Raw genomic sequence first — 121807 nt, forward strand, 5'->3', positions numbered from 1 at the left:
ATTACTCTGAAAATGTATTATTCAAAAAAATGAAACCTTCATCTGGTTGTAAATATTAAGATTATACCAGCTAGAATGAGTCTTCCTATAAAAAAAAAAATGATTTAAATCAAGTCTTACTGACTAGTGAATTAAATCAAGTCTTACTGACTAGTGATTTAAATCAAATCCACCCTGCTTATCACATCTGTTAACAAACTTAGATGTTTCCCTTGTTATATAATAATATTGTAAGTTTATGGGTGTCAGAGTTTGTGGGTACCAAGCATCGTTAATTGCTGGATTTAATAAGTGTTAGAATTTTATCACTGTTTAGAGAGTTAAACTGGAAGCCGGACTCTTAATAGCTGAACTCAGTTTCCCGTGACAGATGATTAACAAACAGAGAACAAAGACAGGGAAATGGGCCATCAACAAAGCAAAGACTATACCAGTCAGCAAATGGGTGGAGCCCCTCCCTGAGTTCTGAAATAGTTAGCAAAGACCAGTAGAGTGGAGAGCTTATGGTTGCAGTTAGGGGTTATGTGGGCTGGAGGAAAATAGTTGCAGTGTGTAAAATGCGGCATGCTGGAGAGAAGCTGAGCCATGGCTGGTGCCTTTTTAAATCCAAGGCTGCTGTGGAGCCTTCATCGTAGGCTCAGGTTGCATATGTGTGTAAATAGTCCATATATCATAAAGACACCACAGTCTCCATTGTGCCTCATTTCCTAAAGGAAATGTGAACACTGTATAAGCACCTGGACCCCTGGAATCTCACATCCCTCACTGATCGGGGCAGCGTGTAACAATATTATACTGTGTGTTGGAAACTGGTACAGTGGTACCTCAGGTTAAGTACTTAATTCGTTCTGGAGGTCCGTTCTTAACCTGAAACTGTTCTTAACCTGAAGCACCACTTTAGCTAATGGGGCCTCCTGCTGCTGCCGCGCCACCAGAGAATAATTTCTGTTCTCATCCTGAAGCAAAGTTCTTAACCTGAAGCACTATTTCTGGGTTAGCGGAGTCTGTAACCTGAAGCGTATGTAACCTGAGGTACCACTATAACTGATTACCTTTTGCTTGCCCTTTCTCAGCCCCAAATCAAGGCATGCACCTTTGAATGCTTTGCCATTAGTCTGAAACTTTAGGAAAAAGAATCTTTCTTCATTTTACAATGACAGGATGTGTGTTTTATTATCAGTACAAATTTGGGGGCACTGTAATTATTTTACATACATTCTCACCCTTAACTATGGTCATGTTATATTATCTTATTTTACAATTTTGCATGCTGGCCTGATGCAGTCTCCGATATTCATATAAATTTACATGTATATGCCTCCACATTTCTTACTCTGATTTTTCAAAAAATGTTTCTAGCAACACTCACCAAAAGCCTTTTTCAAGTGCCATTCTATTGTCGTACACATCACTTTCCATTGCTTCAAAAGCCCCATCACACACACCCCAATTGCTAAGGGCCTTGCTCTGTCCTAATCCCGTTTAGGCCCATTAGAGTGAGAAGGTATTAATTGTAAATTTTGAATCCCCCTTGGGCTCAGATCGTCATCTCACAAGGAACCAAATTGCAAAGGGCAGCAACTGACAGGTATTTCATGAGAACAAGGAATTTCTATGACAATTCTCCCCCCCCCCCATCCTCTAGGTTTTCTCCACAGCTTTTGTTTTTAATAACATCACCACTATATTTAAGTTATAAATACTTTTTAACAGGGAATGTTCATTTGGACATGGGATTATACTCTTATGTGCTTAAATCAAGTCTTTCCCTAACATGGTGCCTTCCAGATATTTTGAATTACAATTTTCATCCATGCAGCTGGAAGGTAGAAGTTGTAGTCTAAAATATATGCAGAGCAGCAACTTGGGGAAGTCTGCCTTACATTAGTTAATAGTATACTAAACATTGATAGGTCCATAGACAGAAGAATTTCGGATAAATTAAATATGCTTTCATTCTATATATACCCTACTATCCTACTCCATTTATCCTATGTAGTCTCCACATCAATTCCGTTTTGGCAAGGTGAGGCAGAGGTTGCATTAGAAAAATGCAGAAGGACACTTCAAACTCTATTATGAGAACTTCATTTGTATTAATTCCTTTCCGTTTTTAGCCCATCCCGTCACTCAGGACAGATAAAACACGTTCAAGCAAAATATACTAATAAAATGAGGTACTGTCAAGGGGAAGAACCTTGGACCTCAAGGACAACTATGACAATCAGACAGAGACAGAGACAACCTACGTAAGCGCATATTCACAAATGTTGTCTGGCTTTGGTAGCCAACCAAATTTGTGTTTGCAGCTTTCTCCCCTGAGGTGGCAGAGGAGGTGGAACAAGGCAGTTCAGATTGTGTCATCAGCCTATGTTGCAGAAGTTCACTTCCAATGGGGGAAAATATATTTTTAAAAGGTGTGCATGCACAGTTACAGAAACACCTGCTCATATGCCCAGTATGGGAGAAGTGACAGAGGATGGAGGAACCAAAACAATGCTTTGTCCCCTTGAGTGTCTAGCAGATGAATGAAAAGAACAAATATCCAAATGGAATGTGTGAAAGTAATGATTGGACCTTTCTACTTTTTTTCCTGAAGGCTCTAAACTAGGAGAAGCAGATTGTTGGGAAAGCATCATGAGTTAACCCTTTGCTATCTGTTCCACTCCTTGCTGACCAGAACACTAATCACACCAAGTCTAATTTTCTGATCAGGCATATTTCAATGCCTTGATAGAGGACAGGAAATTGTGTTTGGTATATTATCTCATTTACTTCATTCATAATTCAGGCAGAGTGACCAATTCATGGGAGTTCATTCATTCATTATTAAAATTCAAGCTAAATAAGATTAACAAGTGATTTGTAAGCCTTTGGTGTTGCAGGGAAAACTATGTAATATTTTCTCCCAAGGAATTAGAAAAGGAACTGATATTAAGCAGGCTTACTGATTTAAATGTCTAGGATAGGTACATAAGATAAACAAAAAAGAATTCAGAGCTCAGATTCCTATACTGTAATCAATGGGAATTGTATTGCATCTTTAGTGAAAAGACCCTAATTTTAAACACAGAGAGAGGAAACCTCATGTTCTTTTCTTTTTTCAGTGTTCTTCTAAAGGCTATTGAACAAGCTTTTTTTCCTTTAAAAAAGCCATGCAGTACTCTCTTCTTTTAAAAAAGATTTCTGCTTTATTCCAAAGTCTTTGTTTGATGTGTTTCCTCCAATATTTGAGGAGGAGTAGCCCTGTTTTTGGTTTTTTTTAATGTACATTATTACCTTTCTGAGCTTTTTCATTTCAAGAAAACAACCAAATATGAACAACCAAGTACTTCACTGTGAAAAGTGTTCTTGATCAACTGAAGTCCTTTGGTATTTGAAAAAAGACTATCACTTTAGAAAGGTGGGGGGGGTTGGGGGGTTGGGTTTTTTTGCTAATGAAGCTTTCGAAGCCCCAGTGGCAGTGTCTGATTGCAATTGCTGAAAAGGTGCCTCACTTAGAGGTTTATTTGCACTAATCAGCACCATGTTGTGCCTCAAAGCTAAAGTTCTCTTTAGAGGTAATGCCCCTACTGAGCTATTCTGCAAGAACAAAACAGCTTCTTCTGTTTACTTTTGTTCCATGCACCGTATCTGTTTTTAATGGAATGCTTTGAAACTACTTTCAGAACCTGTTGTATGGGTAGAGGACTTGTAATTTATTTTTAACACCTTCCTCCCACATCAGCTTTCATTGTTAATGTAAAGTACTCTAGGTCTTCAGACAACTCACAGCTTAGATATTGAATCCATTAAAAAGATAGATTGACTGGATGGCAGGGGGTCATTTATAGTAACACACTAAGTACCGCTATGCTTTTGAATTATGGTGCTGGAGGAGACTCTTGAGAGTCCCATGGACTGCAAGAAGATCAAACCTACCCATTCTTAAGGAAATCAGCCCTGAATGCTCACTGGAAGGACAGATCCTAAAGCTGAGGCTCCAGTACATTGGCCACCTCATGAGAAGAGAAGACTCCCTGGAAAAGACCCTGATGTTGGGAAAGATTGAGGGCACAAGGAGAAGGGGACGACAGAGGACGAGATGGTTGGATACTGTTCTCGAAGCTACCAGCGTGAGTTTGACCAAACTGCAGGAGGCAGTGGAAGACAGGAGTGCCTGGCGTGCTCTGATCCATGGGGTCACGAAGAGTTGGACACAACTAAACGACTAAACAACAACAAGTACCACTACTTTTTTTACTTTCTTGGCAGTGACCATTTCATATCTCTTCTTTTTCTGTGCTGTGTTTGATGGCGCTGGCATGCAATAAGAGTGCAGTCTTAACCCCACTTACCTGAGAGTACGCCCTACTGAATTAAATAGGACTTGCTTCTGTATAAACAAAGTTAGGATTGTGCAGCAGGGAGTCTGCTTGGAGGGAAAAAATCGGGGCTGCAGTTTTGAATTTGTTTCATTAGTAATTGAATCAACTAAAGTTTTGATTAACCCATTGATTAATGAATTGTCCTAATCAGTAACCCTGATAACTCACTTCCCCATTTCTCTTTTGCCTCCCTTTCCTGCCTGCTTTATTGTCTTTTACTTTACAGCAATGGCACTGGAACAACCACTTAATAAAGAATTATAAATAAAAAGTAAAGCATGGGCATAGCAATGGAAAGTTTTCCCATCAATAGCGTAGTTCAGGGATTCCCAAATTGTGCCCATGGACCACCAGTGGTCCTTCAGCTGCATTCAGGTGGTCCACAGCAGATACACATTCAATATTCATGTTTTTATTGCTTTTATTATATTTTATTGGCTCTTTATATTATTATTATTATGAAGAAGGAGAAGGAGAATTGTATATTGCCCTTCATCCAAATATCACAGGGCAGTTCACAACATAAAAATACAAAATGAGAACATAAAATACATAATAAAACAAAAACCAATAGTCTCCCTCCCATAAACACATTTAAAGGCCATATAGAATGTTAATCAGCCAAAGGCCTGGTTGTAGATAAACCTTTTCAGCTGGTGCACCAGGCGAGCCTGCCAGGGGAGGGCATTCCACAAACAGGGTGCCACTGCAGAAGAGTCTTGTTCTTGTGTTGCCACCCTTGACTTCTCATGGAGGAGGCACACAAAGGGCCTCACATTATGATCACAGGGTCCATGTCAATTCATATTGGGAGAGGTGTGGTTAATTAAGTAAGAGCTGTTCGACAGTGGAATTTGCTGCCAAGGAGTGTGGCGGAGTCTCCTTCTTTGGAGGTCTTTAAGCAGAGGCTTGACAACCATATGTCAGGAGTGCTCTGATGGTGTTTCCTGCTTGGCAGGGGGTTGGACTCGATGGCCCTTGTGGTCTCTTCCAACTCTATGATTCTATGATTCTAATTTGGGGAAAAATGGCAGTGGGGTTGATGAACAAAGCGAGCAGGGACACAGCCCCTAGTCATATACAGTGGTACCTCTAGTTACGAACTTAATTCGTTCCAGAGGTCCGTTCTTAACCTGAAACTGTTCTTAACAAGAGGCGTGTTTTTGCTAATGGAGCCTCTTGCTGCCGCTGTACCGCCGGTACACAATTTCCATTCTCATCCTGAGGCAGAGTTCTCAACTCGAGGTAACTCTTCCAGGTTAGCGGAGTTTGTAACCTGAGGCGTTTGTAACTTGAGGTACCACTGTATACGTATCAAAGGTGTGCTCTCATTCTTCATGCTTATGATGAGAAGCCAGCCATGCAATCTTTATAGCCAGGTTCATCCCAGGGAGCTAAGCAGACTGCTTTAGGTGCAGTGCACCATAAAGCAGTCCCAGTTCCTCAGACTGAACCTAAGAGACTACACCTCTAATATTGTTTTCTTTGACCTATGCAAATAATAAGGGCCATATTAGTTAGGGATGAGACAGAGGCAGTGGAAGGATAAAATGAGCAAGACATTCTTATCTGTACTGCATTTTATGGAAATGCTAACAAATAGGATTGGAGGGCTGTATCTTGTGAAAATGTTAAATAAATCACACTATCCATTTTGGATCCTTTATACTTTAAATGGTACCTGGGGAAAGCCTGGGGTTACCTCTACTCTCCTTAGCACATTACATGCTGCAGTAAGTGAAGCCCTGGCTCATGGTGGAATACAGTTAACTCTCAGTGTCAGGACTGTAGCTCACAGCTAGCCCCTGCCCTACAGTGAAATGTTTGAAGCTGACAGTTCATTCAATATCATAAAGCCACCAAGCATAACTGGCACAGTCTGTCATCCATTGCATTGCAGGCTTACATCTAAGCTAATAGGGAGGCTGAATTATGACTCTCCCTCCAGACAGGGTGAATCTTTCAAGACAGTGTTGAGATCACTGACTAGACAGGAGCTGAATCGCCAGAGTGGTGGCATGGGCATTACATCAGAAGACAGAAAGGAGTTTGCAAAGATGGGGGCTGGGAGAGAGGGAATGGCTGAGCACAAATAGTGCTAAATTCATTGTTGCTATCTGACTTACCTTCTTATAAAATAAATTAATATCTTAAAATTGTCCATTGAGGCATGAGCTGCCCCTGTTTCCACATGCTCTGATTCATACAGGCTTTCTGCATTGTAACTCTTCATATCCTACAATATTATTCCAATTTTAAGAAACTCCTGATTAAACAAAGAAGAAGTAGAAAATAGAAAATGTTAGTGTGGAGTGCTTCTGTTCAGGGTTCCAGCCACTTCATTCTATTCTACACACATACTGTTGGTGCAAGGGAGAAATATATAGAGAATGCAGAATTCCTGGATGCTAAGATCCAAGTTTGGGGCAAATTCTCTTTGGTAAGAGAACCCCAGCAGAGATTTAAATCACAAAATATGCAGCAAAGCAAAGCATGGAAATTCAAGCTACTACACCTTTTAAATATGCCCTTGTGAGTTCCAAATCTTCCCTCTTCCCCCAGCTTAGGAAAAGACCACACGTTTGGCATGTTAAAAATTGGTTTGTTTACAAACTCAAAGATCAGGTTCCCGTGCTTCAGAAGTTGCACAGGCAGTAAAACTTAGCTTAGATGAAAAGTGGTGAAAAATTCTAAATTATTGGTTTGTGAGAACCATGCAGTTGAGCTGGTGGTAGCAGCTCAGAGATCTTCACATACCAAAATTCATGCGTAGACTGAAAGGGAACAATAGTCTTGGTTGCCTTTTTTCTCTCAAAGGGAGAGGAAGTGACCTAGGCTAAGCCTGGCAGGACAGCTTACTCTCTGGTCTCAACCCCTTTGTGCATTTATTAGACTTAATCATGTTGGTTATATAAGACTGGCTATCCCGCACATACCAGTTTTCTTGTATCTTGTGTCCAGCAATCAGTCAGCATTTCGTGTCCACTGAGCATGCTCAGTCCTCATTCAGATGGGGATGTATGCATGCACTGGTGCCCAATCCCCGGCTACATTAACATCTTTCTTTATCCCTGTTGACATTTAAAGATTGCTTCTCAGTTGTAACCAGGGTGTGGCCTATCCAGAGAATTAGATTGTTCTCTCTATCCTTTTTATGTGACTCATCCTCAGTCCTGCTCTTCTGGCAGCTCCATCAGACTGTCAGGTTTTCCCTTTCAACAATCTCTCAGCATGCATTTGGCCCTAAGCATGCTTAGTCCACACTGGACTCTTTTTGGTAGTAGCCATTTCTATCCTCCCCTCCCATCTAGTTTTCTGGGTACCCCTTTCTCATAATCAGTCAGTGTTTCATGGGAAATAAGCACACACAGTCCTTAATGAGATTTTCTGAGAGGTTTCCTTCCTTCCTTCCTTCCTTCCTTCCTTCCTTCCTTCTGGAAACCTTGAGGTTTCCCCAACTCTGCAGGTATCTGCCCCTTGTGCACGGCTGTTGCAGTTTTGGCTACATGTGATGTCATGTCGAGAATATTCAGGTGGGGTTTTTTTGTTTTTTAAGTGTGATACTAACAATATCTAGCAAGAAGTAAGTCCTAATAAATTCAATGGTGCCTAATCCACAATAGGGAGGATTAGGATTTCAGTTGGACTCTAGTGATATTTTGTGCATTTATTTTCAATAGTATTTTGTATATTAAAGAAACTGGTTAGAGCTGTTAATTCTGTGCATGATCAGCTTTGGGGGACCAATCCTATGCATGCTGGTGCTGAAGTAAGTCTAATCAAGCTCAAGTAATCCTTAGTCTGGCTCCTAACTATTTGACCCTCTCAAGCACAGGAAACTTAAATGGTTGGCTTTCCTGGAAACAGCTTCCTTCTTTGGGCCATAGGAATCCACAAGGTTCTCCCATCACTAAATCACAATAGTAACTGAAAGATGCTACAGCAGTTTAGGTATATGAACACCTGAGGGAGAAAAAAACAAGGGAAAAGAGACCAAAATAAGGCAGCTTTAAAGGAAATAATGACCCACCCAAAGGAAAACCAACAGCAAGACTACAATACTATCTGAGCAGTCCCCATTGAATAATTGACATGTAAACAAACACAGAAGGATTATTTTCATCTGTATACAATATGGCGGCTACTACTTTGACACTCCCAAGACCCGTCAGCCCTAGTCAATGATCAGGGATGATGGGCATTGTAGTCCAGAAACATATGGAGAGCCACAGGTTTCCCATTCCACTTGTAAGTGACTGGTTGGTACAATTTCATATTGACCTTGGAATGGCTTTTGCTGGGCTATCATGGATATCAATTTCAAATGTTAGAGATGAAGCGATTAATAATACCCTCGATTCACTAAGCACTGTGGATATAACTATGCAGCAGTAAGGACACAGGCAGTTGGGAAAGTGGCAAAGCAAACTCGTACTTCTACAGAGCCAGACTGGGATATTCACTCCGAATAAAGAGCTTTGATAGCATTAATTAAGTATTGTGCCATTGCCCTCTACTGGACACTGCTCTAACATGAGCTTTTAAAAATGTAACAATATTTTCACTGCAGTGTTTTCTATAGCTGTGAGTTCATGCTCTATTCTGCCTTGGTCAGAGCACACCTGGAGTAGTATGTCTAGTTCTGGGCACCACAGTTTAAGACAGATATTGACAAGCTGGAATGTGCAAAGAGGAAGGCAACCATGATGATCAAGGGTCTGGAAACCAAGCCTTATGAAGAACAGTTGAGGGAATTTGGGTATGTTTAGCCTGGTAAAGAGGAGATATGATTGCCACCTTCAAATATCTCAAGGGCTGTCACATGGAGCAAGCTTGTTTTATCCTGCTCCGGAAGCTAGGACCTGAACCAATAGTTACTAGAAAGGAGATTTGGACTAAACACCAGGAAGAAAATTCTGACAGTAAGAGTTGTTTGACAGTGAAACTGACTTGCTTGGGAGGTGGTGGACTCTACTTCCTTGGAAGTTTTTAAGCAGAGGTTGGATGGCCACCTGCCATGTATTATCTAGTTGAGGTTCCTGCAGTACAGAGGGTTGGAATAAATGACCTTCAGGGTCCCTTCCAACTCAACAATTCTATGTTCTGATCACTATGGCTGTGTCCAGGGTTTAGACAAGAGAATGTCTGATTAATGTTTTTTAAGGACCAGTGGCCAAGCTATTTCAGTCTCTTTTTTGTTGTTGTTAAAGAAATTACAAGTAAATGGTTCAGGGGAATCTTTGCCACCCACTGTGTGGCTGGACATGGACCATCAACATGATTTTTGTGGCTCCCACCAGTGCATGGAAAACAAACAAGATTTTTTTTGATATTCACACATTTATCATATTGAAAGACAATCTCCTAAAAGATACTGTGGAGAAGGTATTGGCTCCTTGCGAGATTCTAAGCAGCAAGCCATTTCTGCAGTGACAATGAAGGTGGGAGGGGGGATATCTCAAATCCTGATTGATGCTTTCAGAACAAAATCGTCATTTTCGAAGTCATAGCAGGGTGCTGCTCAAACAAATAGTGAAATGGCTAGATTACCAGCACACTCTTTCACGCTACATTTGCTTCATAGGTCCCATATTGCAAAGAAAAATGTCAGAGCAAGTATTTTGAATCGGAAGTTTTGACACTGTCCTTTGGGCACCCTTCTTCAAAAATGTGCGATGCCACATTATCTATAGGTCAAAAGTAACTAGAAACACCTTTTCTAAGAGGGCACTTATAAATCTTGTTAAACACCAATAAAAATGGCTTGAGTAAAACTCGTGGGTTTCTACTATTAATAAACATTTTATAGCATTAGCAAAGTGCAACTAGGACAGCTCATGCTCTCAATGTAATGTGCACACAGCCCTCCCCAGAGGATTGGAAGAGAGTAAATCTAATGTTTAACACTAAATTGAATAAAATGGGGTAGAGTTGGAATCTAAGTTACTTTTTTAAATAAAAAACTAGCTTGAGGAAGAGTTGTGTACAGTGGTGCCCCACAAGACGAATGCCTTGCAAGACGAAAAACTCGCTAGACGAAAGAGTTTTCCATCTTTTGAGGTGCTTCGCAAGACGAAAACGTCTTGCGAGTCTTGCGAGTTTTTTCCCTCCCCCCCTTTTTCTAAGCCACTAAGCCGCTAATAGCCGCTAAGCCGCTAATAGGGGTGCTTCGCAAGGCGAAGAAACCGCAAGACGAAGAGACTCGCGGAACAAATTAATTTCGTCTTACAAGGCACCACTGTAGTTTGAGCTCATTATAGAGCCTAACACACAGTAGTTACAATCTTGTTAAGTTTTCTGTGCTTATGGACTGCATTTTTATTGAAGTACTCTACTGATAAAGTACTGGTGTTGACCTACAAAGAAAGCCTTAAACAGCCTAGAATCATGGCATTGGAAGGATCACCTTCTCTGTGAACCTACCCATTTGCTAAAGTTATCACCAGAAGCCTTGATCTCAGGGCGTCTGCCTTCAGGGATTACAGCTGCCTGGTCCTAAACTACAGTTTAGTTTGTATTAGCTTTCAACTGAAGCTTGGAACAGTTTCCCCCATTATCTCAATTTATTATCTAATTCTGCTGTTGCTTTATGTGTTAAGATGATGTAGTTTTAACTTATTTATAAATTTTATTTTGATCCTTTTTTACTCTTTTATTTGTCTGTGTTTTAAAATCTGATATTGGTGACTTGAGTGTCAAAAGGCAGAGAGAAAACATTTTAAGTAATTTCCATGTGAACTATGGGTCCAATTCCCAAGATCATTGTTATTGGTACTTCTGGTATTAGAACTGTTGCCACTCTCTGGCAAACATCAGATCTATTGGCATTTCACCACAGAGATGCGGGGATGTCCATCAAGTCATGTTCAATATCAGCTTTCAACTTAGCACTGAAAGGTCACACTTTTTGAATTCTTTCTTCTGCTTCTTTTGTTCTGTGCATGTGACTATCTTATAGTGTAATCCTCAAAGATTCATGGGTATCTCCATGTTGTTGAAGGTTTCATTTAAATAAATTTAAGAATATCCTATCAGTTTCCCAACTTCTTCTCAAATTTTTATGAAATATAAAAAACAAAAACACTCCTTCATAACCTGAATTTGTAGAGGGTCAAGTAATCACAAATTAAAATGTCATTTTGTTTATTTGAATGATGCTGTACGACAAAGATTACGTTAAGAAACCCATGCTCCTGGCAACTTATGAATACTATTTCTTCTGCAAATTCCTCAGGCAACAGCAGAAATAATGACTTTAAATTCCAGCAGCGTAATTACCTTACAGTGTGGGCAATCTGAAGACAGAGTTAGCACAAGGTTTAATAACAGCATTTGTTGGGTCCTTTGATGAAAAAATGCACAAGATCAGTCAGCTATTTGTGATATAATTAATACACATAAAGAGTAATTGAAATGTACTGGATCTCTCTTAACCATATTCCAAGAGTCACTCCAATCAGAATTGCAAATAACGTTGTAACACAAGGAGACAGCTTGGTTAGCCAGAAATTGATGGCACTGCTGTAATGGAGCTAAGAGTAAGAGATGCCTCACATATAGGTTGAATTCACTTAAGCAAAGATAAATTAATAAGGAATAGGCTGTGTACATAACAAGGCCATAAATATACAGGCATTTCATTTTTTTTTTTTAAAAAAAGGTTTATGGAATATTGGAAAGCTACAAGCAACTGATGCTTCACAAAATTTTATCTATCTTTTCAATCATATTAAAAATGCTAAATAGCATTTGAAGGGATATTCTTTTACAGGTATATATTTTGCCTCTTTCAAGACAGAAGGTCCTTCCAGTATTGGCATTTACCCAGACTAGGAAGCTGGGAACTAACAGTGTAGTGAATGCTGAGCCATTTGACTGTATGTTGCATGATTGGACAGACTTCACACTTGTTGGATCAACCTCATTTCTTACTATAAACGTATATATAAACCAGAAACAGGTAGGAGTTATAATTAATGAACAGGGTACCTCTGAACACATTCGGTAACTAATCTACATTGAACTCTGCCTTCCCACACAATTCCATTCCTAGGTACCTTTCTTCATTTCAGCAACTTAATACAGGCAGCAAAAGCAGTTTTGTTCCTTCTGTTGTTAAATAACTGGGAGTTTGAAATGCTTGCTGATCTATTGCCAGTCACTTGGGAGATCTACAGCAATCTTTAAACTTCCATAAACTTTTTATAAACCTTGTAATCATCTATTTGGGCATCAAGAAAACCATGCTGGTGAACCTGACCTTTCTTCTTCTTTCTCAGTCTGATATAGTTTATAGCATCTTTTATAGTATCTTTTCCTATAAGTGCTAAGTCCCACAATATCTTCAGTGGTTATGATAAATTTGGCACCAATGTTCTGCCATTTCTCTACTCGGCAACTTTTGGCAGAAATGAGAAAGTATTAAATGTTGCTCTTAACTGCAAAAAATTAATAACTCAATGTGACATGAATGCATGCATGCATTCCACTTCTCTGTTGATTATCCCGTATTTCCAAGGTTGTACGATGTAATTCATATAACCCAACTAATGTGCACATTGTGAGGGTAGGTGGACTGTCCAAACTGTACACATAGGTCTCGCCTTTTGAAAACAGCAGTACACGAAGAGAAAACAAAGCCTGTGACTGCCACCGAGCTTTCCCGTCAGCAAACGTTGCTGCCACAAAGAGTTTACATTTCTAAAGAGCAGATGCTTCTTTTAATAATTTAAAAAACCCCAAAGAATTTCATTTCCCAAGTTCTACTTGACGCATTTGGTTTCAGGTAATGACATTCACCCATGTTGGGTGGGAGAAATATTTAAAAAGGTCACAAACAAGGAAGATTGTGGGGGGCAGCTCGACTGAGGAGCAACCACTGACAACATCCTGCTGTTAGTGGAGCTACACCAGGGGGCACCCACTTCAACCTGCCTCTGATGTTATCCAGGGTTTGAAAAGAACCATTGTGCATGAATATTTATGTACACAAAACAAAAGGTAAATTCATGAGCAACAAGCTGAAGACAGGACACACACAAAAAGGTTGCTTTCCATTATAATTGATAATGTGTAATCTGCTCGCGTCATTTTAAAGACAGGAAAATGCTTTCTCTGTTTGCCTGAAATTAAGGGTCATCCCACCCACCCCGGCTTGGCATTTTTAAAAGTTAACTATAGAGAAGGGTGGCTTAACTATGTTTCTCCAGATGTTATGGAACTACATCCCCCATCAGTCCCAACCAGCATAATCAACGCTCAGGGCTAAGGAGGAGTTGTAGTTGTTCCTTGTTCTCCTTCCACCATCTTATTCCAACAGGCTGTTGGGAACTGACTGCTTTTAATGAAAGGGCTGGTGCCATTTTATGGTAATTATCCATGATTTTAATAGATAGAATATAAAAGGTAAGAAAAGAAAAAGGTAAAGGACCCCTGGACGGTTAAGTCCAGTCAAAGGCAACTATGGGGTTGCAGCGCTCATCTCACTTTCAGGCTGAGGGAGCCGGTGTGTCCACAAACAGCTTTCTGGGTCATGTGGCCAGCATGACTAAACCACTTCTGATGCAACAGGACACTGTGACGGAAACTAGAGCACACGGAAATGCAGTTTACCTTCCCGACGCAGCAGTACCTATTTATCTACTTGCACTGATGTGCTTTTAAACTGCTAGGTTGGCAGGAGCTGGCACAGAGCAATGGGAGCTCACCCTGTTGCAGGGATTCGAACTGCTGACCACCTGATCGGCAAGCCCAAGGGGCTCAGTGATTTAGATAGAATATATTCTATTACTCTTAAATGTTTTTAAATTATTGCCTCAACCCATGTTTTTCAGCTGTTCCTATTTAATTTGTAAACCATCTGTCAGGGCATGCATATATATATATATATATATATATATATATATATATATATATACACATACACACACACACACACACACACACACACCGTATTTTTTGCTCTATAAGACTCACTTTTTCCCTCCCAAAAAGTAAGGGGAAATGTGTGTGCGTCTTATGGAGCGAATACAGGCTGCACAGCTATCCCAGAAGCCAGAACAGCAAGAGGGATCGATGCTCAGCAATCCCTCTTGCTCTTCTGGCTTCCGAGATTCAGATTATTATTTTTTCTTGTTTTCCTCCTCCAAAAACTAGGTGCGTCTTATGGTCTTGTGCGTCTTATAGAGCGAAAAATATGATATCTATATAGATATATAGATCATGGTGGTCTCCTAAGATGGTTGGATGGCACCTTGTATGCCTGCTTCCGGCAACTCCTGCAGCCAAGCTGGTGCCAAACGTATTAGCTCTGTTTTCTTTTGGACCACGAGGCTGAGGGGGCAGGGTCTTGTCACCTGGGAAGTCCAGCCCCAGAGAGGTCACGTTGGTGCTGCTAACGTAGCAAAAACAATGTAGGAAGCAGCAATTAGGAGTTAACAGTCTCTGCAGCCACAGAGGGCACCATGATTCTTCAGTGGTTTGGCTTCAACCCTGGAGGTGCGCTGACAGGTCAGCTGCTCCTGCTGTAGAGAACACTTTTGAAAGCTATCAACTGCAGTCCAAAGGGACCCAGACACAATAAAGGCTTCTTATTCAGAAATCCCTCTCCCCAATCCCAACTAGCAAAACCAGAATAAATTAAAATAGCAAAAATTCCACAATAAGTTATAGGAAATATATGTATATGTACTTTTGTTTAATTTGTACATATTTCAATTGTACTGTTCAGTTTCTTCAGTTGAATAGTTTGGCTGCAGAACTTTAATTATTTTTGCATGGAATAGTAGGCAAGGGATAGGTCTGTGGTATTGCTCATAAAAAATGTATGTCAAAATGAACACACCAAAAGCCAAATGTGGAGAAAAATGTTCATCGGGTTTATTATTTTCCTTTACAAAAGAAATCATGTAAATGTAGCATACTGATTTTTCACCGCCCCAATCCAAAAATAACAAACGCACAACCTGCAAGTTTAAAGAACGATATACTTCAGCTTTTTATAAATTATTATATACAGCCATGGGTGACTATAATTGCATGTTTTGTCACTGCAGAATTTAGAGAGATTGGTCAAGAGAGAAAAGCACTCTATTACACAGCTGTTTGTGATGGCACATTCCCATCTAATGGATCGTTGGCCCATCAGCTCTCTCAGTATTCAAGATTGCAGCACCAGGAAGTTCTCTCTTGCTAAAAATAGAGAGTATACCACATAGTTGAGAAGGAAGATACTGAATAGCTGTGAAATAAATTAAGACAAGGGGAAAATATTGAATTGACCTGGAATTATGCCTTTTGGCTTTGATTAGGCATCCTGGACAGTTTAGTTTTCTCTTTAATTAGGAAGCTGTTGGGACCATACGGCTCTTATTAACCTATTCACCCTGTGCTAGTTTGTTTCAAAGCTGGAGAGAAAAGTCAATGCAGCATTATGCTGCAATCAGCATTAAGCAGCAAGGTTTCCTTAATGCTGCTTTTCCATTAGCCAACAGAGAACTGGTTATAGCAACGTTTCTGCCAATGTCCCTCCTGTGAATTTTTATTTCCTTCCTTTTTTTAGAGCACATTCCCCTGAAGGGCAAAATCAAGCAATAGGTTTTTTTTTCCAGTGTCCCACTGAAATGAGTTGTGAACTGTGGCCACACACAACTCCCATTTGGGGCTGTTTTGGAGATGTTTCCTTCAGCTTGTGCATTTACCAAAGCAAAGTTTCAACGATATTGTCCATACTTAGGAAGGCATGCCTTACAGGGTTGTATATTATATAGCTGAAATCCTAGGATAATAATCTAGGTTTCACTGTACATTAAATAACATATAGATATATTTATCCATCAGAATTGCAGGAATATCAGAAAACTGCAACAAAGAAACTGGTGCCATTTAAAACCATTTTAAAAAGCTGTTTCATCCTTTCATAAATATATGGCCATTTCTATAGTTTTATTTCCCCCCCTTCTTCTTCTAAATAATATAAATCCCTTTACCATCTCTTACTTTTGATCCTGTCTTTTTTGTAACCTGTCCATCATGCTGCTTTCCGCCTGCTGCTCATGCTTTGCCTCATCCTGCCTCCATCAAAAGGGACACAGTCTCGGGATACGCTTGCCATTATTGTTTCTAGGGCAGCTTTGCTTACACCAAGTCCTACTCAGAGTAGACCCACTGAAATTAATGGACCCAAGTTAATCATGTCCATTCACTTAAAGGGATCTACTCTGAGAGTAGGCCTAGCACTGGATCCAACCCAATGTCTTTGACTAAAATTATTAGTGGGACGTTAAGGGTGGTTTGTTTATGAAACTCTATGTCCAATAGAACAGATCATTACAAGGCTTCCCCCACCGTCTCTCATAAATTATACTACCGAAGGGAGTGCTAAGAAACTGGTTTATATAGGAAATCTCTTTCTATTATATATGAGCATCTCTATAAAAAATGGAAAGAAAGGGTAGGCAAGTACAAATCTGCTGCTTTCAAATAAGCCCATAAAGAAAAGAGATCAAAAACTCAACCTTGAACCGGGGGTGGGGTGGAGGGAGATAAATATGCTTACCAAACATTTCGTTCTATTATGCAATGATTAGGATTTACATTCTACACTGGAAAGAAAATTGGTTTCTTTCCAAGATTGGTCTTCAGATATAATGCATAAAACAATTATATACATGGATATATTAAGCTACTCTGTATGTTACATCCAGCAATTCAATTAATATTCTACATGGAGAAGACAAGAAGGGATATTCATCTCGAAAATTTAATTTTTAGTCATCAAAACATAATCCTCTTTCGTCATCAGTGGAATCTGCATAAGACTCTACTGCACTGTATATGAAAGGGTAGAGTTTGATTTCTGGTCTTGGAGTAGAGCAACACCTGCATTCTTCATTGTAATATCTGAGCAACAGCCTGTAGACATCCCCTGGAAAATGAAAAACAAAACAAAAGCAAAAGTTAGTCATTTTGAAACAGCCAATTTTTAACAGCCTGCTCATAAACGTTTGAATTGTAAACACCACAGCTCAATTTCTTCATTTCCCAAAAATCTTTTCCTTGATTTAGGTCAGTAGTATAATAGCGACCATGACCCTGCCTTGTTTATCATGTTCTTCCAAAGAGTCAGTTGATGCTTACCAACAGTTTGTCCTCTCTCGATTAGGAAAGTGTGCATGCTGTAAATGTCTCTCATCAACTCAGCATCTCCAAAGGTAAAATAAACAACGTCTCGCCCAGCCTCTGCAGCTGCCAAGATTTGTATTAAGGCTGAAATAAATTGATACAAGAGAAACAGGTGAATACAGAATGAAGGAGTTCACTGGTGTCAATGGTGGAAAAGTCTTGGAGGGGGTGTGGTTGGACCCTCAGGAGGAATGGAAGGAACTCAGGGGACTGGATCAGGATGACCCTGGGGAGTTACAAGTAGTGGTGGATTCTGAGCCCCATTTGGTGCCTGATCCTAAGGAGGGTCCCAGTGGGAGAGGGGACGGAGATCCATGCTCTGTAGATGGGTCACACAACTTGACAGAACTGTCGCCAGTTACTTTCCTGCCAGAAAAGCCCACTCCAGCTTCTGCAGCCAAGGAGCTGGCTCTGGCATCTTCCCCAGCTGCACAGGAGCCTCCCGACTTCAGGATAGATGATGGAGAGTACATCTGATGCTGAGCTTGCACCCACCTGCCTCTGTCACCTAGGGCATAGAAATGCCAGGGCACGCAGACCTCACCTAGCCAGCCCACTAGGCCTCCCCATTTGCTTGCACAGTCCTGAGACCCACAGCCACTTGCTGTGTTAAATACTGTGCCCGCTCCATCCTTCGAAAGTAAGTTGGAGGGCATTGCACTTATTGGTTCAACAACTTAGCTCAAAGTTAGTCATGCCTTTGCTCTCTCATGCAACCACTGTTCCTAGAATTCTGTGACCTCATTTATGTACTGCTCTAATCTAAAAATTAAAGACTGGAATTATGAGTTCAAGTTTGTCATCAGAAAAGGAGAGCTAGGACAACTATGGAACACCAACAATCCTATTTTAACAGTGCAATTTTCCTAAATGATACAAACACGTGGCATTAGCATTTTTGCACCACAAAGACACCTATCAATCAGCCAATGAATGCAAAGGCTGTTGAATTTGTGTACTTGCACTGCAAAACAGACTCATCCCACTCGTCACACATCATGCAAAAGGCAAGTTTTCCTACTGGGAAGTTTACTACTAGTACAGCAGGACACAATTTAAAAGAGTAAGAGAGATTGTCCAGGCATTATAAAACCAAGCAGCCTGTTTGAAGAGGCCAGGGGTTGCCAACTTTTTTGAGCCAGTGGACATGTTTGGAATGGTTGCCCGTCCTAAAATGGCTGCCTCAGAGGCACCGCAAAATGGCTGCCTTGCCCAAAGGAGCGGAAGTAGAGGCAGAACCACAAAATGGTGTGGGCATATCCCCCAATCAGCTACCTCACCAGTGAGAAAAGGGCACCTACATCAGCCACTGCCACACTTGAGAAGCTCTTTGCTCAGCTCCTCTGTTCAGAATGGACAAGAGGATGAGTGTCCAATCTTGGTATCTGGTGAAATGGGGAAAAGCTTAAGGGCGTGTGTGTTCAATGTAGGAAAAGCTGAGCAAGTGCAAACTGGAACGCAGCAGGAAGAACAAACAGTCTCTTGTGAGTTGTGGATTTCTAAGGGAATATTTACTGAGATCTTTTGCAAGCGCTGCAGAAGGCACATGTAGGTAAATTATTATTATTATTATTATTATTATTATTATTATTATTATTATTACCCCGCCCATCTGGCTGGGCTTCCCCACTTGGGTACCACAGTTGCAATCCCTGCAGTATGGGAATGAAGAGCGGGAGCTAAGTTGTCGCCATGCTTTTTCCTAGTACAATATACTGCCTCCTCTGAGCAAACTCAAAATTAAAGCAAAAACAAAATTAAACCTCCCATCTCCCTGCAGCAATGTAACTCCTTAACGTAGCTCCTTTACTTAGGGTTTGACCATATTAAAGTAAAGTGGCATGAAGATAAGAGGACTCGTTTTGCCCCTAATGCCATGGGATAAACAGTGCAATAGTTGAGAAACCAGAGTATTATGCTCAGATTAAAGAAGTTTTTAAAAATGACAAAAAGTTAGGGTTCCAGGTGGAGAAATCAAAGTTAGAAACAGAATTGTTAGAACCAAAGACCAAGGTACTATCTAGAATGTATAACTTGCTGCTAAAATGGAATACACAAGACGAAATGGTTAAATCGGCTATGATAAAATGGGCACAGGACATTGGGCATAACATTATGTTTGAGGACTGGGAAAGGTTGTGGACCACTGGGCTGAACTTCACCGCATGTAATGCTCTGAAGGAAAATGTAATGAAAATGATATATAGATGGTACATGACCCCAGTTAAACTTGCCAAAATATACCATTCGTCTGATAATAAATGTTGGAAATGCAGAGAAAATGAAGGAACATTCTTTCACCTCTGGTGGACATGCCCTAAGGTGAAGGCCTTCTGGGAAATGATATATAATGAGCTGAAAAAGGTATTTAAGTATACCTTCACAAAGAAACCAGAGGCCTTCCTTCTGGGTATTGTCGGCCAGAAGGTGTTAAAGAAGGATCGAACATTTTTTATGTATGCAACAACGGCAGCAAGGATTCTCATTGCAAAAAACTGGAAAACTCAAGATCTACCCACACTGGAAGAGTGGCAGATGCAGCTGATGGACTATATGCAACTGGCCGAGATGACTGGCAGAATCCGTGATCTGGGAGAAGAGAAGATGGAGGAAGACTGGGAGAAATTTAAGATGTATCTACAAAAACATTGTAATTTGGTTGAATGTTAAGAAGGATGCTAGATTATAAAAAACTGGCCACCACTAAACTAGATTTAAATTTGATGATAAGTGAGACTAAAGAAAATATAAAAATTTTTTGGAAGAAGTGCTAGATTATATTTGAATGAGTGGACATGAGATTGTAAACAAGTTGATAATTTGTTTGGAAAAAAATTTTAACGATGTAAATGGGAGCGGGAGACGTGAGGGAGTCCAAAGAAGTGATGAAATTGTTGTAAAAGAAGTAAGATTGTTTATTATGTGTGCATTTATATTTAAAAACCTTAATAAATATTTATAAAAAAAACAACAACAGTGCAATAGTTGCAGGCTTTCTATATTTCTAGCTTTACTTACTACTGCACCATCATGCTATCCCCGACCTTGAACAAAAAAATACATTACATTGGCCTTTATTTCCATAGCTTCACAGAATAATTTATGAAAGAAAAGGTCACTTTGCATGCTTTAATTACTCAGAATTTCAGCTAATGTTGGCACTGCTTCAACTGGAAGACATATGAAATAACTGGTGGGCAAGGTATTGCTATAGTGTGTTCAATTTCTGCACATTTTCCTGTGGTACATGGCTGTACTTATAGGTGAATTTTATCTGCTTTCTAATTACTAAGAAAAAGAAAAAGTGGCAGACTTTATTTGGAGAGTGATTTTTATATTGCCATTATTACAGTTAATCCAGGCAATCATGTTAGCAGATGCTAACATTTCAGTCTTCGATCGATTCTGCGTACTGTATTTTCCCGTGTATAAGACCATGTTTTTTGCTTTAAAAAAAAGGCAAAAATTGGGTGTCGTCTTATACACGGATAGTGAATGCAAAGGGGGGACATGCGATTAATGGTAGCAGCAAGCAGAAGATTGGCAGTGGCGATTGGGCAGGTGATTGGTGGCTGTGGCAAGGCCTGCTGGTGATTGGCTGTGGCTGCAGCAATTGGGCAGGTGATTGGCTGCTGTGGCGAGGCAGGCAGGCAACTGGCGGCTATGGCAAGTGGGCGGCGAGGTGTGCGATCGGCAGTGGCTGCGGCAAGCGATCAACAGTGGCGGGCAGGTGAGTGAGCGATTGGCGGAAGTGACCTCCCCACCCCCACCCCAAAAAGCTAAACAACTTAATTTCGGGGTCGTCTTATATAAGGGGGCGTCTTATACACAGACAAATACGGTAAACAAAGCCAGTTCAACAAGTTTAGGTTAGCTAGAGCTCCAGGATTTGTGAAGGTTTTTTCAGTATAACACGTCATCTCAGTCACAGAATAGAATTATTCTGTTTGTCCCTAAGCCTTCAAGTGCCTGTAAAAGCTAAGGGTTCTAACAGCTACTGCATGCACTTATGGCTTTAACATCCCCCTTCCAAACTTCCCTTTGCCCCCAAAGTGCACCACTGCCAGTCATCCAGGGAATAAATGTTACATTTGCATTTTAGCTTTGCAACTGTTTGTTACTTTGCAAACTTCTCAGAGGTTTGGGTTTTGTAAATTTTAGATTAAGCAGTTACAAATTGGGTAAATAAAAACACCTCACATTTTCTTGCACAAAACAAGGAAGCTGATTGCAGCATTTTCCCTTCTTGCCCACCCTGCTCTCAGCTACTCTGTTACATGTGATTCTAGTTACACGTAATTTGTTTCAATATTTCTAACCTTTACCTTTCAATCTTGAATCGCCTCCAAAAGCACCACAGCCCCAGTTTCCAGTAGCCACTGCAGAAAGGTGATGTGGTGGAATACCAGGTCGAGAGAAACCACAGTAAGCCTGAAGAAAGAAAAATAGCTCATAGCACTTTGCCATTGGGATTTCTCAGCTGTTATTCTATCAACACCACAAATAACTGTATTTAGTGAATCACTGCAATAAAGATTGTGTATGAAATCAAAATTCTTCGTGTGTATTTCATTTACATTTCTTTCATGCTATCTAAACCTACCTAGCCCCTATGGCTCTTCTTCTATCCATTCCCACTAGCCACAAACTTTCCTGAATCTTAGAAAAAAAATACTTAAAACCAGCCTTTGGTAAATTCAACCCATTCGGAATATATTGTTTTGACTGAAGCGATTAAATTTCCTTGGCAATTTCAGTTCCTTTGGTGATGAATATGCACAACCTCGTATGGTCTGGGTCTGAAAATCCCAAGGAAAGCACTTTCTTTTTCATGGAAGGTGTCTGCTTTTCTTGGCTTCTTTGCATGCATCTTCTTTGCCCCTTCCCCTAGAAGGGTAAGTGTAGTAGTTAGAGTATTGGGCTAGGACCCAGGAGGCCAGGGTTCAAATGCTCACTCGGCCATGAAGGGTGACGTTGGGCCAGTCATTGCCTCTCAGCCTAACGTACCTCACAGGGTTGCTGTGGTGATTAAATGAGGCCAGAGAGAAGCAGGTACAGTGGTACCTCGAGTTACAGATGCTTCAGGTTACAGGTGCTTCAGGTTACAGACTCCGCTAACCCAGAAATAGTACCTCGGGTTAAGAACTTTGCTTCAGGATGAGAACAGAAATCGCACGGCGGTGGTGCAGTGGCAGCTGGAGGCCCCATTAGCTAAAGTTGTACCTCAGAACAGTTTCAGATTAAGAATGGACCTCCGGAACGAATTAAGTTCTTAACCCGAGGTACCACTGTATGCCACTTTGAGAAAAAGGTGGGATATCAACACAACAAACAGACAATAATTAAAAATTAAAGTGGGAAGAGAGCTGACACCCTCTTAGTCTCAGCCTGTCACTTTCCTAGTTGCCCAGCCACCCAGATCACTCACAGGCTAAGGCATGTTTATGCTGATGCAAAGTTGTTGCAAAGAACTAGTATCACAGCTTGCCAGCCTCTCCTAGGTGGGTGGGTTTTCTTGGTCTCACAAGCTGGCAGGTGGAGATAAATGCATATGATGCTTTAAAAAAAAATGGCAGAAAAGAAGAAAAAATAACCTGGAAAGGCACTGAGAGTGGTGCCCCCCCCCGCCCACCCACCCCTTCCTGTTCTCTGAAGCGAAGAAGCTATAGACCAAACTGCTATACTGAGACTGTGGCTTAACAGGGAAAATCAAGTGAATTGGTCAAGCCAGGTTTGTGTGTGGGGATACAATAGAGGGAGTCAGGGACAAGGCAGCCACTGGAACTGCCCAAGATTCCTGACAATGGTTAAGCAAAAATTTGTTCAAACAACCTGAAATCACCTCACAAACAACCTGAAATTAATACATGACAGGTGGAATTGCAAGCACCTATAAGCCACCAGTATCCTAAAAGAAACATGCCTTGAGATTCTTAGTCTACAGTGTAACATAGTTTACATATTCCTCATAAATCTGTGTTTGATTTAGTTAATGAAATACAAAATATGTCGCTCAGCAGTTGCTTCAAGTATGATCCACCACTTTAAAATCACCCCTATTCAAAGAGGAAGAATTGTGTACAGCATGAAAATGTATAAAATCTATCCTAATATATAACTTGTATCTTTCCTATCAACATGATGGAATGCATCAAGTCTGATGTCAGATGCTTAGAGCAGGTGATTTAGTTTTCCAATTAAGATGTCAGTAGAAGTTTACTAATTTTATAGGCTACTATCTATTGCAGTAGCCTATTTTATTCCTATCCGTGATAGTGCCTAATGCTACTTTTAATATGAAATACTAGTTTTACTCTCTTATTTAAAAAGTAAAATAAGTCTTAATTATGCTAGGCATTTTTGAAACCATAATCTTAAAGGGTATGGATCATTCTTAGATGGAAAATATTAATTATTAAGAAATGCCTGTCACGTTAAATTTAACATGCTTAAGCATATATGGCTGTGTCATATCAAAACCCCTCAAGATTATTAGACAAATTCATATGCTAGCAATGAAGATATATTACAAAGGGTAAAAATAGCTTATGTATTTGTATTTTTGCTGCTTTAGACAAACTACTGTGGCTAACAAGTGGAACCAATGCCATAGTTTAATATTTTGCAGGGATTTAATATTTTGTTGCATGCTATTAAAAACTGTGTAAGGTGATTTGAGAAAAAATATATATCTAGAAATGTCTTTAAAGATTTATTATTTATTTAAAAGACATTTTAATGTGATGCTACCACAGTGGATTCAGGCAAACTGTTTTAACCAGAGAGGAAAGCACTTCTGCAGTCATTTAGTGTTGGATTCTGGTGGGATCACTTTGTCTAAATTTCACTGCCACCTCAAATTTGGCAAGTTACACTTCTGTAGTTGGGTTAAAATGCCTTCAACTGATGGGTCAAGTCCCACAAGAGAAGCACATCCTAACTGTAGGTCACACAAGTAGCGCTTCCCATAATTTCCAAACACCCAAGCCTTTACGTTGGTTTTAAAAAAGTATTTCACAAAAGAAAAGTGAGCACAATAGGTGAAAAAATGAAGAGGAGAAGCACATGTGGCTAAAACTAGTGAGCACCATACTGCTACTTTTTAAGTAGAATTTATTTTTAAAATTAGGAAGCTATCTAGGAGTTGACCCATCACAACAACACATTGCATAAGGAATCGGTAAGCATGACTGCTTTGCAACCATTTCTGTGGATATTTGGATAAAGCTCCAAGAACGCAATTATTGAGTTCATTTTTTTCAAAATGAAAGGAGGTATTTCAAGAGAGAACCACTTACCAACTTGATTTAACCTGGCAAGGTTCGATTTTAATCTTACTGTTGAAAATATGAATAACGCCTTGTGTGAACTGACACTGCAATTAAGCAGGAAGTCTCCCTTCAAGGAGTTGTTGACACTGCAAAAATTATTGGACAGCATAACTCAAACACTAATGAAATGGCTGCAAATAAATGATAGGCTTAAGGCTGCAGGATGGATTAAGGAGTTACTGGCCTTGTTGAGCTCTCTTCTAATTTTCTCAGGAGCAAACTGATCAAGGAAACGTCTGAAATGAAATGCATCTATGGCTACAATTTCTGTGCAGCGCCTCTGCCATTCATCCCTGCATTGGGTGGGGGGGGGGGAGGAGAAGGGAGAGAGAAAAAAGGGCAGTAAAATTAACTGTGCGATAATACTGCTCATATAAACAAGACTGAAAATGAGTTCATCTCTCCAGGGCTTTACCAGTGGTGAAAAAGCACAGAAATAATGTCAAGGAAAAGCAATGCTGTAATAGATCATAGGTGAACTCCGATCAAAGAGAGAGGGAGTGGATGTGGGAGGACACCTGAAGTTTCCCCACAGATTTAGAAATACATTAATTCTACAATGTGAATGTCAGATCCCAAATGTTAAATAATGGACATTATGTGATTTAACCACTAAGATTCCCTGGATGGCCAAGAAAAATAGACAACATTCGTTTTGTTTGCTGTACTGGTGCATGTTTCAAATACAATCCTTTTCTTTTTACCTTTCCTCAGCATAAACAGGCACTTTAAGTCTCAACTAGGTGACAGAAATTAGCAAAACCTTTGTCCAGACACTTGGGCCTCTGTATCAAACACATGCTCCCTCCTAAGAACCCTCTTGGGTTAATCTAATCTTAGGAGCAGTGCCAGAAAGTGCCCTCCCCGCAAAAGGCAGAATTTTTGGAGAACTAACTATGAGACATCACAGAACCAGTTCCAGTGGGAGTTAAGACTTCTTTGCAAGTAGCAAGATCAAATATTCTTTGTGAAGACTGAAGCCAGAAACAGTATTACTGTCGTATAGAAAAACTAAATACACCAAGTAAAGGTTACTTCTTATCATGCTCTGAAGAGAGATTTGGGGACACGTTCTGGAAAACATGACACTGGTATACATCTCTCTACTTGTGAGGAAAAGGTTGTTTAACTCTGAAATGCTCCAGGTTTTCTCTTTAAACGTGCACCATCTCTGACTGCATGTATGTTTCCATGGTACTTTGCACTTCCAATATGCCTCAGAAGTGCCCCAAGTATTTCCAAAGTAAAGAGGAAACATGGTTCTAAGTGGCCTGAGCAGTTTCACACACTGAGTCAGAGAACAAAAACTCAAGGTGTGAAGACAGTAGAATCCCAAGCATAATTCTTCCTAAGAACAAACTGGGCTTGTCTTGATAGGATGGTAGTCAAAATGGGGCAACTGAGAAAGAAGAGGGAGATGATTGTGTCCTTGAGTCACCCCTCCCCCCCGGCCCCGCAAAAAACCCCCCCAAAACTTAAGAGGGCTACCCTCCTGGAAAAAAACAGCACAATGAGGACTAAACATGCTAAGTATCTATAGGATGACTACTGGAAAAGAAAAATGGAACACGCGGGGAGGGAATAGCTAGCTGCCATCCTAAACAGAAGCACTCCTTTTATAAGAGAAAATGCGCTGTAACTTTTTGTTGCAGGTCCTCTGTATTGTGCAACGGTCAATTGCAGTCACGGGAAATGAGATCACAGCAATGTACCGCCCTGAGGATCTATTTTCGACTTTCACAATGTCAAAGCCACTCTTTTGCAAGAACATTACCTGGGTGTTTGATCTTCATGGCTCCTGGCCCACTGGTACGTTTCTGCATAGCCAGTATATTCACTATATTGCTCTGTACCTGGGAGGGAAAAGGTCACATTTTAAAAGCCATCATCAACTGAGATTTTCCTCTCCTCTGTACAGTCATTCCCCTTCTGAACATGTGTTCATTAAGGATGATAGGAAATGTCATTTGAATAAGCAAAAGCAATGTAGTTTGGATCCAGAAAAGCCAAATGCACAAATAAATCTATGCAAGAGAGCTGTCCCAGAATGTGTATCCCAACTGTTGAACAAGTTGCCAAACTTTGTTACCAACCATCTTTCTCTGTCTCTGCTAAACAAATAATTTTACTGGTATTACGGTTATATGCTGAAAAGGAAGTCTGAATGCCTTGCACATGGGAAATCAGCTTGTCAAAATCCAAAGTGAATAAAACAAGTTTGCAAAATTCTAGTGTAGCGGGGGGCGGGAGAGAGAGAGAAGGATAAAACTGTTTGGTTAGCAGTATTGTAATTCGCTGACTGCCTTGTTGAAACTGAAGGAGGTTGTCATGCTTGATCGGTATAGAAGGCCAGGAAAGGTTGCACTGTCTTGGGGGCTGAAACTGTCTGATGAGCTTAGAATAATCATCTATCCTTTCATATAACATAGTCAGGGAAGTGAGTTTCAGTCTGATTTTAAGAACCTTCTCACAATTTCTAAGCCATGGATTAGAAAGTTCATCAAAACCAAATAGCTGTGGTACCATACACATTATTATTCACAATACACTTGGATTTAATACTGGAATATGAAACCAGACAGATGATGAATAGCAATGCCTCCACTAAAGCATATGGAAAGGAAAACCTTCTCCTTTGTTAAGATGAATCAATTCATCTTTATTTTAAAAGGCTTTAAAATAATTTTAATTGTTCTTTTCCTCCGTTACTGTTTCTGTGCCTTCTACTTGGGACTACTTTTTATGTTCACCACAGCTACATAAGTGAGAACTGGGGAAGGGTATAAGAGGGAGGCATGAAAAAATGACAACTTTGGTGTCTTCCTCACCATTTGTGAGAAAATCTTTTTAAAGAAAACTGTAATAAATGCAACATGCCTATCAAATTGCAGTTTAGTGATATTGACCATGTTCATACGAACACAAAGTATGTTAATTTTCATTTTAGCAAGGTGTAATTACCTACAGCTGTTCAAATTGCCTATGCAACATAACCTGTACTTAACCACTCTGAGATCTTATGATGAAGGGCAGAATATAAATAAAATAAAAATAAATGAAGGTATTAAAGCAAAACATCAGACTTCAACTATTCCCTCTGACAACTCAGTAGGTGGGGAAAAGCCTCTGCTCTGTGTTTCATATTTGCTACTGTGATGATCTCAAACAGATGCTGGACAATTGCAACAAATCTAATTCCTTTCCAATCTCTCCGTCTCTTCTGCAAATTTCAGAGGCCAGTTGCATCCATTAGGCCACTGAGTCAAGATGCATCATCGAAAGACTGTAATTTATTGGACAGATAGCTGCACACAGCAGAGACTCGCCTAAGCACAGATATGGAAGTAAGCCAAGGATCAAATGAGGATGATGAAATGGCTGTTTCCATTAAGGGAGCAGAACATTGCATCACAGATATTAATTAGAAAGTACTGTAATAAAGTAAAGTGCACAAAAAAACCCTGAGAAATAATGCTTCCTTTGTTTGTTTGGCTGTCCCTCAGAAATAAAAGCATCCATTTTGGATTCAGAAGCCCTAAAAACTATTTGCCTTTGCCCTCCAAACAGATTATATATTATATAAATATAACAGATTTATATATTTTTCAAGATTTAATTTAGTACATAGCAATCAACTAAGTTTCAACCTTCAGCAACAATCCATATAGCTCAAATCATGCTTAGTTGCTCTCTTTGTTTGGGAAAATAAAACAAACGGCCATAGTAAATACATATACAATCACAATTTTTTGATTCAATTTGGAACCTCTAACATCATATCTGGTACCTGGATCATATGTTTTTGCTGTTAACAGTAAATGATCACATATATCCAAGTTGCCAGTTGTCTTTGTATTGTACTTTCCTCTAGGCTGGGTAACACTCAAGAGTTCCCATGCATCTAACCAGCTGCATCATTTGACTTATGGCTCATTTTCAACTCCCCCCCCCCCCCAAGGAGCTCAAAGTGGCATAAATTGTTCTCCCTGCACCCCCATTTTATCCTCAGCCTAAGATATAGTGACTAGCCTAATTTCACACACTGAGGCTAAGTAGGGATTTGAATCTGAATCTCCCCGATTCTAAAATGAGTCTAAACACATTGGCTCAGTTCCATTGAATACATATCCTAGATTGCCCAGTGATACGAACTGGGAGTAAGTTTCTGGAGTTGTTTGGCACCAGGTTCACATGAGGTATGTGAATATTTCTCAAGTGTGAGGCTTACAAAAACTAACCTGTGATAATTAGACATTCATTGTGATCCAGGACTTCAGTAATGAGACGAGATACAATCAGTTCTGGATTGATTAAGAAGCGAATTTCTTCTTGCACCAGTCCTGCCCCAGTGACGCCACCTCCAACAAAGCGATTAGCAAAATCAACCTGACAGAGGTATAATTTTTGTGGTTACAGCACATTCAAACACATTTCCAACAGCCACAATAATGTAAACATCTGTTATACATGCTCATTTTTCATGTTCAGGTGTGGTTCTCTTGATCTTAACCACAAAATATTTAAGCAATGCTACCATCTAGCCTGAGCCATTTTATCGTGCTCCTTTTTTGTTAGTTAGTGCTTGCTTGTTGTTTCATAATTCAGAACTCAGAATTACATGGCTACAAACATTTAAACCCTGATTTTTATTTTTATTTTGGAAAAGTTTTTATTGTTAAAATAATTCAGCATTAATACACACATATTGCGAATATACAAGCATACAAACATAGATTTCATACAATCCTTAAAAATATTCAAACATACCTACATTCAGTCCCACAGAAAATTCCTTTTCCCATCACCATCCCCAAACCCTGATTTTTTTTAAGATAACAAGTATACACAGAAAAGGTTACACCTGGCAGATTTCAATGAACTTCTTTCACTAGCACAAGGGTTATTAGCACTAGCACAAGATAACTGCCCCTCTCTCCCACCCCCCCATGTCATCCTTGATTCTGCTCTGGAGGGTTGGGGGACTCCGGCAGATTTAGGAGGCACATAGGACAGAAGAGGGAAATAATATTCTGTTGTGTGATGAAAAATCCTTGAACTGATGGAACCTTAGCTGTGGTGCTACACTGAATAGAACCCAATGAACTTGGGATCCAAAGGCGTCTTCACACATTATAACCGTACCTTGGATTCCGAATGACTTGGCTTCCAAACAAATCGTCTCCCAGACAACTGAAACCCAGTAGTGAATGTTCCGGTTTTCGAACAATTTTCAGAAGCCGAATGTCCACCACGGCTTCTGTGGCTTCCAACTGGCTGCAGGATGCTCTTGAAGCCAATCGGAAGCCACGCCTTGGTTTGCAAATGGTTCCGGGAGTCGGATGGACTCCCGGAATGCATTTTTTTCGAGAACCAAGGAACAACTGTATATTATTTACAGGTACACAAAAACATTTTTCTATGCCTGTAAATTTTAACATGTGCACATAATAATAAATGCATGTTTCTTCCACATGATGATACACACAAAGTAGGGAAGTGGAACTGGCTGCAACCTCCTGCCACTTGGGCACACAATAGCAAACATGTAACACATGAAGTGGCCTAAGGAGATTTGTGTGTTTTATTTGCATTTCAGATGACTGCAATTATTTGTGTCTTAAAGGACTGATGAAATATTATTTGATACGCTACATCCTTGGCCATCTGCAGCCTACCCTGGGGCACATTTAAGTTCTGTAATTAAATTCTATCAGCACTTTTCAGTCTAGTGAGATCTAAGTTAATGTATGACAGAAGACACCTGAAAGGAATGAGAGCTCACATTCACAGTGAAAGGAACAAATTGCCAGATGATAACAAGCTGTACACTCTTGGCTTTTTTGTACAAAAAAACATGTGGGATACACATATAATCAGTGCCTTGTTATCTCTTTCAAGTAATGTTCCTCTACTTTATGAGTCCCTGGGGTCTCTGTCACTAGTCTGATTAAAGAGAAAAGTAGATCAGCCTGTTCATACAATTGGTCATTGCCAGAGGCTCTTCTCTGAGTGCCCCTGCCAAATAACACACAGTAGACATGGCTGAAGAGACAGCTTTCTCGATGGTGGTGTCCCACCTATGGAATGGTCTTCTACAAGAGACTGACTCGGCATTTATGTAGCCATCCTTTCAGGACCAGGCAGAAATCTTTTTGTATTTTCCCAGGGTTTCTAAGATTTGTGGTTTTTTTAGAAACGTTTGCTTGGAATTTGATCTGGTTTTAGATTGTGTCTGTTGTTTTACATTTCATGCTACTATTTTAATCTGGAGTTTTATAAATTGCCCTGATCAAAACATACTGAAAGGCAGGATTTAAATTTATTAACTAACAACTGAATTGTTTAACAAATAATGAGAGTTACAATAAAAATGCTGAAAGGCATTCGTGGTTGAACTATTGCTCAAAGTATAATGCATAAACCTCCCAAGAGACCTCATTCTAATATTTAGTCTGAGTCTGGCCAAGTAGAGGGATTTGTTCTGTTTATGCAGAATCAGAAAGCTACGTAGCTGAAACGGGACTGACAATAACATTGCCGAGGTGAAATTGGGTGCATTCAATGCAAATTTGTACGGAACAACAAATGCATTATTAAATATTTTCCTGCCTCCAAGGCTACAGTTTTAAGTGTCTTGGGAGAAAATTTAATATTGCTTTGCAATGTTAAAACACACCTTGGTTTTAATGTATTTTCTGGCTCTTCAAGTGTAACAAAAGCTATAAAGTTATGCTTCAGAAGAAAATAATCACAACATTAGAAAATGGCCTCATGTTTCAAGGAGAAGTATGAAAGAAAATCTGCCAGAGTGGAGTGACCATCATAGGCTCCTTACCTGTGTTTTGCTAGAACTACCCACTCCAGAGACATGGGAATGAAAAATGGATTGCCCAAGGTCACACACACACACACACACACACACACACACACGAAGTTAAGAACTCAAAGCCTTCGAACAATTCCCAAATTAAAATACTATAGCTTCCTCCACTGTACAGCAGCTATTACCTGAGCCAAATTAGTATTTATGTCATCAACTATAATTATATGAACTGTTGTCTTATTATATTCAGTCTGCATACTGTAACAGTGCTCAAAGATTATAATTAGGGTCAAACCCCATAAAATAAGGGGCTGTATGAGGGCTAATAGTCTCTCTTCTCAGAACCATACTAATCTAATTCATGATAATAAGCCAGTGAACTAGATCAGTAAATGGTAGAAGAGACAATATAATGAACACAATAATGAGATCATGTAATTTTGCCAGCTACTAACAATATACAAACAACACTATGCACATTCTACTTTTTTGGAGTTTTTTAAAATTCCAAATTGTAACTTATGCTACTCCATGCATTTTCTTAACACTGCAAAATGTATTATAGACACAATTTTTCATTAGATGTTACAATTGAGACTTTCCTCTCTCTACCCCCCCCCAACGTGGCCTTCATTTCCCCTGCTCCTGATTAAGTGTTATGTGTGTCTCAGGCACATTGTTTTTATATGCTCAAACGCCTTGCCAAAGGGCAGGAAATAGTTATTTTGTCTTGTCTGCTCTGGCTAAGTAGTGGCTGCTAGCTATGTTTTTCCCCTGGAGGCTTTCTAGAGCATGCTTTGTGATGAGGATGGGAAATCTGTGGCCCTCCAGATTTCAATGAACTCTCATCAGCCCTAGCCAACACAATGAATTGTCATGGGTGATGGTAGCTGTAGTACAACATCTGGAAGGCTATAGGACACCCCCCTCTATTATATGGGCATTCCCCCATGATGCACCCCAGATTCTCGCAATCCACAACTGCATTTGGAAAATGGAGTTCCCACCCTTTCTGCATTGCATAATAATTACTGATCCAAGTTTTCCTGCCCCATTTTACTCTAACAGGTCTAAAAAAAGGATGATGGTCTGTAACATTTTCCTTTTTTATTCAGAAGTGAGAAACAAGTTTTAAGCAGGAAGACAGTGAGACACAAGTCCCAGAAAACATACAGAGATATGGGACACATAAGAGGTTCATTCAAATTTGTAACAGCAGCCCAGAGTTAGGAGATGTTACTTTTAAGGATGGCCTAAATGTCAGAGAAATGCCAAAATATGATATAGATTTTCTTCTCCTGGGATTTAATGCTATAACGCATCTAACTATAGTGTTCAGATAGGTTTATGATGCATATGTTATTTTGGAATATCATTTGTAAAATAAAGAGGGTTTTTTAAAAAAAGAAGTGAAAAACAAGGATGCAAACTGGATTTAAGTAGATTTTGTTCCATTAATGGTCTACTATGGGAATAATCTTCTAGGAACTTCTCCCAGGCAAGCCTCATTACAGTGAAGGGAAACAGCACGAGAGCACATTAATGGTCTTGTGCATCTCCCTGTGATTGCAATGAGGCTTGTGCAGAAGAACAACCCACAATTAGTTTGGTGTAAATCCTATTACTCGGGCATCCTAAGGCTGCTGAATGGGTTTTTAAGTCTAAAATCAACCGTTATTAACGAAACAGGTACCAGCCACCCACACCACACGTCAGAATTCAGTTCCCTCTCGGCTAAAACTACATCAAAATGCTTGTAGATATGGACAAGGTGGAATCGTTATCAATCTGTTTTAGCTGACTGGCTCTCAGACCAAAGCAATTCCACTAGCAACAGACAATGCCTCCTGAACTACTGAACTGGTCATCTGCTGGGGCACTTCCAAAATAAAGGAAACAAAAAATAAAACTGTCAGCCTGTCACTTTCATACCCTGGAACCACCCCTCTCTTGTCGCTCTTCAATCTCTGTGTGACCTGAAGAACCTGGAGCTATCCGGGTATTCCGGTTGTCAATCAAAAGGTTATTCACAGAGTACACATGTGGAAGACAAGGTGAGCTGGAGACAATAGACAACATTAAAGCTGTCAGAATAATCAATTCTGCTGTGTCTGTTATACTGCACACTAGTTTGGTACTTTCACATACAACCTAGGGCACAGCCGAATGATTCTGCTAAAATGCCCAATAGAACAAAAGTTTTGTTAGAGCACAGCACAAGCCAATATATTATGCTGCTTTTACCTGTAGCATCCCATGCCCGTTGCTCTCAATAGTGCCTTCATATGTGACATGTAACCTGGACAGCCTTTTCTGGGTTCTGTAATTAAATATGGAAATGAGGAACGGAACAATACCTTATAGAGAGAAAATACATTTTTTAAAAAAAACCCATTTTACCATGTTGCAAATTTATAAGGAAAATGTCTCTGGTCAATCAATCTATACTGAATTCTATAATTACATAGGATGGGTTAATTATAATTATGGTTAAATCTGATGAACCAATCCTACACAATATCTGCAGTGAGAGGAACAGAAATCCAACATTAGTAGTACCCTAAAACCATGTTGTTTGCCGCAGTGTTGTAAATGTTTGCACTTGGTACGGACTGTTTTGGTGGAGGTGACAGTTCCCTTTAAATGGAGCACCATCCCTATACTGAGAGAAATTAAATAAAACTAAAAAGGGTTGGTAGGAGTGTTAGCACAACACACATCACAGGAGTTTTGTGATTAGGCCCTATGGCCTTAATAAGTTTATTCTCATTAAATACAAGCAAGCAACAAGTCCCATGAGAGAAGGGCAATCAAACTCCATTTTGGAATCCGCATTGCTAGCATGCAAAGAATCAACAGCAGCTCTTGTTCCTTTACCATTTATATATCCAATTGAAGCTCTATAAATGCCTATTTGCTGGCACACAAAAACACCTATGGAAAGCATATCCACTGTTAACCTCAGAATGAATGCTGAGGTGAAAGATGAAAAATTGACACATATTGAGGAGAATGGAAAATCTATTTTATTTCTGCTGAAATGGAAAATTTAAAGCTTTCAGGTTTTCATTCAAAATGGCCCCTTTTTGCTTATTTAAAAACAAAAAGAAGCATAGTACTACACTGCAAAAAAATTCTCTTCTGTTTCCTTTTTTTATAATACTCAAACTTTTTGATTTAATACCCATTCTTTATCTAGACAGAAATTTTTATTCTGCATAAAATGGTATTCCTGGCATATTTAATCATCCTGTAGTGCAATTAAACATACAAGTTTAAATTAAGCTGCATTAGTCATATCTATCTATTGATTTACTGCTCCTAAAAACCTTTATTTTGGCCCCTACTTGAACAAGATCCAAATGCTAACAGAAGAAATTAATAGGCTTCATAAAGCCATTTCTGTACAAAACTTGAGTGCCTTGGCATTAATGCAAAGTTACATTAGTCATTTCCAGAAGAAACAGAAATTTAAAAAGCAGCTTTCTCACTGTGAAAGCATTTGACTGCTTAGCCCCACTCAGCTTAATGGGAAGCATGTGATCATTTATTAGCATACAGTTAAAGTCATTTAGAAAATAGCACTGAGACAGATCAATCTAATCTACAGAATGTACAAATATGGCCTTAGACCCTAAAGTGTTCTTGTGCGTGTGGAAGGCACTTCCGCTGATGGAAGGGTGGGCAGTTCCTTCTTCCTGCTGCAGCCCCCTCTGCCACGTAGCATCCTGTTACAGTCGTACCTTGGTTTTCGAGCAGAATGCGTTCCGGAAGTCCATTTGACTTGCGAAATGTTCGGAAACCAAGGCACAGCTTCCAATTGCGCAGACACACCGGAAACAATAGTGGAAGCCGCATCAGATGTTCAGCTTCCAAAAGAATGTTCAAAAACCAGAACACTCACTCTGTTCGACAACCAAGGTACGACTGTATTAGGTTTGTTTCCTTCCAACCTTAGCCAAGAGGAGCAAAGTAGGTACAAGTTGCTTGTGTTTTGTAAACAATTGTTTATGACCTACTGCAAGGTGCAAACATGGTTGAAACAGAAGTTACAGAGAACTTGAGATATAATAATAACAATAACAACAACAACGAACAACAGCTTTATTTTATATCCCAAAGCCATTTTCTACTCTGTGAAACTGACATGGATCAGTCATTAGTACAAGATGCTTATGCAACCAACCTGGGTTTCCTGACAACGTCCCCCCACCCCACCCCCCCAATCCCACGATGTCAGGCAAAAGAAAAAAGCTGAAACGTTACTGGGATTTAGGTAGACCAGCTCTAATCAAAATCAACTATTTTAGGAGAGATATTTTACCCTACCTTTCCCAATCTGGAAATTCCTGTAGACACTGTCTTGTAAATGTCACCAGTCCAGTGGGTTCTACAAGAAAACAAACCCAAGCAAATATATAAAAATGTAGCACTTCACTTCATTTGGAGGATAAATCTACAAAGGATGTACCTCTAGCACAGAAATGTTTCCAGAGAAACAATATGTTGAATATTTGTTTTTTGTCCATATAATTTTTATTGGCTTTCATGTAAATACAAGAACAACATATAACTAGTTGATTGCCTATATTAAGATGTTCATTCCTTGAAAGGGAGTGCTCATGTTTTGATTTTTAAATTCCAAGTGAATAGAGTAGTGCAATCAAATAATAGATCAACAACAAATAATGAACAGAAAATAGAAAATGAATGGTGGTTGTAATCTATTTATATCACCCATCTTACCTCTCAATTCATATTCTTTTGAATTTAAAACTACTAGAGGAGGTGTGTTCTCCACACTTTTGTTGCTTAATTTTAAACTCTGTGTACCTTTATCTTGAGAGTGATTTTGAGGGACAGAAACCTATGGTCTCTGGTAAAATAGAAAAACACATTTTATTTATGTAACCTTCCTAGGAAGGGAAAGCTACATCCTTCTGATTTAGGAGCGTTAACCTGATCCTAGCTACCTTTTCTCAATGAAGGAGAATGTACTGCAATGTATGTAAGCCTAAGCAACAATTTAAGTTTTATTTCTTCTAATGGATTAGAATTGCGACAGTGATGGGCTCCAATAGTGAACCCTTCTAAGGTATGCATTTGAAGGTGCAGGACGAAAATAAGATTGATCTGTATGAGGGTCTGCCTTCTTCAGAAAAATGTAGTCACTCCAGTGTTCTCCAAAGGAATACTCAGAAAGGGAGATAAACCACATGACTCTAGCTTATTCCCGAAAATAAATCTGCGTGACAGGTAGAACTCAAACTAAACATGTAGATTGTTATGTGCAAGGGAATGGCTGCATCTTAGAAATCTAAAGAGGCATTTATTGTTGGTCTCTGTTAAAAGTTTTGGTGAACATAGTTATAAACATTAATAGTGCAAACCCAATTAAGGTTGCAATCCTGTGCACACTTTCCTAGGAGCAAGCACCACTGAACACAGTGGGATTTCCTTCTGAGTAGCTATGCACAGAATTGCATAGAGACTATCTTACCCCCTGGAAATGTTTCATCTCTTGTGGTTTGCTATGATTTGGCTTACTAGTTTGCTAACCTGATTCATAAGGGAAGAAGACATGAAATTTGCTGGCAAATGACTTTATGGAAAATGTTTGAAGAGTCTTCTTACCAAGATAGAAATTCTAAGATATTCAAAAGGTTAAACAGAAGCTTTGTTTGTTTGTTTTCCAAAGGCAGTGATTTCTGCACAAACCTTGTGTTTACTCACAAGAGGACTGTCATATTATGAGATCATGTTTCACAAATTAAATGTTTGTCTTCTGAAAACAAAGCCCTTGGTTTTCAGGAACTCAGGATAATGTTACAAGTGATTTAATTACTGTTTGTAATAAAAGAAGTTTTGGAAATGGAATATTTAATTTCTTTTCATTTGAAAGATGAATTACTGTTGTCTTCTTATTAATTACATGGAAAAAACAAATATCCCATTTTGTCTCCATCAAAAAAGAAGCTACATGTTACTAATAAAAGGCTAGTAGTCCCATCATTACCTTTAAACAAATGAAAATTTAAAAAGCGCAAAATATTGGTATCATAAAAACTTGGGCAGTATAACAAGATTAGATATTTCCACTGGAAAAATACAGCATGAGGAGGAGATGTGAAACTATTGGATTACATCCACTAGTTAGAGTAGACCTTTTGATATTAATGGAGCTAAATTAGTTGTGCCCATTAATTTCAATGGGCCTATTCTGAGTAGGATAGCATTGGAGAGAACTCACTGTTTTTGCCAGACAACCACATGTATGCCATAATGACTAATTTCAGTTTGATTGCTAGCCTTCTTTTTGTATTCTCAGGTAATTTAGATTAAGATACTATATATATATATATATATTTGTGTGTATACATATGTAAAAGTGTGCATATATAATTAGTATATCCATTTTTAAACTACTGCTCAACTACAGCTATACAGAAGTATTTTGAATATGATTGCATTAGCCATCCTGGGCCCTACAATCAATGGAGGCCCTGTTGGTGGTCATGACCCCATGACAAGGCCTTCATGGTGGTGGTTCCCCATTTGTGAAATGCCCTCCCTGAAGAGGTGCATCTGCCCCCCTCATTAACAAAATTCCGGAGGACTTTAAAAACATGCGTGTTCTCTCAATAATTTGATGGCTGAAAGATACTGGTCTTGGAAATCTTGGAATTATTATGGGAGAATGTGACTGTTTTAAAATGTTTTACTTTTCTCTGTGACTCTTCTGAAGTAGCAGAAAAGGGTTTTCAGTTTCTCAGGCTTCCTTGGTGAACGCCCTTCAAACAACCTACAAAAAGCAAAAGGGGGGAGATTATTATAATTCAGCAATTTACTAACCAACGGAAGCAAGGGATGACTTGAATGAACAATTAATTATAGCAATTCTTCAAATATGGAGGCTCTAGAATAAAATTTGATTTAACCTGAGTTAAAGACAGTCTGGTATTAGTACTGTATACATCAGTTCCTGACATATCAAAGAAACCTCAAATTTCTTAAGCACTCTATTGTACAAAGATGCCTGAAAATGTGACATGAAGGCTGGCAACGTTAACCTTGCCATATGGGAATCCCTTGCAGACAATTGCAGAGCCTGGAGACTGTCAGGTAATGTATCCATAGCAGTGACCAGAGGAAGAATGACCGCTGGGAGGAGCGCAGAGAGAAGAAACCCCGTAGTGCACCTGTAGCAGCACGTCCAGATGCCTTCATCTGCTCCAGCTGCAACAAAACATGTCTTTCCTGTATTGGTCTCTACAGCCACAGCAGGTGCTGTAACCCCACAACTGTTTGACTTTATGCCTGAAGGAGTACTCCATTGTCTGCCAAGATCAATGGACGCCAACAACCACAAAATTACTTACAAGTTCCAAAAAATTTTAATGGCCTAGGACGCATACTGACTTTCTGAGCATACATTCTTCATGAACTCTTTGTAATATATCTGATGGGAATATACTAGATCTGTGAGTATATTTCTCATGGACCACTCAGACAACTGTTGGGGTTTTATTTAAAAAAAAAATAATTTCATTTTATAATGCATATAAAGCAGAGAGAACAATTATAAGACAAAATTTAAAAGATGAAAAACAGAACTCTAAAACAGGCATGTAGAAGTAGTAGCTACACATGAGTTAAAATAACAAAGTCCAAGACTATCAAAATTATCAGATCATCAAGTTTAGTTCCAGATTTGCCAGGCTTATGACGAGGATTGTCATGAAAATGATTGTTCGGCAGTATATGTCAAAAAGGAATGCCGTATCATAGAAAATGTGTCTTGAGGTTCCAGTCACACAACTACTGAGTATTAATTATTTTTCTTCGCCTGATATTTTCCTGAATTGAATTAGAACTAATACGTTCGATTCCTTTCCTTTCAATGAACAGGAAAATGTTGTAATTTTCCTATTCCTGGAAAAGGAGCTACACGAATTAGTTTTTTCAGGTGCTATGCTGTTCCTGTATGTAGACCATTTGTGTGAGCAGTTTCATACATAGTTAACCAACTGCAGTGACATCAGCATCTGAAGAGCTATCTACATCCCCTCAAGTGAAAAGGTTACTTTTACTGACTTATACCTCAATGGCGATGTTAGGAAGGAAAAATTTCACTACTCAAGAAACATTCCCAATTCTTCTTCTTCACTGCATTTTAAAGCTTTAGAAAACTGCACTCTAAAAAAAAACACACCTAGTGTTTAAATAAATTCTTTTATGAAAACCAACCTAAGAGACACCCTCTATTTTTAGTCATTAAGGAAGAACATACTTTTACCTCAAATCATCATTTAAAATAAAAATAAAAATGTGTCATCTACCTTCCAGCAACCTGCCCTTACACTGCTTAATCTGATTTTAGAAAAACGAAAAACATCTTTATGGGTAGCATAATGCAATTTGCCTGGAGAGAAAATTTGTGGGGACTTCAGAAGCAGAATGCCTCTAGTTGCATGTTCACTAAAAGATATCAGATATAGTAAAAGCCCTTTGGGGGATGCAATCTCGTTTTTAAAAACTATTCTTGAAATACTGAAATGTTAACTGGGAATAGAAAGTGATGTAATAGCATCCAACTAATTCCATTTGTTAGAAAGGCAGACAAGCTTTTACAGTATACAAAACAAAAAGAACAAAAAGAACCCATTACCCTTCAGGTTTTCAGTACTGAAATGTATTTAGGTTTTTTAGTTTGCAGAAGTTAACTTACATGAAAGGTACAATAAGGAAAAAATAAGGGTGGGTTTCAGCTAACAAACTCTGTCAGCAGACGTTCTGCACTTCCTCCCCACTTGTCCCACCCACCACATGCTCGCTCTCTCTCTCTCCTCCCCGCCCCCCAGTAGCTTTCGGGTTTAGGAGAACCCTGTGAGTCACCTGTAGGTGGGAAGAGAAGAGGGTTTGTTCTGCCTGGCAAGCTGAAATGCTTGTACCGACGGAATGTTTGTCACACTGCAATATTGAATTCTATATTTTTAAAGTAAGACCCACTTTAAAATAATTATGCAAATCAAGACAGCAATTTAAAAAAAGAAAAAGTGATTTCTCGTGGTTTAGATGACCTTGAAAATAACTGTATTTCATGCTTTTATTCTGCCCAGTTTTTAGTGTGAGTTAACGTTCAGACTCACAGTTTTTACACTGAATTGTTTCACAAATAAATAAAATATCAATTCAATTTCCATTGTGCTTCCTCTCTACTTTAGCTGATTTCTCTATCTCCCTGCCCTTTCAGGGGGAAGGGCTACTTCTTCCTTCTTTGGCCACTGTTGGCCCTACAAGAAGACCAGGGAAGAGGTCCTTTATACTGCTCTTCCATCAACAGCTCCAACAACCACCTCATTGAGCATTCCACATGCCCGGAGTTGTTCATATCATCCCTTTGATGAAATCTACATGCTACAATGCATTTCCTGCCAATGAGGAGTGAAGACAAACTCTAGTGAAATCCTTGGAATGGAGATGTTTTGCGTTGTTTTAATTGTTATACCATTTTTTTTAACCAGGGACATTTCTTTGAGAACTTTTTATCCTTGAAAGGCTGTATATCAATAAATATCAATAAATGAAACCAAAGTTTGTGCACAAGACATATAGGTCATACTTGTGCAATCTGCATAGCTCAATTTTGTGGTGTACAACTCCATCAATCCAATTTTGCACATTTTACACTGTTTTAAAGATGGAAAACAGGAACCAGCCTGAACAGGCAAATCATCTTAGATATTAGAGTTTCAAGAGAAGTTTGCAAACACAAGAAACCGGTTCACTAGTAAGAACTTAATCATGCCTGCGTGTTTGTAATGAATGTCAAAATAAATGAGTCAGGACAGTCATAGTAGCTAGGGATGCTCTAAGCAATTAACACATTGATCCCCACCCCACCCACAACTCTGAATGACAAGAATATATGAGTATGTTTTATTACCGTTTCTCAAGCCACACTGCAGCCCAATCCCAAAGCAATTCCCTGATTGGAATTCAGATAATCAATTTACTAATGCAAGAATCCAGCAGAAAAACAAGTCATTTAAGAAATAAATCTCATTACGGAGCAGTCTAAGTAAAAGACAAAGCTCAGCAAGCCCAGCTTTACATTGCAGTAATTGATAAATTACTTGCAGCTGCATATTTCCCTCCAGTACGCCACTTTTGTCCAGAACAAGATGCTCTGTCAAACTGCCACATGGCTACTTCAATTTAGAAGAGAGATGTAAAACTTGAACAGGGCTGATCATTGCTGCGATCCACAATTTGTCTTTGACCTTCCAGCCTCTGAATAAATACAGCAGCAATATTAATCAAATTGAAGACATTTTAAATAGAGATTTAAGCATTCTGAAATAATATGGAGACAGATATGAGAGAATGCCAGAGGTCTTCAAAATGCAGGGTAAAGTATGAGAAATGCAACCAAGGTTGTCCAGCTACTACTATGGTTCTGATTTGGTTTTGATCATGTTCTGAATATGGTGCTCCTGCTGTTATTCCCCTTATTCATCTGCTACTGGAAGGCTAGGTTTTATGCTGTTTTGTGCTTCTATTGTTACTGGTTTATGGCAAGCTTCCCGTTTCGAAAACTGTTTTTTTATTTTATGTCCTGTTAGTCTCTTTGACTTTCCTTTGCAAAGAAAAGACAAGAGAAAACTGGCATCAATTTCCAGGTAAATTTGTAATATTCTGATGCATAAATTCTGAAAATATTTTCCACCATGTTTTTAGCTCCTGCCTTGCCCAAGTATTAAGTAGGCTTGTCATTCCTTATTTTGCAGTTGATGCATATGGCTGGCAAGAAAAAAACTGCTATTTGTGTGGTCCGTATTATGAAAGGAGGATTGCATTCAAGGAAGTCATATACTCAGAGGGGACTCACCAAAATCAATGAACCTGGTCAACGTAAGTCCATTACTTTTGATGAGTCTGCTCTGAGTAGGACTTAGTTGGATGCAATGCAGAGGACTTATTTTAGAAATCATTTTCCAGCTACATCATAGCAGCACTTTGTCTTTTCCTCCTCTAACATCTAAGTACTGCTTTTCACATCCAGCAGTGAATTAGGCAGTCAATTGAGCATAAAATGGGTGTTTGCAGATTACTTTTTTTTTCTTTTTTACAAAATTGAGAGACATGAGAATTATTCACTACCCAATTAGATTTTATGCTTTCGGGTGAGATAGCCTCAAAGCAGCTTGAAATGATGTCACACACAAAGTGATGTAGAAAACAAACCTTTAGTTATGGCTGCAAGTCTTTTCAAGTTAATTAAGTAAATGAGCTTCAATTTCTCTATTTACATAGAAAGTAGCTTAGAGGCTTTAGATTCCCCTGGCTTCAAGCTTAAGGAACACACCTCATCCATTTAACCTCACAGGCAATATCTTCTTCGGTTTATTGCAGTCAAGCAAATGTCAGGTGTAATATCATCTCCACACAATTAAAAATATTGTCTTGTTTCATCTAAAAGTGAATTATTTCATGCACTCGCCACATTGAAGCCATTCCCCCACCACCGCGCTCCACAGGGTGTGATAACCCATACCACACACTGCTGCATGCCAACGCATTCATCACCCCTAACCACTGAGCATGATGGCTGGGTTGATGGGAATTGCAGTTCACAACAGCTGAAGAATACCACGTTGGCAACCTCTGTACTAGCCAATAAAGAACAACAGGCTATTGTATTTTTCTTTCTTTCTGCAACTAGTTCATACAATTCACACTTGAGAAAGGTCTTTAGAACCAGTTTTAGGCCTACATACTGGACCACTCTGGCTCCTGAAAACATCCAGGTGTTTGAAACTGGTTTATATGTAGACGGTAAACAGAATCAATTTTCATAAATATAATATGGAGCTTTATCCCCTAATCAGATTACTCTGAACAAATGAAAAAAAAAATCCCACAGAGAATACTCATTAATGTTATCAAATGGATGTTTATGGTAAGAGAGAATTACATTACAGCTAAATTAGATTGTCCAATCTCCCTGTGTAAACACAATATGCAACATAATAGTTTCCTTTCTTAAAGCTATTCCATAAAGGTGCATATATCTTAACTAGTGTACATTTCCCCACTCTCCCATTTTTAAAAAAGTTAACAAACTTTCCTCACTAAAATGATGTCAGGGAGTATTGCTTCTGCTACCTTTAAACAAAAGAAGCATATTCTAGTTTTAAGCTTAATATTTGCATAAAAATTCATATTCAGAATTGTGCTTCAAGGGAAAAAAAGAAGGATCAATCAGGAATTTTCTACTTGATGTGAATGCAATTTTGTTAATGAAACTTAAAAATGACTGAATCTAGGGAGTGAGGGCACAAAGGCTCTTCTGCAAGTCTTTTGGATCAAAATAAGCAGGAAAGGGGAAAGAGGCAGTTACAGTGATTATATACTCTCTGATCTCCAGCTGTATTTGGACTACAATTCCCATCATCCATGACTAGCTAAGGATGATGGGAGCTGTAGTCCAAAAACAGCTAGAGACCCAAGTTTGGGAAACACTGAGCTAGATTAACAAAGGAAAGTAGCCACTCCCCCATTTCTGGTTTTGATGCTATGTACCTTTTGATGTTTTTATACAATAAGTTTGATACAATAAGAGGAGCTGTGCTAACGGATGTTCAGTGCTGCCTTGAGCGATTGGGAAAGGTGGGGTATAAATGGTTTGAAAGGATTTTTCAGCCAGAGGTTCTCTCACAGATTCTAAATAGCAGGCCAGTCTTTTGAACTGGCTTCCAATAACTGAAGTTTTTAAAGAAACTACATGGGAGGGGCAACACTACACCCACTTACTCAGGTGTAAGCCCCACTAAACTCAAGAGACTTTGCTTTTGAATAGAGATGCATAAGATTGCTCTGTGAATAAGCATGATCCCCTTTAATTTATAAGACTTAAAAAAAAAAAAGCTCCACATGTACACAAACCAAACAATCACCTACATTCCTAAAATAGTTATTTAGTGGTCAGGTACCCCTGACCATTAGGTCCAGTCGTGGCCGACTCTGGGGTTGCAGCGCTCATCTTGCTTTATTGGCCAAGGGAGCCGGCGTACAGCTTCCGGGTCATGTGGCCAGCATGACTAAGCCGCTTCTGGCGAACCAGAGCAGTGCACGGAAACACCGTTTACCTTCCCACCAGAGCAGTACCTATTGATCTACTTGCACTTTGACGTGCTTTCGAACCGCTAGGTGGGCAGGAGCAGGGACCGAGTAACGGGAGCTCACCCCGTCGCGGGAATTCGAACCGCCGACCTTCTGATCGGCAAGTCCTAGGCTCTGTGGTTTAACCCACAGTGCCACCTGCGTCCCAGGCAAAATATTACATATGTGGTATATCACAGGATTTTTTTTTTTAAATCCCCAGAATACATCCTTCTCAAGTGGCTATTTTTACACCAGCAAATATTTGATTTGCCTTTCATTCTTCTGCAAAAATCACAGAAGAAAAGCAGTATGGAAACATTTTTAGATACTTACTATTGGCAGAAATCTAAGTGAGATTGGCAGCGAAGGCCAGAGGGACAATGAAATTTGGAATGTCCCCTTGCAATAAAAGCCTGGTCCTTCACATGTTTACTCAAAAGTAAATCCAATCAAGTTCAATGGGGCTTACTCCCAAGTAAGTGCCCACAGGACTGTAACCTAAAGGCAAACCTTCCAGGCAAAGTATCTTGCAAGTGTCATTCATTTTGAGACAGTATGTATGCCTGATTTCTGCTCCCTGTTGCATTTCCTGTGTTGTTACCCCCTCACTGGCATTATCTGAAAGCAGTTGAAAACAAGAAGAGAGAAAGTCCTTATGTTCCAATTCCAATACATAAAGATTCCTAAACATTCTGTCAGCTGGATGTTTCAAAGCACTTTGGATCACTTGCTGTCATCAGCATGTAAGAGTACCAAGCAATGGTATACTTGAGAAGATTTAAGGGAAATAAAATACATAGTGTTCTCAACCTTTTGTACCAAGTGTCTCTTGTTTTGATAAAACAGATTGATGGTCCTGTCAAATCTCAAGACACGCAACTGAGAGTTTTCTGTTTAATATGTACATATTAAATGTGTCATTTCATTTTATTACCTAAAATGGCCAGGCCCTACACAATGTAAAAATGATATTTCCTAAGAGAAGGAATATATCCATCTAAGGAAGGTGCTAAACCTAATCTGCCAAGCATGTCTTAGCATCCAATTGATTTATTTTTTTTTATTTATTTATTGAAAGCGGGTGCAGCTATAAACGGAATGGTTGATGTAATTTTACTTAAGTGTTTACAAGCAACAATTTGATGTAACCCTGGGATCTGAGGATAGAACTCCTAATGTCTTTTCTACCTAGGTGTATGCTTTCATATGAGACCCTCACTAAGCATTTTGTAGAACTTTTGGTGGTTGTCACCTACTTTTAACTACAAGTAGCTGTGAATGCACTATGCTCCCAGAAAGGGCTGTGTCCAATGTGATAAAATACAAAACAAAAAACCAAGCATGCATAACCCTGAACAACAGAGAAGAGGACAAGGGAACAGAAGTTAAAGAACCCCCCAATCATCTAAGCTGGTCTACCAACAAACACACTTTCCACTGCCATTGCTCATGTCAAGACAGATAAAATCTATGCGCTGGGCTTTAGTTTTGGAATTCCTGTTTCATTATGCATTGAAGGGTTTTAACTGTGTTCAAATGAAATCTGAAATTAACACAAGCATGTTAAAATATACCTTTAAAAACTCTTATAACTAGATTCCTAAGCTTCTATCAATGATTTGGCTCCTAAGTTAAGTTAACTTGAAGGAACGTTTCCAGTCTCTTCTTTGTCCTGTAGCCATCTGCACCCCTTCTCAAAAGTATCTTGAGTAGGTTCAGGTGGGGCGGAGGGGTTTCTGAGTAATCTGGGAAAGGGCATAGGGGTTTCTAGACCCCTAAATTGGGTCCACCTGATTTGGGGCAAATTCTGCCCTCCACCAAGCAACCCTCTGGGTCCTATCACACATTTTCAACAAGAGAATTTGTTGCCTTCATGTCTTGACTCTGGGCTTCTCAGAAGCATCATCCTGGCCACTAATGGAAATAGGATGCTGTGCAAGACGGACCGTCAGTCTGATATAGCAGGGCTGTTCTTATAAATGGGGAAGTGTTGAAGGAAGTGACAAGTGAAGGGAAGGACCACTATTAGAATTGAAGCGGTGAGCATGATTAAATGGAAGGAAATTAGCACTCTAACAATAAAGATTATCTTCACCAATTATGAACAGTTCTGCTCATTTTAAGCTCCATAACATTTCCATCAATAACTTTAGTCTCAGATCTACTTTTCCATATTTTCCAAATCTCACAAAACTGGTTTGTCAGGAATCATTCCTATTTTAATGAGATTCTTTCAGGAATTAGCAATACAATATGGACAATTTCTCCCCTAGAGCAAGACACTCCTGAGTATCAGCTACTTAAACTGGCACCATACCTGTTGAAGTTAATATCTGGATAGCTAGAATATTCTGATTTCATCTTGGCATTTCGCCGGGGGAAAGTGCAGAAGAAGGCATTTGCTAGCAAACTAGCAGTCTGCTCCTGTGACATGGTGATGGAGTGGTTCATTTTTTGTTTCAGTAGAGGTACTGGCTAACAAAAGGGCAGAAAGATGGACATAATTAGTTTAGCAATTCAAAAAACAAAAACAGAACCATCACCCAGAACCCAGGAGAACAAAATTACATTTACTAATTTAGAGCAAAAGTAATTTAGGGGCCTTAGTGGGTTCTTAAATCAGCAGCACCATTAAAATCAAGAGCTGTTTATCCAAGATGATTGGGAAGCCTTGTTTGACGAACTGGAGATTTCTAATCAATAACAACAAAAAATGTCAAACAAAGCACCACTAGCCTGAACAAAAAGGAAGAATCCATAGGAACAACAGATGCAATATGATTAATCGTGAAGGAAAAATAAAACATCAGGAGATTGCAACAGCTGTATTTTACAGTCTCCCTGTCATAGATTAAAGAAAATGGGCAATTACAGCAATCACAGCAAAAGAACACGGCAGGATGATACACAGAACAGCATAACTAAGGTATTCTTTGATTTTCTTGCTATAACTGAGAGCAAAAAAATTCAAGCTTCAAGAAAAACCACATAGTCCTTCATTCAAACACTACCATTGTTATATGTTTATTCTATAAATTAGCTCCCAATACTCAAAACAGAGAAGAAAGGGAAATACACGAGCCAGATGCTCTGATTCTGGCTCATGGAGACCATGGTTCAATGTTAAGTGAGAACTGGGCAATTTAAAATTATTTTGTGCAGCTAATTCAAAATGCACATTTAGAATTAATCAGTAAAGGGACTTCATACCTTTTCTACAGATTTTCCAAATCTCCTTACTCTTCCTTAGTTAAATATGAGCTTTTCTGATTCATGAGAAATCAATAGTTTCGCCTTTATTCCATTAACTGAAGTGTAGCTATTAAAACTTAACTGTTTGTATCTAGGATGGCTTTTAGAACGACTTCTAGAGATCCATACATGTGAACAACTTTTAGCAGAATTCATAAGCTGTTCCAAGTTAGTAGTCTGAGCTACAACCAAGATTCCTGGATGGATTCAACTTAATGTATCACCTTTGAACAATCTTCAAATATGTATATTTCTAAAGGCAGAGGTGGGGAACCTCCAGTCTGTGGCTCAATCGTGGTCCTCCGTCGCATCAGGGGTGGAAGGTGAGAGGGCAACGTAAGGGCAGGGCTTTGAAGGAACTATCAGGATAAGCAGCTGCCTTTGGAAAGATTGCCTGCATTCAGGACTCTTAAAGGAGAAACGCTGTTTGAGCAGCTACCTCCCTTTTCCTTAAAACAAGGAAGCACTTTAAGGACTGGACATGGGCCTCCAAAAGGAGGAGAAGGGGCTGTTAGGGAGATCCTGTTGGAGGCAGAGGTGGGGTAGGGGGAGCAAGCCAGCGGAGGGAAGTAGGATGGGGGGTAGAGTCCATGGGTGGCAATATTCAAAAAGGGCTGGGCCAGAGTTGTCCCTGGCAAGAATAGTGAGAAGAACAAGGAAAGACAGAGCTGAAGGTCTGCAGGACTTCCCTGAGTGCTAGGGAGGACAAGGTTTTTGCAGCTTTTTTTATCTGAAGGGGTTCGCATTGTTGCCATAACATGCTACCCCCAACTGAAGGATATAATGTGCAGGACAGCCTAGTCTAATGGACTTGGAGCTCTGGAGAAAAAGCATGAGGTCCCTGAGAAATATGAAGGTCTCAGCCCTTGTGCAATTTTTATACAGGATGGGGTCCAAGAAGGTACCAATGTTGGACAAACTATTTCCTGCCATTAAAACTACTGCTTAGAGGTCCTTTGAGGTGACATGGGTTTAGAGGTTAGAAATGAGTCACTCCAGCCAAACTGCTTCTCACTGAATCTAGAATAAATATTGTTTGTTTGCCACAAGGGTCTGTGCCTGTATATAGATCCAAAGGAAACTTGGGGTTTTGAATTTGCCCTCCTTGCAGGAGTATTATCTTCACAACAAAACAGCTTTATATATATAATTATTTGTGGATCTCAGAGCTCTGCTGTTTTTACTTTTTTAAAATAATACAGAAGAAGAGTTTGGATTTGATATCCCGCTTTATCACTACCTGAAGGAGTCTCAAAGCGGCTAACATTCTCCTTTCCCTTCCTCCCCCACAACAAACACTCTGTGAGGTGAGTGGGGCTGAGAGACTTCAAAGAAGTGTGACTGGCCCAAGGTCACCCAGCAGCTGCATGTGGAGGAGCGGAGACGTTAACCCGGTTCCCGGAACCCGGAACCCGGTTCCCCAGATTACGAGTCTACCGCTCTTAACCACTACACCACGCTGTCAAAAAGCCGTGTTAAAAAAGTACTAAAAATATTCTACTTACTTTTTTCCTGAAAATATCTTTGTCAGCATTTAACTAAGCATAAATGTTGTACTCCGATATTTATTTATTTTTAAAGTGTATTACTGGGGGAAGGGGGGAAATGGGTCCCACAATTACACAATTATTACTTGGATACAAAATATTATTATTTAAATTGAAATTAATATGTTCACCTGATCAAATATCACTGTAAAATATTTCCGACTGCAATCCTAACCCCTTACCTTAAAGCCCCATTAAATTCAATGGGGTTTACCCATGAGTAGATATGGTTAGGACTGCAGCCTTACTTCTGCATGTAATGACATACTGTGTGCAAAATACCATCATTGTGTTACACTTGAGTTTGTACAAAAAGTGACAAATCAAGAATTTTCAGAAAGCAAGGAGTTGCTTTAAGCAACAACGATTTCACAACCAGTTATCCTTCTGTACATTAGAAAGACCTGAACAAAAAGAAGCCACCTGAAAATGCCAGCGTCCTGACTATTCTAGCACATCTCTCCAGTGTATGCAAGATTTTGATATATAGCTCAAATCAAAGTTCAGAAATGGGATAGGGAATTTTTAATGTCCTTTTATATTGTTATGGATGTATGTTGTCTTCACTATTCCCTAGGCCTCAGCTCAACAAGGCAAGTACCACGTATATGGACCTTGGCATTTTGACCTCAACCATTCGTGGTGGTGCACAGCAAATTAATCTGCCACAGAGAGTATACTTAAGATGCGTCTACTAACCTGGGTGCAGATGCTAGGCAAACAGAGTGCAAGCTTCACCATATCAGGCAAAATGGACTGAAACAAATGCTGAGCCTCTGCATCTTCAAGCACCTAGAATGCAAATAAGAGGCTTAATTTAGGCCTAGTATTAGGAATATGGTCTGCCAAATTAGTCTCTCTGTACAGCAACTGGCTTTTCAAGACAAAGTCATTTCTCAGTGCAAGCATTTTTAAAAGTCAAATGTACAAACATAAAACTCGGAAGCCCTTACAGTTCAGCCTCTAATACTAGAGTAGAATCAGTGTTTGGCACCAAGTCAAACCTGAAATGTTTGACACTATATTTTAAAATTGTATTTCTGCAACAAAAGTGCATGGGAATGTACTAAAATGAAAGATTAAGATTCTCAGAATTTAGAAGGGTGCACACATCACAACAATCTCTTTAAGAACCATTCTTGGCACTCAACTCTTCCATCTTCCTGGAGAACATAACCTGGATTTTCATATACAACCTGGAAATCAAGACCAGACATTTTCAATCCTGAATATTTAACAATCCTGAAGTTTAAAAGTAAGGCTATTATTCTAATAACCCACTCAGATGTTTGGAGTGTGCATCAGTTTGGAAGCAAAACAGGGCTATTCAAAATAAGGACGTTGACTCCCTGAATATGCAGAAGTTCATAAATTAAAAGGGAAAAGATTACAAAAAAACCCAGAAGTGGCCCTGAGAGCTTCCACGAATATGGAATGTTATGGGCAGAGAGATAAGAAAATACTATAGTCTTTAACTAATTTCATGTCTGGAAAGGATAGTTCTAGACTCCCAATGAACACCAAAGACAAGAACTCTGACTTATTTTGAAGGAGAGGTGCACACAGTGGCGTAGCGTGGGGGGTGCAGGGGGGGCCGGCCGCACCGGGCGCAACATCTGGGGTTAGGGCAAATCCACGGGTTAGGGGGCGCAAATCCACGGGTTAGGGGGCGCAAATTACTTGCCTTGCCCCGGGTGCTGACAACCCACGCTACGCCACTGGGTGCACACTAGTGCCCCACCACAGTTATGCCCCCCCATCCAAAAGGTTAGGGGGAAGGGAAGCACAGTTCCTAGGTTACAGAGTATTCCCAACTATATTTTCAGACCCTGGAGGCAGTTTGCTTTGGGCAGGGGAAGGCTGTGGGAGGCTTTGCAAAGTAGTCCTGCTACTTTTTCAAATAGGTGTACAGTACACTATCCACCAAGAAAGTGTGGTACCTAGCAGCCAAGACCAAATGACACCAAATGTTTTTGTCCCTAAGGACTGGGGTTCTCTTCACTCAAGCAGACAGCCTGCTGTACTTGGCTCTTGCTTGCAGCCGGGACGGGGGCGGGGGGGGGGGAGAAATGGGGAAGGATTGGTGATGGTATTAAGATGCCCCCTCCCCAGTCTTTAAATTTTCATCATCAGCCTTGAAAATGTCCCTCCAAACCCCTCTTCTCTACAACCCAACTTGACTGGCTTATGCTTACATTGAATAATGTCTATCTATCAAGTACCTTAAAAACAACAACATTCAAGCATGACAAACAATAAAAAGAACAAGGCTCTATTCACAATCTAATCAGACAACATGAACAAAAATAAAAAGGGAAGAAATGGAAGATGATACCATCTAAAAAAACCAGTAAAATAAATTGAAAAACAACCAGATTTTTATCTTATGAACATTTCATGCACCACACAATTACAACTTCATATTTTGCAGCTGCATAGCCTAGAAAACTACGCTTTGAATTTTAGGCTTGCAACAGCTGGTAACCACATAATATTGAGAAGGAACAGTACTATTAGATTTAAGGTTTCATTTGAGGGTTTTTCTCTTCTCCATTTCACAAATCATCATCTAGACTGCAAGCCAGGAGCTGTGTTGCTTTATAATATTTGTAAGATGCTTAGATGATAATAACAATAACATATCCTGCACAAGGCACATAGTTAAGAAAGTCTATTAATTCAAAGTAATTTTAGGGGGGGATGTATCTGCATAGAGAAATCATAACAGTTAGGAAAATGAAGAAGCTATCAAACTGATCCAAAAGCTTTCACGAAATGTAAGAGCGCACTAAAATTCCTCATTGCTCTCAACTACAGGCATGGGACACAAGAGTAATTTCAATTGTCAGTTGAGATGAACAAGTGTGGGGAAGTGGTTAGAAATGTCAGATTAGGAGTAGGGAGACTGGAGTTCAAATCCCCACTCAGCTATGAAGCTCACTATCTGACCCTGAGAAAGCCATTTATCTCTACCTTCAAATCCTGTTTGTGAGGATAAAGTGGAGCTGGGAAGAAGGAAAATATTTATGCCACCTTAAGCTCCTTGGAGGAAAGGTGAAATACAAACGTGCCAAATAAATAAATGCAATAGATTTCAGATGCCAAAAAGCTATTACTCTCTATGTGACCAATCCATGCCAATGAACGTTGACTTGAAGGGGGGGGGGCTACAAGAAGATCCACACATTCCTTGGCATCCACATGCATTTTCTTCATGGATGAAGACTTGTAAATTTTATGGCACAGTTCTTGCAATATTCTAATAAGTCTTCTGTTTATTTATGTATGACCTACATACTTCCACAGTGATCCCTATTTTTGGAAACAGATTTCTTTGTTACACAAATTGCATCAAATAAGAGTGTTTAGGCTGTAAAATAGCACTTTAACAGCCCCTAGGCTTTAATTGTAAGAGATAAATTCAAAACTGTGAATGTGTTCTGCCAAAGTAAACATATTCCCAAGTAGTAACATATTGGAATGTTAAAGGTTGAATTTGGATTTCAGGAGGCAATATAAAACAAATACATATAAATTTAATTCAAAGAAAGACATTTAACCTTAAGCATCTATAAGACTGTCAGCTTCTGATAGTTCTTCTCCTTTGGGTAGCACTTCCTGTCTTTTAAAACTGACACATGAATAGTAGCTGCCATGCTTTGTTGACTGCCACAAACTCTATAGTCTCACTCATCTGGTGACAGATTATGGCACTGGACTTTGTCACAGCTGTCAACACTTCAACCTTTCCCTTATGCAGCTCTGGAAGTAAATGCAGTAAGAGCACAGGAGACTTCCCCCTTGAAACAGATCCACAACCAACAATTTCAGAGAACAGGTTTGGAAAACAAATAAGAACTGCACTTGCTCTGTTTAAAATGGGTATTTTATTTCTTTTTAACTCACCTCCATCAAAGGATTCCAGGGCAGTATATGGAATTGCAAATAAAATTAATTCACACCACGTACAAAAAAATTAAAACCAACAAATAAACATACAAAATACAACAAGACAAAACACTAAAAACAGAACACAATTCCAGAACAATCAACTACAATCTAAAATGCCTGGGCAAATAAGAAGGTCTCTTGACACCTGCTTCATCCTGCTTTGGTCTGCCTGAATGTAAAACGGTCTTTCATTTACTTGCAGCAAATAAGTTAATCAATTAGCAAACTAGCACTTCACATTAGAATAAATGCACCAGGTATTAAGAATAAGGACATGTATAGCTTTGTTAAGGACCAGCCTCCAGAGACTGCTCTTGCAGCATCTACCTAGACAAATATGGCCACCAGTCACTTAAGAATGAAAAGGGTTTATTGTTATTTTATTTTTATTATTTAATGAATTTATATACTGCCATGGAGCTCAGCCAGATCCAAAATAGGAAGTTATGTTGGATCTTGAACCTCTAAAAGCAAGGGCTTATTTGGTTTAGACTTGCCACATGGTGCAACAAGCAGGTATCTGATAGCACATATATGATATGGGTACCTTTATCAGAGCAAGCTGATACTACTCAGCTACTGAGTGGATCTATTCAGACTTAATGTTGTTTATCATGACATGCATGATAGTCAGAATTGTGTCTCTCCCCTCCCCTCTTGTGGTACAGAGGTTTTAACTGCAAATTGACCACAGTTGAGTATTCTGTCTGAAACCTAAAATGTGATCAATCTTAACTATGGTTGGTTGAAGCTAGTCAGCATCAAACACCAAGGCTTCAACCCATCATACTTAAGACTAACTAGGGTGTCCAGGTTCAGACAATACTTATTCCAACTTTCAAATTAAAGCAAGCTTCCCGGTTCCTCAGTAAGCAGCTGGAGAGGGAGTACGTGAACCCAAGGCTCATTCCTGCTAATGACCAACAAAGTCACTGGCAAATCTGGTTTGTTGCTGTACAGTGGTACTTCGGGTTAAGAACTTAATTTGTTCTGGAGGTCCATTCCTAACCTGAAACCGTTCTTAACCTGAGGTACCACTTTAGCTAATGGGGCCTCCCACTGCCGTCGTGCCGTCGGAGCACGATTTCTGTTCTCATCCTGAAACAAAGTTCTTAACCCGAGGTACTATTTCTGGATTAGCGAAGTCTGTAACCTGAAGCATCTGTAATTTGAAGAGTCTGTAACCCGAGGTACCACAGCATAATGTATGAAGCAGCCCTTTGTCACCAATTACTGCTCAAGTTCTACCTTCAGGATTCAACTACAGCGGTACCTCGGGTTACATACGCTTCAGGTTACATATGCTTCAGGTTACAGACTCTGCTAACCCAGAAATATTACCTTGGATTAAGAACTTTGCTTCAGGATGAGAACAGAAATCGCACAGTGGCAGCAGGAGGCCCCATTAGCTAAAGTGGTGATTCAGGTTAAGAACAGTTTCAGGTTAAGAACGGACCTCCAGAACGAATTAAATTTTTAACCCGAGGTACCACTGTATTGAATACTGAAAACAAGAATATGCAATTTTCTTTAATGACACTGGTATTTTTTGAAACCTGCAGGAAAAGGGGCTGTTTGTTACTTTTTCTTCACATATAATAACACTATGGTACTGTTCATAACCCGCCCCCCAACACACACACTTCCAACCACTTTTTATCCATATCCTATTATAAAACTGTATTGGTTGTCTCATCTTCTGAGCAACCTACACTTTGAAACAAAGTTGTATGATGGTATAAAACCTAGACTATATCTATCTTACCACCTAAGGGATGTCAGAATACTGACAGATACCATTTTTTAAAACTCTCATTTTAAAGCAAATTTTATTTCTCAGGAAAGGTACCTTGTTTACACAATACCGTGTGCCACTCACCAGAGAAATTACTTGGGTGAGTCTTATCAAGGTTAGTACATGAGTGATTGCTTACATGAAACCTAGTTTTAGCTCTGATCACCAAAGACCTGTATCAGCAAGAGTCCTGCTCATTTTAATGGGAATTTGCTCAGGCAGATTACACTTGAGGACTGTGCTGAGGATTCAAGCAGCTCAGCATATTATAAACAAGAGGTTAACAGCTCTAGGCCAAACAACTGTGACCTGCAGCTTCACAAAAAAAATGTTCATCGTGCAGTAAAAGTGGACTTGGTAAGCAGCACCATAAGTAATGATCTCATAATTTTGTAAACTGATCCTCCAAAATGCAAACCCTGAGCACACTTGACATCACAAAGGAGAAGCAAGGAAAGATAACATGGGACACAAATGCTGGTGTGAGTTTTAAACTGTACAGTAGTACCTCGGGTTACGTATGCTTCAGGTTACATACGCTTCAGGTTACAGACTCCGCTAACCCAGAAATAGTGCTTCAGGTTAAGAACTTTGCTTCAGGATGAGAACAGAAATCATGCTCCGGCGGCGTGGCAGCAGCAGGAGGCCCCATTAGCTAAAGTGGTGCTTCAGGTTAAGAACAGTTTCAGGTTAAGAACGGACCTCTGGAACGAATTAAGTACTTAACCCGAGGTACCACTGTAATCTTGACAGACTAAACTAAGCACGTGATGCACCACACAAAAATGGCTTCACTTTCTCCTCTGTCTGCCCCATTTTAAATCAAAGGATGCTTGCTAACTGATTGATATTCCCCTTAAGAAGATGAATGTCTCCCTCAGACCAGTTGCAATTGCGCAAGCTCAAACACACTCCTTCCCTACTTTTTAAAATAAAAGGGGTTTTGCTTACTGGACTTTTTATAAACTAAGTGCCATGACTGATTAGGAATTGTCTTTACTTGTGGCCATTTACTGCCACAGCATTCTTTCACAAAAGGAAGTTTCTCCTGCTATGTTAAATGAATACAAAATACAATTCCAGGAAAAAGGCTGTCTGCTGCATTCAAAATGAGTTGCTGTTTTCTGTTTGAAAACTGACTACAGTTTCCCCCAAAACGACAGTCACCTGCTTCTCAGTATAGCATAGCTTTCAAATTATTTTAAGCCATATGATTATTTCTGCATCAGAAAGACATTCCTTATTTTTAACACATTTCAGAACAGAATCAAACAAAATTAATAGGCATCATAAATGTGATTCTAGAAAAGAACTTGACGTAAAAGTGTGTTCTCAGCTAGCACTGTCTCTCCTATCTCAACAGACAGCCCCAGACTGTCTTTATTAAGACAGATTATCTATTCACACAAAATCTGGTTATTTTCCTGTATCTTCTAGCGCAATTATCCCATCAATTTTCTAACTGAAGGAAGTCCAATAAGAAATGTGATGGGAAATTGCACTGGAAAGTATGGGGCAACCGTCACCAGCTGGCAATGCCTCATAACCACAACACAAATGTGTCAGGAAGACTATTCAATAAGCAGATGACGTTGTATAACCTCCGTGCAAGTTTTATATGAATGTTCAACAGCCAGCTGGTCTGGAAACTCCCCCAGCAGCCCTTGATGCCCTGCTAATCCTCAACCCGGCTTTCAAGCAGTCACTTGACTGGACAGCAAAAAAGGAAGAAAGGATCAGCTCATTCTAAAAATATTTTTGCAAAGCTTCACTACCTGGTTTCATGGAGAAAATTCTTACTATCCACAGTCAATGAACTGTCCATTTACAAAGCCTAGTCTACATGGACCACGTATTAGCAGAGGCCACTGAGTAAAAAACGCTTCAGCCTGGGGTCATTTCTTGAGATTGGAGGCAGAGCCATCTGAGCAAGCCAAGAGCCATGAAGGTGACTCCAGAAACCTGAATCAAATATCACTTGGTTGTATCCAAGACAGCATGAGCGTAGAGATGGCTTGCCCAAGAGGAGTTTCCTCCTCCCTTCTCCAGACTACACTCTCCTGAGTTCCCTGAAAAGCTTCTCCTGAGCGAACGCAAGTTTTGGGATATGGGGCTACAGTAGGAAGGGTAAATGGAGAAAATCGGTTGAGATTGCTTATATGTGCTTATTGGGCATTGGATGCATTGGCCCACAAATAATGCTAATTCCAATTTCTAACATTTCAGGTTAAGGAAATACTCAAGACCACCAGCACAATACAAATGCATCCTCTACACCAAGGGCAGCCAGTGTGATGTTCTCCTGATGATGCTGGACTACAACTCCCATAATCTGCCACCATTGGCAATACAGTGGTACCTCGGGTTACATACGATTGAGGTTACATACACTTCAGGTTACAGACTCCACTAACCCAGATATATTACTTCAGGTTAAGAACTTTGCTTCAGGATGAGAACAGAAATCATGCTCTGGCAGCGTGGCAGCAGCAGGAGGCCCCATTAGCTAAAGTGGTGCTTCAGGTTAAGAACAGTTTCAGGTTAAGAACGGACCTCCGGAACGAATTAAGTACTTAACCCGAGGTACCACTGTACTTGCTGAGGCTGGTGGGAGTTATAGTCCAACAAATATCTGAAGGGCACCAATTCCCTGCTCTAAACACTGAAAGTGTGTCAGCAAGCTCAAGTTATTTAGTGTTGTTGTTTTTTTACACATAATTTTTCTATTCTTACAAGTTGTTAAAATGAATTACCAGCACCACAAGAGGAGAATGGCAAGCTGTACCCATTCTCTACTTCAGTTATTGTATGAAATGAATCCACTAGGAAAACATGTACAGCTGTCAAAATGCAGCCACTATCTTAGAATGGTTTTCTGATTAGAAAAAGCAAAGAAAAAGACAAGGTAATCTTCAGAGGAAGTAGGGGGAGGAAATCTCATTGGATTATGCAGGAAAGAGCCATATTTGAGGGGAGGGGAGGAACATTTGACATTTATCAAAACCACAGACTGACACTTGGAAAAGAAAGGAGGAGACAGCTTACACTGACAGAGGTTAATTTGACTCTCTTTAATTGTTTCTGAAAGCTAAAATATGTCTCCTGCCAATCCCAGACTGCAATGATCTCTCAGGTGTATCTTACTTGACAAGCAATGCTTCATTTAAATGATTTCCATAATTTTAAATAAAGTTCAAATGTTTTATGAGAGTGTATAATAAGAATGTATTTTCTTCATTTTAAAATGTAAACTTCTAATTTTTAAATAAAGCATGAAATCGTGCTCCCACCAGCTCCTTTCACAGTTTATATATTTCTCCAAGGCTCATAATGAACTCAGGCTTGCAAGAGAGGTGAAAAATAATAATTAAAAAAGGCCTCCTCAGCTATGTTTGGAGAAAAAGAAAGATCAAGCAAGTAGGCTTGTATAGAGAAGGCAGAGAAATGCTATTGGGTTGCAGAAAAAAGCAGAATTGCTCAACACCTACTCTGCCTCTATCTTCACCCGAAAGGAAAGTAGTGCCCAACCTGGTGATAAGAGAATAAAGGGTGCAAGGAGGGAGATGCAGCTCAAGATAGGGAAAGAGGTGGTAAGGGAACACATAGCTGCTTTAAATGAATTAAAATCTCTAGGGCCTGATGAGCTGCACCTAAGGGTACTATAGGAGCTTGCAGGTGTAATATCAGATCCTCTATCTATACAGTGGTGCCTCGCAAGATGAAAAGAATGTGTTCCGTGAGTCTCTTCGTCTTGTGGTTTTTTCGTCTTGCGAAGCAACCCTATTAGCGGCTTAGAGGATTAGCGCTATTAGCGGCTTAGTGGCAAAGCGGCTATTAGCGGCTTAGCGGCTTAGAAAAAGGGGGGAGAAAGCAAAAAAAATCGCAAGACTCGCAAGACGTTTTCGTCTTGCGAAGCAAGCCCATAGGGAAATTTGTCTTGCGAAGCGCCTCGAAAAGCAGAAAACCCTTTCGTCTAGCGGGTTTTTCGTCTTGCGAGGCATTCGTCTTGCGGGGCACCACTGTAATCTTTGAGGATTCTTAGAGAACAGTTGAGGTCCCTGCACACTGGATAAATGCTGACCCCATCTTCAAAAGGGGGGGGGGGAACCGAGGTAACTACGGACTGGTGAGCTTGACATCAGTACCAGGAAAGGTCTTAGAACAGATAATTCAACAATTGCTGAATATAAATGTTAATCTGAGCCCTATGATATCAGTTTAAAATAAAGTCCATCCTGAGACACTTGAAATCTCGACTTTGAACACATACTTAAATCTTATTGTTGCTTCATCTTTAAAATGCTTAACTCTCATATTCAAAACGCATATAGTCCACAAAGCAACCGTCTTTCAATTCTGGAGTTTAAAGAAGTTTGCAATTTGTTCAATAAAAAAGGAATGTTTCTGCCCTTCTGCACAGGGGGGAAAAAACCTCCACTCTGCATCTGAAAGTTCAGTTTTATTAATACTGGATTCTGCAACTATAATATGACCTAGTATTTTTAAAGCGTACAAACTAAAATGAAACGGAGCATGGAGTAACAGGATAATATATTCTTGTGCCTTAGGTCATTCATTCCAAGCTTAAAAGCCTATGTTTATAGCACTGACCTCTCTCAGTACAGCTTGTTTCTTTTAGTACTGTCCAGACAATTATAAAAATGATTTATCAAAAAACCAGTCATCGGTACAAAGTGCTTTGCCATTTATTCTGGTTTTATTAATTGAAGCAACCATTTGATTAAAATTATATATGGGTTTTACATTCTACCTGACACGCCATCTATACATAGTTTGTACGTCAGGGAACAGGATCTGCCTTATTTTATGTACAACCCATAGTCTTTGAAGGCACTCTAGAAATAATTGCAAAGAAAGCAAAAACACTGCAATAAATATCTGGATTTTAGCTAACGACATATATCAGGCACCATCTCCTACGCCAAACGAGTGAACAGACATGAGGCAGGCATCCAAATATGTATTTTACCTATATAGAGTTTTCTGCAAAAAGGCTATGGCTCATCATCTGTATGTGTTCATAAATACAGTTGTTGTTGTTGTTGTTGTTGTTGTTGTTATTATTAATTATTAATTAATTATTTCTACCCCGCCCATCTGGTTGGGTTTCCCCAGCCACACTAGGTGGCTTCCAACAAAATATTAAAAATACATTAAAACATCAATCATTCAAAACTTCCCTAAAAAGGGCTGCCTTCAGATGTCTTCTAAATGTCATATAGCTGTTTATTTCTTTGGCATCTGATGGGAGGGCGTTCCACAGGGCGGGCGCCACTACCGAGAAGGCCCTCTGCCTGGTCCATGAAAACAAAAGTATTATAAATTCTCTTAGGACCAAACTCTGAATTACTACAATTGCATGGTTGCTGAAATAAAAATGGGAGGTTTATAAGACCCCCATGTGGTTGGAGGTGAGATATAACCCTTTCCTGTACAGTCTCTATCCTGATGAATTTGCACCTCCTTTGAGTTGCAGTAAGCCTTAAGGCAGGCTTCCTCAAACTCGGCCCTCCAGATGTTTTGTGACTACAATTCCCATCATCCCTGACCACTGGTCCTGCTAGCTAGGGATCATGGGAGTTGTAGGCCAAAAGCATCTGGAGGGCCGAGTCTGAGGAAGCCTGCCTTAGGGAGAAAAGCTGTCATTGGGACCCAATGCCTGGGGACTGGGGCAGGATTTTAACCAGGAAAGCAGAAAGGGAAGACCTCAACCTCCCTTCCCTGTGCACTACAGTCCCAATGAAAATTCCCCACACCACTTTGTATTATGAGTATCTTTTTAAAAACCAGATGCGCCTTAACGTAAAAAGAGCCTTCTGGATCATGCTAAGGGCCATCTAGTCCAGCATCCTGTTCTCACAGCGGCCAACCAGATGCCCATGGGAAACCCTCATGCAGGATTCAAGCACAAGAGCACTCTCCCCTTCTGTGGTCTTCCATAGCTGGTATTCAGAAGTATTACTGATACCAGCTGCAGAGACAGAACATAGCCAACATGGCTAGTAGCCATTGAAAGCCTTGACCTCCATGAATTTGTCACTCCTCTTTTAATCGTCTGCTGACCATATGATTACAGCCTCTTTCTTTCAGGATCTTTGGAATACAGTGGTACCTTACATACACTTCAGGTTACAGACTCTGCTAACCCAGAAATATTACCTCGGGTTAAGAACTTTGCTTCAGGTTGAGAACAGAAATCGTGCTCTGGCGGCACGGCAGCAGCAGGAGGCACCATTAGCTAAAGTGGTGCTTCAGGTTAAGAACAGTTTCAGGTTAAGAACGGACCTCCGGAACGAATTAAATACTTAACCCAAAGTACCATTGTATCTAGATTAACATTTTTATTAATCAGCTAAAAGCTAAACATTTAGAAGTTTTTGAAAATCTGCCAAACTTAACAAGTAGATGCTATGGAACAATACAAATTCTCCATCTGGTTTGCTTCAGGAGACTAACTCCACCCAGTTAGTTTTCATAAACCTTTCAGTTTCCCCTTAACTTTAAAAACAAAGGCCAAGACCAGTCATTATTATATGAACTACTTGCATAGGCCTATCTGAAGAAGTGTATCTGAAGAAGTGTATCTGAAGAAGTGTATCTGAAGAAGTGTGCATGCACACGAAAGCTCATACCAAGAACTGACTTAGTTGGTCTTTAAGGTGCTACTGGAAGGAATTTGTTTTGTTTTGCATAGGCCTGTAATTGAATTCCAATCTGCATTTATTGTTTTATAACTTGTTGTTTGCCACCCTAGGCTCCTTTGGGAGGAAGGGTAAGACAGAAGCAAGTAAATAAATAAAATAAATAGCATACCTGCTCTGGATAGAATGCTCTCACTTCCTTTTGTAATTATAATTGTTTTGTTTTTAGAGTTGTGTACTATCCTGCTGTAGTCCCCTTTGGAAGCTTGTGGTGAAGAGAAGGTAAGAAATCTTAAAATAAACATGACTTGTGCACATTTTGGACTATGTCCATCTACAGTGAAAGCAATGCTTTGACTTTCCCTCATTTAAACATGCATCTGAAATCAAAGAAGATTAGCAATATTCAGGTCTAGAGGAATATAATTTTTTTTCTGTAGTGGAAGGGCTCCCTCTTCTGTTGGTCTTTTAAAAACATAGTTACGGTAATACATGCAAGCATATTGTACAGAACTATGCATCTGGAGTGCAAGTTAGCTAACCCAACCCAATAACACATGTGTTTCAACACATTTGCCTCAAAATGTAATCAACTTGTTTCAAGGCAAATTAATTTACATAGGTATAGGCCAAGAGCTCAGAACTCAAACCACAACCCTAAAACCCCTCCTGAATGTTATGTCGATTCCACAAGAAATATCAAAATTGTGTTATTTTGTCTAGAAACCATTCTTATAACCCCAGTAATGCAGACAAGGACCGAGGAAATAGTGACTTGTTTAAATACACCTAGAACCTTAATCGTTAATGTGAGATGTAGCTGGGGGAGTTGCATGCTCCCTTCCCAGTTCTATGCCACAAGGTTGGGAGACTTTATATTCGAATAAATTTGGGAACAGCGTGGTTAGCATAATCTACAAGTAGTGAAGTAGCGTGCAAGTTGAAAACCTGCATCTGATTTCACTATGTGGGGAGAGAGTAGGCTGGAGCAGATATAGCATTTAACCAACGAAATGTTGCACCATGTAACATACTCTTTTCATTCTCACTCCAACCAAATCTCTTATATTGAGCAGTCCATAGCAGGCACTTGACCTTGTAACTACTAGTAGAAATTAATCCTAAGCTTTACTTCAATGTTAGATCAAGCAGATCTCAACACTCTGTGGAATGAAGAGGAGTAAAAGAGTGGCCTAAATGTCAGACACAAGGCTATTTCTGCATATTATAAAACAAGATAGCCATGTCTGGTCATCACAGTAAGCCCAAGTTCTTCCATCTTGGATCTCCAGATGAGAATTCTTATTGCTCTCAGCCAACTTAACCAACAGGAACAAGCCAGCTTGAATCATGGTATCTTAAGCTCTCTTCAGACATTTACAAAAATATCTGAATTATAATCATGAAGTGGGGGCAAGATAAACTGCTTATCACTTCAGTGACAAAAGCAGTAATTTGTGCTCATAAGTGCACAGAGGTACATTAACAATGCTTATTTAGGGCAAGATATTGCTTGTAAAAACATAATATTTAATACATACTGGAAGAAGGACAGAGGGCTCCAGAATTGGTGTGCGGATTTGTTTGAGGTTTTATTAAACTACAGTGGTGCCTCGCAAGACGGAATTAATCCGTTCCGTGAGGCTCTTCGTATAGCGGTTTTTTCATCTTGCGAAGCAAGCCCATTGACAGCTTAGCGGATTAGCGCTATTCGCGGTTTAGTGGTTTTTAGCGGATCAGCTGATAAGCAGCTTATCAGCGGATCAGCTGATAAGCGGCTTAGGGCTTAGGAAAAGGGAAAAAAACCCCGCAGGAACTCGCAAGACATTTTCGTCTTGCGAAGCAAGTCCATAGGGAAATTCGTTTTGCGAAGCGCCTCCAAAACGGAAAACCCTTTCGTCTAGCGGGTTTTCCGTCTTGCGAGGCGTTCGTCTTATAACTGTATAACTCTTTTTAATGATTTTGTATGCATCATGCTTGCTTACCTCAACTAAAGCTCAAGGCTAGCAAGTCTTCATTAGATTATCACACTCAAATTCAGTATGTTAGTAGAACTGGTTGTGTTTTTAAAAACCCACAAAAATACTAAGTAAGTGCTTTCTGAGTGTGCAAGCAACTGTTAAATCAACAGAGTCGTTTGTCTGATCTAAATATCTACACAGCACGCGTGCGCGCGCACACACACACACACACAGATGGTAAGGGGAAACAGATGCACTGATGTGAGCTTGTAGGAATATAAAGGCTGGCTCCCACAGTGACATACAAGAGGGATCATTCATATTATCCCTTTCAAGTGTGCATCAGCAAACCAAACAGGGTACAGTCCTCTTTAGTTAGGAGATATGGCAACCGTATAGGCAAACCGTATGCATTTCTGCTCTGAAAATAGAGCTTCTCACTTTGGCTAGATATACAAATTATAACAGAATGACTATCAACAGCAATATCATAGAAAAGGCTTAGCTACAACTCAAGACAAGCATTTAACATCCTGGTCTCTCTTCTTGAGATATACATTATTGACATATTGGAAAAATCCCTATCTATAGGTTTTTTCCAGATGGTCATATTATCCCAGCTGTAGCATGCCAGATGTTTTACGTTTCAGTTCTAATTAAAGATATTAGTCTGAATAGCTTACAATTTTAGGTGTATGTTTAAGTACATTCAGCTAAGATCCTTTTTAAGTTTCTTACAAGATGTGCAAGTCTGAGAAATAGGTTAATTTTGTCCCGTGTTGTCAAGTAACATCAGTCATTTAGTACTGTGCTTTTCTAAAAGCCTTCCTCGTCTAATGTTATCATGGTTAAATGAAGTCAACCATTCCACACGGACACAAAAGCAACTCACATGCAGACTAGGAAACAGAAATAGGAAGTAGGAAAAGTGCCGTATTCTCTCTTTCCCATCCAAAAGTCAATTAAATAGTGAAGAGTATATAGAGAGATTTAACCTCTCTCTACTTCAAGCCCATATGTTCTTATCAGAACAGCTGCTGCACAAGATCAGTCTCATAACATCAATGGCCCATTCCCATTGCTTTGCTTTCTGAGAAAAACAAGAAAGGGGTAGAATTATTATTTTTATAAAAAATCAAGGATCTTGAATGTCTCACCCATTGATGCTCCTAGCAAACATTCATTTGGAAAGCAAACTGCAGCATTATAAACTTGGCATTTGGTTAAGGGGGCATGTCACAAACTTGAATTGCATATGACCTTAATCTTCTCCTAGTGACTCCCAGGGAAATTTAAGCTCGCCCAGTGCCTGTGTAAGGCTACTGTTGGCTCCTTATCACTGTTGACTTATTTCAAGTCAACAATAAATCCTTATGTGTCTCATTAATAGGACCAGCTCTGGGAGCTAAATTAAAATGGAAAGGGATCCTAATAGCATGGAGGCCAAAGGTTCTTCCATCTCTTATTTATGACTAGGGAATAATCAAGGCTGGACTGTGTACATTCATCAGAAAGAATTAACGGGCAACATAGGCCAACAATGATCATTACTTTTGAAAAGCAATACTACTATAAAATAAGATACACCCTTAAAAAAAAACCAACCAGACACTATTCACTTAATGCTGCTCCTCGTGAATAGCAAAAAAATGCACTATTTCATTAATTTACCTTTCATTTATATAACTGTTAAACATCAGAGAAGAATGAAAAATAAATCTTTGATTAAAGATACAGGCTTCTAAAAGCATTCATTAGTACATTATTCTGTAACTTATTGGAAATCTATTACAATTCCTTTGGGAGGAGAAACAGGCAAATTAAGTGAACTGATACATTAGGAATATAAATTATCGGAGTAAATGTTTGAGATTTAATTTAGTGGAACGTGACACAAGTGAGCCATAAAATACAGCTCATTACTTCCAGCAGCAGGTAAATGGAAAACCAACATTAGCAGATTTGATTGATTGATTGATTGATTGATAAGATGTCATTTTTACTAAAATAGATTCTCATCTTTAGAGGACTCTACTGAAAGAAAATAGCTGCTAGTACATAGCTACAAAATATCTTGCTCAAATGCTAGTGGAAAGGTTTGCACAATGCTATTATTAGTAAGTTCCACAGCAGTTCTCTTGTTTCCTCAAGCAGAAGTACATATTTGGATTTAGTATCACTTTATCACTCAACATTCTAAGGTATGTGTATTACCCTGAGGACAAATATCATTTTGAGGAGCCACTGCCATCACCAGCCTCCTTTCTGCAGTACTGTACATAGGAAGTACCTTAGTAGAATGCGTCTGAGGTGGATTTGTAGTAGACAACACAACTCTAACTCAGTTCTTTACCCTTCATTTCAGACTCCCGTTTCTTATCATAGGCACCTCCATAGTCCACTTACTATTCCTTCACAAAATAGGCTCAAACAAACCAATGGGCCTCAACTTCAACATAGACAAAATTCCATTCCACCCCTACTACTCATACAAAGACCTCCTGGGCATGACCAGAAGATACCTCCTACTACATAAGAACATCTGTGCCTTCATATATACTTTCCTTGTTTGAGGGCTAACCCCCCACCAAAAAAATACCCAACCCCCCTCTAGCCCTTCACAGTCTAATTACCTAATACATTGTGGACACTTTAATTGTGCGTGTACACACATACAGAGATTCTGCCACCCTAACGTCCTGATGGATTAGATCCAACATTTATCTAGTCCAGCACCCTATTTCCAACAGTGGCCACAAGCAGGACCAAAGCACACTGGTCCTCTTCCTTTCATCTTCTCCAGCAACTGATAATTTAGATACTTCCAGCATCAGAAACAGCATGTAACAAACCATAATACTGAGACTAGGAGCCATCAATATCCTCACCTTCCATTAATTTGTATAATTTTATTTTAAGGCCATCGAAGTTGGCGGGCATCACCATCTCTTGTGGTAGCAAATTCACAATTTAATTGACTGCTGTGCAAAGTGGTTTCTCTTCCTTTCCTGAATCTTCTACCACTCAGCTTCATAATATTCTAATATTTGAAGAGGGAAAGGACTTCTCCTAAACCACTTTCCCCACATAATTGTATACACCTCTAATATGTCCCCCACTAACTCACTTTTTTCTGAATTAAAAAGCCCCAAACACTAACTTCTACTCATAGGAGAGCTTCAACAGTCCTCTGATCACTGTGACTTCTCTTTTCTACAATCATATAAACGCTAATCACAAGGGCTAGAAACTTCTTCATTTGTATTAAAAATCAAAAAAAGGTAGTAGATAGAAGATAGAAGCTGCCATGGAAGCTGGCATTTTGGGGTCACAGTTTATTATCTATAGAGTGATCACAGTTACACGGATTTTAAGAATTGTACAGTGGTACTTTACTATTCTCCCTTGTCCCCTGTCCAGCCAGTTCTCTGATTTAAACTATTAGTCCCTCAAGCAAAAGGAAGCTAAGTCTACATGAAACATCTTGCATTAATAAGAGTAGAAGATGAACAAGTCAAAACATCAGCTATTGTTGAGGCTGTCAGCTTGCAGTATCACTGGGATCAAACTCTGCATTTCACTCCAGCTGGCATGTTCAAGTTAATCGGCAATCATCTCCATTTAGTCCCCAAGGAAACTCTATTTCCATTCAATAGCTAGCATGCTCTGGAACTGCAAAGCTTTCGGCAGCTGCCTTGGTAATTAACAGAATACCTCAAAGCTTTTGCAGTACTTAACTCTTATGCATAAGGTCAGTTCTCTTTAAAGTACATGCCTGAACAGTCAATATAGTTCTTCAGTTTTTGAAGGATAGACAGAAGTAATTCAAAGCTGTCAGTTAACTGTGCGAGGGTTTTGTGCATGTGCAAGTATGCAAACAAAAAGATGGTTAAATAGGTCACCACCTTTTCTTCTAGTTTTAATCATTCAAGTAATGTCATATGACCCAGTAATTATTTGAATGTGTCACTCTAGCTTTACTCCTTAAATTTCTAAGAAATTTCAAAATAATTTACTATTCTAATAAACCAGAAAACATCACCATTCTCTTTTTACTGAACCCTACTCCCTCTTCTGCAAAGGCCATTGAAACCATATACTACTTTCTTTGGATGACATTCTCAACCCAATCCATCATATTCTTGAACTTGGGAGTCTGTTCCCATTGTTCTATCTCTAATTATCGCTTCTGCACATGCTTCACTAAGTGCATTCACTTATTTACTGGTTAACATTACAAATAAATTATATTACAATAATGACAAAGAAACAAATAATGACAAAATATATATTTATTTCATTTTCCAATATGAAAAACGCTTGTTACCTTATCACAGAACTCAGTAAGGGCTGTGAAGTCCCATTTCTTGGCATATGCAACATTATATCTGAGTATAGCTTCCTATGAAACAAAAAGTGATAAAAAGGTGATCAGTAGGACAACTTGAATTTTGAGAAATCAGCACCCTCTGCTGGTCCAAGTAGTTCTGGACAATTTTTCAGCAATCCTTAGAAAACATACCCTGTCACAAGAAGATAAAGGAGAAGCAAAATTTCAGCAGACACAGAGTTGCAAGAATGGACCCATTGATCCATTCAGTCCAATACCTCCCACCCTGGGACAGAATTTCCCAAATTTAATTCATTCCCAGCAAAGGCCAATCCAACCCTTATTCTGGTAAAATCTTACCAATAGTAAATTCAGAATTTATTTTCTTCAGTTACATACTTTTTACTGCTATTGATTTTAGTAATGGCATTTATTTTCAAAATCTTTGGTCAGTCTGATTTTCACAATTTGTGCTGATTTCATATCTCTTATTAACTCAGATTTTCTAATTATACACATAATCATACAGAAAGGCTCTTAAACAGGTTCATTACCACAGTGCTTGCAGAACAGTGTAATCAACACGTGGCGGTATTTCCTTTCCAGAAATTCTCTCCATCTCACCCCCAATAACTTTTTAAATTCCATTAAGTTCAAAATGCAGTCTGGGGATTTCGCATGAGAGCTTTTTAAACAGGGAATGCTGCCAGCCTGCATAAGCTAGTCCCCCCCCCCCTCCAATCCACATTTAGCCTTTGATAAGCTTTTGTGCCAAATCTCCAGCCAGCTTTTTATGTTATTTGTTTTCTTTTGTTTGTAACTGCGATTTCATGCAAAGAGCTCCAACCAGGTGCCCTGTGACTTGGGAACCAATTCTCCTTGGGCTTCAGCCAAGGTGGGAACTGTATGTATTAAAACCTCAATGGTCATCACAACCCAGATTCTGCTCGGACATAAAAATAATGTCATACCAGAGACTCAGGCCTATGTCACTGTCTATTACACTGCTCTCCAATTTTCTTAACTCCCACTATCTCTGCAACATGTCCCTAAGGGTCACTCTTTTGACCCTTTTGAATGAGAACATAAAGTGACCGTCTGCTACATTGTGATAGGAATTTTGAGGTCTTAGATACAGTGGTGCCCCGCAAGACGAACGCCTCGCAAGACGGAAAACCCGCTAGACGAAAGGGTTTTCCGTTTTGGAGGCGCTTCGCTAAACGAATTTCTCTATGGGGTTGCTTCGCAAGACGAAAAAATCTTGCGAGTTCCCGCGGGGTTTTTTTTTGCTTTTTTTGCCCTTTTCCTAAGCCGCTAAGCCGCTGATAAGCCGCTTCTCAGCTGATTGCTAAAAGCCGCTAGACCGCTAATAGCACTAATCCGCTAAGCTGTCAATGGGCTTGCTTCGCAAGACAAAAAAACCGCTATATGAAGAGAATCGCGGAACGGATTCTTTTCGTCTTGCGAGGCACCACTGTATATGTTAAATGTTCATAAGTGTACCAACCAAGCAAAACCATTTTGATTCCCAAACTGAGCAAATGTTTTCTCTGCAAGATCAAAGTGGGAAACCTCCCCATTGTCTCTTTCCTCACAAATCATTTTAAGATTTAAGACTTAAGATATGAATAGGGTGTGAGCCTGTGCCCTGGCCCAGGAACTAAGTATTTATCATTACAAAAGACTGGCCAGGCTCCCCAGGGTATCCAATCAAGTAACCTGCCAGACAGGAGATAAGACAGGAGAAAAACAACAATCAAATTTCTGTTTTAGACCTCCTTTTCTGTGATGTAGGTAGAGATGTATCTGGGGGGTGGCCTTAGGTTACACCCCTTCTGTGATGTATGTGTGATGTATGGAGGGGTGGTCTTGAGCTCCAGGGCAGGGAATTTAAAATGTCTATATAAGGCCTTGCGCACCATTGTTCTGGGTTCCTCCTCCCTCCTGTGTGTGGTGAGGGAGGACCCTGTTGCAACAGATCAACAAAGATCAGGCTTACTAGCTGCTTTGCTTCTCAGTGTTCTCTGGTTGGCCTCTGTTATTTTCTCCTACCAATAGGGAACCTACGTAAGGACTCTATATGGGCTCTTGGATACCCCATAAGGGAAAAAGGGCAAATTTTTGTTTACAACAACATAGAGTTTCCTCAGGCAAGATGGGGAAAAAATGCTGACAAAGTATACTATGCAATGCAATAGCATACAGACTGTCCAATAAAACAGTCTATTTGTACTAATCATTCTCAAAGTGCAGCACAGCAATATTTCACTGTGCTATCTTTCATGCAGTAGGATCTTGCAAAATTGATGGATGTTCATTTAACTGTGAAGCATGTAGTCATTCATTTGAGTTCCACTTCATCAACATCTTGAACCACCTACCCCTTTTCTAGCAACTGTATCAAGATGGGGTCAAACAGTTATTTCTATAGATGACAGGAAAGGAATACAATCATGGCAAACCACCCTGTTCTGAGAATCTTGGAAGCTCAAATTAAGAATACTTAAAGAAAAAAACTATTTTTTCCATGAGGATTATCAGCTTTAAATTCCACCATAATGGATTACACATTCCAGCATGGTGAATGGCCTACAGCAAGGCCTTAACAAGAACCACACATTGCCATAAAAAACAAAGAGAGAACATGCTCTAATTATAAGCACATACTCTACACGCCCAGTTTCTGTTTTTTCCAACAAAAGAAGTAACCTGACATACATCTGAAGACAGCAACACCTACAGGAAATTTATTTAATATACTTTCAGTGATTTTGACCAGTTTGGCTTTCTGAACATGTTCTTAAAAAAGAATCTACCCAAGCTTATGTACACCTTCCAGTTAAAGGTAAAGGTACCCCTGACTGTTAGGTCTAGTTGTGGACGACTCTGGGGTTGCACGCTCATCTCGCTCGAGAGGCCGAGGGAGCCGACGTTTGTCCGCAGACAGCTTCCGGGTCATGTGGCTAGCACGAGTAAGCAGCTTCTGGAGAACTAGAGCAGCGCACGGAAATGCCATTTACCTTCCCGCCGGAGCAGTACCTATTTACAGCGGTGCCTCTGGATGCGAATGAGATCCGTTCTGGTGCCCCGTTCGCATCCTGAAGCGAACACAACCCGCCTCTGCGAGTGTGCGGGTTGTGATTCGCCGTGTCTGCACATGCTCGTGACGTAATTTTGAGCATCTGCGCATGTGCAAGCGGCGAAACCCGGAAGTAATGCGTTCTGTTACTTCCGGGTCGCCGCAGAGCACAACCTGAAAATGCTCAACCCGAAGCTACTTTAACCTGAGGCATGACTGTATCTATTTGCACTTGACGTGCTTTCGAACTGCTAACACCTTCCAGTTACATTGTACTAACTCAATTATTTCCTGGTTCAAAAGGCAGCTGGCCAATTGCTGCTAATACATAGTGTTTTATGTGAAACAACAAGTTATTTGCAAGTATTAGATTTTTCAGTTTCTAAATGGCCTAATATTTTTAGGAGGTAAGAAACCTCTGCACAAAGTGACTATTCTCCACAGATCAGCATAAACATTTCGCTGCTCTCTCTATATGTCACTGGTTTCCAGTTAACTGGTGGGTCACATCCTGACCTAAGGTGGGTTGTACTGTGATGTCATACCACTTTTATTATTATGCTTTTAAGACAAAGAGAGGCCAGTATTCCTTTACTTTTCATAGTTGTATAGAGGATGGAATTTCAACTATAGCATTTCTCACTACCTGCCAAAATTTCTTCTTCTATACAACACTGGAGGTAAAAGGTTTTTGTCCTTTGCATCTGGAAAAAAGAAGGAAAAAAGATGGACGTGTATAATAAACATGTCTCCCCTGTTGCAGATAAAAGACCTAGGTATGAAAAGGAGACTGCTAATTAATATAGATATTGAAAATGAGATCATTTCATTCAGTTAAAAGACAAATGAAGCATGACAACAGTTGTGGGCTTGTTTTGGCTTAGATTGCTATGACACAGGAACAGTATTCTAGCTAAAAAGGACAAAAGGGAAGCTGAATCTTACTCATAGTTCTAATCAGGGCTTTTTTCCACTGGAACTCACCAGAACCCAGTTCCAGCACCTCTCAGATGCGCGCCATTGCCATTATAAGAACTCACGGTGAGTTCTGGCACCTCTTTTTTTTTCTTAGGAAAAAAGTACTGGTTCCAATGCTTTTGCAGGTTCAGATAGTCAACTGGTTGAATTGCTCTACATGAATTAAAAGTGCTATTGACAGGATTTGTTTATTTTTAAAACCATTGAACTGAAATTTAGTATTTAAAAGTATTTTTCGTGGCATTTTATTCATTCTATTGTAAAGAGATATTATTTTTAAAAATACTATATAATCAGACCACACAATTCTACTTGTTATGCATCTCATGCAACTGTAAATAGAAGCCCTAAAAGGTGATTGGTATGGGACACGGGTGGCACTGTGGGTTAAACCACAGAGCCTAGGAATTGCCGATCAGAAGGTCGGTGGTTTGAATCCCCGTGACGGGGTGAGCTCCTGTTGCTCGGTCCCTGCTCCTGCCAACCTAGCAGTTCGAAAGCACGTCAAAGTGCAAGCAGATAAATAGGTACCACTCCGGCGGGAAGGTAAACGGTGTTTCCATGCGCTGCTCTGGTTCACCAGAAGCGGCTTAGTCATGCTGGCCACATGACCCGGAAGCTGTGCGCCGGCTCCCTCGGCCAATAAAGCGAGATGAGCGCCGCAACCCCAGAGTCGGCCACGACTGGACCTAATGGTCAGGGGCTAAAAGGTGATTGAGTTGAAACATGAGAAATATCATTGTACTTTCACCTGTTCTTAAACAACCTGTTTGGAGGAAACTAGCAGAGGAATATTTGTTCAGTTTTAGAATTTCCCCAAAGAGTTCCAAAGTTTTGATTTTGTTAAGCCACCCAAATCACAGGCTGCGTGTACCTTGCCAGTTGCCAAGATAAGAGGAAATGGTAGCATATCTGATGGTTTGGGTAATCAGCAGTTCAAACATGTCACCTCTCCAAATCACGAAATCAACTGGATATCCTCACGCTTTGGGGAGTGCAAAAATGTAACCATACTAAATCAGGTCATCCACTCTCTAATATTGTTAAGTGGAAACTTCCAACATTTCCAATTTTCTTACTATGGCAATAGGTAGAAATCTCTTTGATGAAACCATTATTTCAAACTGGCTTTCAAACCAGTTTGTCAGCCCAGATGATAAGGTAAGTTATGGTTAGGCAAAACTGAAGAGAAAGTTTCCAAATTCCTCTTAGCCACAGTGCCGGAGGAGGAAAGGGGACCTGCTTGCATATGTTGGTTCACATCATGCTAAATTATGGTTTAGCATGACAACCAAATGCAGCCAATTATTTTTTTAAAAAAGCATAGTGTTTTTACGCCTTACCTTCAAATCACGGGAGCTGGTGAACTTCTTAAGCAGTGAAGTCTGGATTAATTCCCATCGACTTCCAGCAGTTCTTTCACCATTCTTAAGAAAGAAAATAATATTTAAGATTCAGCTTAGAAAATTATATTCAGGCTCACAACTAACAGGAAAGTAATAGTGAATTGGAATAGAATGATTGCCTACTTGGTAATTGTGTCACAATTATGGAGGAAAAGAGGAGAGATCTATTGGTTCAGCTTTAGAATTCACATAAACTGTCCATAAACTGAAATTTGATACGGTAGCCAACAATTATTTTCATTAACTAGTGGGTATACTATAGATGCACTTCTTAGCACATGCAATGTGTTTTACCCTTTGGCCTAAGCAAATACAGCCTGCTGCTCAAAGAGAATACAGGATGAAAACTTACAGGGCAAATGGAATACCTCCCCTAAAAGCCTGACTCTCTCAAAGGCTCTTTCCAAAAATTAAGACTGCTCTCATCTCTCTAGGAGCTGTACATAATTAAGACTCCCACTTTGCAAAATGTAGCCCTTGTTTTCCCCTCAACTCCAACTCAGCAGCAATTCACAATTAATATTGTCTCACACAGACCTTTCCAACTTTCCTGCCATAGGAAGATTCACAGAATCGTAGAGTTGGAAGGGATACCAAGGGTCATCTAGTCCAACCCCCTGCAATGCAGGAATATCTGCTAAAGCATCCATGACAGATGGCCATCTAACCTCTGCTTAAAATCCTCCAAGGAAGAGTCCACAACCTCCTATGGGAAACTGGTCCATGGCTGAACAGCTCTTACTGTTCTTCATTCTTTACACCAGGGGTAGGCACCCTACGACCCAGGGGCCGGATGTGGCCCAATCACCTTCTCAATCCGGCACGCGAATGGTCTGGGAATCAGTGTGTTCCCCTGCTTTACACACATCCCGCAACACAAAGCTTTATTTATTTCGAGAAACAATACAATATGTTTTCATGGCTAAAAAGACAAGTAGTGAATACCATCATTTTTCCCACAAAACAAAAAAGAAAGTCTACTCCAGGTTTTTCTGCTGAAGACCCTTTCCTATAGTAGCTACAGATAGCTTTTTCTTCAATCAACCTTGGAAGAACAATGCTGAAGGGATTGGTGGAAAATGTCTAATTTCATCCCTCCTCCAGAGGAAAAATTGAGGCCAGTTACAAGTGGACTCTGGTACCTGAAGAGGGGCTGAGGGACTGGCGTTCGATTCTGGTAAGGTGGAGGCAAAGAGGAGAGCTGCAGACATAGGTAAGCACAGAAGCAAGAACAAGGACTGAGGAAAATAAAATGCTGCAGCTAGTTCCCATTCAGTCAGTGAATCAGATGACTATGGGGAGATGTGGCAGAATTAGTGATTCAGCAGCAGAGGTTGATCCAACATGATAGTTTAGCTACTAATAGGGAAAATGCCAGCATGTTTAAACAAACAAAAACAAGGGGGGGGGGGTCAGGAAAGGAGACTACACACTAATTATAGCGTTAAATTATTGGTCACCATGGTATCAATGTTTGCAAACTCTTGAAATGCTTGGCTTTCACACATTTTTTCTGAAAGCTGTACAAGAACACTTAAGTTGGCTCTAAAGTAAGGTAAAATGACTCTTCCAAAGGTCAGGTATATCAAACAACTCAGTATTCAGCATTTTTTAGTCTTTGTGGACTCTAGAAAAATAAACTGTATATACAGCAGAATGATAACAAAGGTCTTCCATACAGCAAAATAGTATGATTATATGGTGTCTTTGTCTTTATGCTTAGTGAAGTCATTTAGCAGCGGATTCAGGAAGGACAAAAAGGAAGTACTTCTTCACATGCCACATAACTAATCAAGGACTTCACTATCAACAAAACGTGGAGATTTCCAGTAGCTTAATCAAATTAATGGGGAACTGTCCACTATATACAGAAGCAAGTTTGCTGAATATCATACACTAGCAACAAAGGGGGAGAATCAATCTCATGTCCTGCTTTTCGGAGGAATCAAACTGGCCACTGACACAAGGAGAACACTAGATTGACTACATGACTCATAAAAGCAACACATATGCTTTTGAAATCTTCCAATGCTCTGTCTGTAATGTTCTATGAACCTCTGCAAATCCTTTCTACGCTGTAAAATCAACTGCTGTGAACCTTTGGGATGGGAAGCTATACTTTAAAAAAATGAAAAGTAAGCGTGGAATTACAAAAACCAATATCACCCACCTCAAATTCTACCGTAAGCTCAAGTACCGAATAAACAGCTTCTAATATTTACATATACTTATTTGGCTCAAAGTTTGTTCATTTGTTGCCCTGCTGAAATAGAATAGCTTGGAACCATGGATTTTTGTAGCCCATGGAAATATATTGGCATGCACATACTGTGTTAACTTTCTCAATGCAAGCCACAGTAGCAAGAAGTAAGGGTCGTTTATGGCAACTTTATCTTCACTCATAATACAAACACTTTATCAGTGCTAAGCAATCATATTTAAAAGTAGCAGGCAGGAAAATGAGCTGTCATTCTGTCACACAATAATCTGGATTCATACACTAAATGTAGTGCAATACATCACATGCATTAGAATAGTTATCAAACTTGAACAAATCATCTAAAGCCACAATAATTTATGATTATGAATTTAGAGCATATCTAAGAAACTTGGTGGAGTTTTTAGCCTGACAAAAGTTTTATCGCCCAAATTTTTAGCATGCCTCACCTCATCTTCTATAGGATATAAATTTTGTTCTGAACAAGGCATCTTAACATGCTTATTGTCCCACAAATCCTTATAATGTGTTGGGAAAGGTTTAGGCACTTCTCCTTCCTTCAAAAGATCTACCTGCAACAGAGAAAATATGTAAGGAGCACTGTATTAAATCTTACAAAAAGGAAGAAATTACCTGTGTTCTTATCTGCAAGTACAGTGCACATTAAAACTTAAAATATAAATACATATCCAAAAATACACAGGCAATAATGTCCAGTCTATGCAATATGCAAGAATTTGCATTACACCAAAAGAAACATATTCAATACTATGCAAAAGTACAGTGGTACCTTGGTTCTTGAACTTAATCCGTTCCGGGAGTCCATTCTACTCCCGAAACCGTTTGAAAACCAAGGCACAACTTCCGATTGGCTGCAGGAGCTTCCTGCACTCAAGCAGAAGCTGCATCGGATGTTCAGCTTCTGAAAAACGTTTGCAAACCATAACACTTATTTCCGGGTTTGTGGCATTCGGGAGCCGATTTGTTCGACGACTAAGCCGTTAGAGAACCAAGGTACCACTGTAGGTAGTTCTAACTTAGGCTGCAATGCTATGCAGAGCTACTTAACAAACAGCTCTCCCTCTAGAAGAACAAAGAGGCATTTTTGAGCTAAGTTACAGGTGGAAACGTGTTTAAGTGCCTGCCCTCCACACTTCTGTGATCTCACTCATCCCTTCCTGAAGATGGCAACAGCGCATGAACATTTACACCTGTGTGCAACAGGTAGTTAGCCCCTAAATGCTGCTCTTCTGAATTCTAGGGTCTACTATTCTCAAGGCATGGCAATCTAAAGACCTCCACAACCTGCTGAATCAATACTTAATCCAGACTTTATGAAGAGAACAATAACTGTCTAGTTTTAATTTACAAAGGAAGCTTTGTTGGTAGAGCAACTTGGATTTTCATACTCTGATTGTCACTGTATGATTGGCAGATGGCCTCAAATGTGGCAGACGAGTCCCACACATTGGCATTCTTCTCATCTCTTCAATTGGTGTCCCAAACCATTTTTTATTAGTTGGAAGTGGAGGAGGAGTATATTTAGCAATCTTCCTTCCTGGTCGAGGCGGCTTTAATTCACATTGTTCATTCCTGCCATTAAAATGAAAGTTAAATTATCATCTTACGCATGCCTTTTTCGCTGAACAGAGACTCTTAGTGTCAAACATATGGGGTTTTTTCTCTAGATGTCTTACTAACATTCAAAACCAGTAATGCAGTATGTTTGCATCATGTAAACTAGCCTGATGCTTTTTATCTAACAGAAATAATTTCATTCTCTCCAAAATATAAACAGAGGAACTATTATTACACAGTGGGGGCAAAATATAATATTCTCAGAGGCACTTATGCTCACCCCCTCCATAAAAATCCTTGTATTTTGGAGGGAGGGGAAGCAAAATTGAACACTCTCTCTCTCTCTCTCTCTCTCTCTCACACACACACACACACACACACACACAGGCTGAGCATATGAACATGCATATCATCCAGTAATGCATCATTTGGTAATACATTTCTTCTTGTCACATGACATGCAGCTCACAATTGCATGAGTGAACCACCTTTCTTGAAAAGTACTGTGTTTGAGGTGATATCAAGTAATAGGAAACAGCTATGATGTTTAATGACGTTTATGATGTTTAATCTATGATGACTATTTCACATATCCAAGTCATCACTTGAAGTTTTTTTTTTTTTAAAGAAAATTAGTGCTGAGTGGTGGGTAAGGGGATTTGCTGTACATTCAAAATGCTCACCTGCTGTCCTAAAACAATGGACACATGATAAACTCAAGTGAGCATATTCAGTTAATCGTGGGAGATGTTTGCAGGATACACAAAATTTATTCATTTATGAAAATAATTTATATACAGCTCTTCAGCAGGTAGCTCCCAAAGCAGCTAACAATTTCTCTCACACACACAACCCATAATGAAACAAATTAGCTCAGTTGGTTAAAGCATGGTGCTGATAACGCCAAATTTGTGTGTTCAATCCCCATATTGACAGGCTGCATATTCTTGCATTGCAGCGAGTTTGACTAGATAATCCTCAAGGTCCCTTCCAACTCTACGATTATTAACAATAATAGAATATCAATAAAAAACCAGCAAAAGGGCGAAACATTCCATTCATGTGGAAATAGACAATCCTTTAGATACCCTAGTCACAAGCAATTTAGAGCTTTAAATGTAAGCACCAACACTTTCACATGCATCAAAATGAAACTGTTTAGGACCTGCTGAGATACTATGATCCCTGTAGTCCAGTGGTGGGAAATCTCCTGATCACAGGTCTAATTAGGCATGGCAGGAGCCCTAGTTTGGCCTGCGGAGCCATTTTCTTCAAGTCACTCCAACCCGTCCTACACCTGTCATCGTATAAGACAGATGCAAGGCAGGAAAGGATACGACTCCCTGCCGTAAGTGGGATTTGCAGGCACCACCAATCAGCAGATTGGTGATGCATGCAAAACCCTGTACCTTTGCCTGTATGGTTTGATTTCAAACTGTACAAGCAAAGGAAAACGTTCCAGCTGATAGCATTGCTTCTGGTGATTGTCAGGTGGGTGGCCCCTTGCACTTGTCAAAATGACCCAAGGTGGGTAGAAGTCTGGATGATCCAGTTTACCACCTCTGCTACAGCTGGTTCCATTTAGGCTCACAACTGTATTTTAAACAAACTGAAGTTTCTGATCAATCCTCAAAGGCATCCCACAAAGAAGGCCTTAAGGTAGTCTAACCTGGAAGTTACCAGAGCAGTTATATCTGTCCAGTAGGAGTTGTGGTTGCTGCACAAGCCTTAGCTTATGCAATAGCTCATGTTAAAGTAACACTGAATTAGACATGTTTTCATGCCTGTTTTCATAGATGTAAAGTTTTACTATATAGGCAAGAATGAAATTCTAACTGCAGTGCTACTTGAGTGCAATAGTATGGAAAGAAGAAGGGGAGACAGATTACCTTTTCTCCTCTGTCCTGGGAACCCTCATGAAATGGGAAGTAATTTTAGAGTCCTTCCTCCCACAATGTTTGGCACCTTTGCATTCTGATGACACAGCTAGTGATATCCCAGGTGATTCAGTGGGCGTTTCACCCTGTTTGACTTGATTATCCATCCCTTCCAAGTGGAGATTAAATCGAGCACCTTCACCTCTCCGGGATTGTGACTTTCTTGAATCCAGGTCAGCATCTGCCTTTCGAAACCGTGAGGATTTGTTTGGTGCTTTTGGCACATCAATGTCTTCTCGGTCCTCAAGAAGTGGACTGGTTTCTTCATCAGCCTCTGAGCCCTGACAGCTGTTTTTGGAATTATCTACATCCATTGGTGAGTCAGGTTCACTCTCTTTCTCAAAAGAAGGAGATTCCCCCCAGCATCCTTGATCTCTTTTCTGAGTGGCATACAAATCAGGTGAGCAAGCATCACAGCCTGCATCTGAAAGTGGGCTCTCAGGCACTACATCCACCTCCTCTGACTCAACAGCTATGCAAGTTACATGCTCAGAGTTGTAGTTCTTAAACGGCTGCAAATTTTGCAAAGTTGCTTGCCTTTCCGGATCATAGTCTTTTGATGGCTGTTTTATATTTGCTACCTTCACAGGGCTGCCTGATGAAAGTTTCCTATGAGTACAGTTTTCCTGATTTTCATTACAACCCCGGTGGGCCTGACTGCCAGTTTTATGTGTTTGATTAGCATTAGCATTTTTCAACTGGTCTCCAGTTTGGATTCCTTTCAAAGACTCTGCTTCTGAAAGCTGATCCCTACCTAGCTGCTCGGCTTCCCAATTACGCAGGGCGGCAGTCTGAGGCAAGGCCACATGCTTGGAATTCATTTCCACAGGTAATCTGGAACAGCCCTGCTGAAGAACATCCTCAGCATTTTTCACTTCATGTTCAAAAACATTGTCTTGTTTTACAAATGTCATTTTCGGCTCTGCTTCTGCGCTGCAAGTTTTGTTTTGTGAGCTGTAAAAAGAAAAACAACACAAATACAAATAAAATGTTGACCCATAACCAAAGGTAAAACTGATGTTTATCTTCCCACAAATTAAGGCTATAGTAACGCTTCAATATTTTAATAAAGTTGTTGCAATTCTTTTGAGTCCAAGGCCATTTTCTTCAGTAGTTGCCACACCACCTTCTTTAAGGTATCAAGCATTCCCCGTGCCCAGGGCCCACCGGCTCAACACACCCAGTTAAATTTCAGCAGCCATCAAAGGCAGGGCTCAAAAGAGCAAGTTCATGCATTGGTAACCTCAAGACTTGATAATGCAATGCATTCAATGTGGGGCTACCCTTGCGCCTTGTCCAGAAGCTGCAGCTGGAGCAAAATGCTGCGGCTAATAATAATTTATTACTTATACCCTGCCCACCTGACTGGGTTTCCCCAGCCATTCTGCGTGGCTCCCAACAGAATTAATAATAATAATAAAAAGCAATTAAACATCAGACATTAAAAGCTTCCCTAAACAGGGCTGTCTTCAGATGTGTTCTAAAAGATAGATAGTTGTTTATTTCCTTGACAGGGCGGGCGCCTCTACCGAGAAGGCCCTCTGCGTGGTTCCCTGTAACCTCACTTCTTGCAGTGAGGGAACCAGCAGAAGACCCTCGGAGCTGAACCTCAGTGTCCGGGCTGAATGATGGGGGTGGAGACGCAGTAAGTGTAGAATGAACAGAAGCACCAGGCATATTTTGATTATGATTCCTTTTCTCTCATTTTGTTACATTCTGGATAAATAAATTACCCCTGTTTTCTGTTTTTACCTTTTTGACTCCACTGTTTTGGGTCCTTTATTCTCCATCCAAGAGGTAATCCTCCTTTGTTTGTAAACTAGAGGGGGGAAAGAAGAACCACAGTACAATATATTGCAACAACCAGCTTCCTATTTTAAAACCAAAAGAGATACAATATTATATTTTATAATTGTCTTGGCATCTGAATTTTCTGCAAACTCCAAACTTGTTTCATGGTACTTTAGCTAACTCTGGTAAGTGAGTGAAGCATGCTCAAAAGGCAGCTGCAGCCAATCATACTTCCTGACAAGCATATCTGTATGATATGATAACAATAGGTTATCCGAGTAATCAAATTACCAGTACTAATACCACCAGTTATTTAATAAAAATGTGCACTAGAAATGGCATTTATTGGGTCATCTCTTCTCCAATTCTGTTCATGCTTTATTCCATGAAGGTAAAGCAAATTCAGAACTATTAAATCAGATGCTATTTTCAGGTTATTACTAAACAGAAAGTTGGATGAATTTATATGTACAATCAAATAGTTTGTACTATTTGAATTATTCAAAAATAAAACTGTCCAAAACTGATACAATGAAAGAGAGACGACCAGTGTATTTGAAACAATGCCTTGAGAAACTGTTGTGCTAAGAAAAGCTAAAAAGAGCACTGCAAATCAAGAGATTTCTTCAGTAACAGAAGCTCCAATTCTGCTTTAAAAGGAAGCTCCACTCAAATTCTCTCGGACTCACGCCTTACACACCCAAGTGTGTATAATTCTGACACCTTCACTACACTGTATGGATTCCATGAAATATGTATGCCTTTGCCCATGAAAGCTCATGCCATAATAACTGGGTCAGTTTTTCAAGTGCCACAAGACACTTATGCCACTGTATACCAACAATGTATCCCTTCTCAGGCTGAGAATTTTTATTCACAACTTTGAGTTTTACCAAGCAACTTTCTTTGTACAGTGGTACCTCGAGTTAAGTACTTAATTCGTTCCGGAGGTCCGTTCTTAACCTGAAACTGTTCTTAACCTGAAGCACCACTTTAGCTAATGGGGCCTCCTGCTGCCAGAGCACGATTTCTGTTCTCATCCTGAAGCAAAGTTCTTAACCAGAGGTACTATTTCTGGGTTAGTGAAGTCTGTAACCTGAAGCATATGTAACCTGAAGCGTATGTAACCCGAGGTACCACTGTAGTAGATAGTTCCTATCTTTCATCAATCTTGATCAAATAATAATTATCTTAATACATTCTGGCCTTCCTAAACACACATTACCAGGGCCTCAACAACTAATCTAAGATGCTAAAACAATCAAATTCAGAAGCGTACCCTTTGTTCCAAGTACTCATAAGAGTTGCAGAACAACATTATACAGAACTGTGCTGCCAATAAATTGACTAATCAGATACTCTTGTCAGTTAATTCTTGTCAAATGAACACCAAAGCCAAGAATGGTCTTATATGGCTTCCCTTTTAATTGCAGCATATTCTGTAAAGCAGAAGTGACCACTCTTCTTAGATGGAACCACTGTCTTGTCAAACTACGACATTATAAAAGCAGGACAATGATTTTCAGTTTTTAAAGGTAATGTGACAAAAGCATCAGAACTTATTTTAAGTTACCGCAAGCGACTATGCCGAATCTGTCTACTTTACAGCCCAATCCTACGCATGCCGAGTAAGAAACGAATATCGCTTTATTCAGTGGGCCCGTTTCCATCAACTGGTAGAGCACAAGACTCTTAAATCCCAGGCCCATGGGTTCGAGTCCCATGCCGGGCAAAAGATTCTGGCATTGCAGGGGGGTGAGCTAGATGACCCTTAGGTTCTCTTCCAAGTTGCAGCACATCTTGTGGACCACAGCCTCAAACCCAAGTGTGATCCTGACATAAACGGCTTGGAAGGGCCGTAACCTTTCTCCCAAGCAGAGCACAGGGATCGAGGCTGGCACCGTAAACCCCAAAGCACTTGGCTTTTGGGTGGAGAGCATGAGGGCAGCTGTGGCATTGGAACCCCATGCAACTGATGTGCGGGAAATGGAAATGCACACACCCCTTTCCCCACCCCAGCAAACCAGACAAGAAAAGCAAGTGACTAAGAATGGAGTTTCCCCCCTTCTTTTTGTAGAGAAAGGATCCCCACGGCGATGCCAACCTTTGTTCCCCACTGTGACTGCGGGGCTGGCTTTGCTGCTGCTGGACCTTTGCTCCCTGCTGAAGGGAAGAGGCGGCTGCCACGGGGTCACTTTCCTCTTCCAGGAAGGGGGCTGCGCTTCTTCTTCCGAGCCGCTGCTGCTGCTGCTGCTGCTGACGCCGACGGCAGAGGGGGCGAGCGGGGGGTCCGACCTGATCCTTTTCCTGGGGGCGTCAGACCCCGCACTCATGCTTGGGGGGAGCAGCACCCGCCCTCCGACCCTCCTCCGCTCGCCTCACACGCCCCGGTGGAAGTGGGGGACGACGACGACAGGGTCACCACCGGGGGGAAAGCGGGCCCGGGGGCGGCGAAGGGGCTCCGTGAGGGGGAAAGGCGACGGGGAAAGTTCCCTTCCACATTCTCCCGGCTGAGGGGGGCGAGGCGGGCACCCGCACGCACGCCCGCGCGCACGCACGCCGGCCCTCCCAGCCGTTGCGAGGGCTTCTTAGGCCGCTCGAGGCTCCGCGCCGCTTCTCTCCGTCCACCCCCAACGACCCCCCGCCTCTCTCGGACCCGCTCCCCAAGCTGAGGGAACCAGCCTTCGTCGACGGCCTCCCTCTCCGCCCGCCGCTTCCCGTTTCCCGGCCGAGCCGGAAAGCAAGAGAGCGCCGCCGTCGTAAAGCGGAACTAGAGACGCACGCGAAGCAGCCTCGCGCGCCGGCGTCGCGGAGTCGCTTTACGTCAACCGCGGCCTTGGCGCTGAGGAGGTCGTCGCGCTCTCCTTTCCCGCGCCGGCCTTGAGGGAGGAAGGAAAGAGCGAGCGAGCGGGCGGGCGGGCGCCGAGGGGAAAACGTCCATTAACCGCCGCTGCTGAGCCCGAGGAGGGGGAGGGGAGAGGGCTGCTGAAGCCCCCCCGGCAAAAGTTCGTCCTCCATGGAAGGGGGAGCCGGGAACTCGAAGGGCTCCGGGCTCGGCGGCCTCTTCGGCGGCGCGGCGATGGGCGGGCCCGGCTATTCCCACGCGGACCTGGCCGGAGTCCCTCGTGAGTGTTCGGCATGGGGAGCTGCTTCATTCGTTTCGGGCGTCGGGTTGGGGGTGCCCTATTTTATTCATCCCTCTTTTATGTGATGCGGGGGGGGGATAAAATGATGACGATACATTGGCAGGATTATTGTAATAACCTGCAGTTTTATAATAGTATATATTTAAATTAGATGAGTAAATAAGCAAATTTAAGTTAATTTGGGATATGCAGAAGATAATAAAAATAAATTTCAGGAACCGCAGAAAGAAGGGGAAGGAAGTCAGGCTTTGAAATGTTAAAATTAGTGAAATGTATAAACCTGAAAAGTATAAAGGAAATTTTAAAATAATAATAACCAGCTTTGACCATAGAATACAATCAGATAAAAGACGTAAAACTGACCGATGTGGCGGCGTAGAAGTCTACCTTGAAAGCTTGGGAGGAATATCACATAGGATTGAACAGAAGGCTGGTGCTCTTTCTTGGAGCTTGTATTAGATCCTTTCTTTTATTTTCTCTACTGTGCAGTTTTGTACAGTTTAAAGTGAAGGAAGTCGGGGGGCGGAATGAAGGTGCTGACAGGCAGGTTTGTGGGGCTGCAGCTCGTAAAAGTTGTGAAGGAGGGAAAGCAGCTTAACTCTTCCAGGTAGAGTTGGAAGGGGCCACAAGGGTCATCTAGTCCAACCCACTGCAATGCAGTGATCTTATGCCCAATGTGAAGCTTAAACCCACGGCCCTGAGATTGAGTCTCATGCTTTACTGACTGAACTATTCCTGTCCTGTAAGCATCTGTGGTGTTTCCACCAGTCACGAGGCTGAAAGTGGTCCCTGTTTTAATTTGGGTTTGCCAGCATGATCAAATGCCTCCTTTCTTAACATGAGGGATACCAGTTTTAAGGCCTTGACCCAATGAATGGTCTGAATAACTTTTGAGCATTTCAGAAAAAGTATCTTTTCCTGATGTATTCCTGCATGTGGCTTTTCTACTCTGCTCTGTTGTAAGTAGAGTTTCAAGGTGATAGTTCTACATTAACACACAGATTTCTTAAGTGTGGCTACTTAGCCTGAAACTCATGTGTACTGGCTTGTCTCTCCTTTCATTCTCCACACTGCTCTCTACTGTACTAATCAGCTTCATAGGACAGGCATGGCTCACACTATGAATATTATTTCATTGAGTAGGGATTGCTTGGTAGACAAGCTAAGCATGGCTCACGTTGACTTAGCAAGAACGCAGCTGCTTTACTTCTCTCTGGTCCTTTATTTGCTGCTGCATTACCAAGCATTGGTGTGTTGTCTGAATCAGCTCATGTTTTTTCTGGAAGAGCTCACATGATAGTTCTAAGCCAGTCTGGCTTAGCGTTTTGTGCAACCCAGGCCACAATGTACATTTGAAAGTTAACACTGTTTTAATTTTTCATCTTTCCTTTCTTAGCCCTTAACTGTCATATGAACTTTTACATCTAGTTATACTGAAATTTATCTTTTGTTTTATATTTTATTTTTTGCAGTGACTGGAATGAATCCTTTGTCTCCATATTTAAATGTAGATCCCAGATACCTTATACAGGTGAGATGTAAATGCTTGTTCAAATTATATTACTATATAGTTACAATTGATTGCTAAATGTTCATTTAAGAAATTTATGTAAAGGTTATGAGTATGTGTATGTAACGTAAAGGTAAAGGGATGCGGGTGGCACTGTGGTCTAAACCACAGAGCCTCTTGGGCTTGCCAATCAGAAGGCTGGCAGTTCAGATCTGCTCAATGGGGTGAGAACCTGTTGCTGTGTCCCAGCTTCTGCCAACTTAGCAGTTCAAAAGCACACCAGTCCAAGTAGATTAATAGGTACTGCTGCAGTGGGAATGTAAATGGCGTTTCCATGCACTCTGGCACTTATCACAGTCCTCTGTGTGCCAGTAGTGGTTTAGTCATGCTGGCCACATGACCCGGAAAGCTGCAGAAAAACACCAGCTCCCTTGGCCTGACAGCTAGATGATTGCCACAACCCCATAGTTGCCTTTGACTGGATTTAACCATCTAGGGGTCTTTACCTTTTTACCTATACAGTAGTACCTTGCGTAACGTAACCCTCTGGTTACGTAAACTTCAGGATGCGAATGCAGCAAACCTGGAAGTATTTGTCCGGGTTTCGCCCCATGCGCAGAAGTGCTCTATCGCGCCACACACATGCGCAGAGCAGTCACCTCTGGTAGTGAACACCTCGGAATCTGACCGGAGCTCTGGAATGGATCCCGTCCACAACCGGAGGTACCACTGTACGTGTGTAAGTAGATGTTGGCCCAGTTAGCCATGGTTAGCCCTGGAAGGTTAAACCACAAGCACAGATTCTACCAATGTGCTAAGCCAAATCACAACTTTGCACAGGAGCAAATGAGACACTTGTCACTCTGGAATCAACCCATGCGCAAGTGAGGTCATTGTATAGTTCCAAAAAGATTTTGACCAGTTTCCTCATCAAGCACTCCAAATTGAGGACGGGTCCTCTCATATTTCTGTAAATGAATAAGGATAAATGGATAAACCTTAACAGAAGATTTAAGGTTCTATGTTAATTTTATTCAGAAAAGATCAAATGGCCCATTTTCAAACCGCACCAAACAGTTCAGAAAGATAAATATATCTAGATGTTTAGCCCTTAAGCCCTTAAGCATGCACCACCCACTCTTATAAGCTAGAAGAGAACTTGGGAGCTCCCTTTCACGGGGTTCAAACACGCAGTGTCCACTCGAGAGTGCTTACAGTGTTCAATTGTCTTGTTGCCATGCTTGCTCTTAAAGATCTACAGCCACACAATCCCAGCTTCTTGCAGCTTCTAGGTCTATAGGCTAGTATGGGCAGAAACTAAGTGTGAATTCTCTCTAATCTGGGAACCAGTGATACAGATTGTTTCTAAACTCCAGTGGTGGTCAGCTGTCTTTGTCATCTCCATGTCTGTGACAGTGTTACACTGCTGGAAGATAAAAGTACTGTCCATGTTAGCTGTCTGTCAGCTCCTCTGTTCTGGAGGCAGCTGATACCAGTGGGGGACAGTATTGTGCTTCTTTGAGAGTGTGCTAAGCAGTCAATATCCTGCTCAGTGCTAGACTAGAAGCTTACACACATGGTCAACATGCAATGGCTTGAATTTTTGGTAGATTTATTTACCATGTATTATTCTCTTATGGACCTTGTTATCTAACCTTTCATTTGAGCACCTGATTAGCTCAGAGATAGCAAGGCTTCTTATTTTTCTCTTAAGTAACACTTCGTCATAAATGTCAACACAGTCAAATGCCCCTGTTTTTATAAAGCAAACGAGTTTTTAGCCACAAATGTAATTTAAAAGGATATTTCCATTTCAGGACACAGATGAATTCATTTTACCCACTGGAGCTAGCAAAACTAGGGGCAGGTTTGAGCTGGCATTCTTTACAATTGGAGGATGCTGCATGACAGGTATGGGTAACATTTAATTTATATTGTGATGTTCTGTTTTAAAATGAATAGAATTTGTATGTGTGTGGGTGAGTGTAGTGTATAAAAATATATTTGTAATGTATCAAATTTAGCCAAGTCTCCAGTGACATACTTCTTGTCTAAAACAAGCAACACAAACTTGAGTGCATCATAGTAGCAAATTCTAGAGGGGTAGTGGGTTACTCTTTTGTAGCAAAAGCAATAGTCCTGCGGCACAACAGAACAGAGTCTTCTAGCACCATTGAGAGTGCCAGTGATTTACACTGTTTTCACGGTGCATTGATTTCCAGGCCTTGTGATCTAGGTTGTATCTCTCCCCCATTTACACTGTTGATACTTTTTCCGTAAGCTTTGGGCAATTTATTTTTTGAACGCCATTCCCTTTGAAGGCTTTTCTGGAATCATCAAATTGTAAAAACAGTTGCAAGGCCTTCATTGCCAAAAATGAACGATGGAACATTTGAGTGAAGGTTTGGGATGTTTGAGACTGTTGTTGATTCCCTAAATTTCAGCGGTAGTCAGCTGTCCGTGTCATTACCGTGCCTGACAGTGTTACACTGCTGGGAGATGAAAATATTGTCCAGTCTGTCTGTCATTGTCACCGTTCTGGAGGCATTTTGGCAGCAGGGTGGGGCAGTGCTGTGCTTCTCTGAGAGTGTGCTGAGCAGTTAATATCCTGCTCAGCACTAGAATGGGAGCATACACATCAGCTGTCTATAATGGCATTTATGTCTGCAGTATAGCATATGCTGTTTAAAAATGGCATTTGTGGTTTTTCTGAACATACAAAATTTGCAGTTTTATAACAGGTTATTGAAGATTCTATGCATAGACTAATAGATATTTTTTGCTGGTGTGGCATGATTTGGTATTTTTCCATCTCATTTTCCTGCATCTTCTAGGGGCTGTTTATTCTCCCCCACCCCAAGGTAGAGAATACAGTAGGTAATTGCTATGGGGTGTGATGGTACAGGAAGAGAGAACATAAGAACAAAAAATAAAGAGCAAAGAAGGATTGGGCAAGTGACTCATGCAGGCCACATTCACTATTTTGCCTGTAAAATGTAAATTGCCTTCAATAATACAACATATGCCTGTATATCTGCTTCAGTAGAAGTGTACCATTATTGTAGTTTATTTTTCTGTAGACTGCGTGTTTAATTGGTGAGCTGTTTTAATCCTTACTGGAATGTGGGTTCAGTTTTCATTTCCTGTGATTAATCCTGATGTCCTGCCTTTTAGGAGCTGCATTTGGTGCGCTAAATGGCCTGCGACTGGGCTTGAAGGAGACACAGAGCATGGCTTGGTCTAAACCTAGAAATGTACAGTAAGTACATAATTCCAGATACTTTTCAGCTTTCAAGGGTTGCTCATTTTTCATTTTGTTTTCAGAAGAATTCGTAAGTATTCATGGTCTTACAGCCTTCCAGATACTTATTTGCTTGCTTGCCTTGAATTTTGACTTCCTATAAATCTAAGTGAGATATCATTAAATTGGCCTTTAGTACAGTCGGGATAAAATTACACTTCTGTGTAAGTCTAAATACCAAATCTGGGGCGTTTTAGTATTCCTGACAGCAGATTGTCACTGCCCTGAGTTGTGTGAGAAGTCTTGAATTAAGATGAGCTCAACGTGTAGTGGTGATCACTTCATTAACCTTAAAAAGAAAGTAATTGAGTTATTTCTGAGGAAACACCTTTTTGTTCTCTTTCTATCCCCTCCTATCAATTTGTGCATGCTTACATTATTAATTAATTAATTCTTAAATTTATGTACCGCCCTATACCCGGAGGTCTCAGGGTGGTTCACAGAAAAGATCAACGTAAAGAACACAATATATATACTGTAATCAAAATAAAAACAACCCAATAACACCCCCCACACCAAAAAAGAGCCACATTTTAAAAGGGCATAGGATGTCAATACATGCACATATTCACTTGATTTCTATAAGCTTTACATTCAAATGAGATTTCTTGTTCTTTCAGAGAAATCTTGGCCAAAAATAAATTATGCTGGACATAAAAGATTCAAATTCATTATCCTATGTCATTTTAAAAAAAATGTATATTGAACAGATTGTTATGTAGAAAGATGGCAATCATTGAATCCTTTAGACCAGTAGGTGGCAGCAAACTAATATTAATGCTCTACTGGACCTTCAGGAAGATATGTTGAAGGTCAGTTATCCCAGTCACTCCATTCTTAGCAGTTGCAAGGATAAATATTCTCCACAAAATGTGGCTCATATGTGGCCCTCATTTGTAAAACTGTTTTAAAGGAAAACTATAACAATATCTATAAGATTTATGTATAATCCTTTAATTATCCATCTGTTAGTACTTCTTATTACCATTTTCTAGAACAATGGGGGTAAAGAAACTGTTAACATTTTGGTGCATGATCCCAGACGAAACACATACCTTCAGAAATTTTATTATTATTATTATTATTATTATTATTATTATTATTTATATACTGCAACGTTGTCACAGAACTAGTGAAGATAGGTTTCGGAAAAATGGCAAGTGTATCCTACACAATAGGGAAGTTATATGTTCTCTGAACGGGAATAACTCAACTGCCTCTCAGAATCCATGACATACCCTTTTCCTCAAATCATCAGCAATTCCCTTCTGATTCTTCATTAGTCTCAGCTCTGTGGAACTGCTGCTACTATTGGTCTGCCTCCTGTAGCATCCATATTAGACACTGAGATTGGACACAAAAGTTGCCTCCCATCTTTCTTCCATTTACCTCCGCTTTAGCAATATTCATTGCTCAGACATGTCAACTCCAGATTCTGTTAAAGTACGGTGGATTAAAGAAAGGACACATTGACCTGCATTAACGCAATTGGCAGCCCACATTACCTGAATGATCAGTTGAAGTATATTCTCCCATAGAACCTCACTAGTCCAAAAAAATAAGGCTCTGTGAGGGTATTCAAGCTACAATGACTGTACAGGTATGTAGCTCGCATCTTAGGTGGGGGTTACGTTCCTGGCCATTGTGTGTATAAGCAAAATCCCATAAAGCCAGGATCCCATGGAACCAGGGCCTCTGCAAGGTGGAGATCTGCTTGCCTGGCTATGGGGAAAAGGCACGAGGGCTCTGACCAGGTCCCAGGGCCCAGTAAGCGCTTGCCCAGCTTTGGGAAGGAGGAGGGAGAGCTCTAGGACCCTTCCAGAGCCATAGCACCGCCTTCCCAAAGCCTGATGCCTTGCTTACCTGCCTTTGGGAAGGAGGCGGAGGACTTCTCCCAGTGGTGTAGCGTGGGGGGTGCAGGGGGGGCCGGCCGCACCGGGCGCAACATCTGGGGGTTAGGGGGCGCAAATCCACAGGTTAGGGGGCGCAAATTACTTGCCTTGCCCCGGGTGCTGACAACCCACGCTATACCACTGACTGCTCCACCTTCCCAAAGCCTGGTAAGCCCACAATTGAAGCTTTGCACAAGAATGTGGGGAGAATAAATAAATAGTGTGTTTCCTCTGTGCTCCATTTATTATTCCCCCTCCCCTTCCACTCAAAGCTGCAATTGCATAAGTAAAATAAATGTAAGATGTAAGTCACCTGTACAGCATTTACTACTATGAGTTAATAATGAATCATTAATTTTATAGCAAGTAGTCCTGAATCTCCTGGGTTAGTGGAACCATAAAAAAGAAACAGAAGGGAAATTGGCATGAATGTTCATTCAGCACATGTGTGTGCAAGTACTAGCAGCTAGCCAGGATTGTAATAAGTAAATTACCGTATTTTTCGCTCTATAACAGGCACCCAACCATAACACGCACATAGTTTTTAGAGGAGGAAAATCCGTAGGCATGCCGCCCGTAGGCATTCCCTCCATAACACGCACAGACATTTCCCCTTACTTTTTAGGAGGAAAAAAGTGAGTGTTATGGTGCAAAAAATACGGTATATGGCAGTTCTGCTTGGGCAGGAGCTTGCACAGTGGGAAGAACATCTTTCGATTTAGTTTCACTTTTCTTGCTCTCTGTAAGGTGCACAGCATGCTGTGAGCAGATGACACCTTGCACGTTCTGAAAGGTACCTTTGTCTCCCGTTCATCGTTTGTCCCTAGGTTCCAGCGGTAGTCAGCTGTCTGGGTCATAACATGCCTGTGATGGTGTTACACTGCTGGGAGATAAAAGTACTGCCTGTTTTATCTGTCTTGTCACTGCCTCTGTTCTGGAGGCAGCTGACACCAGTGTGGGGCAATACTGTGCTTCTCTGAGAGTGTGCTGAGCAGTTAACATTCTACTCAGCACTAGTCTGGGAGCATACACACTTGTTCAGCATCTGATTTTAATTTGTATGGTAGAGGATGTTTGACCTTTCCCGCCCCTTTGTTTTTATAAAGTTTATAAGAAGTTATATTTAAGGATGTCCAAATTAAAATGTGTATAATTTAGCACTTGGATTTTTGCATGCTTAACAGTCTTCCAAAGGACAAGCTCCTTAATGCAATCTAAACTATTTGGGCAGTCTTGGTATAATGTCTTCTAATAGCAAACTCTCTTGTTGAGTGCTGACAGAACTGTAGCCAAATCCAGGCTAATGTAGGAGCAGCAGCATATTCAGGGGAACTCCCAGGGCTTGCAGAGGTAGGAAAAATGAACAAGAGCACTCCACACTGCACTGTGATCTAATTCTTAAAATATGTAGAGCAGTGTACTGGTAAAAATTGTTAATCTAGAATTGGCTCAGTTAACATGGTTGCCTTTGATGAAAGCACTTTTCTTTGGAATGTAAAAAATCAGCCTTGCATTTCGATTTAAAGAATTGCTTGATGAATATATTCAAATCAGTTGTCTGTCTTGGAGGGGGAAATTATCTAGCTTCAACACGCTCCCAAAGCTGTTTTCTAAATTCAAGCCATAGCTGAAGGAGGGGGGAGGAATTGGATTATTAAGGCACTGTACTGCATCTTTGGTAGCTACCTATGCATAGAAATACTTCTTCGTTCCTAGGCAGCAGTCACCCCATTCAGAATTTTCAGTCCTGATTTCAGATTCACCCAAATATGGTTGCTTCTGGAATCGTGTTCTAATGACCGTTTAATTGATATAGAGAGGTACCTCGGGTTACATACGCTTCAGGTTACAGACTCCACTAACCCAGAAAAAGTACCTCAGGTTAAGAACTTTGCTTCAGGATGAGAACAGAAATTGTGCAGCAGCGGCAGCGGGAGGCCCCATTAGCTAAAGTGGTGCTTCAGGTTAAGAACAGACCTCTGGAACAAATTAAGTTCTTAACCCGAGGTACCATTGTATTAGAACTAAGAGAAATGTTTATATAAACATGTGCTTTGGGTAGTTCATTTAGTTTGTGTCCCATGGAATCTGTTCAGAAGCTTCAGTTATTCAGACTAATTAATGGGGCAGAAATGATTATATTATGCTTCAAAGCCCCAATACAGTGCTCTTCATGCCACAAGGCAAAGTGCTTCTGAAACTGAGGGACTTCCAGAGGCTGTTTTTGAATTAGGTACAAGGCTCTGGTATTTAAAGGGGTGGGGAGATAAAAAGAAAATTCACTGTGGATATGATCAAGCCATTATGCACACCTTAACTAATTATTTGGATCACAATCCATGTTATGTGCACTTGCTTTCTCCAGAACCTGAAACATGCTAAGTATGTTGGCCTACAGAAAAATCTATGGATCTACTTCTTTAAAAAAGAAGTGAACAATAAATCTTTTAGCTAGGATGCTTATGGAAAAAGAAAACCTGGAAAAAATATTGCATAACACTGAGCTCCAAATTTGCATTTGAGTTACATAACTGTTTTAATTAACCTTGGCACGTAGTGCCACCTGCCTTAAAGCAGAGCAGATTTGTTAAAAAATGCAAATGAATTTAACTTGTCCTTTCAAGTTAGGTTCCTATAGTAAAACCTGTATTGCTGGTGTGCTAGAGATCAAACGTTTGTACAGCATTTGATTTCTCCAGGTAGAACAAGTTTCATTTAAGCTTTCCCTTTTTCGCTCTTGCCTTATGAAATGCATGGAACAGATTGTAGGACAGAAGGTGTGAGCAGAAGAAACTTAAGTTGTCTTTGGTTCTGTTTAGGCCTTGAAAACAATATAGCCTATGATAAAGCAGTACAGCTCAATCTCTTTCTCTCATTACTTCCTTGTAGGATTTTAAATATGGTGACAAGGCAAGGGGCATTATGGGCCAACACTCTTGGATCTCTAGGTAAGTAAGTTTGTTGTGTAAATCAAATCTACATGGGAAATGTCAATATCATTCTTTGTAAGTCAGTTGAATTTTTCAGTAATCCTGGAAGTCTACTAGAATTAGAATGGAAGTTTTGTCAAGGATTCTGGATTCTTCGGGTTTGGAAAGTCATTGCACTGCATTGCAAAGCATAAAATGAATCTAGGGCCTGCTGACTAGGGGTGCTTGCCTTCCCTTAAATGAGATTTAGAGGCCTGAAAAATCTCCCTTTGTCACAGTAGACTCAGGCATCTTCAAGGATTCCCTCCCCGCTTTCTGTCTGCCCCCATCAGCAGAGAAATCATAGATCATGGAAAATTGCCATTTGAGCTCAAAGGTCCCAAAGTTCAAGATTCCACCCTTGCAAGTGATACATTAACAGACACTTCACAGCTGTGTTTGTTTTCTTGAGTAACATTTCCTTGTTTGTCATAGTCCTTTACCCTGACCTGTCTAGTGACAAGTCTGCAAATATTTTAGAATTCAGTTCCTTTCTGGGAAGAGAATCTTCAGTTGTGGGCTCTAGAAAGGGTGGGTGAGTGTGGCTCTACTTCCTAACCAAAAGACAAATTCAACTGCCATTCTTAGTTTCCAGTATGAGATTAGGAATGGTTTTATAGGATGTTTAAAAGTCACCCTTTTGAAATAGTGTGAAATAAGTTTTTCAAAAGTTATAGTGGGCCCTGTTTCAAGTGTGTTGCTCTTTTATGTTCAGTATTTGTAAAACATTGCAGGTCTGCTCATTTGGGTTTGCTGCTGACCACCCTTGTATAATACAACTGAATAATGTTGGTGGTGCTTTTCAAAGCTTTTGGCCCCAATTGATGGATATTTGCATTTGGCACTTGTGTAGAACCATTCAGCTGATCCAGTTGAAACACTTTAGTAGGAAGTTACCTTTCCCTTCAGAAGCTTCAGTGCTTTCATGTCCCCTGGATCTACACATTCTGCCATTTCCTTACGTTACAGGGCTGTATTTTGCCTCTCTGATTAACTTACCTCCTCGTTTCATCATCCAAAGTTAACTAAGTTTACAGAAAGGTTTCATGCCCTCTTCTCACCATTGATATTGCTCTGCACATGTTCATACCCTGAAAAGCCTCTCTGGATGGCCAATGGGCACTGCTGAACAACATGGAATGGCACTACTGGGGGTGAGAGGGTAATGGGAAACTATCCTTCATTGATCTTAAGTCAACTTCCTTAAAATGCAAGCTCAGTTTTGGGCACTTTCCCTAAGAGAGAATGATACTGAGACCAGAATCTTACTGGGTTGTTCTGTGTTGGACATGTGCTGTTGTTGTTGTTGTTGTTGTTGTGTTCGTGTTCTCACTGTCGACTTTAATTCAATTCCAGCACTGCTGTATAGCGCATTTGGAGTCATAATTGAAAAAACACGAGGCGCAGAAGATGATCTGAACACAGTTGCTGCTGGGACCATGACAGGCATGCTGTATAAAAGCACAGGTACGCTGGCAAAATTACCTTTATTCGTTTTGATTCTGCGTACAGGAGTTGGGTCAAAAGTAAGCTTATCTGTTCTGTGTTTGCTTAATGTCATGTTTGCTGACTTTTGTGATTATATATTCTTAAGAACAAGGCATGAGCCATGTGAAAACTCAGTTTCCCTTTTCCATATGCATTAAACCTTTGTCTGAAATCCTAATACAAGGGCTCTGCCTTTAATGAGTTCTGCCTTCTGATTAATGGTGATAGAAACTGTTAATCCAGAGCTAAAAGAAACAAACAGTTCCTAAAATAGAAATTGGGGGTAAATATGAGAGAATGCTTTGTTTCGTGTAGTAATATTGAGGGTTTTTTTAAAAAAGGCAATTTGTCTTACTGTGATAAGAGAAGACAGAATAAATTTAAGTGTGACAAATGTTCTAAATATAGACTTTAGCTTTTCGGTGTTTTGGTAACAGCAGATTACCCAAGTAATTGAGCTGCACAGTGCATATAATCTGAGAAATGCATTGACAATGAAAATGACACCAGAATTTGGTCATGAAACTCCATAACAGTTCTCTGGCAGTTAGCTATAGTTCATCCAGTAAGGATTAGTGTAAAAAAAGGCATCCTACAATTTTAGCCCGACAGGATAGCACTATATGTAAGATGATTCAGACTGTAGCTGGAAAACATCACTGATAAATGATATTTGAAACCCACAAAAAACCCACTATGCTTCCCCTAGGAACAAAGGAAGGGTTGTGCAGCCTTAGGTTATATACCTCAGAACCCAATTCAAAAATTTATTCCAAATTCTCAAGTGGAAACAAATATGTTAAGAGACATTTGTGCTGGCATAATAGATCTGCTCTGTGTGCAACAGTTACAGACAACAGAAGAGCTGAAGAAACTAGGCCATGGTTTTTTACACAGATTTTAACACACTGGAAGCAGTAAATAGGAAACCAGTTTATCAATTGTAGAGCAGGCTCCTCTTTAAAAAGTCTGTCCATCTTTTCTAGCTAGAAATATTTACCTGAACTTCTACCTACTACAGCTATAATAGATCACTCTCCAGGTCCAGCCTTGTCCAACATTATTATAAGCAATAAAGCTATTTGTTCTATTTGTTTCAACATTAGTTAACTTTCAGGGCTCCTCCCAATTTTAAATGGCAGATTTATGTTATTGACACATGCTACTGCAAGTCTTATCTTAGCAAAGTGCCATTAGATTAAATATGACTAGTATCAGAAAATCAATTGAAATTAGTGATACATTAGCGAAAAACATGAAAAAGATTTTGTCATCATTTCTGAGTGCCAAAAGTACATGGATCTATAGAAAGGAAAAAATGTATTCAAATCTTGGTTTGTGCTTATCGAAAAGTTCGCCACTTTGGTTGCATTTCTATGAACAGTCTTTGCTTTTTCCAGTTAATAGTTGCTGCCTGTTGCCTTCTGTCTGCCGTATAAATTAAACTCAAAGTTAGAGTGGCAGTAGGATTTGGAAGGGTGTGTGGGTGTATTTCAGAAACTGACTCCCCTGGTTTGGAAAATGAGGCATTAAAGCTGAGCAGCCCTCTTTGTCTCCATTCTCCCCCAAAAGATTGAACTGGGAAACCTTGGAAGCTACTTCCCATGCAGCAATAGATTCTTTCAAGCATGCTTAGAAAGGTTCAGGAGCATCAAGATTTAAAGCTGAGACGCGGTTTGCAGAAGCCTACACCAGCAGGGACAGTTGGTGTATCTGAGCTTTCTTAGTAGAACTCAAAGCTCTTTCTGAGAATTCTGCATGAGAACTTGGAGAAGGAAAGCTAATTATGAGGGAAACCCAACGGAAATTAAATCATCACTACTTGGAAAATATATTTGTGGAACCAGAATGTGTGGTGCTTTATAACTATGCCTGTATAATTGGGGATCTAATGAAATAGTTTGTATTGGTGGTATTATTCTGGATATATGCAGGCTAAATAGAAACAAGCAATGGCACAGGAACCAGCTAGGTTGGGTTTAACGGAGGTATATGGAAACTTCTAAGTTTGGGGAGTTTGATAGCCCTGCACAGCAATTGTTTTTTTTATTTTAGAAAGTGGATGGTTCTTGTCTGACATGCTTGGAGCTTTCATCAGGCTTGAAACTGGGTGTTTTTAGCTTTCTCACTTCTTCATCAGTGGAATGGCATGATTTGTATTGAAAACCAACAACAACAATCTTTATTACGGTCCAGAGACCAACAAAACATTACAAATCAATACAGAGTTCATACAGCCTACCTTCAGGTTAATCAAGCACTTTGTTTGGAATATAGGGCTCATTTGTTCTTGCAACCACCGATAGAAACTTTGCCACTGCCAAAGTTCTAGCTTTTGTCCGGTCTTCCAGTAGGAACCTGACATAGTGAGCCTCTGACTTTCCCGGGAAAGGCACCAGCAAGGGTAGAATCAATTCAGCCCTGGCCTGCTCAAACTTTGCACAATGTAACAAAATATGATTTATGGAATCGATGTCTTGAGCACACGAGCAAAGTCTGTCCTGGTAGGGAACTCCTCTCAACCTACCATCCAGCACTGCAGAGGGGAAGACATTCAGTCTGGCCTTGGTAAAAAGCCTTCGATAGTTAGGTACTGTCAGGTTTTTGATGTAAGATGTTAACTCAAAGACATACCCATATTGAACTCCCACCACGCTCTAGCTGAAATTGGGCATTCACCAGCTTCCAACAAAAGTACGGAGTTGGGGACCTGCAGTTTGGTTCCATTGTACAGGGCTTTTATAAGAAAGAGAAGTCGTTTGTCCTTCAGGATCAGACTCAATTTGGACCATAGCTTGGATCTGGGGATGGAGTCAAATGCTGATTTCAGGTCCATAAAGGCCACAAAGAGTTTACCCTGTAGGTGTCTGGTATACTTCTCAGCTAGGAAGGACAGCATTAGACAATGGTCTGTTGTTGAATGATTCTCACGGAAAGCTGCCTGGGCTTCAGATAGTATATTATGTTCATTTAGAAAAGTTGTCAATTTGCTACTGAGGAAATGGGCATACAGTTTCCCAATTATTGAGAGCAGGCTAATAGGCCTGTAATTGGAAGGTACATTTGGGTGGCCTCTCTTAAAGATTGGAACTACTATAGCATGTTTCCAGCTATATGGTACCTTACCAGAGTTACTTACTGCCGTAAAGAGTGCTGCCAGAAGCGGAGCCCACCAGTGCTGGTTGTATTGAAAACCATTTGGTTCTATTCACATAGAGTGGGTCCCACCATTGTCAATTGTCCCAATAGATTATAAATTTAAAACATGCTACACCTGTAGGCTAGAGTGACCTGTTTACTAGAACCATTGGAAAACACAGCACTTTTTACATTTTTACACAAAACGTTTTACATTATAAGGCTGATTTATGTAACAAAAACTACCATGAAATAAGAGCAGATGGCATGCCACCCACACCTGGTATGAAATGCAGAGGTGTGTGACTTTGCATTTATTTTATTTTTAGCAATCCCATGATTTGGAGGGGGGATTTCCAATGGCAATCAGGAAGCTGTCTTTGTGGAGGTGCCCTATTCTGGCAGAAGTTGGTACTGGATAGGCCTTCCCAATTAGCAGGCTCTGTAAGTGTCTGCTTTCAAATATTGCAGCCTGCGACTTTTTAAGTCATGTTTTGACATTCTCCTATCTCAACATGTGTATGTAAGAGAAAGATAATGACAGCTGCTTGTTTTGGGGGATTCAGTAAAGTAACTTGCTATCCAAGGCTAGCAGAATTGACTTCAGAGGAGGGACAGGAGTACATTCGCCTATCGCTTAGCAAGCAGAACTGAAAAGGGTCAAGAGAGTTCTAAGCCCTGTTACTCAAAAGGCACTCTTTCTTCTTTTTGCCAAACTTGCTTTTTTAAAACAAAACAAAACAAAAAACCACATATTCACCTTGAAGTAAATAATTTCAGGCAAGAAAGGCAAACACTGCCAGCTGTGCAAATGCAAACTGAATTTCACACAAGTGACTTGGTTGTACGTTGGTGCTTAGTTCTGCTGTTCTCCTTTGGGGTGTTCCATAGCTGGGTATTGGACAACTACATTGCAGTGCAAAGGGTTTCATTATCAGAAAAAATGAGAATTGGTTTTCATCTCCATGAGCAAGTTCTTCTGGTGTGTTACACCAGAATTAAGCCCAAACTAGACTAGCTTTTTCCCCTCTATCCTGCTTGAAAATACAACTCTTAAAAGAGTCAAGACTGCATTAAGTGTTCTGTTGTAGTTCCTGAACTGCTTTTAGCTATATCACATATAAAGTCACGACACAAAAATCCTGTCACATAGCCCATTGTAGGCTGTATATATAGATGGGATTTTCTCCCTGCTCAACATGTAGGCTGTATATATAGATGGGATTTTCTCCCTGCTCAACATATTATTTTTTATCTATCAGTGCAAAATGTAATGGCTTTGCTGCAAACTGCTTTTTTTCTAAGGCCCTGGAAATGAGAGTCCTTGGTAGAACAAATCTAAACCTATAGAAAGGGGATTCTGGTACCATAAAACTAGCTTTACACGCCACTAGTTAAGTATAATTTCCATAGTGGTAATGTTGGTAGTTTATTTTACCAAAAACAACCAAGGTTCTTGTGGCACCTCAAAGCTTAACAAACGTATCACGGCATAAGCTTTCATGGACTACACAGTCCATTAAAAAAAGTCTTTGAAGTGCCACAGAACTATTGTTTATGTTTTCATATATTCATATTCCAGCTAGGGCTGAAATTTAATATATTTGACCCTTTTCTGTATGTAAGTGGAATTGTTTTTTCTTCTTCACACCTTATGTCATGAACCTAAACGTAGCAGTTACAGATAGGTAGCCGTGTTGGTCTGCCATAGTCAAAACAAAATAAAAAAATTCCTTCCAGTAGCACCTTAAAGACCAACTAAGTTAGTTCTTGGTATTAGCTTTCGTGTGCTCCCTTGGTATGAGCTTTCGTGTATCTGAAGAAGTGTGCATGCACACGAAAGCTCATACCAAGAACTAACATAGTTGGTCTTTAAGGTGCTACTGGAAGGAATTTTTTTATTTCGTTTTGACTAAACGTAGCAGTCATTGTGTCTGTGAGTTAGGACACTTATAATTTCTTTCTACTAATAAGTGGCTGAGCTTGTGAACCACTGTTTTAAGATGTTGTTCCCATTGAGGTGTGTCAATATTTTCCATAGCAATGGCAGTTTTTGTGGTCTTGGGTACTGTGTTTTACTTGTACAAATGATCTAGTACAGCACAGTCCATGCGACTAAGCCCCTGACATTTATTGGCTGATCTCTTTTCTTTACTGCTACTGTTTTCCACAGGTGGACTACGAGGGATAGCGAGAGGTGGCGTTGCAGGACTCATGCTCACTAGTCTCTATGCGCTCTACAACAACTGGGAGCACATGAAGGGCTCAGTGCAGAGGCAATCACTCTGAGCAGCATTGAGAACTGAGAATCTACACATGTAGTGCAATCAGACTTGAAACCTTTCAGTACAGCATGGAGCAGAGTGGAAACAAAGACTAGAAAACCTCACTGTCACATGGTTATCAGAACCGGTCTATCCTTCCAGCTGCCAGATAGTAACGCTAGTATCTGTGAGGGTGTGATGAAGTTGTCAGCTGAAGATCTTGTTTTGGCAGCATGTTCACTTTTGCCTGGGCTAGTTATTTTACTTTACATAACCCAAGTTAATTGTCTGTCCCGTGATGAGGTTTATGTACCTATACTGTTGCTTGATTTGGTTCTAATAAAAAGTTTTTGTCCCTACAGCTTTTGCCACTTCTCTTGTAGCAAGTAACTGTGCCTCAGTACATTAAGAGTGATTTTACAACTTGCACAATTCAATTCATTTGCCTTATAACTTCTGTTGTGTTCTGAATTGTGTCATGTCCACTATTGGGGAACAAGATTCCACCTTCTGGCCTCTACCTAAATTAATCTGCTGAGTGAGGTTCATTTGATGCTACCATAATCTAGTTTTCCTCTATAGAAACATGTACATGTAAAAATATAATAAGGAATGAAAAATATAAAGCATGTTGAGTCTGTGTTGTTCTTGTTCTATTTCAGGTTTAACCAAACTAACAAATTCTTTGTTGGGTTTCATGTTTATATCTTAAGGCATTGTCAGCTAACTGAACCAACCCCTTAACCCATGGCACTTATGGTGCTGGCGCATGAGCTCTATGCTGCCACATAATGCCCAACTGTGCCTTACTAGCAATTCCTCTACTAGCAATTACTCTGCAATTCCAAATGATTCAGCTTTCTAAGAAACTTAACTCGGATTGAGTTGTCAGTATTTTCTAGTATACACATGCAAGCCATATAATTATACAAAGTCTGCACATGTCAAACTAAGAAGTTGCCACTGTTTCTGTGTATGTACCCTGTTTATAACATTTTCACAAAATCTCCCATGAAGAAACAGAAGTATGCAAAGACGAAACTTGGTTTTTGTTCACAGCAATGGTTTAATGGAAAGACTTAATCAGCATCAGGAAATATTGAACTGATGAAGAGAGAGCAATTTTTAGGACTTGATAAAGACACTCCATTTTCATCATTCATTTCAGGTCAACTATCTGAGGTTTGTTAAACATTCAAAAGCCACACATTTCCATTAAATGGCTCAAACTACTACTGCAATTAAAGGAGTGCACTGGATAAAGACAGGTGACAATAACCCTTTTGCTACTGAAGGCCTAAGTTTATATAGTTTTCAGTAGTTTAGATCAGTCTACTCACACCAGTCAAAGAGCACTTTAAGATGATTTTTTGACAAAGATCAGAGCTTCTCAGAAATGCCTCAATATCCTGTGATACAAGGCAAGTGGTATTAAGGTTGTACTTAAGCAACATTTTCTTTACCCCAAACACCTAAATCTACTTAATCTAAATGTATCAATAATAGTATAAAGTTAAGAAACATGGAAGTTAAATTTGCATTAAATAGCAATGTGCTTTAGAATACCTAGACACCACTTGAATCCTGGTCAATTTCCACAACTTAAGGTTGGCACCAAGTTACTGGGAAGCTTCTGATCTGTTTGGCATAGGATCCATTCCAAGAAAATAGAACATTTTAACCACTTGGTATGGTATGAAGCTCTAAAACAATCATTGTTGCATAAGAGCAGGAACACTTTAAATATATTGGTCTAAAATGTCTAATATATTTACAACCAGGAGTTGTTTAAAATAAAGGATAGGTTTGCTAAATAAAAGGAGTTTTCCCTCCCTGGGGTCTAAGTTAGAGTTTACTTCTAAATCCTCTACTCAGCAGTCATGGAACAGGAAGCAAGAGTCTTTTGTGCCATGTGTACTCCAAATATTATCAGGAAGATATTTCAAAGCACTGACTTCCATGTGACCAGCCAGGGAAAGATCTTCATTTCATAGGCCCCTAGGATGCATACAGTTGCTTCTTTGTGGCATGAGTCAAATCCACAGCCCAAAGTTGACAACCATAACTCAGCTACATACAGCTTTAAAGTGAAGTTTGGAAGAGGCAGATGAATCAGCCACATAAATGCAGTAGATTGCAGTCAGTACAAATGTGCGATGATCAGCAAAAAGGTAACTCTTCAAACAGTCCAGGTTTTTCACATCTAGAAATGCAATCCAGAATTGTTACATTAGAACAGAAGCTACACAAAACACAAATCTTTTTTTCAAATGCACCTGTCTTATTAGATTCAATTACTGGAAACATTAATATTGCTGGAATTGTGTAACTACACCCATGATATCCTTGAAAGGTTAAACGTACTCTGTATCAGCAGATCCTAGTTGTGGGCTACGTACTTTGCAGTGTACATTCCTGAAGCAATTGACCTGGATAAGGGTTCATAGACCAGTGCAACAGTTAGTCTATGCCTACACAATGCCATCATATGCACATTAAACTTTCCCCTCTCCCTTCAAACATGCCATGTGGCTAACAGAAGATAAACCTACAGAAACTCCAGAGCAAGGAAATTCCCTCGTCTGAAGGTCAATGTGGGCGAACTGTTACAGAGCAACTGAGTAGTGACACCCAGCATTGCAGATTGTCATCACTACCCATTCCATCACAAGAGTATTCAGTTTCGAGAATACGGCCACCTTTTTTCATCACAAAAATCTAAACTGTAGATATAGAACTTTAAAAACTAGTCCAAGTCTTGCTTAAAGATCCAAGGAACACAGGGCAAAATGACTGGGTTACAACAATGATTCATAGTTCAAGGAACCAGGGATGGTAATGTTTGATCCCTCAAGTTTTTAGGAACTTTGGCTGCTTGAAACCTTGGAGGTGAATAAACAAGCTTATCAAAGGAAAGGTGTTAAAAGACTCTTGCTAAAATGAGAAATGGCAGCTGAATGGTTACCTGTAGAGGATTCTGATATAGCCATTTCTCTCTCTCTCCATTCAGCTTCATACATGCAAAGAGGTCACACACTGTAGGAAGGCCGTAGTCCTGGAATAAAAGGCAGATTTCTCATTAAGCTGCGCCTAGTGTGACCCACCATGCTAATCCTGTATTTTTGAACAAGCTGCAAGTGGCACTAAAAAGTAATCTTAAGAAGCTAAGACTGCTCACCACAGACTTTCAAGGAACTTGTAGGAGGTATTTAAAAAATGTAATGCTAAAGGAGCCAGAGACAGTTGAGTGTTAATACATACGTGTGCCTTCTTGCGTTGCAGCCATTTGTCTTCTGCAGGAGGCTGACTGGAAGAGTCTGTGTTCGCTGAAGACAACACCCAGCTGTTTACATTAAGAGGGAGGTGGAATGGTTCTAGAAGCTCCAGAAGAGAACTCTTGCAACTCACTTCTGCTTTCTCCCTGCTTGCTTTCTCCTCTGCACCCAATACTATGGCCTCTGGCGTGGCTAGCCAGGCTGATAATGGGGTTTCAAGCAATTCTTTCAGTGGTTTTAGAATATCGGGACTGTCCTGTTCGCTTGCAGAAGGGACCGGTTCCTCCCCCAGCTGCTGAGAAGGATAGAGCCAGTTGTTCAGGGGAGGCTTAGCTTCACCAGGCTCAGTGATGGAGCTAGGTGTTTGTCCTACTGGCACTCCATTTTTATCCTTGCCTTCCTTCCGAAGAAGCCACTTGCACAGAGCTTCCTTCTCACAGTTTCCATCGCACACACACTCTGAAAAGCTAGAACATGGCTCATTGGCTCTGCATACATCTTCGACTTTGAAAGAGGGCTGCAGAAGCCAGGCATCATTGGTGGACGATTTCTTCCCTTCCAGGTGCTCACCGAGGCACCTGAGATTGCCAAGGTTTTCTATTTCTATACCCTTGGCCTGGGTGCCACAACAATTGTTGCAGGAATCGGCTTTGGGGAGCCAATCGCTGATATTGTATTCCTCCCTAAAGGGCTTAAACACACATTCCCACTTCTCCAAGGCATTCGTGTTTTCCGATTCAGAAGGCGTAAGCAGCCAGTCAGAAAGATCCATCTCTTCCTGCTCCAGGAGCTCCAACTCATCTATCTTTTCAATGGAAAAAGAGGAACTGACTGTGGAGGTGGAACTTTTGCGCCGGCGTGAATCCATTTTCTCAGGAGATCCTTCTTGTTGGTTCTGCAAGAGCCAATTCTCCAAGTTTCTCAGATTTCCCCAAGCTTGCTCCAAGTAACACATTTTGGGAGACTTTAAATCCTGGCAAACAAAATTGATACCAAACGTTAAAAACTTCCAGGAAAAAGTTCAATTAACAAGATACCATTTGCACCTTGGTGTAATGAAGAAAATGTAAAATGAGACATCCCACCAGTTCTAAAACTTACTTTTTCCCCAAGTACTGTAATCAATTAGAATACTTTACCTGGTTGGTCCCTGGTGAATGTGTTTTCAAGAGCCAGTCTTCGTAGTTCTTGCTAGGAACATGTGGACCAGAGCAGGCACTGTCAGATTTACTTCCAAGAAGCCAGTCAGAGAGTGGGCACCCCACAGTTCCAGAAGGCGGCTTCTGCTAACATCACAACAGCAAACTTATTGTTACACATTCAGTTCTGGTTGGAGATCACCAGGAAAAAACTACCACCACCCCAAGGAACAACCAAACCGTCATTGGAGCCTGACAGATTTATGAAGGGATTCTTTCAACATTTGAGCAGGAAACACTTTTAGAATCAGATTTGTTGTGAATTTGCACAGCATGCTCAGTTTAGACCTATTATCAAGTGCCATAATTGGTGGGTCATGGCATGATAGCTATTCACAGGAAATACGTAAGAGTTCTAAATATTGTAGCAACTCTCTACAGATGAAAGGCATGCTCGCTTATGGGGCATGCAAAAGGTAATCGCCCTGAAAAGTCAGAATAGGGGTGGGCCTGCTCTCCAGATCCTGAACTTCCCCACCTCCTGCTAGCAATTTTGACGTGGGCACAGCCACCCACCATCACCATGAGTTCAAACCACTTTTCAGGTAGTATGGATTCAAACAGTGCCTGCACAAGCCCTGCTTTTGGCAGAAATCAGGAACTCTGGAGTTGTAGCCATTCCCAGCAAGGCTTCCATTTGGCACAAAGTTGGAAAGGCACTGAATGCAAGTCCCACTTACTAAATGGCAATTTGAACTCTTTCTTTGCAGCAACTTCCTTTACCTGCTCCACATCTGATGTCAGATATGGGGCAGTTGGGCATGTTCTGGAAGACGTTCCCTGTTCCTGGATTGTAAGGTCACAGCAAGCACACTTGGTCCTGTACCTCTAATCAAGCCTTCTGTTAAGTCTCTCAAGTCACAGAACCCACAATGAAATGCTGGTAGATACTTCTATTCTGCTGCTATCATGCAGGAAACAACTTTTAACTCTACCTGCTCAAGTATGGCTGGCACAGGGCAGTTCTTCCCAGAAATCCATGGAGTGTAGTCTTCTTCATCATCAGAGGTTTGCTATTTTTAAATACACAGAGCAAGTCAGAATTATGATAAACTTACTGGTTGTAACTTACTTCTTACTGAGCTTGTCATTTTAAAACTCTGGAATTTTTCAAGCCAATAACATGTTGAAAACCATGAACTTATGCAGCCCTTCAGGATTGTAGCTACTGATTATAGGCTTCCAAGTGGCAGATACATAGAACAGATCCCACACCCTTGAGGAAATCCTCTACTCACCATTGTTGTGATTGAGCCAAAAGATGTGATGGCCTCACGAAGGAATGGCATATTCGCCTCAAAGCTCAGAATGGAATTTTCTTCTGGTTGGAGAGTTAAATTGCCCAGCCTGTCAAAGGGGTGGGGTGGGGGGAAAGAGAAAATATGCATCAAGCACTCAAACTTAAAAAGCAAATGATCATGAACATTATTTTCCATAGCCCCAAAATGAAGCCACTGTTCATTAGATAAAAAAAGTTGAGCAGATCCTGCTGAAAACAAGGCCTTCGTGACCTATTTTGAACTGTGCCAAGGATATTAGGCCTCTCAGGTCCTTATGAATTTGATCAACAAATCAAAACCAAGACACACATAGGTCAGTCACTTTCCAAGGTCACCATTTTTAAATCTGTAGTTCAATATTTTCAAGACACATTAGGAAATTGGAGATTCTATTTTGCAGGAAAATAAATTGTATGCAATCTCATACCACTGATAATGGTGTGAAACACACCTTGTAATTTTAGTAATTCTAAGCCTGGCAGTCAGATGAATTCAATAGATTTGCTTACCTCTCCAAACACGCCGAAATTTGATTGGCAAGGTCGTTACTGTGAGGCTGCTCCAGCTGATGGATGAGGCAATTGAACTGTCCTAACAACTGCAAGAGACAAAGGACTATACGTGACTTCACTGTGAACATCAAGAGCCAACTTCCGCAAGGCTCAGTATGGTGTTCTGCCAATCACAATTAGCACATACTCAAGGCTAAATTACTGTAGATCTGAACCAAGAGTTTCAAGCATAAACTGAACTAAGTGTACGGTTAGACCTTACCCAACAGAGTTGCTGGGCCTGCTGTTGCAAGGCTTCCTCTTTCAGCTGCTGAATGAGATCCACCTGCTCAAGCAACCAAACTTCACGGCTGCGCAAGCATTCCAGGTGGCGGCTGATGCAGCTGTGAATTTGAGCTTTCACCTGTAAGATAAAAAATGCTGGATTAGATCACTGTTCTTATGACTAGTTCTAAGCCACATGTGTCTGAAGTAGAATCAACCAAAGCCCATTTAATATCATTGTTATGCCAAGTTGTTTGTACTTCATGCAGTGGTGGGCCCCCATTTCAACGTGGAACATTTCAAGAGATAGTTAGCAAACAACTGACCCTTCTCCAAGGCTCCCAACACTGCCACAAGATGCATTTATAGTATTCCTTCCTGGCATTGATGAGGAATGATGAAGTATTCAGGTATAGTAAAGCAGGAGGTGCTGCTACATATGTGATGCTTTAGTATACATGGAGCAGCATCAAGATGATAACCTCCAGAATCAGCTATGGGATTTTTTTATTTATTTCTTCCCCTTCCTGTCCCCCAAATACCTCTCTCCAGTTGTCTTTAACTTGCTGTTCAGCCTTGACTACTCCAGCAATTGCTGTCTCCAAGTCCTTCTTAGCCCGAAGACACTTGACAAGGGGTTCCTTGCTGCTGGAGCTTGCACTTGTCTCTTGGGGTAGACTCATCCTTGACATTTCTAAAAAGAGAAACACAAAAAATAATGTGCCAATATGCCCCACTCAAACAAACAAAGGAGAATGAAATGGGCAACAGACTGCACAATATTGTTTTCACTATTCTAGATAATTTTGCCCCCCAGCCAGCATATTTGTGCCCAAGGATTCTTGCAACCCAAGTCTGTCTTAATTGTGCTGTTAGTCTTTTCTTTCCCAGTCCCTGACCTCTGCATTTTCAACAGATCAACACTTCCAGTATTTGTTAGGTGGAAGCAGCAGCTGCATTATCCATCTGGCTTCAGAGATGGCTTCTATCATCTTTGCACACTCCTGCCTTGCTCACAACAAGTTTAACTAATGCTCATGACCACAGATTATAAATTCAAGTTGTACATAGGCTTCCCAAAAACTCTTAAAATATTCTTTCAGACACCCACGATACTAGCACATTCCTAGAGTCAAGTTACACAACCAACAAACTCAAATATGTTTTACAGGACTTCAGATTGTAATTGGACAGAATGTTTCAATAAATGTTTTCCCCTATTAAAGCAAATCACCTGCACTTTCCAGAACCCAGCAGGGACCAGCTTTTCAATACCAGCCCCCAGTTCAATTCCACAAGGCCATATTCCATGCCCCTTGAAGCAATTTGTTGTTGTTGTTTTTCTTTCATTTGGGTGATTAAAGCAGCAGTCCTACACTTACTTAACAGAAATTCTATTGTCTGCAATAGGCCATGTTTTTGAGGGAAGATGTATATTGCACTCTTTTGTTGTTGTTGTTTTAGTTTTCAGCCCCATTACTTTTTATTTTATTACATTTTCACCCCTCTTTTCTTCCATCATTGAACTCAAGATGACACAGATGTGGTTCCCAGCACACAGAACTAAAATTTAGTTCAGTTTAAGATGCCTCAAAGACATGGGCATAGCCAAGGGGAGGCAGGGGCCTGTCCCCTGATATCTTCTTTTTGGGGGAATTTTTATCCGTGATCTCCCCTTAAAAGCTCCACAACTCCCCCTCCCCAACAAAAATCCTGGGCATGCTCACAGCCAGTCTATGCTACTGGCATTCTTTCGAATGTAAATCCAGCAAAGAATTCAGACACCAGCTTTAAGAATAATAGGTGCCACTCGGCCAAGTTTTACTCAGTGAGTAGACTCAGAGCTTAACGAGCATGAACCTTGCTCCAAGTAGCAGATCAGCGAAGCAGACGTAGCCTGTAAAGAAATCAAGACTTCTGGCCCCTGCACTCCTGAGGAATGTGGAAACGAGCAGCAGCTTCTGTTAATATTAACCAGCACGCGAAATGAAACCAGGCAACCTCGGCAGCCCGGTGCTCCGCTTATCTCCCCGCTAAGATCCAGGGGGTTTGCTCGCGTGTGCAGTTTTCAGAGCCGGGCGCTTCTCTGTTTCCTTGCATCCGAGGCGGCCGGCCCTGTGCACATTTCTCCCGGAAGAGGGCTTGATCCCAATTGTGCATCCTTGGGACCATTTTGGCTGCCTTGGGCTGCCCCTTCGCTTCCCTCCCGCCCTGCAATCCTGCATACCTTATGCACCGGTCTCTCACGTTTCTAGGGAGGACGAGGGCCGCTTCCTCCCGAGCCAGGGGCCGGCGCCTGCAGCACGAGATAACGCTATCCGCCCAGCGCAAGGCTGCTTTAAAGGCGCCTGCTTCCCAGAGCACATTCCGGGCCCGGCCCCCGGCTCCTCCCCCCTCCCGCCCTCCACGCCCACGTGGCCAGGGCCGCCACAGCTGGGACGGAGCCTTGCACGTCTTCGCGCAGGGGGGGGGGAGGGGGGAGGCTTGAAAACTGCCCAGCAACTCTCGCGGGGAGGGAGCCCGATCCGTCCTGCAGATCGGGGGCGAAAGGCCAAATGCAAATGCAAATGGAACCGAGAGGCACGTAGGCTTGTTCCAACGAGGGGGAAATCCGCCTCCTAAAAGAGGATCTGCCACTAGGCGCATGCCTGCCTTTGTAGATTTACGACTATTATGAATAATAATAAAATCTGTATAGCGCCCTATACCCGCAGGTCTCAGGGTGGTTCACAGGACCATCTCTAAGATGGTTTGGGTGCGGCCAGAGCTACTGCCATATTCCAACGCTTCATGTGGAACCTAAGGCTTGGTTTAGGGGTTATCATGCATGTTTCCTTTTATTTATACAGTGGTACCTCGGCTTTAGGTTACAGACTCCGCTAACCCAGAAATAATACTTCGGGTTATGAACTTTGCTTCAGGATGAGAACAGAAATCGTGCAGTGGCGGCGCAGCGGCAGCAGGTTGCCCCATTGGCTAAAGTGGTGCTTCAGGTTAAGAACAGTTTCAGGTTAAGAACAGACCTCCGGAACGAATTAAGTACTTAACCTGAGGTACCACTGTACTGTACATTGCTTCTGCACAGTGTTTGAAATATGGCATCCAGTAAAGTGTGCAGAGACGGCCAGCTCTCCTGAGCCGGAGGAGATCCGGCACGAAAGTCGGGCCACAATGGCCACTCTTTGAAAATGATGCAAAAAGCATTTCCCACAAGCATGTCAAATATAGCCCCATTGTTTCTCCAGTAAAGAGTCACAGTGTCCCTTTTAAAATTATTAAACATTCGTGCACAAAAGTGTGTCTTCAAACTATATTGCTGGCCAAAGGAAGATATGGCCTTACATCTATGAATGTCCAAAATGTGAAGTAGTGCTTGCATATATGTGCTATAAACACATAAAAGATAGCAGATGCCATCTTTTGGAAGCTTAGAAGGATACTGGTTTCAGTGTTAGAACTTTAGAAACGGCATATCAGGAAAGAAAATTCTTAACATAGTGTTATAAGAGTTATACGGGCTCCTGGATACCCCACAAGGGGAAAATAGCAGATTTTGTTTTACAACAATAGCTAAAGACTACTTACTGCACACACATGCCTTCAACTTACTGGAAAGTTATCCACTAAAGAGAGAGACACAGAAATGTGGCATTCTTAATTAGGTTTCAATCTTGGGACTACCAAAAGGTGTGCATTAAAAGAGGCCTGTTTCTTCAAGCCTTTGTTATGCCAAGCGCTTCCCCTACGGCCCCTCCAAAATGCAACCATTGGCCTGATCCTATATGCACATTTGACAGGCACGCACAACTTCCTTCCTTCCTCAAGGGCAAAAGTGCCACGTTGAAGCCCCGATTGAAAGAATCTCAGGATTGAGAAATGTTTCTGCAGGCATCCACTTACAGAAGAGCCGGTATTGGCTAAGGGTGTGCGGGGGGGGGGGGGTGTAGAGCTGCATCAGTTGCTGTTGGGACTGTAACTTGCACCCCCCCCCCAAAAAAAAAAAAACCATTAGCCAGCTTGGACTTCAACTTCTATCAGCCCCTGCCAAGTGTCTAGGTTTCGAAGCACAGGTTTCCTTCTACTGAGCTAGATGGATTTATGGTCCAGCTCGGTATGAGGCATCTTTAAATGTTGCAAGAGAACATGAATAGGATTAGGTGTCCAAACCAGCCCAGTAAGTGTGGCTATTAGAATTACCATCCAAAGCCCAGTGATACAAAATCACACATGGTGGCGTGCTCCTGTTCAGCCTTCCAGCCAGCTTGCCAGACCATTTTCCAGGGCACTCCATTCCCCACCAACAGCCAGCCAGCAATCCATGTGCGCAGAGCATACATCGCCCTCATGTAGCTATTAAGAGTCAACCCTGAGGAAGTACACTCTCAAAAGATTCTGTTACTTCTGCAATTCATGGTGCTCCCCCCCAAAACTTGCTCCCTGTGTAAGTAGTGCTGTTTTGACTATGGAAGACTCCGTGTTTGAAAGAAGTTCATTTTTAGTAAGGGGTAAAGGGACCCCTGTGCACGCGGGTGGCGCTGTGGGTAAAAGCCTCAGTGCCTAGGGCTTGCTGATCGAAAGGTCGGCGGTTCGAATCCCCGCGGCGGGGTGCGCTCCCACTGCTCAGTCCCAGCGCCTGCCAACCTAGCAGTTTGAAAGCACCCCCAGGTGCAAGTAGATAAATAGGGACCGCTTACTGGCGGGAAGGTAAACGGCGTTTCCGTGTGCTGCGCTGGCTCGCCAGATGCAGCTTGTCACGCTGGCCACGTGACCCGGAAGTGTCTCCGGACAGCGCTGGTCCCCGGCCTCTTGAGTGAGATGGGCACACCAACCCCAGAGTCTGTCAAGACTGGCCCGTACGGGCAGGGGTACCTTTACCTTTAAAGGGACCCCTGACCATTAGGTCTAGTCGTGGCCAACTCTGGGGTTGCGGCGCTCATCTCGCTTTATTGGCCGAGGGAGCCGGCATACAGCTTCCGGGTCATGTGGCCAACATGACTAAGCCGTTTCTGGCAAACCAGAGCAGCACACGGAAACGCCGTTTACCTTCCCACCGGAGTGGTACCTATTTATCTACTTGCACTTTGACGTGCTTTTGAACTGCTAGGTGGGCAGGAGCTGGGACCAAGCAACGGGAGCTCACCCTGTCACAGAGATTTGAACCGCTGACCTTCTGATCGGCAAGCCCTAGGCTCTGTGGTTTAACCCACAGCGCCACCTGCGTCTCTAGCACATTTTTAGTATATAATAAATTATTTTTACACTTATTCACACCTCTTTTCCTCCAAGAGCTGAAGGCAATATACCCCAGTATATTCTACCCCAGCCACCCAATTCTATCATCTCAACCAGCCTACAAAGTTAGGGCACAAAGTTGTGAGGGCACAAATTTTCCAAGGCCATCAGGTGAACGTTATTGCTGAGCACTCCAGACACAACAACACACCAGCCTTCTCTCAAATCAACAAGTGTAGCATACACCCAAAAATCAAATATAAACTATTAGCTCAACTTTCACCATTTGTACTTTTGCAGCCAACCCTGGGCATATAAGTGGTTTATACCCCTTCCTATTTCTTTCTTTATTTTACTGCAGCAATACTTGAATGATCAAATGAAACAAATTAAAATGTTAAGCCAATTAAGGCTGCAGATAACATAATTCTTTTGCAAGTTTGTCTGCTAAGCATTTGTGGGACAAACTACGAGTAGTTTTGTCAAATGTAGTCCTTATTATCCATAATCAGCATTTAAATAAACCTGCATTACTCAACAATGTTTTTAGTTAATTGCTTACAAGATGACAGTCCTTCTTGCCTGCTTAATGCAGGTGTTCAGTGAGATCATTCTAGGTTTAGTTTGTTTTGCCTGAAGAATCATACTAATATCCAGCTGCCAGCTTAAACCACAAAATGTTGCAATATATCCCACTGTTATTCCCTACCTGACAAAGCTTACATAATTCAAGCACAGACATGTGTATAATGGAATTATTTCTTGTTTGGTACTACTTGGAAAACAAAATGTGCACTGCAAGGGGCTGGATTACCCTCAAGGTCCAAACTCTACCATGCTATGATCTCACTGGCATCTGTATGTGAGGAGATATCAGAGTTCTTGTGATATTTGACTTCAGATAGGGTTAAGGCTGACTTCAGTTGTTTTTATTTTGATTCTGTATTTTGTGGTTTTATATTCTGATTTCATCCTGTGAACCGCCCTGAGACCTGTGGGTATAGGGTGGTATAATAATAATAATAATAATAATAATAATAATAATAATGGCAGCATGTTCACACATATCACAAGCAGCATGCAGACTTTAATAATAGGAATGTTCCAGATTACCCACTCATCAGGACAAGGAAGCAGATATCCTACACTTGATCTTAGCCAAAAGGCCGAGAAGCCACCTCTCCCAAGTTTCTCCTATTCTAGGGTTGCCATACGTCCGGAATTCCCGGGCATAGCCAGAATACGGCAGTTGGAAACAGTGTCTGGGTGGAAATAGCTTGAGTGTCATATCTGCCAGAAGTCTCCTTAAAAATAGCTCAACAACTTTTGTGTCCAAATTTTCACCCTTTGAAATATGGCAACCCTTTCTATTCCAAAACACCTCCCACATATGAGCTCTAAGCTACCTTACCTTCTGAAATGTATCCTAACTCCATAGTCAACTATAGTCAACAAACTATAGATCCTATAAGTCACGAGACTTCCACAAAAGCTCAAGGATTGTTAATGATTGTAGGACCAAAACACAAGAAGAAGAAGCTGTGTTACATATGCAGACAAAATGGGTCAGGATGTTCCGAAAAGCAACATGGCCTTTCCTTGAAACACACAACTCACTGTGCCAAAGACTGAAAGCAGACGTATAGGTACAAGTTAGTTCAAACAACCCTCTATAATGGAACTAGAAGATATTTTAGGTTCATTACAAGAGGAACTGCAACTCTTGCAACATTGTGTTCCTGTTTCATAGAATATATCATTTCTAAAGTATGTTGTGGAAAGAAGCACTTATTAGCAATACCACAGGCCTCCCGCCTCCTATATTCTGGCACTGTGTTATGTTAGAGAACCTAAATTTCCAGCATAGCTAAGTCCTCCCCTTCCCATCTACATGAGCACGAATAGTTAACCAAGTAACTGCATGCAACCACAAGGAATACTGTATGGATACAACTGCTTTACATGCACCATTAAGTATGTCTGTGTCAGATATTCCAGTAGCAACATCATTTTTTACTAAACCTAATTAATGCTCTGTTCGCTTGAAACTAAAAACCAAACACTTCTTCCCATATAACTTCTTCCTGCCCAGCTTCTTAAAAACAAAGAGCACAAGGCAAATAAAAACTATGGGTGGAATCCAACTTTGTGAGCTTGGACTGCCCCTCACACAGTCTGGAGGATCCCCATGCAAAGACTCGTGGTGTTCATGAGGGGTTGGAGGAAGGAGGGGAAAGGAAAGACCAAGCCAACTTACCCACACATACAGTATTTATGTCAGTCACTTGGGACCTACAAGGAAAGGGGGGAACTGCCCAGTGAACCTTATAGTCAAGAGACTGTTTACAAGCTAAAGACATTCCCTGCTCCATACTATAATAATAATAATAATAATAATAATAATAATAATAATAATAATAATTTATTATTTATACCCCGCCCATCTGGCTGAGTTTCCCCAGCCACTCTGGGCGGCTCCCAATCAGTATTAAAAACAATACAGCATTACATATTAAAAACATCCCTGAACAGGGCTGCCTTAAGATGTCTTCTGAACGTCAGGTAATTCTTTATCTCTTTGACATCTGATGGGAGGGCGTTCCACAGGGCGGGCGCCACTACCGAGAAGGCCCTCTGTCTGGTTCCCTGTAGCCTCACTTCTCGCAATGAGGGAACCGCCAGAAGGCCCTCGGTGCTGGATCTCAGTGTCCGGGCTGAACGATGGGGGTGGAGACGCTCCTTCAGGTATACAGGACCGAGGCCGTTTAGGGCTTTAAAGGTCAGCACCAACACTTTGAATCGTGCTCGGAAACGTACTGGGAGCCAATGCAGATCTCTCAGAACCGGTGTTATGTGGTCCCGGCGGCCACTCCCAGTCACCAGTCTAGCTGCCGCATTCTGGATTAATTGCAGTTTCCGGGTCATCTTCAAAGGTAGCCCCACGTAGAGCGCATTGCAGTAGTCCAAGCGTGAGATAACTAGAGCATGCACCACTCTGGCGAGACAGTCCGCGGGGAGGTAGGGTCTTAGCCTGCGTACCAGGTGGAGCTGGTAGACAGCTGCCCTGGACACAGAGTTAATCTGCGCCTCCATGGACAGCTGTGAGTCCAAAATGACTCCCAGGCTGCGCACCTGGTCCTTCAGGGGCACAGTTACCCCATTCAGGACCAGGGAATCCTCCACACCTGCCCGCCTCCTGTCCCCCAAAAACAGTACTTCTGTCTTGTCAGGATTCAACCTCAATCTGTTAGCCGCCATCCAACCTCCAACTGCCTCCAGGCACTCACACAGGACCTTCACCGCCTTCACTGGTTCTGATTTAAAGGAGAGGTAGAGCTGGGTGTCATCTGCATACTGATGAACACCCAGTCCAAACCCCCTGATGTTCTCTCCCAGCGGCTTCATATAGATATTAAAAAGCATGGGGGAGAGGACAGAACCCTGAGGCACCCCACAAGTGAGAGCCCAGGGGTCTGAACCCTCACCCCCCACCACCACCTTCTGGACACGGCCCAGGAGGAAGGAGCGGAACCACTGTATAACAGTGCCCCCAGCTCCCAGCCCCTCTAGACGGTCCAGAAGGATGTTAAGGTCGATGGTGTCAAAGGCCGCTGAGAGATCCAGCAGAACTAGGAAACAGCTCTCACCTTTGTCCCTAGCCCGCCGGAGATCATCAACCAGCGCGACCAAGGCAGTTTCAGTCCCATGGTGAGGCCTGAATCCCGATTGGAAGGGATCCAAATTGGAAGGGACTGGAAGGGATACAACTTGCACACGCCAGACAAAGCCTATCAAAGCAAAAGGAAGTTAACACTGACATTCTTGACAACTGTCTGTCCTAACACTAATAGTATTTTCTAAGGTTATAACTAGGAACTGGAGTATCCCCATCACAGCCAGTACATGCATGGGGTTATATCCTTACTGTGTGTGCAGCAATGGGGGGGGGCATATTTGAGATATAATGTGAAGTAAAATAAACACAACCACTTCATGTTACCCAGTGCTCCTCTATTTTAATAGACACATAATGCTCTGTGTGGTTTTCCAACAAATCATTTTGAAGGGACTGCAAATCCAATCCCACCTTCAAAACATGTGGTGCCTGAAAGGTTTTGTGGTCACATTCTTCGCATGCTCGTAAACACAAGATTATATTCTTACAGAATCATCAAGTCACCTACTTTATGACTTGCCAGTTTTCCATTATCTATGTGTTTCTATTAAAAAGAGACCAAAGGGAAAAAACAACTTTGTTCTATTTTGACAACCTTTCCTCTTAATCCAATACAAGAGAGAAAAACATAAAACACATGCAAATAAAAGCTGCAGCATAAAGCCTCAGGAATTTCCCCTAAAAACCCAGAAGCTTCAACAAAAAGCCACTTGCCCATGTCTCAACAACAGGACTCAACTTTTAATAAACATATATCACTGAAACCAAGTATACTTCCTTTTACCCCCAACACAGAACATTGGTGGGAAGAAACAAGACAGGTTGAAGATTAATTGGTTCTTGAATTATAGATGTATGGTTTTGTTGTTATTTCACAAGAAACTAAATCTGCTGAAGCATATACCAGTATTTTTAATATGCAAACTCCGGAAGGTGTGGTAAGTGGCTTTTATACTAAGACCAAGATTCAGAGACTCTTAAATGCATGCACTTCCCAATTTTCTACACACATCACTTCCAGCACTATGACAAAGTCCCAATTCTAGCTTTTAGGAGAATAGTAGGCAATAGGGAAGGCTGCTGCTGAAAATAATTACTCCTAACTGCTGTGCAAGTGAAGCTTCCTGAGATGCACACAGGCCACTATGTCATCACTAAGGCAGAGCTGGGATTTCATAAGTTCCTTTCCTAAATTTCCTTTACCTTGATACCAGGGTGAGAGAGTATTAAGCAGAGATGAATGTAAATGCCGTTTCCCTTAAAGAAATTTCTCTCCCTTTTCAAAGCCCAAGATAATCTTATATCCCACAACTCCATTTCCCTCTAGCTTTCAGCATGCAGACACTTAATCTCAAACATTTAAATAGCTCTTGCTGTCATGCAGTTCTACATTCTTGCTTCTTAGCAGGGGCTGAAAGTTCTCCCTGTGCCCAACTGTAGTGATAAGCATATTATATTATTGTTATTATTTATACTCCACCCATCTGGCGGGGTATACAGCCCTGCTGTATCTACCATGACACTCACATCTGCAACCAAATTATTTTGAAGACAAGAATTGCACCAGCCACTGTAACCTCAAAGCTTTCAGTAATGCACCAGAGAGACTGGTGCTGCAATCATACCACGCAAGGAATTGCAAGGTATGGCTGCACCTGCCAGGGAAGTTCTGGCCTTTTTGAGAGGCAACCCCACCCACTCCATAACAACCGTACTAGACAACAATTGCACTGTGTAGCAACTTTCCCCTATCCACATCAGCTACAGCTTGCCACCACTGCCTCTTAATTCCTAATATAAGTAACCAACCAGCGAAACACTTAACTCTAGCTTGATCATGTCCAATGTTTGGATTTATATATAAAAGACAGAGATCATGATTCCACCCTTCCTATGTGGTACAGGGCATCATAATTCCAATTTTGCTGATGTGGTGAGGCTAGACTGAGGGATAAGGATAGCTGTATATTCAAAATCATCTACCAAGGTGGGTTGAAGGTAGGTTGAGATCTGGGCAATTTATGGTAGACTTGCAAGAGTTGGACTCTCAGATTATTTAACGATAGCAGCAGCAAAGCTCCCACCTCATCCTCAATTAGATGGCTAAAATGAAGAAAACCAAGTGGAGATTGCTATGAACCCAGTTCTGCTACTGAAAAGCAACAGGCTTGTCATCTTAATTCTAAAAATATAATTTCCCATCCTGTCCCCCCACAATGTTCCAGTTGCTGGATCAAGTAAAAACAATGACAACAAAGGAAATCCTGTAAGACATAAGTCCGCCCAGCATTGTTTAAGAGCATCAATACTGTGTAGCCAATATATGAATCCAGACCCTCTCACAGGAACGAGCACCAGGGAGACCCATGTTCAAATCCCCCACTTGGGTCATGAAACTCACTGGGTGGCCTTGGGCTACTCGCTGCCTCTCTGCCTAGCCTACCTCACAAGGTTGTTGTCACTGCTTTTTTAAAGGAAAAATATGGTACTGGTACTGACCATGAAGTTGTTACAGTAAGTGCCACACTTTTAAGATGAACTGTTGGGGGAGCTGCTGGTACTGCGTACCCTTGAGTACCCCCAAAACCACTGGTTGTTGTTGGGGTTAAATGAGCAGAACATTGCATGCATTTTGAGCTGCTTGGGCTATGAATGCGATCGATAAATGGCATTAATAAACAGGTGAGAATGTGAGCCACCCTCGCCACGGGTTTTCTTAGGCCCCCAACGACACCCAAAACATTTTTTTTAATTTTATTTGGCAGGGGGAGGGGCTTATGTTCAATCCCCAACCGCAGAAATACCAGACACTTTCAGCATCAGGAAGCAACGCAGGGCCTAGGCGTTACATTTCACGGTGAACGCCAAGAAAGACTGACACGCGTTGGACTCTTCCCACGTGCAGTTACGTAACCGGCTCCTGGGACGGAAAGCGGAGGGCAATATAAGTCAAGGCGAGCTTCTCCGCCCCACCTCCCTCAACACCCTCACGTCGGACAGCGGCCCTTCCTCCCAACCCGCGGCTCCCACCTTCTGTCTCACCCGGCAACCTGCAGACAGCGGCCGTCGCAAAGGCGAAAATCCCCGACGAAGCGACTTTCCCCTCAAGGAGCTCAGGCCGGAAAAGAGAGTTCGCGGGGTGGAGCGGGGGCAAGATATCGCGAGATTTCCGCGGAGGCCCGGCGCCTACGGGTGACGGTATTCGGCCGCCCCCTCAGCGGCACCAACGGAAGCGCCCGGGAGGAGAAGCATGCGCACTCGCGCCTCCAGAAGCCGCTGCCCGGACTCAATTGTGGGCGACGTCGCTTCCACCTCCTCTTTACGTAAAGCAGGCTGGAAAATAGCTCGTAGCTCAAAGAAATAGCCGGGGAGGTTGTTTGGTTCAAGACTTTCCCCTTGGCCTCGGCCTCGGCCTCGGGCTTACTAAGCTTTTTTTAAAAAATGTGTCGTGTAGGGGTCATTATTATTTGTTATTATATGATGTGTTTTGCGTTGTAAACCCCCCTGTGGCCTTTGGATGAAGGGCGGTATACAAATTTAGCAAAATAAAAGCAAACGAACAAGCATTTCCTAAGAGCTTGTAGACTGAATTAAATGACAGTTGGACAGTGTTGGAAAAACAAGCTTGCATTTACTCACCATTGCCATGATATATGTGTCAACACCGCTTTTTTATAATAATTTTCATTAATTTTCAATTTCAATCCAATAATAGCCTCATTATAACAGTACCAAATTAGAATACAATTCTTGTTGTTTTTTAGTCGTTTAGTCATGTCCGACTCTTCGTGACCCCATGGACCAGAGCACGCCAGGCACTCCTGTCCTCCACTGCCTCCTGCAGTTTGGTCAAACTCATGCTGGTAGCTTCAAGAATACTATCCAACCATATCGTCCTCTGCCGTCCCCTTCTCCTTGTGCCCTCCATCTTTCCCAACATCAGGGTCTTTTCCAGGGAGTCTTCTCTTCTCATGAGGTGCCCAAAGTATTGGAGCTTCAGCTTCACGATCTGTCCTTCCAGTGAGCACTCAGGGCTGATTTCCTTCAGAATGGATCGGTTTGATCTTCTTGCAGTCCATGGGACTCTCAAGAGTCTCATCCAGCACCATAATTCAAAAGCATCAATTCTTCGGCAATCAGCCTTCTTTATGGTCCAGTTCTCACTTCCATACATCAATTACTAATACAATTACTAACACCAATTGTTCAAATCCCAAATTCTGTATATAATTTAGGTGGCCTCCCGCATGCTAGAATTGATGGTTTGATTATTTTCTTTATTTCTGCGTTCCAAACTCTTACTAATTTCAATTGCATTCCAGTCAAAATAATAATTCCTTATACAACAACTGCAATATTAATAACTTCTATTCGTGTTAACACATTAAATAATTTATAGAATACAAGCGAGGCAGTCAAACTATATCCTTGCTCTTCCTGTGTGTGGCAATTATTCTGTCCATGGTGTTCCTGTCCTTGTAAAATGTTACGTCTATCTTTTCCCCCCGTTGTTGCTGTTCATCGTGCATTGAGTGACATGTCAATGCTGCTTTGTGAATGGTTGCTGTCCTTATTTCAGATGCAGGGTTGTGTGTTGAGTGTTTTTTTGTCTCCCTCTAACCTCACTTTCTTTTTTTATTTTTCTCTCTCTATATACCCTGAAGGTAATTTTTACTAGCTTGCAATAAGGCCTACTTGCCTGCATTTTCCTGCCGGTCAAGGAAGAGGGGAAACCCCATTTCTGGAGCCCGTATGCAAACACAAGCTTCCTGCCTCCTGTTTGAGGAGGATACTGTTCTGCCTCCGTTCTGTGTTTCCATGGTGGCTGCTGAGAAAGAGGCTTTCCTCCCTCTATTCAGCGCAGAAATCAACAGGCACCTCCAGTCCGTCTCTGGCAAATTCAGGTTACACGATTATAGTTGATGGGGAGCTCTAACACAAGAAACACGCTTCCTCAAAAGACTGGATGGAGAAATGGACTGGAAAGTATGTGATAACACGTGTTTGGTGCAACATCACCTAATTTCACACACACAAATAAAAATGAATGCTCCTTAAATAGCCAACTTCCATCTTAAGGTAAAGGTAAAGGGACCCCTGACCATTAGGTCCAGTCGTGGCCGACTCTGGGGTTGCGGCGCTCATCTCGCTTTATTGGCCGAGGGAGCCAGCATACAGCTTCTGGGTCATGTGGCCAGCATGACTAAGCCGCTTCTGGCAAACCAGAGCAGCACACGGAAACACCGTTTACCTTCCCACCAGAGCGGTACCTTTTTATTTACTTGCAGTTTGACGTGCTTTCGAAC

General features: G+C 40.9%; 3 protein-coding genes and 1 long non-coding RNA gene across 8 annotated transcripts; 2 read left to right on the forward strand and 2 right to left on the reverse strand.

Annotated features, from left to right (window-relative positions):
* Positions 1-15223: 15223 nt before the first annotated feature.
* Positions 15224-84053, reverse strand: PARG (poly(ADP-ribose) glycohydrolase). Its single transcript, XM_081861157.1, has 18 exons — positions 83460-84053; positions 81317-81383; positions 79517-80518; positions 77459-77642; positions 76499-76621; positions 73769-73852; positions 68366-68440; positions 50369-50461; positions 47188-47345; positions 38426-38505; positions 36033-36093; positions 33948-34023; positions 29119-29266; positions 26655-26733; positions 25065-25173; positions 21875-21980; positions 17505-17633; positions 15224-17292 (listed from the first exon to the last, which is right to left on the reverse strand). The coding sequence occupies exons 1-18, from the start codon at positions 83686-83688 to the stop codon at positions 17135-17137; spliced, it is 2961 nt and encodes a 986-aa protein (XP_081717283.1). The 5' UTR covers positions 83689-84053; the 3' UTR covers positions 15224-17134.
* On the forward strand, positions 28124-31070 carry LOC309341672. Its single transcript, XR_014156520.1, has 2 exons — positions 28124-28224; positions 29713-31070. It is a non-coding gene; the product is annotated as an uncharacterized lncRNA (long non-coding RNA).
* Positions 84054-84218: 165 nt separating the features above from the next.
* Positions 84219-101424, forward strand: TIMM23B (translocase of inner mitochondrial membrane 23 homolog B). Its single transcript, XM_081861300.1, has 7 exons — positions 84219-84480; positions 85974-86032; positions 87829-87922; positions 89186-89270; positions 94094-94152; positions 95530-95640; positions 100973-101424. Exons 1-7 carry the CDS (start codon positions 84372-84374, stop codon positions 101086-101088), a joined length of 633 nt encoding a protein of 210 aa, XP_081717426.1. The 5' UTR covers positions 84219-84371; the 3' UTR covers positions 101089-101424.
* Positions 101425-102109: 685 nt separating this feature from the next.
* Positions 102110-119688, reverse strand: NCOA4 (nuclear receptor coactivator 4). 5 transcript variants are annotated; one of them, XM_081861206.1, is made up of 10 exons: positions 119544-119688; positions 108136-108287; positions 107592-107732; positions 107327-107415; positions 106776-106884; positions 106473-106550; positions 105478-105621; positions 104325-105311; positions 104029-104118; positions 102110-103266 (listed from the first exon to the last, which is right to left on the reverse strand). In XM_081861206.1, the coding sequence occupies exons 2-10, from the start codon at positions 108283-108285 to the stop codon at positions 103261-103263; spliced, it is 1794 nt and encodes a 597-aa protein (XP_081717332.1). In that variant the 5' UTR covers positions 108286-108287; positions 119544-119688; the 3' UTR covers positions 102110-103260. The 5 variants fall into 5 exon arrangements, with proteins under 5 accessions (XP_081717332.1, XP_081717328.1, XP_081717330.1 ...); XM_081861202.1 differs by having other exon boundaries at positions 105478-105624; XM_081861204.1 differs by having other exon boundaries at positions 105478-105624; positions 119532-119630.
* Between the last annotated feature and the right edge of the window lie 2119 nt (positions 119689-121807).

The sequence above is a fragment of the Podarcis erhardii genome, assembly GCF_964252035.2.
Source record: "Podarcis erhardii genome assembly, chromosome: 5".
NCBI lineage: Eukaryota > Metazoa > Chordata > Lepidosauria > Squamata > Lacertidae > Podarcis > Podarcis erhardii.

What these genes read in the sequence shown, in the direction of transcription:
- PARG (XM_081861157.1), bottom strand. Translation starts at nt 83,688, where the DNA reads ATGAGTGCGGGGTCTGACGCCCCCAGGAAAAGGATCAGGTCGGACCCC. An exon ending in TTAGAAGAGAGCTCAACAAG is followed by an intron (nt 21,981 to 25,064) that starts GCCAGTAACTCC and finishes TTCTTTCTTCAG; the next exon opens with GCTTACTGTGGTTTCTCTCG. An exon ending in CGAGAGAGGACAAACTGTTG is followed by an intron (nt 17,293 to 17,504) that starts GTAAGCATCAAC and finishes TTCATTTTCCAG; the next exon opens with GGGATGTCTACAGGCTGTTG.
- TIMM23B (XM_081861300.1), top strand. Translation starts at nt 84,372, where the DNA reads ATGGAAGGGGGAGCCGGGAACTCGAAGGGCTCCGGGCTCGGCGGCCTC. An exon ending in ATCCCAGATACCTTATACAG is followed by an intron (nt 86,033 to 87,828) that starts GTGAGATGTAAA and finishes TTTCCATTTCAG; the next exon opens with GACACAGATGAATTCATTTT. An exon ending in CATGCTGTATAAAAGCACAG is followed by an intron (nt 95,641 to 100,972) that starts GTACGCTGGCAA and finishes TGTTTTCCACAG; the next exon opens with GTGGACTACGAGGGATAGCG.
- NCOA4 (XM_081861202.1), bottom strand. Translation starts at nt 108,285, where the DNA reads ATGTCAAGGATGAGTCTACCCCAAGAGACAAGTGCAAGCTCCAGCAGC. An exon ending in TTAAAGACAACTGGAGAGAG is followed by an intron (nt 107,733 to 108,135) that starts GTATTTGGGGGA and finishes TTTATCTTACAG; the next exon opens with GTGAAAGCTCAAATTCACAG. An exon ending in AGGCCCAGCAACTCTGTTGG is followed by an intron (nt 107,416 to 107,591) that starts GTAAGGTCTAAC and finishes TGTCTCTTGCAG; the next exon opens with TTGTTAGGACAGTTCAATTG.